At 42.1% G+C, this 144,179-nt stretch overlaps 3 protein-coding genes across 3 annotated transcripts; 2 read left to right on the top strand and 1 right to left on the bottom strand.

Moving 5' to 3' along the window:
• Positions 1-63,877: 63,877 nt before the first annotated feature.
• Positions 63,878-105,614, top strand: POU2AF2 (POU class 2 homeobox associating factor 2; the record flags this gene model as incomplete). Its single annotated transcript, XM_049890922.1, is given in 4 exon segments — positions 63,878-63,997; positions 99,843-99,885; positions 102,844-103,142; positions 105,213-105,614. Coding segments are annotated over 4 exon segments (864 nt in total), but the record flags the coding sequence as incomplete, so codon positions are not given.
• A 9,164-nt stretch (positions 105,615-114,778) lies between these two features.
• On the bottom strand, positions 114,779-121,909 carry LOC126078866 (uncharacterized). The gene is made up of 3 exons (XM_049889672.1): positions 121,816-121,909; positions 120,997-121,638; positions 114,779-120,239 (listed from the first exon to the last, which is right to left on the bottom strand). The coding sequence occupies exons 1-3, from the start codon at positions 121,907-121,909 to the stop codon at positions 120,079-120,081; spliced, it is 897 nt and encodes a 298-aa protein (XP_049745629.1). The 3' UTR covers positions 114,779-120,078.
• Positions 121,910-127,820: 5,911 nt separating this feature from the next.
• POU2AF3 (POU class 2 homeobox associating factor 3) lies at positions 127,821-132,740 on the top strand. The gene is made up of 3 exons (XM_049890493.1): positions 127,821-128,929; positions 130,323-130,552; positions 132,120-132,740. The coding sequence occupies exons 1-3, from the start codon at positions 128,848-128,850 to the stop codon at positions 132,474-132,476; spliced, it is 669 nt and encodes a 222-aa protein (XP_049746450.1). The 5' UTR covers positions 127,821-128,847; the 3' UTR covers positions 132,477-132,740.
• Positions 132,741-144,179: the final 11,439 nt, after the last annotated feature.

Below are 144,179 nucleotides of genomic sequence, written 5' to 3'. Positions count from 1 at the left end.
ATCTGGTTAGGATGATAGAAAAACTTGGAAACACATAGTGGTGATGGTTGAACAACATGATGAACGTGATCAATGTCACTTAATTGTACGTTAAAATGTTGAGATGGAACAAACTCGACTACATATATACTTACCTGTGGTGCAGTTAATTACTTTTGTGTGTGGCCTTTGTAACCCAGGTGATTGTGTGATAGGGTAAATGTGGCCGACCAAGGGGATTGTTCAGTTTTGCCTTAAAAGACAGCCAATTTCAGAGCAGAGAGGTGGAGCCCACCACCAAGGAAGAAGAGACCCAGCAGCAGAGACTCGGCAGCTGGAGACAGCATGGCGGGCTTCCCAGCCTACGGAAAGAGAGAGCTGAGTGCCTCTGGGGAGAGGCGTAGGGCAAGGAGAGGCGTGCCTGTGAGGAGGTTGGGAAGAGGCTGTCCCGATGGAAGAACTATATCCTGAGTGTTTTTGAGCCTGGATTGTAACTGGTACTTTCCTAATAAACCCCATAATTGTGAGTATGATCTCTGAGTTCTGTGTGGCCATTGCAATGAATTATTGAACCCAGCAGAGAAGTGGAGAGTGTGTGGGAGGGACAGTTGGTGTCAGAATTAGTAAAGATGGCAGAGGGAGGAAGCATGTCTGACCTCCACCTCATCGGAATCAGCCTAGGGCTATTGATCTCGGTTCTCCTTCACCCTTGTAGGCTAGGAGAGGGTCAGACACTGCCCACAAGCCATTTTCACTTTACCACAATTTAAAAAATAATCACATTGTCTAATTCAGGCTGAAAAGCCTCTATATTTTCTTTGGCATGACTCTACATCATCAGACCAAGTTACCTATTCACACTCCTCCCAGTAGCTTTGTATGCTAAAGTTATCTTTTAATGTTTAAAAGTGTGTTATAAATAGCTGTGACAAAAATGCCACAGTTCAGAATTTTTCTTCTTAACCTATATTTAGCTTTAAGCTAAAAGAAAAAAAACCAAAACATTATCCTTAAGTGAGAAAAATAGAAAAGCAACTGTGATGACACATTGTTCTATTTTGGCTTGCTGGGGTAACATTCTGATGCTGTTGCTAGAAATAATGAGAATTCCTTCAAAAGCCCAGCCCAGGTGTTCTCTTTACCATCTCTGCGTGTGGGGTATATGTGCACAAAGACGTGTATGTGTGTATATGTGTATGTGAGTAAGAATGTGTGTGTACATATATGCACATACGTGTACATGAGTGTGTATGTGTGTGTGCACATGAGTGAATGTGTATATGAGGGTATACATGAGTGTGTATGCATGAATGTGTGTGTACTTGAGTGAATGCATACATGAGTGTGTATCTGTGTAGCAGTGTGTGCATGTATGTGTATATAAGTATGTGTGTGTATATAAGTATGTGTGTGTATATAAGTATGTGTGTGTGAATGTATACATGTGTATCTGTGTGAGTGTGTGTACATGAGCATGTTTATGTGTGAGTAATACATGTGTATAGCAAGTTATAAGTAAGCAGTCATAGATCTTCCCTGTGTCATAGGTTCTTTCTCTTGTCCAAACTCTTCTTGCTGGCAGTCCTGATCCAAATGCTTAAGAGAACAGGATCATGGGCCAGAGGGCTGGGTTCTAATCCCAGTACCTAGCACTTAACTCTATGACTTTAGTCAATTGTTTTAACCTTTCTGTTCCTCAATTTTTTCATCTGTAAAATGGAGCTAATTATACTACCTATTTCATAGTAATGATAGACAAGTTAGTAGATAAAATCTTAGAACCAGGCCTGTCACAGAACAAATACTCAGAAATAATTTTTTTTTTTTTTTTTTTACATTATTGTTAATCATGTCCTTGTTGTTGTTGTTGTTAGGTACAGTTGAGTTGGCTCCAGCTCACAGCGACCCCCTGTACAACAGAACGAAACACTGCCTGGTCTCCTGTGCCATCCTCACAATCATGTCCTTAAATTACCAAAAAATAGTTTCTTCTTTGGCTGAATTCTAGATCCACCCCTCAATTTCAGATTGAAACTGCTGTGCTTATAAGGTGAAATCCTGGTTCAGTAAGCCCTGAGTTTAACATAAGATTTTCTGGTATTAAACTCTGCTCTAATGGATCCTTTAGCCCCTGGGTGCCGACGCCTTGGGGATCCTCACACTTATAAGATTTTATAAGCTGGCCCCCACCTCACATAGGCCCCAAAGTCACATATCATCTCCCTTTTTTCTCAAGCATTCCAACTTCTCTACTCCTAATTTCCCATAGGCTTCTTCACATCTTTACCATCTCAGAGACTCTCTGCTCACTTGGAAAAGACCACGTACTTCCACAAAGAATGAATCAGCATTTTTAAAATCATTGTTCAAATTACACAGCCACCTCTTGTACATCCTCCCTTTTGCTATCTTAGAATACTCAGAGGCCCCACCGATATTTGATAATACCACACCTACCATCTTGGATGACACCTCAATCCATACATTTTTTTTAGAGAAATTGGGAGAAACAACATTCTGTATAAGAAGAGATTGTTCAGGGAGCAGCAACAGTTACAACATAACGAGCCACAGCACATGTGGGAGGGATGGCAGAGAGAAAGGCTGGAGATGCTGAAAGGTCTTCATGGATCAAAGCAAGGAGTTTGAGCTTTATCTGGTTGTCAGTAAGGAGTATTGAACAATTTTAGGCAGGATAGAGCCATGATAAAATCTTCATCTTACAAATTACTCTGATTGCAGCAAAAGAGAAGGGTGAGAAGAAAGAGACTGCAGACTTGGAGAACAGGTGAAAAGCAATTTTCTAAACTACCATTGAGAAATAACAAGAAGTGTTTTCAAAGATGGAGCAGAGGGACCAGTTTAGAGAAGATACGTACATTCAACAGGACTTGAATTTTGAGATTTTGAGGATGATGAGAGAAGGGAATGAATCTAAGATGACACTTGGACCTCAGCAACCAGATAAAAGATGATATCCCTTTAACTAAAATAAAGTAAGAAGTACTTTATTTTAGCAGGAGAAAACAAGTTTAGCTTGGGGCATGTTTACTTTAAGATGCTTGCAGGCATTCAAGTAAATGTACACAAGAGAAGTATCTAGAAACATAAAATTTGAAGTTATTGGTATAAAGGTGGCAATTTGAAGCTCCTGGAATTATGGTATCAACCAAATAGATTAACCAAATATGGTATGTAGTATGAGAAGAGGAGAGAGTTGAAGAGAAACCCCCAAAGAACAGCAGCATTTAAGGAATGGGTGAAGGAGGATAGATACTGTGAATGAATTTCAGAATGGTTGGAAGACAACCAGAAAAGAGTAGTGTCTCAAAATCCAAGAGAGGACCAAGTTCATAAAAGAAGTGATAAGAAGTGTCAAATGCCACCTGCATTAGTTTCATTGGGCTGCTGTAACAAAATACCACAAAGTGGGTGGCTTTACATAACAGAAGTTTATTGTCTCACAGTTCTAGAGGCTAGGAGTTCAAATTCAGGACATCTACACTAGGGAAAGATCCTTCCTTGTATCTCTGGTGGCCCCTGGCGTTTCTTGGCATTCCTTGGCTTATAGGTACATCTTCACATGGCCGTCTCTCCTCTGTCTCTCTCTATGTCTCTTCTTTTTTACAGGACACTCCTCAGATTGGTTAGGGTGCAGCCTCCTCTGGTATGACCTCATGTTAATTGATAACATCTTCAAAGACCCTAATTCCAAACAAAGTCACCTTCACAGGTACCAGGGGTTAGGGCTTCAGCATAAAATTTGGGGGGACACAATTCAATCCATAACAATGCTCATGAGTAAAGTAAAACAAGGACTGGAAAGTGTCCCTTGGATATGGAAAATAAATGAGGAAATTAGAAACTTCATCACAGTGATGCTCAGCAAAGTAATGCCCACTCTGGTGAGGGGAGGCAGTCTGGGGTAGGCACTCATGAAGATTTAGAATGACTGCCAAAGCAAGAACAGGCTCCATGAAAGCTAAGAGCAGAGGACAGATTCCAATAGACTGAAGAGGGGTTTTAAAGGAGAGAAAATGAAGAAAGGAAAGGGAAAAATCAAATGGTCTTGCACTCAGATCAACGGATGATTGCGGCTTTGTTTTTATAAATATGAATCCAAGGGAAAAAGTTAGAGGAAAGAACACGTTGACAATACAAAACAGAGAAGGGATAATTGACTACCCTGTTCATGAGGAATTGGGAGAAAATGGGATCAATAGCAGAAACTGAGCAGGAAAATAAGGTAAAATTTTAAACATCAAGGGAGCATTCTTTGTACATCTCTACCTCCTTTCTTTTTCCACAGTAACAATAAATTCATGACTTTTTGAAAATTCTAAGTTCATCAAAAAGAAGTAATAGCAATAAATAAATAAATAAATAGTAATAGTGCCCAAAGGATAAAGAAAGTGACACTGAGCCCACACTATTCCACTAGCCCATATTCAAGCATTATCTAATTTAATCACCCTAGCAACACTAAGAAGTATTATTACTCCCATTTTACAGAGGTAGAAATGGACATGCCGAGAGGTAAAATGAGTTAACACACAAAAAGAAAATGGCGGAGCAGAATCTGTTACTAGAGAGAGAAACAGGGAAAGAGAGAGAGAGAGAGAGAGAAATCTGAATCCACATAAAGATCCTGGGGAAACTGATTCGATGCATTCAATATGTAATTATTGAGTGTTCACTATAGGCATGAAAGTTCCTGGGAGGAGAAGATACAAGACAGTACAGTTTCATGATTACAGCTCTAAAAGAATTTACAATTGAGTATAGGAAGCAAGACACAGGCACACGTACATGCACACACACACACATAAAGTTAAACAACTGAGCTTACTAGTGACAAAACAGAAACCCTGGTGAGGGTAGCAGTTAAGAGTTCATCTGCTAACCAAAAGGCTGGCAGTTTTAATCCACCAGGTGCTCCTTGGAAACACTATGGGGAAGTTCTACTCTGTCCTACAGGGTCGCTATGAGTTGGAATCGACTTGACAGCAACGGATATAGTGACAAAACACAATAATTCAAGAGACGAAAGAAGACAGTAGATGATGAAGAGCTGAAAGGATGATTACTGTTGTTGTTGTTGTTGTTGTTGTTGTTGTCTGCCCCGACTCGTGGTGACCCCATGCGCAATGGAAGGACACACTGCCCAGCCCTGTGCTATCCCCATGATCTGTTGTGGATTGAACTATTGTGATTCATAGAGTTTTCATTTGTCTGGAAGCTCTGCTGAAACTTGTTCGGCATCATAACAACACACAGCCTCTACTGACAGACAGGTGATGGCTGCTCATGAAGTGCATTGATCAGGAATTGAACCCAGGTCTCCTGCATGGAAGGGAAGAATTCTACCACTAAATCACCAATGCCTCATAAAAGAGGGATAGAAATGGTAATTGCTACAGGAGTTGAACCAAGAGCTAAAATATATTACAGAAAGTTTACTGGGAAAGATGACCCTTGAACCGGGCCTTAAAGAATGTGTCAAATTTGGATATTGACATGCTAAGAGAAATGGAATAAGAAATAGGCAGAAGTGGTCAATGGAGCATGATATAGAAACAGTGATAACAAAAGTTGAACAAATAGCTTCGGGCCATATTGTGCTAAGATTGGATGCCACATGAAGGCATTTGGACACCTGAGCAATTGTTTGAGTTAATTTCAACATTATTTGTTACTGATAAAAAATGGTATTTGATAATTTCATACTTTATAATAAGTGTATGCATATATGCATAGAGGAGCCCTTGGGTGGTACAAACTGTTAATGTACTTGGCCACTGACAGAAAGGTTGGAGGTTCAACCCTACCCAGAGGTGCTTTGGAAGAAAGGCCTGGTGATATACTTCCAAAAGCTCAGCCATTAAAAACCCTGTGGAGCACAGCTCTACTCTAACACACAGTGGGCTGCCATGAGTCAAAACTGACCAAATGACAACCGGTTTCTCTATATGTAGAGAACGTGGCAGAGTAAAATCCTAAACAGCATCTACTGTGATGTCAGGTCTCAGGCCAGAAGCCCCATGAGCTCAGGGAAGAGTCAATAATTAAATGAATTGGGGCTGACATAAGGTTCTCAGAGCCGAGAATCCTGAACAATGAGTGTGTATCTCCTGAGTGGTGTACTAGATAGATTAAAAAATAATAATAATAATAAGGGAAGAAAAATTGGAGACACCAAAGTAGGAAATGGGTCAATTTTTAATATGAAACAGGGTTACGTGTATAAAATTCCCAGAAGTAAGAACTGGGGCTGGAATGTACCAAGGGCAAGTCGAAGTAAAGAGCTTGACAAGCTAGGGACTGCTAACGAAGTGGTGTTCATGGCCTTAGGAAAAATGTTCCTACAGCAATGGGCAGGGGACTTACTTTCCACATGTTGGTGGTGATGACTGGAGGAGACAACAGCTAGAACACCGATATCAGTGACAGTGTAAGACACACAAAAAGGCCAGCGTCAGCCACAGGGGCTAGGACATAAATCCTAATAGAGCAGCAATGCTGCACCGTGAATGCAAAAGACCTCTAATGGTTTCTCAGAAACTCATATTGGATTCCCTTCTGGACCAGGAAATATGAAGAAAGTAATTTTGAATATAACTATTTTTATTAACTCACCTTCAGGCTGGTGTTATCTGGTCAAATATGTGTCACTTGTATATATTCATCCGTTCAGCAAAACTGAGCCACGGGAGGAGCGGAGCGCTATGGGACGGACTGTTGGCTCGGGGAGGGTACAAAGCGTGCCCGTGTTACCTAGCTTAGCATCCCACGGACACTGCCATGCACATACTCCCTGATCTCAAAAAGCTAGGGATTTGCCCCGAAGAAAAGTACATGTGGATATAATGAGAGCGAGAGAAAAGGAAGTATAATTGTTGGCATATTATTTTAGTTTAAGAAATATAGAATTGGACAATGCATAAAAAAAGAGGAAACATCTTAAAGCACTTTGTGCTATACCTGGCACGTAGTAGGACTCAGCAAGTGAGCCAGCGGCCGTTGAGTCGGTCCGACTCAGGGCAGCCCCGCCTGTGTCTGGGTAGAACTGTGTTCTCCACAGTTTCCAAGGTTGTGGCCTCTGGGAGTAGATCACCAGGCTTTTCTTCCAAGGTGCTCTGACTGGATTCAAACTGCCAACCTTGCAGTTACTAGTCCAGTACTTAACCATTAGAACCACCTAAAGGCTCCAAGCACTCAATAAATGATTGTTATTGCTAATATTACATGGTGAGCCCCTTTTAAGTGACTCCTCCAAAGAATTGGGTGTCTTGGGAAATCCTAAAGGCTTCGGATAGATTTATAACTATCTACAAAGCTGGCTTTAGGTATGATTCCAACCTTCCTAAGAGAGCATTATTTAATCTCCCCAGGCAAGTGGGATGTTTTTTAGACAGATGGTTTAGATCAGTTACTTTATTATTCAGAAGTCTGCCCCTCAACAGGAATTTGCAGGAGTTTAAACTGAAGATGAGTAGTCACTCTAAACCAGAGTCTTCCCGCATCTTAAAAAATACTTCTTCCCTTGTGTTTTTGTAACAGTTTCCTTTGACAGACAAAGAGCTCCAGCTGTTACAACTCTCGAAGTGCCTCAAGCCTTCCTGGGCAGGCTTCATACCAGGGCTTTGAATTGATTTGTTCCGTTTTGAACCCCTGCTGAGAATTTGCATTTCCACCCCCAGATATACTGAATCAGAATCTACATTTTGACAAGATCCCCAGATGATTCTTACGTATTATAAATTTTGAGAACCACTGCTCTACTAATGGTTCTCAGAATTGGTCCTGAACCAGCAGTATTAGCATTGCCTGGGAACTTGCTAGAAATGCAAATTCTCAGCAGGGGTTTGAACCAGAACAAAAAAATTCAGGAGCCCTACTTCATGCCCTACTCTTCCCACAGAGACAAGGGGATCTTCATCAGATACTAAGGAGTAGAGGGGACCCATGTTTTCCCTCTGATCTTAGGTAATTCTGTTTGGTAAATATAAATACAGCCCCTTAGAGACTACAGTTCTGTGTTTCTCAGTCACTGGGTACAACTTTTCCCAGTCATGGCCATTACTTTTAGAGGAAGTAGACCTATTGAAATAAAGTACTTTGAGTTCTAATAGCTACTTTCAGGCAGTTAATGACAATAAAAATAAAAGTGAGATGTCTTAAGGAAATTAAAAACCTGACTAACTGGATAAAATGTTGAATGAAGAAGACAGAGTCCAGTAACAGAGCCTGGAATCCTCCCAAATTCATACTGACAAACATTCCATAGAACCACTGGAGCAGTATTATCAATTTTATTTTACTTGTTTTTATATGCAGTAGATTTTTTAAAGGTCTGTTGTTTTTGTTGAGAGCTGTTGAGTCGGTTCCAACTCATATCAACCACATGTGACAGAGCACAACTGCCCCATGGGGTTTTCTTGGCTGTAATCGTTATGGAAGCAGATTGCCAGGTGATCCTCCTATGGAGCAGCTAGGTGCTGAAACCACCAACCTTTCACCACCAATGCTCTTTTTAAGGTCTGATTTCTTTTCTTTTCTTTTTTTTTTTTTTTTTAACTTTCTGGCCTTGGTTTATTCAAGATAATGACCAGTTTGCTATCACAAGAATCAGGTGGTAACTGGCTCCCTCCTCGGTGGTGGAAAATGTATTTGAAACATAATAATAGAGACAAATCTTATGTCACAAACACCAAGACCAATTTTCTTACAATGAAAAGCCAACTGCTACATTTCTCATTCTATCAAATGTGGTACCTTCCATTTTGTAGTTAGATCATTGTATTTTGTCCACCTGTTTGATATTTAAGATTGAAAAAATTCCACTATAAACTAGCCTTGAACCTAATTCAAGGGGAAACTTATGTGTTGCCTCAGAAGATGTCCAACAGCATGTATCAACCACTTTAGTGACATCCCTGGGGAACAGTTCATTTTTCTTGCCAACAGAAATTCTACTGGGAATAGCTATTTTCACCAGTCTTCACATTCTTTGTTCAGCTCTCATATACACACCTTTTCTGCCAATGGAAAGAATGGGGGGGGGGGGGTGGCCTTTAAATGTTAGCAAACTCAAAGGCTGCTTCTCTATTGAAGTATAATTTACAGTAGGAATTATAAAGGAAAAAGAAAGAGTAATGACTTTTCTTATATCAAACAGAAGTTCTGATTGCAAAAAAAAAAAAAAGACATAATTGCAGACATTTCTTCTGTTTGACAGGACAGCCCACATTAGAACAGACCAGTTCTCACAGGAGCAATGAAATCAATAAATCCCAGCTGGTCCCCACGCGGTACTCTAGACCAAACATGTGCAGAAGCATTACTTCTAGGGGAATGTCATGGATTGAATTGTGTCCCCCGAAAATATGTGTCAACTTGGTTAGGCCATGATTCCCAGTATTATGTGGTTGTCCTCCATTTTGTGATTGTAATTTTGTGTTACACCCTTACCCAGGTCACATTCCTGATCCAATATAAAGGGAGTTTCCCTGGGGTGTGGCCTGCACCACCTTTTATCTCTCGAGAGATAAAAAGGAAAGCAGAGAGTGGGGAACTCATACCACCAAGAAAGCAGTGCCAGGAGCAGAGCGCATTTCGAGGTTCCTGTGCTGAGATGCTCCCAGACCAAGGGAAGACTCATGACAAGGACCTTCCCCCAGAGCTGACAGAGGAAGTCTTCCCCTAGAGCCAGCAGCCTGAATTCAGACTTCTAGCATACTGCACTGTGAGAAAAATTTTAAACCCATCCACTTGTGGTATTTCTGTTATAGCAGTGCTAGATGACTCAGACAGGGGAGTAAATCTGCTGAAATAAAATACTTAAACCCAGGAGACGGGGCCAAGATGGAGGAGTAGTCAGACGCTTCCAGTGAGCCCTCTTACAACAAAGACCTGAAAAAACAAGTGAAACAATTATATTTATGACAAGCTAGGAGCCTTGAACATCAAACGCAAAGGTAGAAAATGGACTGAGTGGCAGAGGGAGGGAGAGACAGTTCAGAAGCGGAGAGGAGTTGCCGGACCTGAATTGCCAGGAACCCTCAGGCACCATTCCCGGGCATGACTGCTCTGGGCTGGTAGTAGAGTTTGGCTGCAGTTTGCTCAGGGAGAAACAGCCAGCCACACAGCCTACTCACACCTCCAGAACCAGAGAAGAATGGCCCTCTTGGCAAAAGCTAACTACTTGAGTATATTTTACTGTGCCTCCAGACACCAAGCAGCTTCAGTGGCTGTCGATTTCCCTGTGCCTGAGATAGGCTCTGCTAAGTGCTCTGAGCCATTCTCCTGGTCTTGGAGAAGGAATAAATTCACAACTGTGGGAAGAGATAATCTGACAGCTCCACAAACCTGGGGAGCTCCAGACAGAAGCAGCTCCTATTTAGGCAAAAATGGTCCATGGACTTTGAATACCTTTCCCCAGCATGGACCTGTGTGGGTCTATTTTGGGAGAATAGGCCCTTGCTGGCAGACTGTAACTGTTTCAGCTGTGCAGTGGAGAGGTGGGTGTTTGATGTTTGACACCACTTGACCTATTAAACAGGGTCCTCACCTACCCACATCAGGGGCCTAAGGACTAGTGGCTCTACTCTGGTCACCCAGTCTCCTGTGACAGTGGTCCAAGAATAACTGGTACCTCCCAGTCCTTACAAATGAAAGCATTGGGTACTCATGGTCCATCTGCAGAACCCACCCACCTGTGTGCTCTAGGGAACAGGGACACAGTTCCCTCACAGACACTTGAGGGATGGTTGTCAGCCCCCTGCCTTGCTCAGGGCATGACCCCTGCTGCAACCAGATACCTGTAACTATATCAATCACCCCTGCCCCTCTAAGACTATAGGGTGGAGCCTGTACCACACACTTGATGACCAACTACCTGGAAACCTAAGCTGAATCCATACAAGAAAAATGAATGAACTCCTAGGCTCATATACCTGATAACAGCTCTGGCCATCTGGGGACAGGACGTTAGAGCTTCAAAGGTGAAAATAATAAAGCCAGCTCACTCAAGCAACCCATTTGGGCATATCAAAACAAAACAAAGCAAGAAGCTATGATACAGTAAGGAAACATATACTAATATAATAACTTATAAATGGCTCAGAGACAACAGTCAATATCAAATCATATAAAGGAGCAGACCATGATTCCTTCAACAAGTTCTCAAAACAAAGAATCAAGGGATCTTCTGGATGAAGGTGCATTCCTGGAATTACCAGATGCAGAATACAAAAGATTAATATACAGAGCTCTTCAAGACATCAGGAACGAGATTGGGAAGGAGACCAGGCAATACGCAGAACAAGCCAAGAAACACACAGAAAAAGCAGTTGAAGAAATGAAAAAGATTATTCAAGGACATAATGAAATATTTAATAAGCTACAAGAATCCATAGAGAGACAGCAATCTGAAATTCAGAAGATTAAAAATAAGGTTACAGAATTAGATAACTCAATAGAAAGTCAGAGGAGCAGAATTCTGGAATTGGAAGGCAGAATTAGTGATATTGAAGATAAAATACTTGGCGACAATGCATTTGAAGAAAAATCAGATAAAAGAATTTAAAAAATGAAGAAACTCTGAGAATCATGTGGGACTCTATCAAGAGAATTAAGCTGTGAGTGATTGGAGTACAAGGACAGGGGAGGGATAACAGAATATACAGACAAAATTGTTGAATATTTGTTGGCAGAAAACTTCCCTGGTATCGTGAAAGATGAGAAGATATCTATCCAAGATGCTCATCGAACTCCACATAAGGCAGATCTCGAAAGAAAGTCACCAAGATATACTATAATCAAACTTTCCAAAACTAAAGCTAAACAGAGAATTTTAAGACCAGCTATGGTTAAAAAAAAAAAAAAGTCACCTACAAAGGAGAGTCAATAAGAGTAAGATCGGACTATTTGGCGGAAACCATACAGGCAAGAAGGCAATGGGATGACTTATACAAAGCACTGAAGGAAAAAAATGCCAACCAAGAATCACATACCAGCAAAACTGACTCTCAAATGCAAAGGCAAAATTAGAACATTTCCAGATAAACAGGAGCTTAGGGAATTCATAAAAATCAAATCAAAACTACAAGAACTACTAAGGGAGTTCCCTGGTTAGAAAATCAATAATATCAGATATTAACTCAAGACTAGAACACAAGACAGAGCAACCAGATGTCAAACCAGGTATGGAAATCACAAAAAATAAATCAAGATAAAAAAAAAGCAGAGAAACAGCGATGTCATTATGTAAAAGAAGACAACATTAAAACAATAAAGAGGGACTAAGAAATGTAGTCATATATCTTTCATATGGAAAGGAAGACAAGGTGAGGTATAGAAATAAAAGTTAGGTTTAAACCTAGAAAAATAAAAACTACTGCCATCGAGTCGATTTCAACTCATAGCGACCCTATAGGACAGAGTAGAACTGCCCGATAGAGTTTCCAAGGAGCGCCTGGTGGATTCGAACTGCGGACCTCTTGGTTAAAAACAGGGGTAAATATTAACGTAACGGCAAAGGAGACTAACAATCCTACTCATCAAAATAAAACACAAGAAAAAAATAGATACTCAGCAGAAACAAAATCAACAAAAACAAATAAGAGGAATAGACATTATGTAAAGATAAACTACTCAGCACAAAAACTTAAGTGGGAAAAAGAAACTGTCAAAAACACTCAAAAAAAAAAAAGGCATCAAAATGACAGCACTAAACTCATACCTATCCATAATTATATTAAATGTAAATGGACTAAATGCACCAATAAAGAGACAGAGAGTGGCAGAATGGATTGAAAAACATGCTCCGTCTATATGCTGCCTACAAGAAACACACCTTAGACTTAGAGACATAAACAAAACTCAAAGGATGGAAAAGATATATCAAGCAAACAACAATCAAAAAAGAGCAGGAGTGGCAATATTAATTTCTGACAAAATAGACTTTAAAGTTAAATCCACCACAAAGGATAAGGAAGGAAACTATATAATGATTAAAGAGAAAAAATGCCAGGAGGATATAACCATATTAAATATTTTTGCACCCAATGATAGGGCTGCAAGATAGATAAAACAAACTTTAACAGCATTGAAAAATGAGACAGACAGCTCCACAATAGTAGTAGGAGACTTCAACACACCACTTTTGGTGAAGGACAGGACATCCAGAAAGAAGCCCAATAAAGACACCAAAGATCTATATGCCACAATCAACCAACTCAATCTTATAAACATATACAGAACACTCCACCCAACACCAGCCAAGTATACTTTCTTTTTTAGTGCACATGGAACATTCTCTAGAATAGACCACATATTAGGTCATAAAGCAAGCCTTAGGAGAATCCAGAACATTGAACTATTACAAAGCATCTTCTCTGACCATAAGGCCATAAAAATGGAAATGAATAACAGGAAAAGCAGGGAAAAGAAATCAAACACTTGGAAACTGAACAATACCCTGCTCAAAAATGACTGTGTTATAAAAGAAATTAAGGATGGAATAAAGAAATTCATAGAATCCAATGAGAATGAAGACACTTCCCATCAGAACCTTTGGGACACAGCTAAAGCAGTGTTCAGGGTCGATTTATATCAATAAATGCACATACAAAAAAAAGAAGAAAGAGCCAAATTCAAAGAATTATCCCTGAAACTTGAACGAAAAAAAAAGAAAAAAGAAAAGAGAGAGAGAGAAACAAAAGAAACCCTCAGGCTCCAGAAGGAAGCAAATGATAAAAATTAGAGCAGAATTAAATGAAATAGAGAGCAGAAAAACAATTGAAAGAATTAACAAGACCAAAAGCTGGTTCTTTGAAAAAATTAACAAAATTGATAAACCAGTGGCCAAACTGACAAAAGAAAAACAGGAGAGAAAGCAAATAACCCAAACAAGAAATGAGGTGGGTGATATTACAACAGACCCAAGTGAAATTAAAACGATCATATCAGATTAGTACAAAAAATTGTACTCTAACAAATTTGAAAACCTAGAAGAAATAGATGAATTCCTAGAAACACACTACCTACCTAAACTAACACAAACAGAAGTAGAACAACTAAACAGACCCATAACAAAAGAAGAGATTGAAAAGGTAATTAAAAAAAAAGCCCTGTCCAAACTTTCAGAGAAGAGTTACCACCACTACTATTAAAGGTATTTCAGAGCATAGAAAAGGACGGAATACGACCAAACTCACTCTATGAAGCCACCATATCCCTGATACCAAAACCAGCTAAAGACACCACAAAAAAAGAAACTTAACAGACCTATATCCCTCATGAACTTACATGCAAAAATCCTCAATAAAATTCTAGCCAATGGAATTTAACAAGATATCAAAAAAATAATTTACCATGACCAAGTGGGATTCATACCAGGTATGCAGGGATGGTTCAAAATTGGAAAAACAATTGATGTAATCCATCATATAAATAAAAGACAAGAATCATATGATTTTATCAATTGATGCAGAAAAGGCATTTGACAAAGTTCAACACCCATTCATGATAAAAATTCTCAGCAAAATAGGAATAGAAGGAAAATTCCTCAACATAATGAATGGCATTTACACAAAGCCAACAGCCAACAACATTCTGAACAGAGAGAGCCTGAAAGCATTCCCCTTGAGATCGGGAACCAGACAAGGATGCCCTTTATCACCACTCTTATTCAACATTGGGCTGGAAGTCCTGGCCAGAGCAATTAGGCTAGATAAAGAAATAAAGCACATCCAGATTGGTAAGAAAAAAATAAAAGTATCTCTATTTGCAGATGACATGATCTTATACACAGAAAACCCTAAGGAATCCTCAAGAAAACTACTGAAACTAATAGAAGAGTTCAGCAGAGTATCAGGATACAGGATAAACACACAAAAATCAGTTGGATTTGTCTACACCAACAAAAAGAACATCCAAGAGGAAGTCACCAAATCAGTACCATTTACAGTAGCCTCCAAGAAGATAAAATACTTAGGAATAAATCTTACCAGAGACGTAAAAGAGCTATACAAAGAAAACTATAAGACACCTACTGCAAGAAACCAAAAGAGACCTACATAAGTGGAAAAACGTACCTTGCTCATGGATAGGAAAACTTGACATTGTAAAAATGTCTCTTCTACCAAAAGCAATCTATAGATACAATGCAATTCTGATGCAAACTCCAATGACATTTTTTAATGAGATGGAGAAACAAATCACAAACTTCATATGGAAAGAAAAGAGGCTCCGGATAAGTAAAGTATTACTGAAAAAGAAGAACAAAGTGGGAGGCCTCACTCTACCTGATTTTAGAAGCTATTATACCACCACAGTAGTCAAAACAGCCTAGTGCTGGTACAACAACAAATACATAGACCAATGGAACAGAATTGAGATTACAGACATAAACCTATCCACATATGAGCAGCTGATATTTGACAAAGGCCCAAAGTTAGTTAAATGGGGAGAAGATATTCTTTTTAACAAGTGGTGCTGGCATAACTGGATATCCATCTGCAAAAAAATGAAATAAGACCCATACCTCACACCATGCACAAAAACTAACTCAAAATGGATCAAAAACCTAAATATCAAATCTAAAATGATAAAGATCATGGAAGAAAAAATAGGGACAACACTAGGACCCCTAATACACGGCATAAACAGTACATAAAACATTATTATCAATGCACAAAGACCAGAAGAGAAACTAGATAACTGGGAGCTCCTAAAAATCAAACACCTATGCTCATCCAAAGACTTTACCAAAAGAGAAAAAAGATTACCCACAGGCTGGAAAAAGTTTTTAGCTATGACATTTCCGATCAGCATCTGATCTCTAAAATCTACATGATACTGCAAAAACTCAACTACAAAAAGACAAATAACCCAATTAAAAAATGGGCAAAGGATATGAACAGGCACTTTACTAAAGAAAACATTCAGGTAGCTAACAGATAAATGAGGAAATGCTCACGATCATTAGCCATTAGAGAAATGCAAATCAAAACTACAATGACATTCCCTCTCACTCCAACAAGGCTAGCATTAATCCAAAAAACACAAAATAATAAATGTTGGAGAGGCTGTAGGAGACTGGAACACTTATACACTCCTGGTGGGAATATCAAATGGTACAACCACTTTGGAAATCGATTTGGGGCTTCCTTAAAAAACTAGAAATAGAACTACCATACAATCCAGCAATCACACTCCTTAGAATACATCCTAGAGAAAATTAGAGCCTTTACACAAAAAATATATGCACACCCATGTTCGTTGCAGCACTGATCACAGTAGCAAAAAGATGGAAGTGACCAAGCTGCCCATCGACAGGTAAATAGATAAATGAATTATGGTATGTTCACACAGTGGAATACTACACATCGATAAAGAACAATAATGAATCTGTGAAACATTTCATAACATGGAAGAATCTGGGAGGCATTATGCTGAGTGAAATTAGTCAGTTGCTAAAGGACAAATATTGTATGAGACCACTATTATAAGAACTCGAGAAATAGTTTAAACAGAGAAGAAAATATTCTTTGATGGTTACAAGAGTTGGGAGGAAGGGATGGAGAGGGGTGTTCACTAATTAGATAGTAGACAAAACTATTTTATATGAAGGGAAAAACAACAGACAGCACAGGAGAGGTCAGCACAATCAAAAGCAACAAAGTTTCCTGAATAAACTGAACGCTTAGAAGGCCACTGTAGCAGGGGCAGGGGCTTGGGAACCATGGTTTCAGGGGACATCTAAGTCAATTGGTCCAATAAAATCTATTAAGAAAACATTCTGTATCCCACTTTGGAGAGTGGCATCTGGGATCTTAAATGCTAGCAAACGGCCATCTAAGATGTATCAATTGTTCCCAACCCACCTGGAGCAAAGGGGAATGAAGAACACCAAGGACAGAAGGTAATTATGAGCCCAAGAGACAGAAAGGGCCACAGAAACCAGAGACTACATCAGCCTGAGAGCAGAAGAACTAGATGGTGCCCAGCTACAACCGATGACTGCCCTGACCGGGAACACAACAGAGAAGCCTTGAGGGAGCAGGAGAGCAGTGGGATGCAGACCCCAAATTCTTGTAAAAAGACCAGACTTAATGGTCTGACTGAGGCTAGAAGGACCCCAGAGGTCATGGTCCCCAGAGCTTCTGTTAGCTCGAGACAGGAACCATTCCCAAAGCTAACTCTCCAGACAGGGATTGGACTGGACTATAATTTTTTTTTTTATGGGATAGAAAATGATACTGGTGAGGAGTAAGCTTCTTGGCTCAAGTAGACACATGAGGCTATGTGGGCAGCTCCTGTCTGGAGGGGAGATGAGAGAAGGCAAAGGGCGTCAGAAGCTGGCCGAATGGACGTGAAAATAGAGCGTGGAAGGAAGGAGTGTGCTGTCTTATTAGGAGGAGAGCAACTAGGAGTATATAGCAAGGCGTATATAAATTTTTGTATGAGAGACTGATTTGATTTGTAAACTTTCACTTTTAGCACAATAAAAAGTAAAAAATAATAATAATACTACTCAAATTCGCCAGCAACTCCATGGGAGAAAATACCTGGCAATCTGCTCCTATAAAGATTATAGCCTAGGAAACCCTATGAGGCAGTTCCACTCCTTCAAAGAGGGTCACTATGAATCGGAATCAACTAGATGGCACAGAACAAAGTTTTGAGGTAATTTGTTACACGATAATAAATAACTAACACAGTCCTCAAAATATCTTTCTAATTTCATCTCCCAAAATTCCCCAATGTACTCTATACTCCAATCATACTGAACTTCTATGCTTCCTAGATAATTTCAGATGGCATTTTTTAATTCCTCCATCTACTCTCCTTTGCACTACAAATACCTATTTGTCCTTTAAAAGTGGCTCAAAATTCACCTCCTTCTTGAAGCTGAATAAATTCTTCTCTCCTGTACACTGGCCTGGCCCTCTGTATCTATCTCAATAATAGCATATATCCTTTCCTGCCGTAATAAATCTATGAGCATATTCATATCTTCTTCTGGACTGTGAGGTATTCAAAGCCAAGTCAATACCTTTTCATCTTTTTGTCTCCAGCACCTGCTTTGTCTGATACACAGAAGATAAAAAAAATAAATGGTTGATGAATGAACAAATAGACACCTGAGTGACTGACTGAATGAAGAGTTACATTACCAAGACTATCTTTAGCCCAAGGAGAAACCCAATACAAAAACCTCTGTATGTTAGCCCCAACAAGAGGTTAAAAAATACCTTTGTCAAAGCAATGACCTGTAAACCAAGCTAACAACCCACAACCACTAATTAGTCAGGGCAATATTGCTTGAGCTGTGGAGTTATCTAATGAGGAAATGCCAAAGAATGAACTGGAATAACTAGGCAAAATCTTTAAAAAGAAAACACAATAGAATCTCACCATAACAAAAAAATAACAGGGCTCATTAAAATGTGGATTTAGATGTAATTTGGGCTGAATCCTATCTTTCAAAATGTTTTAACTTCCAAGGAAGGGTCTAATATGACACAATTAACCATATGGCTGATTCTCAGGAATTTCTATGTGGTTTGGAAATACATTGCTTCTGAACTCTGTGGCATGAATTGATTAGTAAATTTGGTTAACAAAGGGCACATTTATCTGGAACACTTGGAGTTTTCAAGCCAAAAAATGTGCTTCTCTTGGGTTGTTGTGGAACCCCTGGTGGCATAGTGGTTAAGCGCTACAGCTGCTAACCAAAGGGTCGGCAGTTCGAATCCTCCAGGTGCTTCTTGGAAGCTCTATGGGGCAGTTCTACTCTGTCCTATAGGGTCGCTATGAGCCGGAATCGACTCGACGGCACTGGGTTTTTTTAAAGTTGTTGTTAGTTGTCATGGAGTCAGTTCTAACTCATGGTGACCCCACATGTGCAAAGTAGAGCTGCTCCATAGAGTTTCCAAAGCTGTGACCTTTTGGAAGCAGATTGCCAGGCCTTACTTCTGAGGCACCTCTGAATAAGTTCGTACCACCACCGTTTCAGTTAGAAGTGCCTGGAGCCACAGGAGCTCAGAGAGAGAAATACGAACAGATTCTCCCTGGAAGCCTCAGGAGAAATCAGCATGGCCAACACCCTGATCTCGGAATCTCACCCACAAGAACTATGAGATGACAAATCTCTGTTCTTTAAGGTCACTTACTTTGTGGTGTTTTGTTACAGCAGCTCTAGGAAGCTAACACGGGATCCCAAAATGAATAAGCACACCCAAACCTACTACCCTGGAGTCTGTTCCAACTCATAGCTACCCTATAGGGTTTCCAAGGCTGTAAATCTTTATGGAAGCAGACTGACACATCTTTTTCCGGTGGAGCAGCTGATGAGTTCAAACCTCTACCCTTCCCATTAGCAGCCGATTGCTTTCACTGCTGCACCACCAGGGCTCCTGTGAGTAAGAGCAACAAGCCCAATAACTCCCTGGGAGCTACCACACCACCAAGAGAAGACCACTCTACTACAACAGGTTTTCCATCATCCTCTGAGAGAGTGTCAGGGCCAATCACATGATGTCTCATACCCCATGTCCACAAACTCTCATCTCCACACTGCTCCCTATATGCTAATTGTGATCTATTCCCTTCTCTTGAAATTCCTTCAGCTAGGGACCTGGACCTCCCAACCTGCAATCAGGAAACTCTCCAATGTCTTCTACTTCTTGTGCCTTAATTAAAACGTGGCTGTCTTCTAGGAATACTCCCTTGCCCCCTACCCCTCAGCCCTTTGGAAACAGCCCCATATAGTTCAGGTAGGGGTCATTTGGGTCCCCACTGCCACTTTCAACCCATCCTTCACGTGTTGCTGATCCTGAGACGCTCTTCCCACCCTCTCCCCCTCCTCATTACTGATATCTACTCAACCCTTTCATCACTCTCGTCATTCTTTGCAGTCTTTAACTCCTGGCCCTGGAAAGCTTTGCCATCTCAACTCATTATGATTCTTTGTGACTTTAACAACCATGTAAAGGAAGTAAAAATATACAAAAAGATGCTCAATCTAACTAGTTATCAAGCAAAGGCAAATCAAAAAGAAATCTATCACCCTCAAGGCTCGTTAAGCCAAAAAAATACCAAACCTGTTGCTGTTGAGTCAATTCTGACTCATAGCAACCCTATAGGACACAGTAGAACTGCCCCATAGAATTTCCAAGGAGCACCTGGTAGATTCAAACTGCTGACCTTTTGGTTAGCAACCATAGCACTTAACCACTACACCACCAAGGCTCATGAGATTGGCAAAATTTTAAAAATTATAAGGCTGACAATATCAAGTTTGATGAAGATGTAGATACACAGAAATTTTCACACACTGATGGGAGTGTCCATTGGTACAGCTACAGAGGAGAGCAACTTTGCAATAATAGTCAATAAAGATACACAGAAACACTTCTAGATACATGCCCAAGAGAAGCTGTCACACTTGTGCTCAAGGAAACAAGTATGGCAAAGTTGATCGCAGTATCATTTATACTAGTAAAACAAACCAAAATGTCCATCAACAGATGAATGAAGACATAATTGTGGTTTATTCATACACTAGAGTCCCTGGGTGGTGTAAACGGTTAAGCTCTTGGTCACTAACTGTAAGGGTGGAGGTTTGAGCATACCCAGAGGTACCTCAGAAGAAAGGTTTGGTTGTCTACTTCTGAAAAATCAGCCACTGAAAACCCCATGGAGCACAGTTCCACTTTGACACACATGGGGTGGCCATGAGGTGGAGGCAGGATGGGAGCCGTTATTGTTGTTTTTATAATTCATACACTAAAATAGCACATGGCAACTAAAATACATACACAAAAAATAAAAACACGACGTTAGAGACAATCTTAGAATAAGAGAGTTGAGGGGCTGGGGGTGGATACAAATGGGGCTTCGTTTGTACATTTTATTTATTACGCTGAGAGAGAGAGAGAGAATTACGAAACAAATAAGACAAAAGAGCTAAACCTCAGTAATGGGCAAATTAAAAAAAAAAAATTTTAACCAGTTATTTTTGGCAACAAGATTGAAACCTTCGATGACATAAGAACTTCAGATACATCCCAGCAAAAATGTTGTGGCTTTTGAGTGCGGTCAAGCCAATTCCGAGTCTATTCAAACTCCTAACGACCCTATAGGACAGATTAGAACTGCCCCATAGGTTTTCCAAGGCTCTCATCTTCACAGGAGCAGATCATCAGGTCTTTCCTCTCACAGAACAGCTGGTGAATTCAAACCGCTGACCTTTTGGCTTAGCAACCGAGCACTTAACCATTGTGCCACCAGAGCTCCGTTAGCAATAATAATGTCATCTCATTAGGAAAAAGCAAAGATGTTTGGCAGTTATTCAATTAATTTTATCAGTACTAGATGGCCAAGATCTTAAATTTGCATGAAATTAATTCACGCAAAGAATAAATTATTCAGCTTGAGTATTTAACATTGATCACAATTACCAAATGATAGTCACGTCCCCCAGTGCATGTTGTACTATAGGAAAACAATCTTAGGCAAGCCCAAATCTCTAAAAAGTTCAGCAAAAAAGTAATTTGTTTCTACGCCTGGCCTTACTTAAGGAAAGTAATGCTTTATTTATTCAACATCATTGAGAAAGGAAGTGTTTCAAATAATTTTATGCCTCTAAGTGCCAAGAATTTTTTTTTTTTAATAATTTTACCAGTTGGACTGGACTCATTTTTTGGAAAGCTGTTACACATTTGGATGTTTTTCTCCCCTTTATTGAGACAGTAGAGAATATGATTAAAGTTTTCATGCTGAACTGGGGTCAGGATCAATTAGGCACCTAATCTCATTTTGTCTTGTAATGCCAAAGGACCTTTGTCTATCTTTGTCTCCAGGAAACACATATAGAAGAGTTCCCTACATACACTGGGATGCTAATTAATTGCCAAATGTTTCTGCAGAAACTTGCTCTGTTTTTATACCCTGCTAAGCCGTTACTCTCACTAGTTTTTTTTTTTTAAGCCGTTACTCTAGACAATTTCACCCATGTATTCACAAATATGCCAACACCCCTTTATTTCTACGATGCTGCTGATTGATCTGATCTATATTTCATAACTATCTTCACCCAGAGCAATAGTCGCAGTCTGTACATAAGGACGGTTTATCCCAGCAATAAATGACTCCAGGTTTGGCGGGGGGGGGCGCGGGGAGGGCTTCAATTGTTATGTCTGTTTTAAGTTCAAGTCCTCCTTTGCTCTCAGGCTGGCAGCCTCCAGCTTTCTTATTCCTCCTTTCTAATTTGCTGATTCTAATCTCTCTTGGACTAAGAATTAGGTAATTTGTTCTTAAAGGAATAATAAATCAGCTGTAACTCACAGGCTGGAATCTTCCCTATGTGGGAAGTATGTAAGCTCTGGTAGGTAAACAATTATCTAACCACTGCATGTGAGTCTATGTCCTGCCCCTCTGCAATGCCGCCAGATAATCTAGTAGCTAGACGTGCCCTCTAGGACAGCAAGCCGTTGCTGAGCGCGGCCTAATGTCTGCAGGCCAGACGGAGGCGTTCCCAGTGGTGCATTTGCAACTTTATAGAATTTACCTTTGTTTTGATTCTTCTTGACAGAAAAGTTCTTTCTTATTCTTGAAAATTTTCCCATCAAATTTTGGTGCTTGGGAAGTTTTCTTAAAGGACTCTTGACAGGCAGACTGATAACACAGCCATCCGTTAACATTACTACTCCATAATAGGTTTTATAAGGTGCCTACTAACATTTGGAGTCCCTGGATGGTGCAAATGGTTAACACACTCGGCTGCTAACTGAAAGGCTGGAGGTTTGCATGCGCCTAGAGGCACCCTGGGAGAAAACCCTGGGAGAAAGGCCTACCGATCTGCTTACAGATGCTGAAAATCAGCCACTGGAAACCCTGTGGAGCACAGTTCCACTCTGAACACATGTGTCGTCATGAATCAGAGTCAACTACATGGCAACTGGTTTTTGAGGCAGTGGTGGTTCAGGGGTACAGTTCTGTCCTTCCATACAGGAGACCACATTTCCAGTCAATGTCCCTTATGCGTAGCCACCACTCATCTGTCACTGGGGGCTTGCATCTTGCTGTGATGCTGAACAGGTTTCTATAGAGCTTCCAAATTAAGATGGACTAGGAGGAAAGACCAGACAATCTATTTCCAAAAATTAGCTAATGAAAACCACATGGATCACAACTGTGTGATCCGCAACAGATCATAAGGATGGCAGGGGACCAGGCAGCATTTCATTCCTTTGTACATGGGGTTGCCATGAGTCAGGGCCCGACTTCATGGCAGCTAACAACAACAAACTAACATTTTGTTACCGCAAATCGTGGGTTCGAGCCGCCTGCCGCAAGGCCGATACTGAAAAAGGAGAATGTAAGCAGTAAGAGGGCTTTATTGAATACCGGTATTCAAGAGACAGACGGAGTTAAAATTCTCCCAAATTCTGTCTACACTAAAGGGTTGATGGGAGGGTTTTATATGGGGAAGATCAGGGTTACCTAATGTTTTGAGCACGTAGTCCACAGATGGTCTTACACGTCACAAAACAACTACAAAAAAACTCTTTATTAAACTAAAGATATGCATTATCAGGTATCTGGACTCTAATCAGTATATTTGCAACAGGCTGAAAAACTCACATAGGAATCTCTCGGCTAGTGGAACTATTTTGCCAAGTCCACTGTGGCTGAAATAGGGAGCAAGAAAAAAAGTTGCAGATTAAAAATGCCAGAAAGCCTTCCTGTTGGTTTGCAGGCTGAAGGCCATTTCCCAAGAGAACAAAAAAAAAAGAAGAAAGACCAAGGCCACAGGAGCTGGGACAGCTCTGCACTCCATTGGAAGAGACCGGTGCAGCTGGTGCAATAAAAAAAATGTTTAGAGATTACTTAGATCATCATTATGGCGTTAGTGATGTCAAGCTCTCAATTACCTATTTTGAATAGGGGAAAACATGTTTTAAGGTATTAGGGTGTTTGTTATGTTTTATGAGTGGAACCGGCTGCTCAGCTATATTTTGAACAGAGCCTGCACCATTTTCCAAGGACTAGAGATTAATCACAGCTTATGCAGCTTTTTTTTTTATACAGCTATACTAAAACAAATGAGAAAATGTATTCTTTCTAATACTAAAACAAATGAGAAAATATATTCTTTCAAAACGCTAAAGAAAATGTATTTTTGCTACTTCAATTTCATTTAATTCCACTTACTTCCAAACAAAAGCTTGAAGTGGCATTTTGCCTTCGAAGCTACTTGTTTTTGTAAATAAAGTTTTATTGGAACAGAGCCATACTCATTGGTTTACATATTGCCTCTGGTTGCTCTTGTGATACAAGAATAGTTGAGACAGAGATAGTATGGCCGACAATTGCTAAAGTATTTACAGAAAAACTGTCATGGACTGAATTATGTCCCCCCAAAAGTGTGTGTATCAATTGGGCTGGACCATGATTCCCGGTATTGTGTGATTTTCGTATGTGTTGTAAATCCTGCCTCTATGATGTTAATGAGGAAGGATGGGCGGCAGTTGTGTTAGTGAGGCAGGACTCACACTACAGGACTGGATTGTATCTTGAGGCAATCTCTTGAGATATAAAAGTTAGAAGCAAGCAGAGAGACAGAGGAACCTCATACCACCAAGAAAGCAGCACCAGGAGCACAGCGCGTCCTTTGGATATGGGGTCCCTGCACCTGAGAAGCTCCTCAACCAGGAGAAGATTGAAGACAAGGACCTTCCTCCAGAGCTGACAGAGAGAGAAAGCCTTCCCCCGGAGCCAACGCCCTGAATTTGGACCTACTACAGTGTGAGAAAATAAATTTCTCTTTGTTAAAGCCATCCACTTGTGGTGTTTCTGTTATGGCAGCACTAGATGGCTAAGACGGAAATTCTGCCAATCCCTGCTTTAGACTAACTACTCTTCTTCATGTAAATAGGTTTACTTCCACAAGGAGGTTAATTTCAACAGTATCTTCTTTTTCTAGAAGGAAAAAATACAAAATACTCAGACTAAGAGGCAAATGCTTAATAGTATCTGAGCTACCTTAATGTTATTGGTCAATTCTTAATGACTGACATTTTTCCTATTGGACAAAGGAAGTTACGGGTAACAGTATAGTCTACACAAGTGCCAGTCAGGAATATCCATCATGACATCCTCTAACTGCAGCCAAAGTACATATACATCATAATTTCTTCATCTCAGACATAAAGTGAGATAAGGGATAGAAAGTTTCTTGAAAAATAAATATGCTATACAGTGCAAGGCATAATTGATGTGGTGTTGGACCCACAGTCTGAAAAGACTATAAACATTGAGAAATAACTTGTAATTAATAACGTATAATATTATTAATGCAATCTAAAGTTTATGCCTCCAAAAAAAAAAAAAATCATTTGGTGAAACTATTTATATTTTACCTGTGTTGTATCACTATAATTTTAAGAAAAGGAAATACCGCATAATTCCTTTATAAATCTTATATCAGAGCACAGAATTAATACTTCCTATTAGTTTTTTTTTTTTTTTTGGTTTCTGGATGGCACAAATAGTTCGTGCTCAGCTACTAACCAAAGGTTGGCAGTTTGAATCTACCCAGTGGCTCTATGAAAGAAAGGCCTGGGGAACCTACTTCCGTAGGATTAACCAAACCCAGTACCGTCGAGTTGATTCCAACTCATAGCGACCCTATAGGACAGAGTAGAACTGCCCTGTAGAGTTTCCGAGGAGTGCCTGGTGGATTTGAACTGCCGACCCTTTGGTTAGCAGCCGTAGCACTTAACCACTATGCCACCAGGGTTTCCTCCATAAGATTAAAAAGACCATTAAAAACCCTACAGAGCAGTTCTACTGTGAAACAAGTTCAGTCATCAAGAGTCAGAATCAACTCAATGACAACGGGTTTATATATATATATATATATATACACATAATTTAACCATTATATTTTATGATATGTATTAAGTGTTTTCTTGCTGGATATAGTTATTATGTTTGGGGAGACATGATTTGATCCAGGTTAGCCCAAATCCATGAAATAACTGTTTTAAAATGTTTAAACAAGTTCTGTTATATTTATATGTGTAACAGATGGTAAAGGGTCAGTGAAAAAGAGGAAGACCCTCAACAAAAATAACTTGTTGACACCATGGCTGCAGTAAGTGGGCTCAAACATACCTACGATTGTGAGGATGGCGGAGGACTGGGAAACATTTTGTTTTATTATACATGGGGTCAGAGCCAACTCAACAGCACCTAACAATAACAACAACAAATATGTTGAACAAGTTTCTTGAATGGGACTTAGTCAAAACTCCACTTTATTTTTCTTTCCAAATACTCCCCTAAACTATTCAGTGAATGAATTTGACCCTGCACAAGATGAAAATTCAGAAGTCTCATGACTTTTCTACTTATTCTAAGATAATAGACACTGTCATAGTGATTTCTTCTTTTTTTGGTGCTTTAGATGAAGGTTTACAGAGCAAATTAGTTTCTCATTAAACAATTAACACACATATTGTTTTTTGATATTGGCTGCCAACCCCATGATGTGTCAACACTCTACCCTTCTTGAGCCTGGGTTCCCCATTTCCATTTGTTCAGCTTTCCTGTTCCCTCCTGCCTTCTCATCCTTGCCCCTGGGCTAGCGTACGTATTTAGTCTCGTATACATGGTCGAGTTATATGTATTATTGTTTGTTTTATGGGCCTGTCTAATCTTTGGCTGAAGGATGAACTTCAGGAGTGACTTCAGTACTAAGCTAAAAGGGTGTCCAGGGGCCATACTCCTGGGGTTTCTTCAGTATCTGTCAGACCAGTAAGTCTGGTCTTTTTTTGTCAGCTTGAATCCTGTTTATATTGCCATGGTCACTCTAAATTAAAAAAAATACATCTCATTTCGGAAACTAAGAGTCCAAACCAAGACCAAGACCAAGATTAACACTTCAATCTCTAAAAATAAAAAAACACTCATGTAGTCCTTACTAAATATGAGGCACTGTTCTGCGTATCTTACCTGAAAAACTACAGGAATCAAGTCATTGTTGTATTGGCAAAAGAATAGAAGCAGAGATCAATGAAATGGAATAGAGAGTCCATAAATAAAAATAAATAAATAAATAGACCCAAACAAATACAGTCAACTGGTAAGGGAAAGTCTTTCCAACAAATGGTGCTGGAACAATTGGACTCCATATGTAACCTAGACACAGACCATACACCTTTCACAAGAATTAACTCAAAAATTATTATAGACGTAAATGTAAAATGCAAAACTGTAAAACTTCTAAAAGAAAACATAGGAGGAAATCTAGATGACCTTGGATTTGGCATTTTTTATTTAGATACAACACCAGAAGCATGGTTGATGAAAAAAAAAATTGATAATTTGGACTACATTAGAAATAAAAATACCTGCTCCAGAGAATGAAAAGGCAAGCCACAGACTGTGAGAAAATACTTCCAAAATACCTATCTGATAAAGAACTTACATCCAAAACTTAAAAAAAAAAATGACAGTAAAAAATTAACAAAAATTGGGCAATAGATATGAACACTTGAGCAAAGAAGATATACAGGTGGCAAATAAGCATACGGAATAGTGCTCAATATCATTTGTCACTATGGAATTGCAATTAAAACAACAATGAGATACCATTACATACCTATTGAATAAATGCCTAAAATCCAAAACACTGACAATATCAATGGTTGGTGAGGATGCAGAACACCAACAACCCTCATTCATTGTTAGTCTGAATGCAAAATGGTAGAGTCACTTTGGAAGACAGTTTGGTGGTTTCTTACAAAACTAAATATAGTCTTATCATAAGCCCCTAGGTATTTGCTCCACTGATTTGAAAATTTATGTCCACTCAAAAACTTGCACAGGTATATTTATAGCAGGTTTACTGGGTTTTTTTTAATTCATAATTATCAAAAACTAGAAGCAACCAAGATGTCCTTCATAGGTAAGTGCCTAAACAAACTATGGCATATCCATACAATAGAATATTATTCAGTGATAAAAAGAAATGAACTGTCTAGCCACAAAAAGTGGCCAAACCTGAAATCACTTGAGCAATGAAATAAAGTAGTATTGGATTGTAACCCAAAGTGTAAAATAAATATCTATAAGTCCACACTGACAAAAACAAATGACTGAGTAAACAGGTGAGTGAGGAGTAGAGGCAAACATTCCTTGAAGAAAAATGCAACTCAAGGATTCAGAGCAAGACTTCACACTCCTTAAGTGTGGGCTGTGCATAGTGACTTCCTTCAAAAAGTACGGTATGGAAAGGGAGAAAAACTAGTAAATTTATAGTAGAGAAACCTGACACACACTACCTCACCCAAACCTGGGGGTCCAGAGTTTTAATTGGGCTCCAGGTCAAGTTATCAAGGTCAACATCAACCGTGATGTCACATTGATAGTATATATCCTTGATGTCATGTGATGAAATGGCATTTTTACCTCTGTGGTCTTCCTCCCCAAAACCCAATAACCCCAGTCTCATGATAAGAAAAGCATCAGACAAATCTCACTTGAGAAACATTCTACAAAATACTTGACCAATACCCCTCAAAGCTATCAAGGTCATCAAAAACAAGGAAAGTCTGAGAAATTGTTCACAGTTTCCCTCTAGTGAATTATCAAAACTGAGTGTGGTCTTGGGGGCTCCCAAACTTACAATTGGTGTCAGAAGTGAGGGTGATCTTGCAGACTGCCCCCTAACTTTGCCATGTGCATGCTATTACCACTCCCATTTTACAGGAGAGGAAACCAAATCAGAGAAATAAGAATCTTTCTCACAGCTACCAGAGCCGGAACTGGAATCCATTGACCCCCGAATCTGTTTTCACCCACTATGGTACACTGCCACACAAAGTTACTTGTTTCTTTCCCCATTCCCAGTAAGGCCTGTCTTTGGCAAACAACTGATGACTTTAGAAAAAGGATATGGTCAGCACTTTCTTTCTCCGCTCACCTCCTCCCCAGCCACCAACTGTTTTAGAGTGCTAGGGCTGAAGCAGGACGGGAAAGGAGAGGTAAGCCTACATGACAGGAAGTTCTGACTTGTAACTGGAACTGCTGCAAGCTAGCATCATGGCATCTGGGCCTGGCAAGTTTAAAAGCTCAAGGGTGTTTCCATGGGCTCTTTGGAGGCCTCCTGTGGAGCCCCTCCAACCCCAGCTTCCAAGATATGGACATACCCCTCTCCATCTCTCCTCAGCCCTGGTTCTTAGCAGTCCTGTTGGAATCCTCTCACCCTTCAAGCTGTCCCCTTAGGCGGCACTTCAATAACTCCATGTTGTCTGTCCCTCATGGCCAACTGGTAAATGGGGAAATGCACAACCTGGACCCTCTCCTCTTTCTTTTCTCTGCCACAGCTGCCTTAGCTTTCTCAGGTGGGATCCAGACACCTGTCTGAGGTGTTCTCTACCTGCAGGAATTCTGAAAACTCAATTCAAGTCCTACCCTTCCCCCCACAATTAGGCTCGAAATAAAGAAGCAGGCACACACACTTCTCCTTGGGTGGGGAGGTGGGGGGGTGGGTGTCTGTGTGGGTAGGGTGGGTGGGATTTCTCCAAAGAAATCCTCTCCACAAAATCTAACCTCCGTACTCTGACCCCTTCTAATAGCCTTGATCTGACTAGGTGGTTTAAAAATCATGGAACCATTCTTTACCTTTTCCTTTTTAAAAGTCTGTATTTTTTTTTTTCTCCCATCTTATTTTAGCAAACAGTGGGTATCATATCTTAATGCCTCAGCTGAAACTTCAATTACAATGTCCTGTTATATATGTGGAGCCCTGGTGGCTCAGTGGTTAAGAGCTCGGCTGCATTTCGAATTCACCAGCCACTCCTTGGAAACTCCATGGGGCAATTCTACTCTGTCCTCTAGGGTCACTATAAGTTGGAATTGAATCAATGACAATAAGTTTTATTACATATGTATGTAAAAATATATTTAGGAACCAGGAAAAACTTGTTAAAGAGCTTAGCTACAAGACACAATTCTAAATATAAACCTATTCACTTTATGTATTACCTCTCTAACTAGGGCATAAGTTCCTGTACATAAGTGCTGTAATCCTATCTTCTACTTCTTTGTACCACATACACATATGCACATACAAAGAAATATCCCAAAATTGATAGGTAGCTGACTTGGTAACAATGAATACTTAATTCTACAAAAGCAATCAAGCATGAATCTTGAGGTTGGAGCCAGAGCTTGGAATTCTGGGTTTCCAGCTAAGTCACCAGTTGGCCATCTACAATGTTGGTGTTGGTTAGTACAGCTCTTGTCAGCCACAGAAAGATCTAGATCAGATGGTCAATCCTGGAGATCGATGGAAAGATAAATGCATCCAGACCAAACAGAACTTCCAAATACACTCTCAAAATGTATTACCTAGGCAGTGTATTATCTTGTACCTTGTAATTCCTTTAAATCTTTTGAAATAACATTCTCAATTGGAATACTACCCAGTCTATAGGTGACAGAAACAGAACTTAAAATTCAAGTTAATGCGTCATGTTTACCCACAACCTTGGAAACCAGCAGTTCATATTTGTATATGTAAAGATATGAGCATGCCCATGGCTTCTCTGGTTCAAAATTTCCAACTGGTTCTGAAAGGTTCCTCCTTGGCCTGGGATGAGGTTATCCTTTTATAGCCCCTTCCTCACACAATGTGTCCAAGTTCCTTACCCTCTGTTCAGGGCCTTACAGGAACCCAGGACAACAGGTGGTGCCCAGGCAGTGGATTGATGGGCACTGAGAACCAACCACTCACTCCTCCCAAAGGATGACTTTCTTCCCTTCCTGACTTCAGTACTCTAATCTGCATTGTCCTCTACTTCCTCTTTCTCCTTTTTCTCCAAAAAACCAGTTGCTGTTGAGTTAATTCTGACTCTTGGTGACCCCATGTATGTCAGAGTAGAACTGTGCTCCACAGGGTTTTCAGCAACGTTTTTGGAAATAGGTTGCCAGGCCTTTCTTATGAGGTGTCCCTGGGTCGATTCAAACCTTCAACCTTTTGGTTAGCAACCAAGTACATTAACTCTTTGCACCACCGAGGGACTCTCCTTCAATACAACATGCTTCAAAATCTCTCTCTTCCACGAGTAGGCTCTTCTGAGTCTTCATTTCTGCTTCTGTATGGGCAGGCAGGGTTGTCAGGGCACCAGGGAGAGAAAAGAGGTGTTCCAAGATATACTGAACTTAGAAAATACACAGATTAGTACTTCAGGATATAGCCCTGCCATAAATGGTTTCCAACCAGTACCCTTTGCCCTTTGCAAAATGATTGTCCTTATTCACCTTCCATGTTGCATTCTTTAAAAGCAAAATGTTTGGAAAACAAATAGTGGCACAGTATGAAAATGTCTAACCAAGAACTAGACAGCAGAGCTTAATAGGGAAAGCAAAGGTCAAGGGCAAATAAGAGAATTTAATAAGTTAGGCTAAGTTGAAGCCATGGTTGGTTGGGAACGGGAGGAGGCAATACGGAAGGGAATCTTAGTCAAGCAGAGTTAAGGTCAGAGTTGGTGGCCAATGACCAGGCAAGGAAAGTGATAATCAGGCCAAGAGAAGCCATGTCCAGGCAAATGTGGTCCCCAGACCAGGTAGATGCATTAACTTGGGGAGGGCAGGGGTGGTTTACTAAAGCTCTGCAGGGTTCCATTAGTCCGAAGAGCATGAATTGGAGCTCCTGAAGGCTGAATGTTTCAACTGGAACAAATCAAGATGGATATGGGTTCTAGAACAGCTCCAAAGATATTTCAAAACCTGAGTAAGATCTGGGTTTTTAATTGACATTCTTTCTAGAATCCTTGGTAGGCTTTGATTCTACTGTAAGGAGGCCAGCAAGGGAAGTTTAGGCCAATAATCCTAAATCTTAATCCCCAACTCTTTACTTCAAAATGCTGGAAAATCTACTAAGCCCTAACACCAAGTGACTTCATGTAATTTGCTTTCGATTAAGACATCAGTGTTGGGAAAAACCTGTGCCTTACACCAGAAACTTTTATAACATCCCACTAATAAAAGCATTTCCAATTTACACGATAAACTTCTCTCTTTTTTTTTAAAGATGACAGTATCCCTTTGGGAACAAATTATGTTTAAGAGACTTGTAACCAGTTTATTGCTCTGTCTCAACTTAGTGGTACATGAGCTGCCTAGTTTCTCCAGTATTTTGGCAAGAAGGACAGAGAAGGACAGACAGAAGTGTCTATTTAACTGGCCACAGTGGCTCCTCTCCCCAGTGGTTGCTCTGCTTCTCCAGGTAGTGTTACCTAGCCACAGACATCCTCCTTGCACCCAGTGTGCAAGTATCTGCTCTTTGAAAGAGCACATGTGATTCCTTTACATCAACAAAAAGAACACCGAAGAGGAAATAACCAAATCAATACCATTCACAGTAGCCCCCAAGAAGATAAGATACTTAGGAATAAATCTTATCAAGGATGTAAAAGACCTATACAAAGAAAACTACAAAGCTCTACTACAAGAAATTCAAAAGGATATACTTAAGTGGAAAAACATACCTTGCTCATGGATAGGAAGACTTAACATAGTAAAAATGTCTATTCTACCAAAAGCCATCTATACATTTAACGCACTTCCGATCCAAATTCCAATGTCATATTTTAAGGGGATAGAGAAACAAATCACCAATTTCATATGGAAGGGAAAGAAGCCCCGGATAAGCAAAGCACTACTGAAAAAGAAGAAGAAAGTGGGAGGCCTCACTCTACCTGATTTCAGAACCTATTATACAGCCACAGTAGTCAAAACAGCCTGGTACTGGTACAACAACAGGCACATAGACCAATGGAACAGAATTGAGAACCCAGACATAGATCCATCCACGTATGAGCAGCTGATATTTGACAAAGGACCAGTGTCAATTAATTGGGGAAAAGAAAGCCTTTTTAACAAATGGTGCTGGCATAACTGGATATTCATTTGCAAAAAAATGAAACAGAACCCATACCTCACACCATGCACAAAAACTAACTCCAAGTGGATCAAAGACCTAAACATAAAGACTAAAACGATAAAGATCGTGGAAGAAAAAATTGGGACAACCCTAGGAGCCCTAATACAAGGCATAAACAGAATACAAAACATTACCAAAAATGATGAAGAGAAACCCGATAACTGGGAACTCCTAAAAATCAAACACCTATACTCATCTAAAGACTTCACCAAAAGAGTAAAAAGACCACCTACAGATTGGGAAAGAATTTTCAGCTATGACATCTCAGACCAGCACCTGATCTCTAAAATCTACATGATTCTGTCAAAACTCAACCACAAAAAGACAAACAACCCAATCAAAAAGTGGGCAAAGGATATGAACACACATTTCACTAAAGAAGATATTCAGGCAGCCAACAGATACATGAGAAAATGCTCACGATCATTAGCCATTAGAGAAACGCAAATTAAAACTATGATGAGATTCCATCTCACACCAGCAAGGCTGGCATTAATCCAAAAAACACAAAATAATAAATGTTGGAGAGGCTGCGGAGAGATTGGAACTCTTATACACTGCTGGTGGGTATGTAAAATGGTACAATCACTTTGGAAATCTATCTGGTGTTATCTTAAACAGTTAGAAATAGAACTACCATACAACCCAGAAATCCCACTCCTCGGAATATACCCTAGAGATACAAGAGCCTTCATACAAACAGATATATGCACAGCCATGTTTATTGCAGCTCTGTTTACAATAGCAAAAAGTTGGAAGCAACCAAGGTGTCCATCAACGGATGAATGGGTAAATAAATTGTGGTATATTCACACAATGGAATACTACGCATCGATAAAGAACAGTGACAAATCTGTGAAACATTTCATAACATGGAGGAACCTGGAAGGCATTATGCTGAACGAAATGAGTCAGAGGCAAAAGGACAAATATTGCATAAGACCACTATTATAAGATCTTGAGTAATAGTAAACCTGAGAAGAGCACATACTTTTGTGGTTACGAGGGGGGGAGGGAGGGAGGGTGGGAGAGGGTTTTTTATTGATTAATCAGTAGATAAGAAATGCCTTAGGTGAAGGGAAAGACAACACTCAATACATGGAAGGTCAGCTCAATTGGACTGGACCAAAAGCAAAGAAGTTTCCGGGATAAAATGAATGCTTCAAAGGTCAGTGGAGCAAGGGCGGGGGTCTGGGGAACATGGTTTGCGGGGACTTCTAAGTCAATTGGCAAAATAATTCTATTATGAAATCATTCTGCATCCCACTTTGAAATGTGGCGTCTGGGGTCTTAAATGCTAACAAGTGGCCATCTAAGATACATCAATTGGTCTCAACCCACCTGGAGCAAAGGAAGATGAAGAACACCAAGGCCACACGACAACTAAGAGCCCAAGAGACAGAAAGGGCCACATGAACCAGAGACCTACATCATCCTGAGACCAGAAGAACTAGTTGGTGCCCGGCCACAATCGATGACTGCCCTGACAGGGAGCACAGCAGAGGACCCCTGAGGGAGCAGGAGATCAGTGGGATACAGACTCCAAATTCTCATGAAAAGACCAAACTTAATGGTCTGACTGAGACTAGAGGAATCCCGGCGGCCATGCTCTCCAGACCTTCTGTTGGCCCAGGACAGGAACCATCCCCGAAGACAACTCATCAGACATGAAAGGGACTAGTCAGCGGGTGGGAGAGAGATGCTGATGAAGAGTGAGCTAATTATATCAGGTGGACACTTGAGATTGTGTTGGCAACTCTTGTCTGGAGGGGGGATGGGAGGATAGAGAGAGAGAGAAGCCGGCAAAATTGTCATGAAAGGAGAGACTGAAAGGGCTGACTCAAGACGGGGAGAGTAAGTGGGAGTAGGGAGTGAGATGTATGTAAACTTATATGTGACAGACTGATTGGATTTGTAAACGTTCACTTGAAGCTTAATAAAAGTTAATAATAAAATAAATAAATAACTAAAAAGAGCACATGTGAGGGTTCTTTTAGGGGCCCCCAAGCCTTGGCATAGCACAGGCCTTGGGAGATCTAGCTCTGGCCTGACACACAGTCTCCGCCTCTAGAAATATGCACCACAGCAATTCATTGTTGCCGCCCACCCACCCCTTGGGGCCAGCACCAGTTGCTGCTGAGTCTATTCCAACTCGTGACAACCCCATGTGTGTCAGAGTAGAGCTCTGCTCCACAGGGTTTTCAATGGCTGATTTTTCAGAAGTCGATTGCCAGGCCTTTTTCACAAGGTGTCTCTGGGTGGATTCAAATTTCTAATCTTTTGGCTAGCAGCCAAGTGTGTTAATCATTTCCGCCACCCAGAGACTCCCTCTCATTGGGAAGCTCTCTCAAATGACTTGAGCCCAGCTACCTTCCACTGTGTCCCCAGGCCCAAGGAAACTCAAGTGTCCTTGCCATGGTCCACACCCCCTCTCAGCCCTGCCGTCTTCTTCCAGGTCTCCTTCCTCTGCTCAGGTGGGCTTGGGTAAATCAGCAAGTCATCCAAATGGGGACCAAGATGCCAGTCTCTTCTTCTCGAAAAAAATTCCTGAGCCCATGATGGGTTCCATTTCCCATACGTCCATTTGTCTCCGTATTACCCCAAGAGCCAGCCAGTCAGTCACTAACTAGAGGAAGAACCTGAAGTGCATAAAGCACAGACAATTCAAAAAAATCTGAGAGCAAGGACAGTTGTTATCAATAGGTGATAACCGCTCTTCACTCTCTGTGGTTTTCATAGTAGGCTTCCAAGGACAGGTGAGTTTCATGTTACAACTTGATAAACAGTAGGAGGCTATTGTATCTGGGGGCTCTGTTCTGTTTCTTTACAGCTCTGCATCCTCAATAACTACTCAGTGAGCTGATGATTTCACGGTTACTACTGCGTGCTCTGGGAAGATACCCAGAAGAGAGCTGGTTCCTACTCCTAAGCTGTTGATAGTGAAGATGCACACTCTAGTAAAAATACCCCCAGGAAGAACAAAAACACCAACACAGTACCTGGCCATAAAACAAAAACCAATTGTCATCCAGTCGATTCCAATTCACGGCCATAGGGCTTTCAAGGCTGTGAACTTTTGGAAGCAGATTGCCAAGCCTTTCTTCTGAAAGGGTGGGTTCAAACCACCCATCTTTTGGTTGGTATTTCTTAAGTGTGCTATACTAATTTTTTTACAGCAACATGTGGAAGAATATTGGCATGGTGGAGCTTGTGAGAGTGCCTGGTGGGGGTAGGACACAGCCAGCAAACAAACACATAAGGCACACATTATTTGTGTAAAAATACAGTAATCGTTTGCATCACCCAAGGATTACCTGGCCTTGTTGTTTTTGTGTGCCATCAAGTCGATTCCGGCTCATAGCGACCCTATAGGACCGAGTCAAACTGCCCCATAGGGTTTCTAGGCTGTAATCTTTACTGGAGCAGATCGGATTACCAAGTCATTTCTCCCACAGAGTTGCTGGTGGATTCAAACTGCCACGCTTTCAGTTAGCAGCCTAGCACTTAACTATTTATTGTGCCACCAGGGTTCCTTAAAACCACTGAATAAATGTTTTTTGAACCTACTTGATTTCAAAGGTATTTATATCTAACAGAAGACCCAGAAATGTAATGAAAGAATGCCACACTAAATACAAAATGATTACAAAGGGTTGAAGTGCCAAGTGGAGACAGATGGTGCAGCCAGCCTCCAGTCTGAACACTGGTATTTCAATAGTGTAGAGGTTCTGCCTCAAGAAAATGTCCATGGTCTCAGGGAACACCTAGTTCAATTGGCATAACATAGTTTATAAAGTAAATGTTCTATGTTCTACTTTGGTTGAGTAGTGTCTAGGGTCTTAAAAGCCTGTGAGTGGCCATCTAAGATACTCCACTGGTCTCACCTCTTTGGGAGCAAGGGAGAATGAAGAAAACTAAAGATACAAGGGAAAGATTAGTCCAAAGGACTAATGGACCACAACTACCACAACCTCCACCAGAGTCCGGTATAGCTAGATGGTGCCCGGCTACCACTACTGACTGCTCTGACAAGGATCACAATAGAGGGTCCTGCACAGAGCTAGAGAAAAATGTAGAACAAAATTCTAACTCAGAAAAAAAGACCAGACTTACTGGCCTGACAGACTGGAGAAACCCTGAGAGTATGGCCCCCAGACACCCTTTTAACACAGTAATGAAATCACTCCCAAGATTCACCCTTCAGCTAGAGATTAGATAGGCCCATAAAACAAAACAAGCCTAAAGTGGCACACCACCCCAGGAGCAAGGACTAGAAGGCAGGAGGGGACAGGAGAGAGTGTTGACATGTCATGGGGTTGTTACCTAACGTCATAAAACAATATGTGTACTAAATGTTTAATGAGAAACTAGTTTGTTCTGTAAAGCTTCATCCAAAGACAAGTTTAAAAAAACAAAACAAAACAAAACAAGAATATGGTCAACTGAAAGGAGCCTGTGACTAGGAGAGCAGGCTAACTGTCTTATACCAGCTTTGTGATCAGAGATAGAAGGACACATGGCAAGGTTTGTTCTTGGAGAAGAGACTAGAAAAGATATAGACTGATACTCTCTCATCATAGGGCCAGCAAGATGCCAACTGATACTACCAAGGACTAGAGTTTGCTTGGTTTGATCTAGTATCTAACCTGGATAGTGCTAATAAATAATAGCTATATTACCACCACAGTGTAAAAATCCTATGAGGCAGGTCACTCGACTTATCCTCATTTTACAGATAAGGAAACTGAGGCATAAAGAATTCACTCATGTTTACATAGTTGATATGAAGTGGAGCCAAGATTCAACCTGTGCTCTTAACCACTTGACTCCACCACCTCTTGTGAACTAGAGATGAGTTCCCCACCCCAGGACCACCTAAAGGAAGAGGCACCTCCTCTACTTGCCAATTAAGGAAATAGGCAGGGAAGCTGGGGAGGTAGCCTTCTTCTCTTCCGTCTGTCATGGAAGGAGAGGAGACTTAAGAGGCATTCATGACAAAACCAAACATGCAGGTTGACTTCAAGGATCCTCAGGAAGAAAAGAGCGCATTTCTTTCATGTCACGGCAGTTCCTCCCAAAAACCCTTGCTGTTGACCCAGCTGTCAGGAGTCTCTTTGGTGAGTTTTGTAGGACTGAGGCACCACCTAGTGGCTTAAACTGAAAATACTCCCAAAGGAACAGCCCCCGTGAGTTAGAGGCAAGGAAGAGGACAGTGTTATGTCCAAGGCAGAAAAAGGAAACCAGAGGCAAATACTTCTCACATTTAACCCTCTTTTCTGGATTCCCCTATAACCTATAGACATACATCATTCAAAGATATGTTGGGTTTTTTTTTTTTTTTATAGCAGCCTGGCGAAGGGCTCTAGGTTTACCCACAGTATCAGGAACAAAGCAAGACCTAGAATCCAGGAGACCTAAATCTCAGACCCCCAGTTCATTTATCCTCCATCACACTGAAAAACTGTGTCTTCTAATATCTACCCCCTAAAACTGACAACCATCCTGGATCCCTGTGAGCCCTACTCAACACCCAGGGGAAACTCAATATAGAGAATGGTGGCAACGAAGGAGCGGGGAAAGAAAGGGACTATGGGAAAAGGAAAGTTCTGCTGAGCTTGTAAGAAGAAAGCTCAGAGTAACAGAGAGAAGTCCTGCGGAAGGACACTATGGCCAGGGCTAGGCTTTCCCTACTTGGGGTTTAATGAGTTGTTGCATGTCTATCCCTTATTCCTTACTTACCACATTTTAAGGAGCAAGCAAGAGTGAGGCAGTTCACCTGAGGCTGATGTGGAGGCCCTTTTGTGGGAGAGGTTGGCAGGTCAGGTTAATTGATCCCAGGATGCCAGCAGAACTTGTCCAGTTCAGACACATGAAGTGGAGAGTTACGGGGAAAGGAGGAGGTAGGAGGTGCAGGTTAAGGGGACAAGATGTAAGTACAGGTTTTAGAATTCTGAACAATGCCCATGTTTCGGTGTCAGGTGCAGATGAGGCTGTTAACTGATGAAGTTAATTCAAAGAGGAGTAAGAAGAATTTGTGGCAGGGCCCAGGGCCCAGAAACCAGGCAGCTGACTGGGCTCCTCCTACCATACCTCTAGAAACCTGGGGAGATGGAAATGGAGAAATTCAAAGTATTCAAAGGACCAGACAGAAGAGGTCTAAGCAGACAAAGTCAGATTCAGGAAGTTGCCAAATCTGGTGTCAACCAGTGTCGGGTTGGATGTTGGTCAATCTATACAGACTTGCTCCCAAGTTAGAGTTGGGCTAGCATCATGCTAAGTGTGATGGAAATTTTGACTTTGCAAGAACCAGTATTCTGGTGTTTTTTAACACTGAGCCTCCAGACGTTCCTTTCTGTCACTGGGCTTTATTACGTCTACCCCACAGGCACCCCAGGAACTGAAAGCCTCCCCCCTCCAGTAACCCAACAAGGGCAGAGGATGGTATTTCCCCTATTTGTCCCTTAAAAAATCTCGTCCTTCAGGAAAATCTGTGCTGACTTTGCAGTGCACTCCTTCACCTTCCTGTTGGTCTCTCTACTTAAGTACCAAAAACTCCAGCCACCCCTGGCTCTGTTCCCTCTATTTTGGCTCACCTTGTATTTTCAACTTTCAAGGTTGGTGCTCTCCTCGAGTAAAGTGTGGCTTCTTCACCTATTGTTCTCAACTGAAATCAGGGCTTAATTTCAACAGTGGCCATGTGGTCTTACTGGTCAGGAGTCTCTCCACTTTATGTCAGGTCCCTGGCATGGTCACCAGACTGCTGACCCTCCCTGTTGTAAAGGCTCCCTGTTGTAAAGGCCTCGCAGAACTTCCCAAGCTTGGTTAGGCTAGAGGCTGCGTTCCAGGTCTGCTCTGATTTCTCCTACACTCCCGGTTAGAATCACCTGAGATCAATGAATGGATGAGCCTTCCTCTGCAAGCGTTCACGGCACCACCTATTCTTGTTTGAAAGGCTAAGCTGTCGTAACAAAGAGGCCCTGAGTTACATTTGCTTAAAAATAAAGAAGTTTGTCTCTCATTGTATGGTTTAGAAAAAGTAGGCAAGTGGCTTTGCTTGGCACATTCATTCAGGGACTGGTCCATTTTATTTCTTCAACACCCTTTAGAGATTTTACTATCTGCATGAAACGGGGCACATCCACATTTCAGCTCTGAGGACGGGAAAAGACGTGAAGATGTTTTTTAAGGGTCAAACCTGGAAGAGGCACTAACGGCTGCCATTCACTTTCCATTACAGAGAGCTTTATCACTAGCTGCAAGGAAGTCTGGGAAATGTGACCATATGCCCAGTTACCACTCCATTAGTATGAATGAAGGGAGGAATGGATTTTTGTAGACAACTAGCACCCCCACACACCGATTTCATAACCTTCCCCCTCTAAAAGTTGAATGATCTTGAGAATTTATTCCATGCTTTTACAATGGCAAAATACATCAAACACTCAAAAACAGAGGCCATGTCTACCAAGAAAGTGGTGAGAGAGTTGAGTAGCTCTCCTGACCAGAGTGGTTTGGGACGGCTTTGTAGAGGAGACAGATTTGAGCTAGTCTCTAAACTGCTGGACCAAGTTTATGTGAGCATGCAGATGAGAAGACTTTCCAGGAGAGAAAGCCTAGAGGAAGGAGAAAGAAGCCTACCTGGGTAAGAATGCATAGACTAGTTTGGCACGGCAGCAGCTTCATGTAGATATTCAATGAGGGTGAAAACCAAAATGGTTCACCCTTGGTGCCAACCTAAGGAGTTGGGACGTTACTGGATAAGCAATGAGAAGCCATCAAAGGTCTCCAAACAAGAGTAACACCAAATGATAGAATAAAAATTATTGTTAGTTGCCATCGAGTCAGCTCCAGTTCATGGCAACCGTATGTACAACAAAACTAAGCATTGCCCTGTCCCGCACCATCTTCATGATCGTAGGCGTGTTCGAGTCCATTGTTAGGGCCATTGTGTAGCGCCTTCCAACCTACGGGGCTCTGTTTTCTATTTTCTGACTTTAATTTCTGCTTTATTAATTCTTTACTTTTGCTTACCTCTTACCTCTTACTTTTCCTAACTTTCTCTGTTCTAAACTTTCCTAACTCACTACTTAGTTCATTCTTCCCAGTTTACTCTACTATCACGAAAGTTATGACAAACTAATTAACAAATTCTATGGCTTTTCCCCAACCTGTGTCATTGTGGAGTTCTCATGGCTTTTTGGACACAGTCGACTCTTATTATGAATCATTTTTTTTTTAATCTTCCAGGTTACCGTACACTTTTTTTTTTCCACCTTCTCAGATATCTTTTTCTTCCTTTTTCCTAAAATAAGTTGTGCTCATTTCCAGAATATAGTCCAGGACCTTATAAATAGTAAGTGCTCAAATATTTATTGAATATTAATAAATTAGGTCTTTAATCCCTCCACTCTTCCTGCCTTAGCTATTACAATTACCTGATAACCCGAATAAAGACAATTTATTTGTGTGAGTTTTCTAACGTTCTGCTAGTCCCTTGTCTTCAGTCCTTTTCCTTGACAATCTTGTATTCTTTCTTATCTCTTCAGGCCTCTCTTCCTACAGACTACTTTTAAATCCATATTTTATACTAAAAATAACTTCATCATCCCAGCTTTAAGTCTACATTTTGAACTGCTTCTAGACAGCTTTTTCTGGGTGTGCCAGGATTTAAACTTAATATTTGAAAGGGAACTCTCCACCTTCCCCTCCTCCAATTTTGGCTCATGCTCTGACCTCCATATAGCAGCTATCACAGGTTTTTGAGTAGCTATACTTTGAAATGGTTAAGCACTTAGCTGCTAACCAAAAGGTTGGCAGTTTGGACTCACCCAGAGACTCTGTGGGAGAAAGACCTGGCAATCTGCTCCCATGAAGATTATAGCTTTAAAAACCTTATGGGGCAGTTTTACTCTGTCACATGGCGTCACAATGAGTCGAAAATTAACTTGGTGGCACCTAACAACACACACCTTGAAAACTGAGCTGTATTTTATTTTTCCTTTTCACCAGCATTCAGCTAGTTGTCAAATCTACCTCCATTGTGGATTGTCCTTTGAGCTCCTTCTCTGCACCTGTAACCTGATTCCAGCCTGTGTTTCCCCCTCCTTGACTATTCTGGGGGCTTTCTGTTGGCTTCCTTATCTCCAATATCTCCCTTTTGGTTCACTCTTTTCAATCAACCTCAGAGCTCTCACCATCCACTCCCAACTTGAAATCCCAAATGACTACCCATGGCCACAAATGAAGGCTGGTTTTTCACTTGTCATCCAAGTCCTCCACGATGAGGCTCTGATCGTGCCTCAGGACCTCATTCTAACTCCCTACTCTGTTATGCTCATTGCTTCCTGGATTTTCTACATTCTCTTATCTTCAAGCATTTCTTCATTCTGTTTCATCCACCAGTTATGTTTTCTTATCTTCTTCTTTACCTATTGAAATTTTATTTATCTTTCAAATCCCATTTCATATACAGCTCCCTCTGGGAAGGCTCTCCTCTCTCATTTGTTCCCTATGGGTCCCCCTACTGTGCTTGTTTTTCTTCTCTGAACTAAACTTCTTCATTTACTTGCTTTGTGTTCCCATTAGATCGTGAGTTCTGAGAAGGCTGAGACTGAACTTCTTCCAGAATGTAACCCAGTACCTTATAAATAGTAAGTGCTCAAATATTTATTGAATATTAATAAATTCAACCTTTAGTTCTTCCATTCCTCCTGACTTAGCTATTACAATTGCCTGCTGACTGCCTCCCATCCTCTTGTGTTTTATATTCAATTTTTCTGATGGAGAGTCCTTCTGTCCAAATGCCATGGTATTTGCACAACAGCTGTTTTCAGGTTCAGAGGAAAGCTTGTGGTAATGGAATTGGTCTTTATGTAGGAATTAGTGATAAGTGGTCAGGTCACCCACTACAAATCCAGAGCAGTTTCCTCTAAGCAACAATTCAGCTGGCTTAGAGTGGCCATGGCTGGCGACTTCCCAGCCCATCACTGTTCCCTGAGGCAAGCCGCTAATTTTATTCCAAGTCATCTTCGTCTTTACATGGCAAATTGTGGTGGCCGAGCCCTGCATCTCTGCACAGTCCTCATCAGGAGTCACTATGCCCTCTCAAAGAAGCATGAAGCCTACAGGCCAGAGCCAGAAAGCTTGAGTTTGTGCCGCCCCCTCAGTGGAGCCTTACTCACACCAATCTTCACAAATATAGGGAGCAGAAATCATCTGCCTGCGTTTGACAATCCCATTGGGCCTACTGGACCTGTGCTTGTTCATGCCCATTGTCTCCATTTAAGAGGCATTTCATCTGTTACTAGCATATTTCTCTTCTGCTTTCCAGAAGAGCCTTCCCCTTTCTGTTCCTGCACCCTGTGGTGAGGATTTCTCTGAGCCCCTATCCACTGTGCAAATGGAGAATAACATTGGCCCAAACCACTGAGCAGCCCTAAATTTTTCCTTCAACCCAACAGCATATATGTTGTTGTTGTTGGTTGTCATCAAGTCAGGTTTGATTCATGATGAATGTGATGGTTGAAGCTGTGTGTCAACTTGGCTGCGCCATGATTCTCAGCAATTTGGAAGTTATGTAATGATGTAATCTGGCAGTTATGCAATGATATAGTCATCCTACGTGACGTGATCTGATGTGATCAGCCAATCAGTTTTAAGTAGATTCACGGTTCCCGGAATCAAGGGGTGGAAATGGAAGTGGCACCACTCACTATTACCCCTAGTGACCCACTCCCAAAATTTTTTCTTTCTGTCCCCATGACCCTATCCTCTGCAGGTCTAGAGGTCTTAGTTTCAAAGAGAGGATTGCTTCCACCTGGAAACAACACAGATTCCACTGAACTGGAAGTTAAGAATGCCACCTGGTCACCTTGGTCTCCTCATGCCTCTGGATCAACAGGCAAAGAAGAGAGTTACCATAAAAGCTTGTGTGATTGATCCTGACCACCAAGGGGAAATCAGATTGGTGTTGCATAATGGAGGTAAAGAAGAGTATGTCTGGAATATAGGCGATCCCTTAGGGCATCTCTTAGTACTACTATGCCCTGTGATTAAAGTCAATGGAAAACTACTGCAACCCAATTCCAACATGACTACTAATGGCCCAGACTCTTTAGGAATGAAGGGTTGGGTAACCCCCACCAGGCAAAGAACTACAACCACCTGGGTGCTTGCTGAGGGTAAAAGGAAATACAGTATGGGTGGTGGAAGAAGGTAGTCCTAAATACCAGTTATGACTATGCAACCAGTTGTAGAAATGAGGACTGTAATTGTTATGAGTATTTCTTCCCTGTATATGTACATCATATTTATCGGAAACCCTGGTGGCATAGTGGACTCGATGGCACTGTGTTTATATGTGCATCAAATATTTCTCTTTTCTTCATTTAGAAAATATAAGGCGTAAATGCAGCTGGTGCATTTTCAGTTGTATGTGTGTTAGTTGTATCATCTTAGGCACAAGTATGATTTTGTAATTGTCTTCTTTTAGAGATTAAGGAGATGTGTACAGGTGCCAAGCTGATAAGGGGTTAAGTGTAATGGTTAAAGTTGTATGTCAACTTGGCTGGGCCATGATTCTCAGTGGTTTGTGTCTTAAACATCTAGTGGTGCTGCTGTAACAGAAATAACACAAATGGGTGGCTTTAAAAAAGAGAAATTTATTTCTGTTACAGTCTAGTAGGCTGCAAGTCCAAATTCAGGGCATCAGCTCCAGAGGAAGGCTTTCTCTATCAGCTCTGGAGGAAGGTCCTTGTCCTCAATCTTCCCCCTGGTTGAGAAGCTTCTCAGGTGCAGGAACCCCAGGTCCAAAGGATGTGCTCAGCTCCTGGTGCTGCTTTCTTGGTGGTATGAGGTCCCCACTCTCTGTTTGTTTCCCTTTCCTTTTATCTCTTGAGAAATAAAAGGTGGTACAGGCCACACCCCAGGGAAAGTCTCTTTACATTGGATCAAGGATGTGACCTGTTAAGGGTGTTACTATCCCACCCTAATCCTTTTAACATAATATTACAATCACAAAATGGAGGACCACCACAGAATACTGGGAATCATGGCCTAACCAAGTTGATACGCACATTTTGGGGGGACATAATTCAATCCATGAGAGTTTGGCAGTTATGTTACGATGTAATTTGACAGTTATATAAAATGATATAGTCATCCTCCACGATGTGATTTGATGTGGTCAGCCAATCAGTTGTAAGGCATTTCCTCGGGGGTGTGGCCTTCATCCGATATATATATATATATGGACAATTGGGCAAAACTCACTCACTTGCTTTGTACCTGGTCATCATCTGACCTCTGGTTCTTGGGACATGAGCCAGTGGTCTACCATACCACCTGCCGATCTTGGGATTCATTGGCCTTCACAGCTTATGAGCCAACAGTGTGCAGTCTTACCTGCTGATCTTGGGTTCGTTGGCCCATGCTGCTACATGAGTCAGAAAAAGCCTCTAGCCTGATGCCTGACCTGTTGGCTTGGGACTTGCCAGCCTCTATAACCCTGTGAGTCATCTTCCTGAGATAAATTTCTCTCTCTCTCTCTCTCTCTCTATGTATGCTTTACTAGTTTTGCTTCTTCAGAGCCCCAGCTTAAGCTAGTGACCTTATGTGTAACAGAACAAAATGTTACTTGGTCTTACACCTTCCTAATGATCATTGATAGTTTTGAGGCCATTGTACAGTGCTTTCCAACCTAGAGGACTCATCTTTCAGCACTATATCAGACAATATTCTGTTGTGATCCATAAAGTTTTCACTGGTTCATTTTCAGAAGTAGATCACTAGGCCTTTCTTCCTAGCCTATCTTACTCTAGAAGTTTCACTGAAACCTGTTCACCATGGGTGACCCTGCCAATATTTGAAACATCAGTGGCATAGCTTCCAGCATGATAGCGACACACAAGCCACCACAGTACGACAAACTGACAGATGGGTGGTAGAACCTCATATATAAAAAAATAAAAAATATAGAACCTTGTATATAGACCTCAGAAAAAAGAAAGTCCTAAAACAAAGGCAAGATGGGGAGAATGAAAGGTGTACTCGTTCCCACCTCAGCACACATGCTCCAGGGTTCCTCACAGCTGCCCTCCACAACCTCACCTCCACCAAGTCTGCCTCAACAAATTCTTCAAAGAAGCTGCTGCCAAGTGGTCGGGAGCTACCAATCTGAGGGTTGTTCCCAATAAAGGTAAAGGAGACAAACACTAACTATGCCTGTGCTATGTGAATTTGGGTTTATTTTACCCAAACCTGCCTTTATTTTCCCTCCTTCTTAACAGGATTGCTCAGACCATCACTAGACCTTATGGTGATCTAGCAACCTGCCTGGTACAACAGGCTTCTAGCTTCCAATCCCACCAACAATTGAAACAAACACAGCCCAAAACTATCACCAGCCACGTACTCCAGCAACAATTCTATGGAAGATTGTTTCCTTGGTATAAGAAAACAATCTTTTATAAGGATTTTTTAAAACATATTTAACTATGTAAACAATTTTGGAAGCAAATGCAGCAAGTATGCTTTAACAAACAAGCATGTATCTACTGGAAGTCAATTTCTCAGCTTAAATCCATTATAGCTCTTCCGATGATGTCCAATATCTGAAATCCTCCAGGGCACTACCAAAGGACAGTCCTGCATTAAAGTTCCTCTAGAAAAGCATTAAGTCGTTGAATTTTGAACACATGGCCAGCCTATGGGGAGATGGTTCCAAACTTCAGCCACGTGGTCAGTTTGTGGAAAGAGAAAGTTTATATGCAGCAAAGTTTCTTCACAGTGAAAAATAGTGGTATCTTCTTTGCTGTTCTTTATTTTTTTATGCACTGCCACTTGCACCCAGAAGCTACCATCTCTGACAGACTCTATGGCAAGTCCCCACTGGGGACTTCCTGTGTGCATAGCACCCTAAACACAGCAAGCCTTGTGAGAATCTAGAGAAGAAGAGAGAGGCAATTAGTGGGTGACGGAGGGGGTGTGCATATGCAAACAACTGACAAGAATGGAAAGCAGCACGAAATCGGTGCCGTTAGAGAGGTTTATGCAAGAAGCACCACGCAATGGCCATTAAATATGTCTTGGTGAGCAAATCTTGAAAGATTAGTAGAATTTTCATCAGCACAAAGTGAAGGGAAGTGTGCTCCAGTCTGAGAAAATACTATCCACAGAACCACAGAGGTGTGAGAGCCCATGACTTAGGTGAGAAAACACTGAGTGCACTGGGGTTTTTTTTTTACTCAGTTGTAGCTAGAGCAGAGGCCCTCAACTTTTAGTATATGTTAAGAACCATGTGAAGGGCTTGTTTAAAAGGCAGATTATTTGCTATAAACCCCAGATGTTCTGATTAAGTCTGAGATGGACTGCATTTTATAAGCATTGCCCGTAAATCTGGCGTGGGTGGTCCAATACCAACTGCAAGAAACCCTGCACAGGCTGTACGGAGGGAAGCAATGGTAGATGAAGGGGGAGGTAGGAGGTAGGTCATAGAAAGCCTGGAACACCATGCTAAGAGGAATGGCCTTTAGTCTATCAGCAGTGGAGTGTCCTATCTGTGTTTTAAAATGGTTCTACTCTGAAATGGTGAACTGGAGGAAATGGTGAACTGGGTTGTACAAACGGTTAATGTGCTTGGCTGCTAACCGAAAATTTGGCAGTTTGAATTCACTCAGAGGCACCTTGGAAGAAAGGCCTGGCAATCTACTTCTGAAAAGTCCTGTGGAGCACAGCTCTACTCTGACACACACGGAGCGGCCATGTTTCAAAATTGACTGGACTTAATGGCAACTGAGTTTTTTTTTTTTTTTTTAATTCTGTTTGAAAGCTTCAAAACGTTTCAGCCTCTTTAAAAAGCACACTGTTTAGAAGATCTACATGCTTGAGGAAGTTACTATATAAGTCGTAATTAGTCCACTTAATAATTTTACTTTAATATAGACAAATTGGTTAGAATAAGTGAGAATAAATTAGGATGACTGCTAGGGTGCCTTGGAGCCCTACTGGCACAGTGGTTAAGAGCTCAGCTGCTGACCAAAAGGTCAGCAGTTCAAATCCACCAGCTGCTCCTTGGAAACCTTAGGTGCAGTTCTATTCTGTCCTATAGGGTCACTATGAGTCTCAATCGATTCAACAGCTTAGAGTATCCGTGATTGTAAAAAGCTAAATTACTGTGGCTATAGGATCATTGTGGTTATTAAGGTCTTTTTCTTCTCATTGGCTTTGAGGAATAAAAGAAGCAGGTGCTGGAAACCAGGAAATTGGGACAAATTTTGTCTTTTTTTTTTTTTAGAAAGGTACAGAAGCCACAAGAGGTGTATTCTATTAATAAAAAAAAAGCACAGACGGAAATTTCTCATATTTGACTTTGTATTAGAACACCTTAAACCCATTGCTGTTGAGTTGATTCCGACTCATAGCAGCCTTATAAGACAGAGTAGAACTGCCCCATGGGGTTTCCAAGGAGCAGCTGGTGGATTCGAACTGTCAAACTTTTGGTTAGCAGTTGAACACTTAACCACCCTAGAATGCCTTAGAAGCCCTTTAAACCACACATGTCCTTCTAAAGCCAGAGTTCCCAAACATTTTGGTCACAGGATCCCGTTAATCTCTTATAAATTATTAAATATTATTAATTATTTGATGTTTAAAGATATATCTACATATACTTACTTGTTAGAAATTAAAACTAAGAATTTAAAAAATATGTTTTTTCATTTAAAATAACAATAGTAATAGTCATTACATCTTAACATAAATAACATTTTTATTAAAATATGACTATGTTTTCCAAATAAAAAAAATTTAATGAGAAGAGCATCAATATTTTATACTTTTGCAAATTTTCTTAATGCCTGGCTTTCTAGGAAGCGGCCATGTTCTCCTATCTGCATCCTCATTTAATCTGTTACAGTATTGCATGTCATGTAGCCTCTAAAAAACTCCGCTGTACATTCATGAGTGAATGAGAGAGTAAAAAGCAAATAATGCAGATAGTTTGCACTTTGCAGATTCCCTAAACCATTCTCAGGGACCCCTAGAGGTCTCTGGAACACATTTTAAGAACCACTATTCTCTAGATTCCATTGGTCTGAAATAGAGTAAAGGGTGCCTGGTGACAGCCAGGTTTGAGGACCACTAGATGATACTCCTTGGAAGCCCTGAAATACCAAGTGTTACACGAAGCCAGGACGACAAGGAAGGTGCCTAGGAACCAACTCTACTTAGGACTGGGAGACAGAAACAAAATTAGGCAAAGAAGTAATTGTGGGTAATTAAAGATGAACAAGAAAAATGTCAGAAAGTACCTAAATTTGGGTCTCTTTAAATTTTGCTCTAGAAAAGTTCACAACCCTAGGTATGCGTTGAAAAGACCCTGTTTACAAATGAGAAGTTTTTTTTTTTTTTAAGTATCTATCTGTGCCCTACTTCCAAAGATTCTGAATTCGCTAGATTGGAGTGGGGGCTGGGCAAGGTTATTCTAACCTGCTCCGCGGGTGCTTCTGATGTTCTGCCAGGTTTAGGAAGCTCTGCTGTAGATCACATATTTATGTTTTAGATATAACGAAACAATGATCCATGTATGAAAATGACATCAATTTTGATTTCTATTCCTGAGTAAAAATGTTTTCTTCGAATTTCATCTGCACCTGATACCCAGCTTTTAAAAACCAGATATTTATAACCAGAGTATTGTAAGCATAGTACCTACTGGAAAATATAGGATTGTTCATCATCCAATTTTTTTTTTCATCTAATAATTAAAGGAATGGAAAATGCCACTGGCATTCTTAAAACAAACTTTTCTGGGTTCCTTTTGTTAAAAAAAAAAAAAAAAAAAAAACCCTTTTAAGAGAGTTTAGTCCTAATGGAAATTCACTGGTACTGAATAAAAGTCTTCTTAGGGAGGAAAAACTGCCTTCATATATGATCTACATTGGGGATGCAAATCGTAGAGAAACAGACACCAAAGGATTTGCATTTAATCAAATCTAAGGCAAGTCATTTCAGAAGCATCATTACCGTGGGCAGAAGCCTTTCCCATCAGGATCAGGCAGAGTCTTTCCTGGATTCCAGGGTCCCTTTCTGCTTGCCAAGGAGTATACACCATTTGCCAGAAATTCTACATTGCTGTTAAGAAGGAAGAAGGAAATTCACCAGAATCATCTAAAATGGAAAGTGGTAAGTCAGTGTCAGTTATTAAAAAAAAAAATTTAATAATCCTAGTGCTTATTTTTGACATCACAAAGTCATAATTTAAACAAAGGAATAGAAAAAATATGAAAACAGAGTCCAGAGACAACTATTAGAACTCTTAGTAGCATTAACATTTTCATAATTCCAGTCATATTTCATTACTAGTTGTTAGACTTACTTTTGCTGTGGGCAGAGTTTAGGTGGTTATTAAAGATCAATCCAATTGAACGAATTATTTTTATAAAACGAGATTTAACTATTAATGCATTCTTTTTCAGTATAGTGAAACTTTATTTGAAATGTAACAATTTCACGTAAGCCCTCAATCATAAAGAAAGTGCAGAAGAATCTACATTTAAATAGAACTTGAAATCTTTTATTCATGCATCTTGTTTTAGGCTTTTAAGGCTAAGGATGGAGGATCTTCTATTTACACACGATAAGGAAGAGCCTGAAGTGTTAATGCATGAGTTCGGACTATACGTACATCTTTACCTGCTTGCTCATTTTGAAGACACAAATGTTAGCATCAACATAGAGTAAAACCCACCTATTGAGTAACAAATTTAAGTTACTGTTTAAGAAGTCAGATTTAACTTTAAAAAGTCAGCATTTAAAACTTAATGACCACAGAAGAAATATTTCAAAAATAGCTAGTAAAATGCCTTGAAATAAAAAGTAATATTTTTGAAAGTGCCACAGCTCATCAAAGTCTGATCCCAAAAGGTAAGATGGCAAGGGCCATAAGAGAATCTGTCTATTGAGAGTCCCTGGGTGGTACAAGGGGTTAATGCCCTTGACCCCTAACCGGAAAGGCTGGAAGTTCCAGTCCACCTTACAAGAAAGACCTGGTGATCTATTTCTGGAAAAAAAAAAAAAAAATCCATTGAAAACCCTATGGAGCGCAGTTCTGCTCTAACACACTGGGGTTGCTATGAGTTAGAATCGGCTTGTCTGCAACTGTTTTTTGTTTTTTTCCTTCTTCTGTGTTGACTGAAACATCAAACTGGTTATTGACAGTATCTCTAAGTAGGAAGTTTTTGGATCCAGCTATGAGGTTTAAAAGGTGGAAGATGGCAGGTATGGAGAGGGGAGCATGGCTACCTATGGTGTGGGCAGACCAAAGCATCTATAAAATCCTAATACATTAACTAATTTGGTCTCACATCCTTAAAAGTTTCTGACTTTATTTCAAGTGTAAGATTTTACAAACATTGCATATGGTTTTCTGCTTAATGTTTTGAACATGTCGAGATTAGTTGCTGAATTTGAAGGTTTTATGTTACTTTCCTTATATTCTCCTAAAGGTTTCCCACAATAAAATTCATACATCATCCCCCCAGGTCAGGAGTGGAACCACTAGTACTGAGCTTCTAACGGGTGTAGCGCTAGTACTGTTTATTCCTGGGTGGACATCTCGGCCCGTCCCCAAGGCTCTGCTCCTCAGTGAGGTAGGCTGACCTGAAGACAGCTGGTCAAGAGAGCGGTGCCCACAGCAGCAGAGCTGACACCTGGGCCAGATGATGGGACTGCCCAGGGTCTCATTCTTGGCCCTTCTCTGCCAGGCGGAGAAATGGAACAGTGCCACTGTCCACAGTAATCCATCATTCAGGATTTTTGTTCTGCTCTTTCTTGAGAGTGTGCCTGCATTCAAGTATCATGAGGGCCTGTAATTCAAAGGCATCATCTATTACCTTAAGTTTGCTGTTGCCTAGGAAAGTTCAGAATATAAATTGTTCCTTTCTGAGGTTATAGGATGGCTTTGTTTTTTTGCCTTTTTGTTTTGAACTATGTCTTTAAGACTGGATTCTCTTACCTTATGTAACAAGCACCTGCTAAGGGACTCCAGAGAATTTAAAGGCAAGAAAACGTGTTCTAGAGAATGTCATCAAAAATAGTCAAATAATGGAATAGCTGCTGATGGGTGCGAAGTTTCTGTTTTGGGTGATGAAAACGTTTTGGAATTAGATGGTGGTTGTGACTGGACAACCTTGTGAATATACTAAAAGCCACTTTAAAAAGGTGAATGTTATGGTTGTGTGAATTATATCACAATTTTTTAAATACAGTAAAAAGTAAAATGAGAAGAGGCTTCAAAAATCGCAAATGCATTTGATAGTCAATAACTAAACACAGTTTAGCAATCACATACATTTGAAAAATTAAATCAATTTCAGAATATATGAGTTGTATTTGATGGGAAATATTTAATTTTCAAAAACAATATTAAAACTGTAACATGAAATCTCTATGAACCAAATTCTTCATCAAGATAAATTGGAAATAAAAAAGGACGTTACTGGAACAATTCGTTGTATATACATAATCACAATACTGTAATGCAAACAAAATTTTTGTTCTAAATTCTAACAGATAAATTCATTCCGATTAATAAATTTGCTTGTGCTTTCTCTCTGGAAACACGTCTTTGTTTTCTCAACAACTGATCTGAATGCAAGTTTGTATCTAGAGTATTTGAATAAAAACTCTTAAGCGTCTCCTGGTTATGCAGGTGTGGAGTCTTTCAATAGACACAACGCGCAGGGGAAGGAAGGTTTGGGAGCAGCAACGCTGGCAACATTTCTAAAGCCTAAATATGACTGCTCTCCAAGAAGGAAGGGTGGGGTAGGTTAAGGAACTTTCAAAAACATGAGAATAATCCAGATGATACTTCAAAGAATTTATAATAGGTTTCATTTTTTAGATGAAATTTATTTTAATTCACCTTTTGTACTGTTCTAAATTATAGGTATGCACTGATCTGCACCGCAGCTTCAGAGAGTGTTTTATTCCCACTGCCTCCCTTTTCTAGCCACCCATTCTGTCTCAGCCCTAGCAACCAGCTTTGATCCCCACCTCTCAAGAAACTCAACTCTTTCCAAAGACCTCCACCTTTGCAAACCCTAAGATCTTTCTCCACCTTCCTATCCCTCACCTTCTCTAAGGCATTTCATTTACTCCACAGATATTTACTGATCATCTATTAGGTGCTGGAAAACCCCGGCAGTAGAGTGGTTAAGTGCTGCGGCTGCTAACCAAAAGGTCAGCAGTTCAAATTCACCAGGTGCTGCTTGGAAACTCTACAGGGCAGTTCTACACTGTTGTGTAGGGTCCCTGTGAGTCGGAAGTGACTAGACGGCAACAGGTTTTTTGGTTTTCTTATTAGGTGCTTAGATACTTAACACCACTGATCATCCCTCTTTCTCCACACTCCCCTCTTTCTCCATCTCCCTAAATCTACCACCATGTTAAGGAGACTGGTGGCACAACAGTTAAGTGCTTAGCTTCTAACTAAAACGTTGGTGATTTGAGCCTACCCTAAGAATCTGCTCCCATAAAGATTACAGTCTAGAAAATCCTATGGGGCTGTTCTACTCTGTCACATGGGTCACTATGCTTCGAAATTGACTTGATGGCACTTAACAACAGCCACCACCCTGGTACACTCCTAAATTTCTTGTCCTCCCTTCCCCTCAGCCTTTTTGCCCCCTAGACATCAGAACTCTAGCCATTTCCCAAGGCTCAGGGCTCCAATTTCTACTGTTCTTTTGTTACAAAATCTTCCTTGGAGAGCTAATTTATTTTTATAAGTTTAGTTACCATAGCGTTAAAGATGTTTCTTAGATAAACAGTTCTAACCCCAGTCCAAAATCTAGTCCTGTCTACCAGATATTTTTTATTTTATTATCCCACCACAACTTCAAACTCAACATATTCAAAACCGATCTCTTCTTTCTCCACCAAACCAACTCTCTCCCAGGTCTTCTTGAATTTCTCTTCATCGTAGGATTCTTTTTTATTGTGTATGTGTTTTCCTTTAAAAAGTCTCTTAAATCTGCCCTTTCCTTGTCATTTGCATGGTTTCTGGCTAGTCTCTAACTGATTTATCTTTCCCCATCCTCTCTGCTTCTGCCTTTTCTAGGGTCTGCTCTCAGGTTAATCCTCCAAAAAATATTCTATCACAATACCCTTTGTTCAAAAAACTTGTAGTGGTTGTCATCACCTACAACATAAAGTATAAATTTTTACAGCCTGGTTTTCAAGACCTTCAACACTTGCATTATTCTGCACTGGAAAAAAAAAAAAAAAAAAAGATCCTGTCAACAAATATTTGTTGAGAACCTGCTACTATGTGTCAGGAACTATTCTAGTAACTAGCACTTGGAATGCATCGATGAGTAAAACAGTCAAAAATCCCCACCCTCAAGTAGCTTACATTCCAGTAAGGGGCAGACAGGCAATAAAAAATAAGCCTAATAAGGAAGTAAATTATATAGTGTATTAGAAGGTGGCATGTGCTATGTGGAAGGGAAAAGTCGAGTAGGGTAAGGGGGATCAGGAACGCTTCATGGGGAAGTTGCCATTTCAAATATGTTTTCATTAAGAAGATGACATTTGTGCCAAGACGTGAAGGACACAAGGGCATTTAGCCATGTGGATGACTGGGGGAAGAATATTCCAGATGAAGGAGACATTCAGTACAAAGGCCCTAAAGCAGAAGTTTTCTTGGTGCATTTCAGGACCTGGCTGGAGTGCAGTGAATAAGGGGAAGAGTATTAGAAGGGAAGTCAGTAGTATCAGGGAACAAATCCTTACAATGTGGGCCATTGTAAAGACTTTGGCTCTTACTCTGAGTGGAATGAGAAGCCATTGTAGGGTTTTGAACAGAGAAGTGACATGATTGCATTTTCTTTTTTTAAGGATCACTCTATCTGCTCTGTTGAGAAGAGACTTGGGGGTGGGAAGGAGGAAGGTAGAAGCAGGAAGACAAGTTAGAAGGCTACTGTAAAATCTACATGAGAGATGATGATAGACTGAACCTGGGTGTTAGCAATGGAGGTGGGGAGTAGTCAGCCAAGGCAGCACTGTTTTGTAGGTACCGCCACCAGGAATTTCTAAAAGGTAAGATGTGAAGTGTAAGACAAAGAGAGGAATCAAGGATGATGCTATAGCTTAGAGCTTGAGTAGCTACAAGGATGAAATTGCCATCAACTGAGAAACCCTGGTGGCGTAGTGGTTAAGTGCTATGGCTGCTAACCAAAGGGTCGGCAGTTTGAATCCACCAGGCGCTCCTTGGAAACTCTATGGGGGCAGTTCTACTCTGTCCTATAGTGTCACTATGAGTCAGAATTGACTCAACAGCACTGGGTTTGGTTTTTTTATTTTATTTTATTTTTATTTTGGAGACAGGGAAGGTTTCAGGCAAAGCAAATAAGGAAGGAAAGAATGGAGTTCAATTTTGGACTTGTGGAGTTTAAAATGTCTACTAGACATCCAAAGCTAGATTGATATCCAGTTCTAAAGTCCTGGACAGGTTTGTGCTGAGGATGCCCATTTGAAATTCGTCTACATACAGATAGCATTTAAACCCAGTAACTCCAGTTATACTAGTTCCTTACCCTTCTACACATGCCTTGCTCCTTCCTGCCTCTCTCCTTTTGCTCATGCCATGCTTGCTGTCTACAAGGCCTTCTCCCTCCTAACCATCCACATCCTTCCAAGCCCAGCCTAAATCTCATCACTTCCAACAAAGCTCTCATCAACTATTCCAAACTGTACTCTTCTCCCTCCCCTACAGTTTCATATGTGAATATCTTATTTCTATCACTAAAATCGAATCTTTTTGAGGATCTGTTATATTTTTTAACTTATTTTGCTTCTCCTGTGGCATATAACCCTTTGCTTTGCACTATGTCAGTGTCAACTGGTACCTAAGATTGTTTTATTATAAAACTTTAGCAGTTTTGATCTGCTTATTTGCTGTCTCATAAACTTTATTCCTCAATTACTCACCATGTGGTTATTTTTTAGTCTTATCTAGAATAGGTAAATTTCCCCCCTAGGCTTTCTGGCATACACGTAGAACATAAATTGATAATTCTGATCAAAACCATCAATTAAAAAGCCCTTCAGAAGAAAGGGCTGGATCCCAAATACATAAAGGATTCAGCTTGGACTCCTTCAACTTTTGTACCCTCCCCCCTTCACAGGCTTGTCCAATCCATGATCACCATCAGTCAGCCAGATGTTCCCCTTTTTGTTCAGCCAGGACTGCCTACACTAGAGTTGGCCCCATCACAGGAATCGTATAAACACCTATTCTTTATGTATGTCATTGGTTCTCAAACTTTAGTGTATATCAGTTACCTGTAGGGCTTGTTAGGACACAGATTGCAGGGCCCCACCCTGGAGTCTCTGATTCAGAAAGTCTGGAGTTGTCGTTATTCCTAGGTGCCATCTAGTCAGTGCCAACTCTAGCAACTGTGTGTACAACAGAATGAAACACTGCCCCAGTCCTGTGCCATTCCCATAATCGTTACTATGTTTGAGCCCATTGCTGCGGTCACTGCGTCAGTACATCTTGTAGAGTCTTCTTTTTTGCTGACCCTCTACTTGACCAAACATAATGTCCTTCTCCAGGGACTGGTCCCTCCTGATAACATGCCCAAAGTATGTGAGACGAAGTCTCGCCATCCTCACTTCTAAGGAGCATTCTGGCTGTACCTCTAAAAAAAGGGCCTGAGAATTTGCATTTCTATAAAGTTCCTGCTTGATGCTGATGCTGCTGGTCCAGGGACCGCACTTTGAGGATCACTGGTGTATATTCTGACTTCGACTTATCTGGCTTTGACCCCTGCCTTGTTGAGTCTCTCTCTCATTCCATGCTGCTCAATGCTCACTGGAGCTCTCTTAACCATTGCCATATTTCTTTCACCTTCTGACCTTCAGAAGATGAGGGTCAACTTGTGCCCTTGATCCCAATTTCTTTTGTCCTCTTTCAATACCTAGTCCCACCAATCATCTCCCTCCTCTCTCCTAAACTTTTAGTCCCTTCCTCTGTCTTGTTCAAAAACCCTCAAGTCTCTCCCACCCATAAATACATAAGTGGACATAAAAACATAAGCCTCCCTTCACCCTGTACTTCTCTCTGGTTATTACCCAATCTCTTGTGCCCTTTCTCATTCAAACTTCAAGAAGTACTCTCCTTTCCCTGTCCCCACCTCCTCCCTGGCCATTATTATCTGACTTCTAGCCACCCCACACCTCCCAAAACTGCTCTTGCTAAGATCAACACCAGCCACTGAAATGAAAGCAATGGACCGTTGTGCTGTGTCTGATACTTTCCTTTATCCTTTCTTGAGACTTCTTCCCCTTATTACTGTGATGGCTTATTCCTCTGGTTTCCTTGGTTTCTTTCAAACTACTTCTTCCTGTCTCCTTCAAGGAATTCTTTCCTCCTTATCTGACAACCCTTCCAATGTGAATATTCCCAAGGCTTCCATCTTTAACCATTTGGTCCAGAGCTTTCCAACCAGCATGTCAGAACAGGTGTTACATGAGTGTTGCCAAGATTGATCCTCTCAGCCTTTAGGAGTAGCCTGGTCTGTTCATCCTGATGTGTCAGGTACATATTATTGTTTTCTGTGTGTGTTATAATGTGATTCCACCCTCCAAACACTCCCCCAGAGAACTGTACCTTTTTTTGCTGGTTTCACTAGCATCAACAAGGTATGGATCCAAAAAAGATATTCAGACCAATCTCATGATAGAAACTTGAGAATTACCCTTGAATTTTCCCTCTCCTTCAGTCCCCACATCTAAATAGTTTTCTAATCTGTCTGCTTATTGCCGTCCCATCTACCACTGCTCAGACCCCATTATTTCTTGGCTGGATTATTCTGGAAACCTCTTGACTGATCTCCCTACAGCCTTGTTATTCTCAAATCCACCCTCAGCTGCCAGAAAAGTCTATCTAAATTGCAAATCTAACCCTGCCACCCCCCTGCTTAAAAGTCTCCAGTGGCTCATTGCCTACAGGATGAAGTCCTAACTCTCCCACACAAGAAACTTCACGATTGGCCCCTACTTGTTTTCAGAGTCTTGTGTCCCACCACTTCCTCCCTCACACACCTCTTACTGTTCTTGCCTCCCACCCCCAGCCTTTGCGTATGCTGTTCTCAATAACTGGAAGGTTCTTGTCCATTTTCCGTCACCTCACGTCTCTTGCCTCTTCCTTTAAGCCTCTGTCAGCTATCATCTTGCCTTCCCTGACTCCCTCCTCCCCTCCACCAGGAAGTGACGCCATTCCGTGTTTCTCTGAATTATCCTAGGCACATTTCTTTCACTGCACATACTAAAATTCGCATTTTATATTTTAAGTATTTCCCTCCCTACTAGATAGCATGTTCTTTTGTATCCCCAGTTCTGACACAATGCATAACACATCGAAAATAGGCAATAAACAATTGATGAATAAATGTAGCCTTGGGCTTTTTTAAAAAAAAAAAAGTCATCACTGAAGCTAACTCTTCAGACAGGGGTTGAACTGGACAATCAGACATAAAATGATACTGAAGAAGAGTGAGTTTCTTGGCTCAAAAAGACACATGAGACTATGTGGGCAGCTCCTATCTGGAGGTGAGATGAGAAGGCAGAGGGGGACGGAAGCTGGCTGAATGGACATGGGAATACAGAGTGAAGAGAAGGAGTACACTGTCACTTTGTAGGGACAGCAGCTAATGTTACACAGCAAGGTGTGTATAAGTTTTTATATGAGAGACTAATTTGATTTGTAAACTTTCACTTAAAGTACAATTTTAAAAAAAAGGCATCAAGAGCAATTAGGCTAGATAAAGAAATAAAGGGCATCGAGATGGGCAAGGAAGAAGAAAAAGTATCTCTGTTTGCAGATGACATGATCTTATACACAGAAAACCCCAAAGAATCCTCAAGAGAACTACTGAAACTAATAGAAGAGTTCAGCAGAGTATCGGGATACAAGATAAACATACAAAACTCAGTTGGATTCCTCTACACCAACAAAAAGAACATCAAAGAGGAAATCACCAAACCAATATCATTTACAGTAGCCCCCAAGAAGATAAAATACTTTGGAATAAATCTTACCAGAGAGGTAAAAGACTTATACAAAGAAAACTACAATACGCTTCTACAAGAAACCAAAAGATACCTACATGAGTGGAAAAACATACCTTGCTCATGGATAGGGAGACTTAACGTTGTAAAAATGTCTATTCTACCAAAAGCCATCTATAGATACAATCCAATTCTGATCCAAATTCCAATGAAATTTTTTGATGAGATGGAGAAAGAAATCACAAACTTCACATGGAAGGGAAAGAGACCCGGGATAAGTAAACCACTACTGAAAAAGAAGAACAGAGTGGGAGGCCTCACTCTACCTGATTTTAGAACCTATTATACCACCACAGTAGTCAAAACAGCCTGGTACTGATACAACAACAGATACATAGACCAATGGAACAGAATTGAGAGCCCAGACATAAATCCATCCACATATGACCAGTTGATATTTGACAAAGGCCCCAAAACATTTAAATGGGGAAAAGACAATCTTTTTAACCAATGGTGCTGGCATAACTGGATATCCATCTGCAAAAAAATGAAACAAGACCCATACCTCACTCCATGCACAAAAACTAACTCAAAATGGATCAAAGACCTAAATATAAAATCTAAAATGATAAAGATCATGGAAGAAAAAATAGGGACAATGTTAGGAGCCCTAATACATTGCATAAACAGTATAGAAAACATTACTAACAATGCAAAAGAAAAACTAGATAACTGGGAGCTCCTAAAAATCAAATACCTATGCTCATCCAAAGACTTCACCAAAAGAGTAAAAAGATTACCTACAGACTGGGGAAAAGTTTTTAGCTATGACGTTTGCGATCAGTGCCTGATCTCTTAAATCTATATGATACTGCAAAAACTCAACTACAAAAAGACAAAAAACACAGTTAAAAAATGGGCAAAAGATATGAACAGATACTTCACTAAAGAAGACATTCAGGTAGCTAACAGACACATAAGGAAATGCTCACGATCATGAGCCATTAGAGAAATACAAATCAAAACTACAATGAGATTTCAACTCATTCCAGCAAGGCTGGCATTAATCAAAAAAACACGAAACAATAAATGTCAGAGAGGCTGTGGAGAGACTGGAACACTTATACACGGCTGGTGGGAATGTCAAATGGTACAACCACTTTGGAAATCGATTTGGCGCTTCCTTGAAAAGCTAGAAATAGAACTACCATATGATCTAGCAATCCCACTCCTTGGAATATATATCCTAGAGAAATAAGAGCCTTTACATGAACAGGTATATGCACACCCGTGTTCACTGCAGCACTGTTTACAATAACAAAAACATGGAAGCAACCAAGGTGCCCATCAACAGATAAATGGATAAACTATGGTATATTCACACGATGGAATACTACACATTGAAAAAGAACAGTGATGAATCTGTGAAACATTTCATAACATGGAGGAACCTGTGAGGCATTATGCTGAGTGAAATTAGTCAGTTACAAAAGAACAAATACAGGATAAGACCACTATTTTAAGAACTGAGGAAACAGTTGAAACAGAGAAGAAAATATTCTTTGATGGTTACGAGATGGGGGGGAGGGAGAGTGGGAAAGGAGTTTTCACTAATTAGATAGTAGGTAAGAACTACTTTAGGTGACAGGAAAGACAACACACAATACAGGGGAGGTCAGCACAACTGGACTAAACCAAAAGCAAAGAAGTTTCCTGAATAAACTGAATGCTTCGAAGGCCAGTGTAGCAGGGGCGGGGGTTTGGGGACCATGGTTTCAGGGGACATCTAAGTCAATTGGCCCAATAAAATCTATTAAGAAAACATGCTGCATCCCACTTTGGAGAGTGGCGTCTGGGATCTTAAACGCTAGCAAGTGGCCATCTAAGATGCATCAATTGGTCTCAACCCACCTGGATCAAAGGAGAATGAAGAGCACCAAGGACACAAGGTAATTATGAGCCCAAGAGACAGAAAGGGACACATGAACCACAGACTACATCATCCTGAGACCAGAAGAACTAGATGGTGCCTGGCCACAACCAATGACTGCCCTGACAGGGAACACAACAGAGAACCCCTGAGGGAGCAGGAGAGCAGTGGGATGCAGACCCCAAATTCTCATAAAAAGACCAGGCTTAATGGTCTGACTGAAACTAGATGGACCCCGGTGGTCATGGCCCCCAGGCCTTCTGTTGGCCCAGGACAGGAACCATTCCCGAAGCCAACTCTTCAGACATGGATTGGACTGGACAATCGGTTGGAGAGAAGTGAGCTTCTTGGATCAGGTGGACACTTGAGACTATGTTGGCATCTCCTGCCTGGAGGGGAGATGAGAGGGTAGAGGGAGTCAAAAGCTTGCAAAATGGACACGAAAAGAGAGAGTGGAGGGAGGGAGCGGGCTGTCTCATTAGGGGGAGGGCAATTGGGAGTATGTAGCAAGGTGTATATGGGTTTTTGTGTGAGAGACTGACTTGATTTGTAAACTTTCACTTAAAGCACAATAAAAAAAATTTTTTTAAAAAGGCATCACTTGCAATTCTAGGAGCAACACTTAGGTTTCTTTGGAACAAGCACAAGGTCATTAAGTTTTAAATTTCAGACAGATTCGGAAAGAATACTTCAAGCTTCTCTGATTAAAAGATAAGTGGATCAAATCCTGTCAAAATTAGACCCAAAGGATCATTCAAATACCTTCTTTTGCTGAAATCTCTTTGCATGTGGATTTATTTGAACGAAATAATACATTGTCTAGGAACTTATATATATATATTTTTTTTCTCCTCTGTTTCATACCGATATTTTGTATAAAACTTAGTAGTTTTCAAGGCATTTTCATATGCATATTTTTTTTTCTTATAAGACTCTGAAGTCAGCTAAGGAGAGATTATTATACCCATTTTACAGATGGGGCTGAGAGATTGTGATTTTCCCAAATTAGTGGCTAACTCTGTCCATGTAAGCACTGACTCCTAGGCCAGCAACCTCTTCTATCCAGTACCCCACCCTTCCTCGGGTCCTGGTTTTGATTTCTTCCCTCTTTCCTTTCTTTTTGTAATGTGATTTGACTCATAAATCAAATATATCTTAGACTATGGACAAATTCAACTGGATTAGAGAATATTTTTGGTAATATGCCTAATAGATATATATTTTAGTACATTCTGCCACCGACACAAGATGCTGAATTCTGTGCCAACTGAAACTTTTGATAAGACAGCAACATCTCAGTTAAAATGAATTGAAGGCAACCAACCTACGTCCGAACAACAATTGCAGGTTAGAAAATGTCTTAAAGTTATTCTAGTTCAGCTACTAATTCAGTTCCTAAATGTTGTCTATAATCGTCCAACTTGTTTGACCACCTGCAGTAACCAGGAACTCATTATCCCTAAAAACAGTGTGCCAGTTTCAGAACCTCGAGGAAACAGTTCTCTCTCTGTAATTTCCTCACGGTGAAAATGGTGATTTTTCTGATTTTTTAGTGCTATAAAAAGTCAGGATCCCAGCTGTATTGCTCATTAGCAGCTGTGAAGCTTTAGCAAATAACTTAGCCCCAGACCTTGGTTTCCTCATCTGTAAAACGGATCAAATGAAATAATACACGTAAATTGCCCAGCACTGTAGTGTCATCAGTAGTTAAGTGTCTATAAATATTTGTTGAATGGATGAACGACTGACTCTTCCCTTGCCCATGGCCTAGTTTCAAAGGAGCAATTACTCACGTAGAGTCACCGTACTTTATAAAACAGTAAACACCAGACTTTCTTCTTAGGAACATAATCTTAAAATAGCCAGGTTGACCTACTCACTCATGTCAGATACAAACACGACCACGGAAGGAACACTGTCACCCTGTAACCTGAATCATCAAATCTAACTTTTACATCATCATGTAGTAAGTAGCATTATCTCTTGTGTCCAGCCCTTTACTTTGTGATTAAAGCACACATTGTAAATCTTGCTGGAGTCAAATCTTGGTAAGTCAGAGTACTAAAAAGAAAGCACCAGGTTAGTAAAGAGCCTAGAAATTGTGTCCCAAGAGGAATGGTTGAAGGAACCAGGAATGCTTGGCCTGGAGCAAAAGAAAAGCCATCTTCAAGGGTTTGAAAAGCTGTTATGTCGAAGATAGAATATATTCTTTCACTGTTTCTTCTCAAAGCAAAACTAAAATCAATTGTGGAAACTACAAGATGGACCCTCAGACTCAAAATAAGAGAGAACCAAAAACTCTGGTATGTTTTGTTTGTTAGCTGCCGTTAAGTCGGCTCCTGCCTCATCGCGACCCCAATGGAATGAAAAGCTGCCCAGTTCGTGACCAGTTTTCAGATTGGACTACTATGATCCATGCGGTTTTCACTGGCTGACTTTTGGAAGTAGATCACCAGGCCTTTCTTCCTAGTCTGGCTTAGCCTAGAAGCTCCACTGAAAACTGTTCAGCACCGTAGGGATATGCAAGCCTCCACTGACAGACGGGTGGAGGCACACACCTGAGGCGCATTGGCTAGGAACCTGCATGGGAGGCGAGCATTCTGCCACTGAACTGCCAATGCCTCAGTAAAAGTCTAGTACAACCCGTTAAGATGCAGGCTGTCTTGGGAGGTCGTAGGTTTCTTCATCTTGGATGAGCGTCAGTCAAGAACTGGGAGATAGGACTAAATGGTCGCTATTCAAACCACTTCAAATTCAAGAATTTTGTTATTCTAAAGAGAAAAGGGCATCACAATAATTACCTTTGAATATGTCCCTCCAGAAGTTAATCTAATTATTCCAACCCAATCTGATTGTTAACTCTTCCATCTGTTTAAATCCCAGGAAACTACAGTAAACGAGTGTATCAAGGTGTGAGAGTGAAACATACAGTCAAAGACCTACTGGCAGAAAAACGATCCAGGCAGACAAGTAATTCAAGATATAATGTAAGTCCCAATTCAATACATTGTCAAGTGTTTGGAGGTTTAAGTGCTCTGTTGAGGTTAGTTATTCCCTCCCTGCCTCATCCACACACCAGTCTCCCACACCTAGGGTCTGACAGTCTAGCTACAAAGCTCTCCTTTGGTGGCAACATGCTCTATAATCACTTTTGTTTGTCATTACTCCCCGTGATGGATAATCTTTGCCTTGCTTGGTATCTTCTGTTTCTCACTTAGTGGTGCCAACCTTGGCAATTTAACTTATCACTCCCTTCTATTGCCCTCCTCATGCTCGTCTATTTTACACTGGTTTTCGTGTCCGTTTTGGAAGAGTTTTATGTCTCTATTTGCCTGCTATTGATTATATGGCCTTGGAAATAGAATTCATTTTTCCTCATAACTGCATATCACATAAACCACAGACAGTAAATGCTAACTTGCCTCCTGCCTGAAGAGCCTGATGGAGTGGGAGGAACACGGGCAGAGAGGGAACCACAGCCCTGGCACAAACCAGCCGTGAGACCCTGGGCAAGTCACTTGACTTCTCTGAACCCAACTTGAAATGAGTCAATCAAAATTATCTCCAGGGTCCCTTCCAACTGTAAAAGTCTCTGACTATTATTAGCACTATGGCAGATCTGGGGCCCTGATGGCACAGTGGTTAAGAGCTCAGCTGCTAACCAAAACGTTGGAAGTTCAAATCCACCAGCTGCTCCTTGGAAACTCTATGGGGCAGTTCTACTCTGTCCTATAGGGTCACTATGAGTCTAAATCAATTCAACAGCAGATCTATTAAGCTACAAGTAACCATTCCATAAACTCCATGATCTTCTTGGTTGGCTACTCCAGCTAATGGCAATGAAAGGATGACATGTCCTGACTTTTTCATTTTCCCCCAGTAACGAATTAACCAAGGCTCAGGTAGTGGGAATAATGCTGACGTTTAGCCAGAGCTATTCTAAACCAGATACAGAGACAACTTAGAAAAAAACATCTCTGTAACATGTAAAATCAGATTCTAAAATCCTAGTAAGAAGTGGCGTAAGTCTAAAACCTCTATCTGCCATTCAGGTCTGCAAAAATAGTTCCACTCTGCAGCTAAAATAGGTAATTGCTCTCAGACCTCCAAAAACAAATGATTCTTGAACGGAAATAGCATTTGGCTATCAAAATCAATACATAAAGACAGGCATCTACTGGGCTTCTACTGGATGCAGGACGCGAGAACAGACGCCCAAGAATCGATGGGGCAGCCAGGTACAATGCCTGGTATGGGGGCTGGTACACAGCAGGTATTACTGTCCCCTCCAGCGTCCTTGTTGAGAATGCCAGCACCACGCCCAGCACTACTCCAAAAACAAGCTTCTGGAACATGTTTCAAGCGAACCACCTCCAGGTACAACTTCCTGACATCCAAGAACACCTTTTATCACACATTTTCTGTTTTCCTTTCTTTGAAACCACCTTCTGTCTTCAAGTTCAACAAGTGGAGTTTAGCTGATACAAAGAGATCTGAGGGACTGGCTTCTTGTCAGCCCCTAGTGCAGTGTCTCTCATGGTGCCCTCTCGGAATCATCTGGAGTGTGTGCTAAAACAGTGATACAAAGCAAGTCTCTTTTGAGAGAGTTTAGAGAGAGGGCAGGAGGGGGAAGGAGAGAGAGAGTGGAAAAAATTCAAAGTCTACTATAAGTGGTCCTCATCTTCAAACAGAAGTTATGTGGGCTACTTAGCTATCATATGAGAGAGGAACTGAACCTAGAACTTGAAAAAAAGTTCCAGGCAAATTGTCTGGGAAGATAAGAGTCACACATAAGGATAATACCCATAGTCAAGGAGCAGACAGTGTGAATGAGGCTGTAACTCACTTCTTGGCATTGTCATTAATAATTTCGTTGTTGTTATTGGGTGCCAGCGAGTTGATTTCAAGTCATAGCAACCCACATAAGAGAGTGGAACTGCTCCAAAGGGTTTTCTTGGCTGTAGTCTTTACGGAAGCAGATTTCCAGGTCTTCCTCCCATGGAGCTTCTGGATAGGTTCAAACTACTGACCATTCACGTAGCAGCCAAGCACTTAATCGTTTGCACCTCAGGACTCTTTGTCATTAATAGCACCTATATACAAATGATAAGACACTATATCAGAGTTATATAAAAAGATTAAAAAAAAAAAAAAGACATTTACCATTGAGTCAACTCCAATTTGTGGTAACAAGAGGGTATGTACGTATGTGACTATCAAATACTGTGTTTTTTCTATTTCTTGATAAATTTTTATTTTATAAAAGATAATAATATAAACATAATAAATTATTTTGTTTTCTTTTAAAATGCATGTTCCTGGGCCCTGTCTCATGTCTACTGGCATAGAGTTTCTGGGCTAGGGCCAAGCAATGGGTTTTTTTTTTTTTTTTAATTGTGGTTTAAGTGAAAGTTTACAAACTAAGTCAGTCTCTCATACAAAAACTTGTATACACCTTTCTGTATACTCCTAGTTGCTCTCCGCCTAATGAGACAGCACACTCCTTCCCTCCACTCTATTTTCGTGTCTATTAGCCCAGCTTCTGACCCACTCTGCCCTCTCATCACTTCTCTAGACAGGAGCTACCCACAGAGTCTCATGTGTCTACTTGATCCAAGATGCTCACACTTCACCAGGACCATTTTCTAGCCCATAAAAAAAAAAAACAGTATAATTCCTGTCTGAAGAGTTGGTTTTTGGAATGGTTCCTGTCTTGGGCTAACAGAAAGTCTGGGGATCATGACCTCTGGGGCCCTTCTAGTCTCAGTCAGACCATTAAGTCCGGTCTTTTTACAAGAATTTGGCATCTGCATCCCACTGCTCTCCTGCTCCCTCAGGGTTTCTCTGTTGTGTTCCCTGTCAGGGCAGTCATCAGTTGTAGCTGGGCACCATCTAGTTCTTCTGGCCTCAGGCTGATGTAGTCTCTGTTTTATATAGCCTTTTCTGTCTCTTGGGCTCATAATTACCTTGTATCTTTGGTGTTCTTCATTCTCCTTTGCTCCAGGTGGGTTGAGATCAATTGATGTATCTTAGATGGCCGCTTGCTAGCGTTTAAGACCCCAGACACCACTCTCCAAAGTGGGATGCAGAAAGTTTTCTTAATAGATTTTATTACAGCAATTGACTTAGATGTCCCCTGAAACCATGGTCCCCAAACCCCGGCCCCTGCTATGCTGGGCTTCGGGAACGGTCATTTTTAACAAGTTCCTTGGATAATTCCTTCACACATTACAGGTTGAGAACTTTTCCATAAAGCAAAGAACAAGTCTCGAAGCCTCATGCGTTGCAGCTGAGGTTCTCTTTACTCAAACAGAAACTTATTGAGTTACTGCTATTGGCCCAGTGGCATTGTGTTATAGAGAAAGTGGGTACAAGAAACACGTAACAAATAATTGGTGCCTTTAAGCATCAAATAACCTGGTGGAAAGGGAAAATATTTACACATTTAACAAATACAAGACCATATAACCAAGCACCGAATCCAAAAGATAAAAACTGAATCTTTAAGATAAAAGACCAGGTGCCATAGCCAAGTGATATGAAGACTGTAATAATGTTTACATTAAGACAATTTAAAGCATACTTCCTGGTGTATTACCTCATTTGATAAGCACAGTAACCTGTAAGACTGATATTTATGTTATTTCCTATTTTACAAATAAAAAAATCTAGAGCAAGAGAAAGGAAGCGATTGTTCCTACACTGCAGGGTTAATAAGTGATTGTTCTTCTGAGCCCTAATTCCATAGTCTTTTCGATGCTTTGCACTGAGAAGAGAAAGATCAATGTGGACTAGAATAGATTATTGTGTGAGACATGCAAACAAAGGGAATCAAAGTATCAGAAAATACATCATACAGAAAGAACTTCTAGGACTAGAAAAGTGCAGACAGCTCACATCATGGCAGTTATTCCCAAGCATCAAATGTACATGAGTATGAACTCATCCTTAACTTTGTGTTCCCATCTTGTTACCCAACATCTCTTACTCTCATCTTCAGCTCAATGGCCATTTAAATTTGGGTAGTTAAGTGAACAAAGTCCCAAAATATGACATACAGAAGCATGGTTGCTTGGACTTAAGCGTCTTCAAATAAATAGTCCATAAATTGATTTTACTGTCCACCTGCTCATGTTTCACCCTCTGAATCATTATTCTAGAATATTTGTGTATCTCAAGAAGATCACATTCATTAATCATCCTATTTCTGTCCCTGTTGCAAATGCAACCCAATGAGCAGGAATCTTAGAGAATCAAAAAGAATCACGTTACCGATGGGCATTTGCATGGGTAATACTGAGACTACTGTCACTTTTTCTACCAATGCCCTAGGTGACAATGAATCTAATAAGGCCAGATAGGAAAGCCATCCATTAGACATATTCAGAATTTTCAGCTGGCAATATGGCTAATCACCTGTCAAAGTCTAACTTGAGGAGATTGGAGGTTCTGTCATGGGAATTTACCTTAAGCTTATGCTAGGCCAAAAAATGGCCCCCAAAGTATTCAACATCATATCCCTAGAACCTGTGAATGCTACATTATATAGCAAAAGATGTGAATAAGCTAAGGATCTTGATAGAAGGATCTTATCCTGGATTATTCAGGTAGGCCCTAAATGCAGGGACCTCTCTGTGGAAAACAGCATCTAGGGAAATTAGCTTTAAATTGCTGAATGATCTCTCACAGCCGGCAATGGAAACTGCAATGGCCAATAGAGACTGCTTTTTAGCGACCCCCTCCTCTAGCAGTGCCCAAGGCAACTGCCCTACCTGCCATACCTTAGTTACACCTCTGCCTAAATGCAATCACATGTATCCTTATAAGAGAGAGGCAGAAGAAGTTTTGAGAAAGACAGCAGAGGACACATGGAAGAATGTGACCACAGAGACAGAGACTGGAGTGATATGGCCACAGTCAAGGGATGCAGACGGTGACCAGAAGCTGGACGAGGCAAAGAGCAGATTCTCTCTTAGGGTCTCCAGGGGGAGCGTAGTTCTGCTGACACCTTGATTTTAGACTTCTGGCCTCCAGAACTGTGAAAGAGTACATTTTGGTTGTTTCAAGCCACCCAGTTTGTACTAATTTGTTACAGCAGCCCAAGGAAACTAATACGCATGTATTATGGAAACTATGCCTCCCTGGATAAGAACCCTGCAGGAAGTAATATTTTATGCCCAAATTCATGCTCGCCTCTGTACAACAGCATTTTGATAATGTTTACTCAAGGCTGTGTGGATCCATCTTTACTACATTTTCCCTGAAGAACACCTGTTTTTGATACCATAAAATGTTTTTCACATTTTTGCAGTAGGAATCTAAGGGGAAAAAAAATTGTACTAAAAGAGACTTCCACCAAAGGCTGGAAATTAAAACCACTTCTATACATTTGAGCTATAATTCTGTTTTCACAGCTATTATTGTGTATATTTGTTTAAATAATGCTTTTATCTCTCTCAAATTTTTCTGTGTGTCCATCATCATTACAAGACTAGATGCTCTACCAGAATATTTAAAATATGAACCATTCATCAATGTCTAGTACATACATACATGAATGTATGTATGTATATGTAGCATATAAAATTAGACTTTTGATGTAGGCTTATGCTTAGTTTCTTTTTTCAATTATGTTATTTCAACTGAATTTCATTAAAGGTAATCTTCAAAATATTTTAATATCTTTACAAAAGTCAGTGTACTATCAGTTATACACAGTTTTTAAAAAAAAAAAAAAAAAAGGAAGCAGTAAGCCCAGTAGCTACAGTTTTTCAGTTTTATTTGGAAATTCAGTGAACCATTTGCAGACTCTTGAGCTTTCTAATCAAGTTTTTCTTAAACCAGCATAAAGATTCATTTAAAATCATTGAATATGCCACAGCCAGCATGAGGGAATTTTTTTTAAACTTGCTGAGTGGAAAATGGAAATCAGGTTGGAATTAAAATTTTGTGATAGAATGGAGGTGCAGAACAGTATGGGGAAAATAAGAATCAGCTTGGGAGTCAGGGTTTGATGTTAAATCCATTTTGTTGGTTATGGACATGCTAATAGTTATCCTTCTCTTTCATCAAAATGCTTCAGTGAAAAACAATAAGGAAATAAATATGAAAGTTCTTTAAGTTAATATTCTAAATAAACTTAGGAAAAAAAATAAGTGGAGGTTTTGGAAGACCTGATTCTGTTTTCAGAAGGTCTTAACTAAGGAAAATGTTGGAGAGAAATATTGCAAGTGGGATATTTGGATTAGATTAGCCTTGAATTTTGCCGTTGTTGTTGGTGGCGATCCCATGTACAACAGAAGGAAACACTGCCCAGTCATGCGCCATCTTCACAATCCTTGCTTTGGTTGAGCCTATTGTTACAGTCACTGTGTCAAACCATCTCTTTGAGGGTCTTTCTCTTTTTCGCTGACCCTCTACTTTACCTAGCATAATGTACTTCTCCAGAGACTGGTCCTTCGTAATAACATATCCAAATTACATGAGACAGTCTTGCTATCCTCGCTTCTAAGGAGCATTCTGGCTGTACTTCTTCCAAGACAGGTTTGTTTATTCTTCTGGCAGTCCATGGTCTATTCAACAGTCCTTGCCAACACCGCAATTCAAAGGCAACAATTCTTCTTCCATCTTTCTTATTCATTGTCCAGCTTTCCCATGCATATGAGGCAACTGAAAATACCATGGCTTGCGTCAGGGGCACTTTGGTCCTCAAAGTGACATCCTTGCTTTTAACAATTTAAAGGGGTCTTTTGAAACAGATTTGCGCAATGCAATATTGTCATTTGATTTCTTGACTGCTGCTTCCATGGGTGTTGATAGTAGAAATGAAATGAAATCCTTGCCAACTTCAATGTTTTCTCTGTTTATCATGATGTTGCTTATTGGTCCAGCTGTGAGGATTTTGGTTTTCTTTACTTTGAGATGTAATCCATACTGTAGTCTTTGACCTTCGTCAGTAAGTGCGTCAAGTCCTCTTCACTTTCAGCAAGCAAGGTTCTGTCATCTGCATATGGCAGCTTGTTAATGAGTCTCCCTCCAATCTTGATGCCGCGTTCTTCTTCATATAGCCCAGCTTCTGGGATTATTTGCTCAGCATACAGGTTTAATAAATTTGGTGAGAGGATACAAGCCTGATGCACACCTTTCCTGATTTTAAGCCATTCAACACCCCCCTTGCTCTGTTCAAATGACTGCCTCTTGGTCTATGTACAGTTTCCACGTGAGCACAATTAAGTGTTCTGGAATTCCCATTCTTCACAATGTTATCCATAATTTGTTATGATCCACACAATCGAATGTCCTTGCATAGTCAATAAAACACAGGTAAACATCTTTCTGATATTCTCTGCTTTCAGCCAAGATCTGTCTCGTATCAGCAACCATATCTCTCATTTCATGTCCTCATCTGAATCAGACTTGAATTTCTGGCAGCTCCTTGTCCATGTCCTGCTGCGACCATTTTTGAATTATCTTCAGCAAACTTTTACTTGCATGTGATATTAAAGATACTGTCTGATAATTTCTGCGTTCTGTTGAATTGTACTATATATATGCATATCAAAAATTAACTATTTGCACATATATATGATTCTTTTGTACTAACTTCAAGTGTTCGCCTTTCAAATCAGAATTACAGTTATTTTCTTCTACATTTTCTTAAATCCTTACTTTTAAATTAGCTGCTAAAATCTCTACTTGAAGAACATACAGGATAAGGCTATATTGTCTGTCGGGTTTCTTTGTTAATAATCTTTCCTAGTCATTTTTGGAAGAGAAATATTGGAAGCATAGAAAGCAGCTTTATAATAGTACATATTTGATGGGAAAATGTGGGTAAACAGAAGGTAAATGGGTGCCAGATAGTACATTTATGGCATAGTATAACTTAAAGTGTTTGATCTTTGTTGAAAGGTGAGTAAATTCGAACTGTGGAACAGGTGTGCATTACCCAGCTCTGTCCCTAGTAACTGTCTGACTTCCCATCAGGACTGCTAGTCTGAGGATTGTTTACTTACATACCCAGCTGCGTTCGGCTGCACCAATCACTTACACACGGCAATTAGCACCAAGGGTAAACACTGTGATGTCCCTATCTGTGATTTGCATTTGGATTTCTTAGGAAGTATTAGATAAAGAAAACACACCGTTGGAAACTGCATATTGGGTCATCTCAAATTCTCTGTGATTTCGTGAAACTTTGGGAAACACATCAGAGACGTACCTTTTAGGCTAAAGGAGAAACTACTCCTTCTTCAGTCTGCTTGAATCCCTCCTTCTGCTTAAGTGGTCTTGGGCAATTCCCTTCTCATCTCTGGGCTTCAGTGTCCTTGCCTATAGAAGTAGAGAGTTGGACCAGCTTTCTAAATTCCCTCTCACTTCAGTATTCAGTTTTAATACTCAAGTTTTAAAGTTTGTCCCATTCTTTTTCCTTGTTTTTGCAATTTTACTTCAAATTTTCCCTTCTCACTGTTTAGGATTTAAAATAGATTCGAATCTCTGAGAAGTAGCTCATACCTAGTTTGAAGCATCTTTGAGCTAATGCTTCTGCCAATAGACTCACTCTGTCATCTGGGGACCTACGGTACTTAGATTGAGAAATCTTCTAAAGACACATCCAGTAAGGGGGCACACAGCATGGGGAAGAGTTGAGGCTCTCGAGCCAGATGACCTGAGTTCAAATCCCAGCTCTGTCATTTGCCATTTGCTTGGTGATGGGAAACTCACTTTGCTTTGCTGGAAAAGGAGGATAATAATACCAGCCTTGCAAGGTTATCATAGAGGATTAGATTTAATATTTGTCAAGGGCTTGGCACATAAGTGCTCAATAAATACTGTTGTTATTACATACTGCTTGCAAGGAATGAAGCTGGTTAGAAGTCAAAGTGATTTAAGAAATCCTTTGGCCTGAAGAAATGCATAGACCAATTGCAGGGGTAGAATCTATAAGTGAAATGTTGTTAGGTGCCAACTAGTTGGCCCCTGACTCATGGCAACCCCATGCACAACGGAAGGCAGCACTGCCCAGTCCTACGCCATGCCCGTGATTGGTTGCAGATCAGACCATTATGATCCATAGGGTTTTCTTTTTCCTTTTTCTCTTTAAAAAAAAAAAAATATATATATATATATATACACATATATATAGTTGTTGAAAAGGTACACAGCAAAACATACACCAATTCAACGATTTCTATGCATACAATCAGTGACATTGATTACATTCTTCAAATCGCACGATCGTTCTCCCCCTCCTTCCAGATGTGGATCACCAAACTGTTTTCCTAATCCGTGTGAATCCGGACCCCCCCCCCCACCGCCGGAAACCTGCTGTGTATCACAGCAACGTGCAGGTCTCTCCTGACAGAAGAGTGGCAGCTGTGCATGAGGTGCACTGGCCGGGAATTGAACTGGGATCTCCTGCACGGAAGGCAAAAATTCTACCACTGAACCACCAATGCCTTATATATGTGAAATAAGTGATTAAAAACAAAAAGATTGCTTTTGCTCCAAGTGCCAAACAAGTGATAGTGATAATCAATGAAACAAACACTCTGGGATTCAGAGAAGGGTGAGCAATTTGTGAACCAGACGGGTGGAAGGCTTCTTGGAGGAGGTCAAGACTTGAGCTCAGCTTTGAAGGAAGAGGGTTGGAATCTGAGCAAAAATGGGAGGGGACAAAGACCCAGAGGGACAGGAGGTAGCCTGTCTGTGATGACCAGTGAAAGGACCAACTTTGCCTGTAGGGTGGAGAAGTGAAAGGGAAGGTCTGGAGAAGAAAAAGTCTGCCTGGACTGTCATCCTTCAAGATTCAGGACCAGCCTCAGCTGTCAAGTCCTCCCAGACACTCCCCTCTCTTCCCAAAGCCTCCAGCATATTTTGCTGCTAAAATACTTATTATACCTCACTATAACTGCTTCCTTTCTTAAATCTCTCCCCCAACTGGTTGTTGTCTTGCTATTTTTGTTTGTTCCTTTAGGAATCTCCAGCCCAAGAGAAATGGCCATGTAGGAGAATGGTGAAGCACTTGCATTTTGGAGTCAGACAGAACGAGGCCCCGACTCTGGCATGTAGAAGTTGTTATCTAACTTCTCCGGGCCTCAGTTTCCTCCGGTGTAAATGGAGATAATGATACCCACCATATAAGATGTCATGCGAATGAAATTAGATGCTGTGTATAAGCACCTAGTACGGCACATGGCACTTTACAAGTGCACAGCTAATGGCAGCTGTTGTGGTTTTTAAAGTGCCTGGCATGTGGTCAACCCAGTGCCGTTGAGTCAATTCCGACTCCTAGCTACCCTATAGGACGGAGTAGAGCTGCCCCATAGAGTTTCCAAGGAACACCTGGAGGATTGGAACTGCCGACCCCTTGGTTAGCAGCCGTAGCACTTAACCACCACGCCGCACATGGTAGCACCTGATAAACGTCACAGGGAAGCTGTGCCGCTGGAAGGTGGATGTGCGCAGGAGTGTGGGAGCTCTTAAAAGCAGCCTGAGAAGTTTAGATATTCCTGCCTTCATTACTAGTAATTCTAATACAATGCTAAATAAGTCAGACCATTAGAAAGGTCAATGGGTGTTGTTATTTATTTTATTTTACTTTTTAGGCTTGCAAATTAACTCATGATGAGCAAATGAAACAGCAAAACAGTAGAAACAACAGTTAGCAACCTTAATTCTTCTCTGGCTCAGGAATGCAACCACTCTTCATAGGCCGATAGGACAAAATGGTTGCAGTTGAAGCTCCAACTCAGTGCATTTCATTAAGATAAATTCAGCTGCTCCCATTCGGTTGTACTGATTACCCGGAGACTTAATCATTCCCAGGTTACAAAGTAAGCGTTGTACCTATCCATCATGGACAACTGTATATGAAAACCCAACATGAAATGGCAGGAAGGAGGAAATACGAGTCTTAATATTTTGATTAGGATTTGCCACGAATTTTCTGATCTAACAAACATTGTTACTTTTTTTAAGCCTACATTTCCTCAGTTAAAAGGACCATATAATCTTGAGAGGTGCAGACAGGAGTGGATCAGTGCTCACAAGAATTCTCAGTTTGCCCCCTTCTCCCTGCTGGGTGCAGCTATTTCTCTTGCTGACTCAGTAGTTTTTCCATCCCTCCCCCACTGGCATCCTTACCCAACCTGCAAGGCTAGGCTGAAACTCTTTATTCTGAAAAAGATAAATCCTGTTTCTTCTAGTTCAACGGGGGTTTTCAGATTGAGTCTACAAGGAAAATAGGGAACAGAAAAATCTCATAAAGCCCAAGAGCAGTTACGTGGGGTACAGATTTCCTGACACTAACGTCAATATCTGGTTAATGCCTGGCATGGCCGCAACAGTTGAGGGGACTTCTAAAGGCAGGCCCCTTTCATCACCTCAGTTCTGTTCTGGATAATTCAGGGCTCTTAATAATAATAGTTACTGTTTACTGTAACTATTTTCATTTATCCATTTTAAAATATATTCCATCTATCAATGAAAAGCAGAAGAGGCTTAAGAGATTGGCACTCGTGTATATTTACTCTAATACATGTTTTTCAGAAGAGGAAACTAAGGATCAGGTAGAAAGCAGTGAATCTTAGATTTAGACACAGGTTTTTGAGAATCCAAGGTCTTTTACCCACCATACAACATTGCCTTCTTAAATGTACAAGTCTGATCCAAGAGAGGACTAGCTTTGGAATGACTTCAAGTACTTCTGCTAAGTCATCATCTCACACTTCAGATTTAATACATGATAAAACCAGTTGCCATCGAAGTGGCCCTGGTTCATGGTGGCCCATGTGTGTGTCAGAGTAGAATTGTGCTCCATAGGGTTTTCCATGGCTGATTTTTCAGAAGTAGATGGCAAGACCTTTCTTCTGAAGCACCTCTGTGTAGACTCGAACCTCCAACCTTTTGGTTAGCAGCCAAACACGTTAACCATTTTTACCACCCAGGAATTCCTTAATACATGATGATGTGCCCCAATTATGATCTTGCTCCTTCTCAACCACGTGTTTATCTCCCCACCCATCCCTGCAGTGAGTCCATGGACTGCTCAGAAGCCAGGCCTTCCTTTCCTATGACACCCAGACATCTTAGAAGAAACTAGACACCTGAAGGTCTTCATTGTCTTCTAGGACCTATCTCTAGTTCTCTCCCAGAATCTGCTTCCAAAATATAGTCCTTTGTCATTCCCACCACTGCTGGACCCCAGGTGTTCAAGAGGAAAGCATTTCCTGAACCAGAGTCCAAGGATACCACACTGACCTCTCCGCTGCTCTCCTAGAGACCCCCAGGGCCTATCTCATCCACCCTGCTCTTCTCTGGCCTATTCCTCTTGCCTGGTGATTACTCTCCTGCTAGGTCTTTTGGTGAAGGAAGGGTGATTTCTTTTCTGACTATTGCCAACCTGGTCTGTAGAAGGTCTTGTTCTTCTATATGAGAAGACAGACAATGTGAGCTTCCTTGCACTGACTGGAAGAGATTTCTGAGCCCAGCGAAACATAGAGTTTACCAGCTCAGTTTAGCTGGCTTTCTCTGTTGACTCATCTCTTAGATGCTCTCCCCATCCCCGTGATGTGCAAAATTCTCTCATAGTTTTACCTACTGAAGTGCCTTAAACATACCCTTTTTTTTTACACGTGCATATAAAAACTTATGTACACCTTGCTATGTACTCCTAGTTGCTCTCCCCGTAATGAGATGGCACACTCCTCCTCTCCGTCCTGTATTCCCCATGTCCATTCAACCAGCTCCTGTCCCCCTCTGCCTTCTCATCTTGCCTCCAGACAGGAGCTGCCCACATATTCTCATGTGTCTACTTGAGCCAAGAAGCTCACTCTTCACCAGTATCACTTTCTGTCTTACAGTCCAGTCCAATCCCTGTCTGAAGAATTGGCTTTGGGAATGGTTTCAGTCTTAGGCTAACAGAAGGCCCAAGGACCATGACCTCTGGGGTTGTTCTAGTCTCAGTCAGACCATTAAGTCTTGTGTTTTTACGAGAATTTGAGGTCTTCATCCTACTGTTCTCCTGCTCCCTTAGGGATTCTCCGTTGTGTTCCCTGTCAGGGAAGTCATTGGTTATAACCAGGCACCATCTAGTTCTTCTGGCCTCATGCTAATGTAGCCTCTGGTTTATGTGGCCCCTTCTGTCTCTTGGGCTCATAATTACCTTGTTTCTTTGATGTTCTTCATTCTCCTTTGCTCCAGGTGGGTTGAGACAAATTGATGCATCTTAGATGGCCGCTTGCTAGCGTTTAAGACCCCAGATGCCACTCACCAAAGTGGGATGCAGGATGTTTTCCTTAAGCGTATTCTTAATAAATATCATAGCCACTAAGGAAAGAGGCTGCCACTCATTTGTCAGTTTGTCGGACTGCAGTGGCTTGTGTGTTTCTGTGATGCTGGAAACTATGCTACCGGTACTTCAAATACCAGCAGGGTCGCTCATGGCAGGCAGGTTTCAGTGAAGGTTTCAGACTAATACAGACTAGGAGGAAAGGTCTGGTGATCTACTTCTGAAAATTAGCCAATGAAAACTCTATGGATCACAAAATACTATCTGAGACTTCAACTTGCTTACTTGGGACATGTCATCAGGAAAGACCAATTGCTAGAAAAGGATATCCTGTTTGGTTAACTAGGGAGTCAGCCAAAACAAGTGAAACCCTCAATGACATGGATTGACAGAATAGCTACAAGAATGGGCTCAAATATACCAATGATCATGAAGATGGCCCAGGACCTGGCAACATTTTGTTCTGTTATACACAAAGTCACCATGAGCTGGAGCTGCCAACTCGACAGCACCTAGTAACAAGGGAAAGGGGAGGGAGTCATTTCCTTAGGCCCTTACAATCAAAACCCGAATCCATTGCCCTTACCTTCTTATAAAAATATGGAAAAAGATGGGTGGAACAGGACTACAAATGCTCTCATTTCCTAAGTAAAAAAAAAAAAAAGTACTAAGGACCAATTTTTAGTATTCCATGTTAAAAACAGATGGAACATTTTACTGGTATAGAAATCTAATTTTAATCAAGATCTACTCCTCCCAAAACATGCTAAAACTTGGATAATTTATGTATTTGTATTATTTCTCTTTGATATTTTAATAGTGGTGCTAAACAACAATGAAAAAGCCAATAGAAGAAAAAAGTAAATAAGTCCACAAACTAACAACTCATGCCTTAAAATTAGGCATTTGGCCATATGTAAATTCAAGGATGAAATCACAGCCACTAATGCCATCAGCATGTCATCAAAACTAAGAATGTAGCACAAGTATGTTATATTGAATCCATGGATGGAAGAAGGTTAAGATTTAGACCAAGCTTGAAGACATCTCAAGTTCTCAAGACCTATCCGTGGAAGAAAGTCAACACCACTGCTACTATAGAAAATACTCACGCTTTTCTCTGAGTTCTTAAAACACCATAAAAATTATTTTTTATCTCTTTGTTACTCATAAACTTAACCCATCCTGCAAAATGCCCTGGCTTCAGTAAGTTTTTCTTGCTTGCCGGGGCATAGCAAGCTGTCATTACATGGCCCATAGTGTGTCTTTTTGCTTTGCTGGTATTTTTTTTTTTTATGTTTCCTGATATATGTATATATTTTTTGTATTATCTGCTGAACTGTCTCCAGAAGAATCCATTTTTTATTTGTAATTTTTGGTAGGTTATTGATAAAGGAGCCCTGGTAGCTAAGTGGTTAAGAGCGTGGCTGCTAACCAAAAGGCTGGCAGTTTGAATCCACCAGCTGCCCCTTGGGAACCCTATAGGGCAGTTCTACTCCGTCCTATGGGGTTGCTATGAGTCGGAATCGACTGGACAGCAACGGGTTTGGTTTTGTTTGTTTTTTGCTTTTTGATAAAGGAAATCAATGTCTACTCTTGGTGTGTCTCCCGCAACTTTTGCTCATGCTCATATATAGTGCTTTGCATATTGCTGGTTAACGTGGCCAATTTTTTTTCTGTTCAGGCAATGCCTTGTAAACCCAGAATACCAGCATTTGAATACACAGGTCCACCGTGTATCCTTCATATTCATTTGAATGAAGGTTTTATTTCCTAATGCTTTCAAAATGGTCCATTGTCTGACATTAATTAGCCCACTGTCCTGCCCTGTTTAGAGAACTGAACTGCATTTCCAGTGCCTTCCATGTTCCCCACCCAACCACCTGCTCCTTCACAACTGCAGAAATTTAAAAAAAAAAAAAAAAGGAAACCCACTGCAAGCAACTTATTTTTTCAGCTGTTCTAATGGTTCTGAATTTTTTTTTTAATGTCATGAAATTTTAAATATTTCCTGGTGGTGAATTCTTTCACACAGCTTGCAAAAATAATCAAATTTTGCAGAGAAACAGCCATGGCAAGCCCATCTGGCATGCCTGAAATTCTCCACAAATTCTGTTCTGGCCAAAGTGTACGGGACCATTTATCAACGTGCATCCCAGCGGCTCCTGTTGTTCTAACTTAGCTACATAAACACAAATGACATTCCAAAGGCACATCAAGACGCAGGGGTAAAAATGCGCTTCATTTTTGTACCTTAGGCACAGAAATAACTTTCTCATGGAGACAGCCTGGATGTAATTTTGTGCCAAGTAGGAGAGTTTTAACAGTCAAATTTCAAGAAACTGTCAGAAAGTTGGAATTCAGTAACCATGTGAGCCTTCCAAAAGACATAAAATAATTCATATGTCAGAAATTTAAAACACTTGGAATCATATTTTTTAAAAATTTGAAGTTTACAATAAAGATGTAAGAAAGACCTAAGTCTATCCATTAATTTGTATTAACTAGTTATTTTAATTGCAAAGTAGTACATGGTAAAAATTTCAAAGAGTACAAGAGAGTATAAGTAAAAATTAGAAGTACACCAACCTCTCCTACCCGATCCCTTTGTTCTACTTCCCAGAAGTCACCACCCTTGAGCTTCATGTGTATTCTTCCAGAAATTTCCTACATTTTATTAGAGAGAAATGAAGTTGTTGGAGCAACACCCTAATGAACATCAAAATCTATGCTGCTATTTACCTGTAATATTACATAAATGCAAAAATTAATATTTTCCTGGTCAATTCCTTTCCCTGAGAGAGAATTTAACTATGGCTTTTAGTCTTTATTTTATCACTATGTATTCGTAGGCCTTAAGTAGATCCCTTAATCCTTTTATGGCTTAATTTTATCTCAATTACGTACAGGTATACCTCATTTTATTATACTTAAGAGATACTGCGTTTTTTACAAATTGAAGGTTTATGGCAACCTTGCATTAAGCAAGTCTATCGGCGCCATTTTTTCAATAGCATATGCTCACCTCGTGTCTTTGTGTCACATTTTGGTAATTCTCCAATATTTCTAACTTTTTCATTATTATTATGTCTATTATGATGATCGGAGCCCTGCTGATGCAGTGGTTGAGAGTGGCTGCTAACCAAAAGGTCAGCAGTTTGAATCCACCAGCTGCTCCTTGGAAACCCTATGAGGCAGTTCTACTCTGTCCTATAGGGTCACTAGGAGTCGGAATTCACTAGATGGCCATAGGTTTGGTTTTGACTTTGGTTTATTATGGTGCTCAGTGATCTTTGATCTTACTATTGTAATTGTTTTGGAGCACCACAAGCCACGCCCATATAAAATGTCAAACTTCATACATAAATGTGGTGCGTGTTCTGACTGCTCCACCGATCTGTTGTGGGTGCCCTCCCCTTCTCCCTCCCATCTGTCTCCCTCTCCTCCAGCCTCCCTATTCCCTGAGACATGACAGTATTGAAATTAGGCCAGTTAATAACCCTACAATGGCCCCTAAGTGTTCAAATGAAAGGAAGATTCATAAGCCTGTCACTCTAAATCAAAAGCTAGAAATGATTAAGCTTAGTAAGAAAGACATGTCGAAATCCCAGATAGGCTGAAAGCTAGGCCTCTTGCACCAAACACTTAGCCAAGTTGTGAATGCAAAGGAAAAATTCTTGAAGGAAATTAAAAATGCTACTCCAGTGAACACGTGAACGACAAAGAAAGCGAAACAGCCTTATTGCTAATGCAAAGTATTGGTGGTCTGGATAGAAGATCAAACCAGCCACAACATTCCTTTAAGCCAAATCCTAATCCAGAGCAAGACCCTAAATCTCAATTCTGTGAAGGCCGAGAAAGGTGAAGAAACTGCAGAAGAAAAGTTTGAAGCTAGCAGAGGTCGGTTCATGAAGTCTGAGGAAAGGAGCCATCTCCATAACATAAAAGTGCGAGGTGGAGCAGCAGGGGCTGCCGTAGACGCTGCAGCAAGTCACCCAGACGGTCTGGCTGAGATCACTGATGGAGGCGGCCACACTAAACAACGGATTTTCTGTGTAGACAAAACAGCCTTATATTGGAAGAAGATTCCATCTGGGACTTTCATAGCTAGACAGAAGTCAATGCCTGGCTTCAAAGCTTCAAAAGACAAGCTGACTCTCCAATGCAGCTCGTGATTTTACGTTGAAGCCAATGCTCATTTACCATTCTGAAAATCCTAGGGCCCTTAAGAATTATGCTAAATCTACTCCGCAGCTCTAAAATTGGAACAACAAAGCCTGGATGACAGCACATTGCTTACAATGTAGTTTACTGAATATTTTAAGCCCACTGTTAAGCTCTTCTGCTCAAAAAAAAAAAAAAGATTCCTTCCAAAATATTACTGCTCATTGACAATGCACCCAAAAGCTCTGATGAAGATGTACAAGGAGATTGATGTTGTTTTCATGCCTGCTAACACAGCATCGCAGCATCTATTCTGTAGCCCATGGATCAAGGAGTAATTTCAACTTTCAAATCTTATTATTTAAGAAGTACATTTCAAATGGCTCTAGTTGCCGTAAATAGTGATTCCTCTGATGGATCTGGGCAAGGTAAATTGGAAACCCTCTGGAAAGGATTCACCATCCTAGATGCCATTAAGAACATTCGTGATTCACGGGAGAAGGTCAGAATATCAACATTAGCAGGAGTTTGGAAGAAGTTGATTCCAACATCATGGATGACTCTGAAGGATTCAAGACTTCAGTGGAGAAAGTAACCACAGACATGGTGGAAATAGTAAGGGAACTAGAATTAGAAGTGGAGCCTAAAGACATGACTGAATTGCTGCAATCTCATGATAAAAGTTTAACAGATGACGAGTTGCTTCTTATGGATGAGCAAAGGAAGTAGTTTCTTGAGGTGGAATCTATTCCTGGTGAAGATGCTGTGAACATTGTTGAAACGACATCAAAGGATCATATTACATAATTATTACATAAACTTAGTTGATAAAACAATATCAACTAATAAAGAATATTACATAAACTTAGTTGATAAAACAGCGGTAGGGTTTGAGAGGAATTGACTCCAATTTTGGAAGGACTTCTACTGTGGGTAAAATGCTATCAAACAGCGTCGCATGCTACAGAGAAATCTTTCGTGGAAGGTAGAGTCAATTGACGGGACAAATTTCATTACTGTCTTGTTTTAAGAAATTGCCACGCCACCCCAACCTTTAGCAACCACCACCCTGATCCATCAGCAGCCATCAACATCCACCAGCAAAAAGATTACGAAGCACTGAAGGCTCAGATGATTGTTAGCTATTTTAGCAATAAAGTATTTTTTTAATTAAGATATGTACATTTTTTTAGACATAACGCCGTTGCACGCTTGACTACTGTATAGTGTAAACATAACTTTTTTATGCACTGTGAAACCAAAGACATTCGTGTGACTCACTTTGTTGCATATTCGCTTCATTGGGGTAGTCTGAACTGAACCCGCAAAGTCTCCGAGGTATGCCTGTAATATCTACTGTCTCCAGAGGCTGGTGAATGAAGACAAGGTGGACAAAACCTCAAGGAGCTCTTTCTTTGTAAGAGAAGCCTCCTATAACCCAGACTTTGCAGACACAAGCTAAATGTATTCTGTATAAATGTTTCAACTATATCTTCCTCAAGTAAAAATTTTATCAGCCTTAGAATTATGCCTGTACAATATACTATTAAATTAAGTCATTTTAGAATGTAGGTTTTTTTTTTTTTCTTTTGTAAATAGAGTAGTCAGAAAGAGGCGTGCCAGCCCCTTCTTTACACACTGTATCAGCAGGAGGGTGATAAAGAAGAAAAGGAAAAGCTTTGCTTCAGTGGAACTCCTGGGACAGGTGGCCAGCAGCCCTCAGCACCTAGGGGGCAACTATCAGCCCTCACCAGGCACCAAAATGATGCCAAATAGAGGTGGATATAAGTGTCACCAGCTGGCCTCCTGAAATCCCCCCCGCAAAGAGTATATACAGCCAGCCCCCCATCAGGGAGCCCTACCCAACTACAAGAGCAACACACCTACTTACCTTCCTTGACCCCTCATTTTCAGCACCAGATTAAGTTTCCTAGAGCGCCACTTTTATCATGTCTCAAACAGCTCAGGAAGGTCCAAAGGACCATTGCCTGCTACAGGACCAAGTCCAAATTCCCTGTATAATCTGGCCCCTGCACACCCCTCCAGCCGCTCCTCAGTCTTCTTACTTCCTGCTTGTGTTCCCATGTCTTTGACATTGCTGTGCCACACATTCCAGCCTTTGTTTTTCTCTCCGACCACAGTGCCTCTTGCCCTACCTGCCTTCTAATTTCCTTTCAGCCTGCAAAACTGACTGTTGACCTGCATTATGATATGTTTGGTCACATTCCCCCAAAACAGTAAGGCATGCCCCTTATCCCCTGTCTCTGCTACCTGCCCTAAAGAGTGGTTAGAGTAGATCTAGGCTGGCATCCAGGCTGTATCACTTAATAGCTTTGAGACTTTGGACAAATCCTTTATACTGTCCATTAGTTTCCTAATCTATAAACTAGTGATAATAGCTTATGACAATCCATCTCATTGGTTAATTGTGAGAGTTTAATAAGATAAAAGAGGGCAGTGGTGGTTCAGTGGTAGAATTCTCACCTTCCATGTGGCAGACTCAGGTTCAATTCCAGGCCAATACACCTCATGCATTGCCACCGCTCATCTGTTGGTGAAGGCTTGAGTGTTGCTGTGATGCTGAACGGGTTTCAGAACGCTTACAGTCTAAGATGGACTAGGAAGAAAGGTCTAGCAATCTACTTCCAAAAATCAGCCAATGAAAACCTTATGGATCACAGCAGTCCAATTTGCAGCCCGTCATGGGAATGGTACAGGACTAGGTTGCATTTTGTTCAATTGTGCATGGGTTGCCATAAATCAGGTTTAACTTGACAGCACCTAACAACGATGAGATAATATGTGTAAAGCATTTAGTACAGTGCAGAGTAAATAAAGCACACAAACATTAGTTGTTGTTAAAAATGATGCAACTCAGACACACACGATGGCGTTAGTAAAGTGCCTGACACAGAGTCTGACATGCAGTAGGTATTCAGGAAATGTTAGACCTCCAAGTACTTATTTTTATTATTGCAATAATTACATATATTATATATTTATGCAACTGTCTTCCCTGTGAAACTGTACACTGAAATTACCATACAGAGAAATTACCATAATCCTGGGATAAACCCACAATACATTTTTTTTTATTATTAACTTTTATTGAGCTTCAAGTGAATGTTTACAAATCAAGTCAGTCTGTCACATATAAGTTTATATACATCTTACTCCTTACTCCCACTTGCTCTCCCCCTAATGAGTCAGCCCTTCCAGTCTCTCCTTTCGTGACAATTTTGCCAGCTTCCCACTCTCTCTATCCTCCCATCCCCCCTCCAGACAGGAGATGCCAACACAGTCTCAAGTGTCCACCTGATATAATTAGCTCACTCTTCATCAGCATCTCTCTCCTACCCACTGTCCAGTCCCTTTCATGTCTGATGAGTTGTCTTCGGGAATGGTTCCTGTCCTGGGCCAACAGAAGGTCTGGAGACCATGGCCGCCGGGATTCCTCTAGTCTCAGTCAGACCATTAAGTCTGGTCTTTTTATGAGAATTTGGGGTCTGCATCCCACTGATCTCCTGCTCCCTCAGGGGTCCTCTGCTGTGCTCCCTGTCAGGGCAGTCATCAATTGTGGCCGGGCACCAACTAGTTCTCCTGGTCTCAGGGTGATGTAGGTCTCTGGTTCACGTGGCCCTCTCTGTCTCTTGGGCTCTTAGTTGTCGTGTGGCCTTGGTGTTCTTCATTTTCCTTTGCTCCAGGTGGGTTGAGACCAACTGATGCATCTTAGATGGCCGCTTGTTAGCATTTAAGACCCCAGACGCCACATTTCAAAGTGGGATGCAGAATGTTTTCATAATGGAATTATTTTGCCAATCCACGATACATTTTTATTTCATCAAATCAGCCAGACTTCTGCTCTGACAAACCACTTGCTCGTTATTACAGTACTTGAAAAAGGGCTGTGCTTTCCCACCTCTGCATTTGATTTCCAAAGCTCCTCATTCCTAGGAACCTCCTTTCTCCCCCCTGCATCCTTCATCCTTCAGCACCCAGTTCAAACCCTCCATGCACTGACCACCCTTTTCTGACTTGCAGAGTATGTAGAGCATGAGCCACTCACCTGGAAACCAGACAAGGACTGCTCTGTACCATGAGCTCCTTTTCCCAGGGTATGTCTGTATCAGCTACTTAGTGCTTTATAAGAAACATCCCCAAACCTTAGTAGACTATACCAACGATGACTTATTTCTCACAATTTTGTGTGTTGGCTGGAAGTTCCTTTGCTGGTTTTCGAACCAGGGCTTACTCATGCATTCAGCTGGAGGCTCAGTCAGCTAAGATAGAAGGTCCAAGATGGCCTCCATCACGTCTGGCAGTTGGTGGCAGCCGTGTCAGCAGGAGCACCTCAATTCTCTTCCGCATGGTCACTCATCCTCCGGGGGCTTTCTTATGAAGAGTCATAGGTTAGCTTCGGGCAGGTGAAAGTGAGAGCAGAAAATCCTCTTGAGGCTGAGATTCTGGAACTTCTGCAATATTACTTCCACTGCATTCTATTGGCCAAAGCAAATTACAAGGCCAGCCCAGATTCAGGTACAGAGAAATAGGCTCCACATCTTGATGGGAGGAGCTGCAAAGAATTTGTGGCCATATTTAATCTACCCAAAGTAGATTCTATTATAGGCCCTTTGCATCTTTTCTAGCACCTGCAGTGTCAAGCACCATGCCTTGCATACTAGAGGTGCCCAATAAATATCTGTGTTTTGATTGAGGGATTAGTGTAGAGGACTTATTATGTCATTGAAAGCGGAAGGAGCATTAACTTGGGAGTCACAGAATCTTGCGTTTAAATTCTAGTTCTGTAATTTACCAAATGAATGACCTTGGGCACGTTACTTAACTTCTCTGATGCTTCTTGTTGTTGCTATCTGCTGTTGAGTCAGCCCCCAACTCGTGGCAACCCCATGCACAACAGAACACGGATCGTTGTGATCCATAAGTCCCTGATGCTTAGTTTCCTCTTTTATAAAACTGAGATGACGATATCTACTTTATAATAAGATAACATTATATAAAACACCTGGCACATAGTAGATGCTCATAACTGTAATTGCTGTTCCTTATAGGGTATTTTTGTTATTTATGATTAAATTAAGGAGCCCTGGTAGTGCAATGGTTAAATGCTTGACTAATGGCTGAAAAGCTGGCAGTTCAAACCCATCCAGTGGCTCTGCAGGAGAAAGACCTGGCAATCTGTCCCTGTAACGATTACAGCCCAGGAAGCCCTGTGAGGCAGCTCTACACTGTCGCATGAGGTGGCTAGGATCAGAGTCGGCTTGACGGCGTACAACAGCAGCAGCATAATGAAATTTCCATGTCATTCAGATAAGTGATCCATAAACCAAAACCTATTTTAAACCTTGCAAAAATAGTTAAGATGTATTAGAACATGTTTGGCACAGTTTAATCACGGACCAAAATTTCACACCAGTCAGAATGTCCCTGGCTCTACTACACACTTGTCATGTTACTATTAAATCATTCAAGAATCTAATTAAATCATCTAATTCTCTATGCCCATTTCCTGCTGGGGAGGAAGATGTTCCAGCCTAACACGAGTGCCCATTTAAAGGCTAACTGCGTAGCATTTGGCATTAACTTTAATTCTTTTCAAAGTTAGAGAAAAAAATCATATGGGCAATTCTGAGTCTAAATTCACTTATTAAAATGTGAGGTTATAATGTTCAATATAATATCGTCATAGTTAAAATGACAACGTGAAATTAAATATATAAAGTACTATGAACTCCTTGAGAGACACCAGGTAGTCACAAGTGGCTATAATTATTATTATTTAATCATTAATATTTTTAAGTTTAAGAAGATACTTTCTAAACTGCATAATTAGAATTAAAAAAATACATTATATAGCAGTGTGGAATATCTTATGCTAATCAGAGATGTCTTCCCCAGCATATTTCAATATATTCCTTCAACTAGACTGGCACCTAAAATATTATTATAGGGTCATAAAAGTGACTATGAATGCGCTCAGAAGGGTAACTCCTAATCTTATCACTTTATTGCCTTGGTGGCCTATTAGTTCAAATTAACTCATTTTCATGGAGGGGCTTTTGGGGCAGCTGTGAGGCTGCTGTGTTAGCTACAGGAAGTTGCAGGCTGGCAAATTTCATTCAAATATAAACCTCTTAATTTGGCTACCTGGCATTGCAGGATCCTGTTGTTTGCAGTATGCAAAATAAAATTATATACCATCTTACGTGGTCAAATGTTAAGAGCTCTTCAACATTAATTTCAATATTTATTTCTGGAGGATTCGTATGGCGAGAGGCAACTGTGTGGATATAATATCTTGAGCAAGGAAGAAAGAAATGTGAGTTTTCCTAACATGTGGGAGATGACAGCTAGTGTGAATAGTGGAGGCTCACATTTCAGCCTATCTTTCTCAACCTATAAAATCTGAGAAAAGGATGGAAGAAGTAAATGTCAGCTCTGAAATCAGTCCAGTGAAATCCTTCCCAGTTCCAATGTAGACACTTTAGAATTCTTCCATGTTCCATGAGATGACTGAAGTGGCACTATCATTACTTTTCATATTTATCCATCCAAATATTTCCAGAGCCACCATAGAGGGGGCAGCACTAATTAGACGGAGTATACAGGTTGAACCATATGAAATTGCCATTTTTGTAGCCCCAAAATAAGCAAATATGGTGGAAATGTTCTACATTGTGATTGTGGTGGCAGGTACACAAGTATATGCAATTGTCAAAATTTATTAAATTATACACTTTTTTTAGTACACTTAAAATTGGTGAATTTTATCGTATGTAAATTATACACTTAAAATTGGTGGATTTTATCATATGTAAATTATACATCAATAAAACTAACAAAGAATACTTGCTGAAGAATTTAGGAAGAAAATATATATATATATACACACAGAACCAATTGCCATCAAGCACAGTCCTACTCATGGAGACCCCATGTGTCAGAGCAGAACTGTGATCCACAGGGTTTACAGTGACTGATTTTCCAGAAATGGATCACCCAGCCTTTCTTTCAAAGCTTCTCTGGGTGGACTAGAAATTCCAACCTTTTGGTTAGCAGCCGAGCATGTTAACTGTTTGCACCACCCCCAGAGATATTCTCTCTCTGTCTGTCTTCATATATAGGTATGCATATAGATACATAGATATAGACATAGACAAAGATGGGTGGATGGATGGGTGGGTGGATGGGTGGATGGATGGATGGATGGATGGATGGATGGATGGATGGATGGATGGATGGATGGATGGATGGATGGATGGATGGATGGATGGATGGATGGATGGATGGATGGATGGATGGATGGATGGATGGATGGATGGATGGATGGATGGATGGATGGATGGATGGATGGATGGATGGATGGATGGATGGATGGATGGATGGATGGGTGGGTGGGTGGGTGGGTGGGTGGGTGGGTGGGTGGATGGATGGATGGATGGATGGATGGATGGATGGATGGATGGATGGATGGATGGATGGATGGATGGATGGATAGTTGGATAAGTATCCCAGACACACCTGACCCTCTTTGTGAGAGCATAAGTAATTATACAATCTCTCTGGATGCCTGAGTCCGTTTATACTAAAAGAAAAACTGTACTGCTTTGCTACTTTTATTTTTGAGTTACTGAACTGCTCGGAAAGCAGTATGGTGTGGTGGTTAGAAATAGGCTCTGAAATCAGAAAAGTTCATGTCTGATTCCACCCACTGTCATCCCCAGCTTGCCCACCATCTGCAGCACCCCAACCAACTCCACCTTAGAGGGGAACTTGGGTTATACTCTCTGTGCTTCAGTTTCCTCATCAGTAAAATAAGAATAATATTACTTATCTTCTGGGGCTATTATGAGAATAAAAGACATAATATATATAATACATTTGACCATGTGCCTAACAGTGTGCTTATGAAAATACTACAAGAAAGTGCTTATGAAGTATTTATATGATAATTTAAATCTTCAACACTCTGGGGTGAGGGTGACATGGGCGGTTGGGGAGAAGACTGAGCTGAAACCAAGGTATTGAATGATGAGGAGGTAAGCACACTACAAAGGAAAGTTCCCCTGGAAAAAAAAAAAAAAGGGTCAAATGTGGCTTTAGTCCTTGAGTTTTTGATGAGCTTGGGTAGTTGAACTTAGGACTCCAGGATTAATCTGGTGAACCTGGGAGGGAGCAGGATCCCAAGAGATATAAACACAAATCCTCTAGAGAAAGGCAACCTCGATTTAGGACCTCATATTTTTACAGATTATGGTTAACCAGCTATGAGCTTCAATCAAAGATTACCAAATGTATAAGAAAACAAACCACCTTGGATGAGTCAGTGTAAACATTAAACTACCAGGACTTCAGATATTAGAATTATCAGATACATAACATAAAATAACTTAATGACTAATAAGTACTTAACAACAACAACAAAAAAAGGCTATCAAAAATTATCAAGCAGATTAAAAAGGATCAAATGGGATTTACACAAATTAAAAAACATAGCAATTGTTGATTTAAGAAAACACTCAATGTATGAGTTAAACAGCAAATTAACTACTGTTGAAGAAAGAACTAGTGAACTGAATGCAGATCAGAAGATGTGCCCAAAATATAGAACCAAGTCTCACAGAGATAGAAAAAATAAAAAGAGGTTAAGAGATACAGCAGATAAAAGATCTGAAATACACCTATAGGGAGTTCCAGGAGAAGACGATAGAATAGAGGTAAGACAATACTTGAAGAGATGAGAACTGACAATTTTCCAGAACTTATAAAAAAATAAGTTCATAAAGCATATCCTAAACTAATTAGGATAAATAAGAAGAAAGCTACCTCTAGATAAAATGAGATGGAACTTGAAGAACCTTAAAGAAAAAAAAGAGTATATTAACAGCAACCAGAGAGAAAATAAAAACTGCCTACAAAGAATAGCTATAAGATAAATTATAGACTTCTCAACAGCAACCAAGGAAGCCAAAAGACAATGGAATAATATCTTCAAAGTGCTGAGAGGATAATAATTATAAAGCTACAATTGTGTACTCAAAAATACCATATCTCAATTACACAATCAAAAGAAATGATATTTTCAAACAAATACTGAAACAGTTCACCACAAACACCACCTACACTAAAGAAATTTTCTAAAGGATTACTTTACCCAAAACCAAACCAAACCCACTGCCGTCGAGTCGGTTCCAACTCATAGAAGGAAAATGAATCCAGAAGGAAAAATTGAAATGGAAGAAGGAAGGGTAAGCAAAGAAAATGGTGAACATGTAAGTAAACCCAACACAAATTTACTTAATAAAATAATGATGGTGATGATGATGATGTCTAATATGTGAAGTTTTAATTAAGAGAACTGAGCTAAAATACTAGAAAAGCATATATGCACGTAAATTTGGAGAGGTGCTAAGAGTTAATGTTCTAAAATTCTTGTCTGTCCAGAGGAAGGTTTAAGATACTGTTTGTGGACTTAGTTAAACATGCATGGTAAAAATTTTATGGGTAACCACTAAAAAATGGAAACAGAGTATATAACTTCCAAAGCAACTACAGTACAGGGAAAATTTATATAGGAGAAACAAACAACAGATTTCTCTCCCTCAAATAATAAAAGCAACTAGACTTATAATTATGTAATTTCTGTGGAGTTTTGGGTATTTGAATTGGAATACAGTGCTGGCCATTCTATAGTAATAATTAAACAGGAACAGAAGAGGAAGGAGGAGTGTAGAAGATGCTAAGGGTTATTCCCTATATAGAAAATAATGTATAGCAGAGATATCAAAATGTGAAGGGGCTGAGTCAGCCACAGTGGCATAACTTGGCTTTATCCTGCCTTGGACAGAGGCAGGAGGTAGAGCTAGGGCAGTCAATGAATGGGTGGCTGAGAGTTGCTGAGGGCAGAATTGGGTGCTGATACTGATGTTCATCCAATTGGATATGTGTGCTGTCTCTCACAGAAGCTTTGGCCAAAGGAGTTTAAGGGGAGCAAGGAGGGAAAGAAGCTGGGGGAAGAGCAATGGGACATCTCCTTAGGCAGTACCCAGGACAGCTACCACCTTGCCACACCGTACTTACACAGAGAAAGAGGCTGAAGCAGAAGCCAGAGGGTATAGGTGTTGGCACAGGCCTTTAAGGAAAGACTCAGCCAAGCCAGAGAATAACACTTGGTGACGTGGCCCTGACAACACCAGATAATATTCCCAAGCAGCCATGCTTTTGTGGTTTAATCATTGCCTCCTTTTCTTTCCATACAAGATGTTAGGAGACGCTGATCTGCACCCACCTCTGACCTCTTCATCCCCAAGAGTTACCTTCTGCCACTTAAAAGTGTTGACTTGTTAAGCAGAAAACACAAATCAGAGCATGTTCAGAGGAATTTATCACAGATTTGGAGAGACATGAAAATACATCTTAATAATAGTTAACACTTAAATACTCTACTTCTTGCAGGAAATATTCTAAGTACTCGATACATATGATCTCATTTTGTCTTCACATGCTCAAGATAACACAGCTAATAGAGGCAGAGCTGGGATTCAAAGACAAGCATTATGGACCCAGAGTCTTCGTTTTAAACAATGTGCTACTTCTCAGTGGTTGGAGGGCATTTTACCTGGAGAAGATAGGATTCAAGGTTGGGAAATGATGGGTTGTCTTTTAAATATTTGAAAGGCTGTATGTGGAAGAAGGATTAAATTTATCCTGTATGGACCAGTGAGATTATAATTACGAAAGTGACTTTTTTCAGCTGAAGGTAGAAAGAATTTTATAAGAGTCAAAGTTCCCAAAGAAGAAATGGGTTTTCTCAGAGGGTGCCTAGTTCTCCACTACTGGTTAGAGAGAGAATTTAAACATTGAATGTGTAGTTGAATGAGATGCATGTAAAATCTTATCCAATTCCAAGATTCTATAGGACTGTGAGAGTCAGAGCAAAGAACTCAGATTCAAAGAACTGGATATTTACGGCAATTAACTTTAATAATGGCTACAGTTCCCATTTACTTTGCTCCTGGGCACCTTGGAGCCAGAATTTGCATTTGTGTACTTTTACTCTTCCCTATTCCTCTTCATCTGGATACTCCCTACCTACCCTTCCTTCAAAGGCCAGCTTAAACATCACCTCCTCCAAGGATTCCCAACCCCATCCCCACCTACCACCAGCCTAGGTGCCCCACATCACCCCATCCTTCCTGACCATGCCACTTCTCGCACCATAGTGAATTGTCTGTGTCCTTCTCACTCACCTCCCAACCCCCGTGCTCACTAGACTGTAGGGTCTTTGAGGACTGTACCTTTATTCTGCATATTTTTATTGTGTCTCTTATGAGCCACACACTTTTCTGGGAACTGAAATCCATCCACAGTCAACATTGCTACCCTTACGGAACTGCAATTCTACATGAAGACGGACAATACAAAAGCAGCTGTTCTTTGTTGAAGTCAAATGTCAAGCATGATGAGATTACATCTTTATTATACAGATACATACATATCATATTATTGTATCCCCCACATCTCTGTCAGTTTGTCGTACTGTGGGGGCTTGTGTGTTGCTGTGATGCTGGAAGCTATGCCACCAGTATTCAGATACCAGCAGGGTCACCCATGGAGGACAGGCTTCAGCTGAGCTTCCAGACTAAGACAGACCAGGAAAAAGGACCCGGCAGTTTACTTCTGAAAAGCATTAGCCAGTGAAAACCTTACGAATAGCAGCAGAACATTGTCTGATGTAGTGCTGGAAGATGAGCCCCCCAGGTTGGAAGGCACTCAAAAGATGACTGGGGAAAAGCTGCCTCCTTACAGTAGAGTCGACCTTAAGGATGTGGATGGAGTAAAGCTTTTGGGACCTTCATTTGCTGATGTGGCGCAACTCAAAATGAGAAGAAACAGAAGCAAACATTCATTAATAATCAGAACCTGGAATGTACGAAGTTTGAATCTAAGAAAATTGGAAATCATCAAAAACTAAATGGAACGCATAAACATTGATATCCCAGGAGTTAGTGAGCTGAAATGGACTGGTATTGCCATTTTGGATTGGACAATCATATAGTCTACTATCCTGGGAATGACAGCTTGAAGAGGAATGGTGCTGCATTCATCGTCAAAAAGAACGTTTCAAGATCTATCCTGAAGTACAACTCTGTCAGTGATAGGATAATATCCATATGCCTACAAGGAAGAAGAGTTAATACCACTATTATTCGAATTTACGCACCAACCACTAGGGCCAAAGATGAAGAAATAGAAGATTTTTATCAACTGCTGAAGTCTGCAATTGATCGAACATACGATCAAGATGTGTTGATAATTACTGGCGATTGGAATGCAAAAGTTGGAAACAAAGAAGAAGGATCAGTAGTTGGAAAATATAGTCTTGGTGATAGAAACAATGCCAGAGATCAAATGACAGAATTTTGCAAGACCAAAGACTTCTTCATTGGAAATACCTTCTTTCACCAACATAAACGGTGACCATACACATGGACCTAGCCAGATGGAACACACAGAAATCAAATTGACTACATCTGTGGAAAGAGACGGTGGAAAAGCTCAATACCATCAGTCAGAACAAGGCCAGGGGCCGACTGTGGAACAGACCATCAATTGCTTATATGCAAGTTCAAGCTGAAACTGAACAAAATCAGAGCAAGTCCATGAGAGCCAAAATACTGCCTTGAATATATCCCACCTGAATTTAGAGACCATCTGAAGAATAGATTTGACACACTGAACACTAGTGACCAAAGACCAGACGAGTTGTGGAATGACATCAAGGATATCATACATGAAGAAAGCAAGAGGTCACTGAAAAGACAGGAAAGAAAGAAAAGACCAAGATGGATGTAAGAGGAGACTCTGAAACTTGCTTTCAAACGTCGAGAAGCTAAAGCAAAAGGAAGAATTGATGAAGTAAAAGAACTGAACAGAAGATTTCAAAGGGCGTCTCGAGAAGACAAAGTAAAGTATTATAATGACATGTGCAAAGAGATGGAGATGGAAAACCAAAAGGGAAGAACATGTTTGGCATTTCTCAAGCTGAAAGAACTGAAGAAAAAATTCAAGCCTCAAGTTGCAATAGTGAAGGATTCCATGGGGAAAATATTAAACGATGCAGGAAGCATCAAAAGAAGATGGAAGGAAGACACAGAGTCATTATACCAAAAAGAATTAGTCAATGTTCAACCATTTCAAGAGGTGGCATACGATCAGGAACAGATGGTACTGAAGGAAGAAGTCCAAGCTGCTCTGAAGGCATTGGTGAAAAACAAGGCTCCAGGAATTGATGGAATATCAATTGAGATGTTTCAACAAACAGATGCAGCATTGGAGGTGCTCACTCATCTATGCCAAGAAACATGGAAGACAGCTTCCTGGCCAACTGACTGGAAGAGATCCATATTTATGCCTATTCCCGAGAAAGGTGATGCAACCGAATGTGGAAATTATAGAACAATATCATTAATATCACACGCAAGCAAAATTTTGCTGAAGATCATTCAAAAATGGTTGCAGCAGTATATCAACAGGGAACTGCCAGAAATTCAGGCCGGTTTCAGAAGAGGACACAGAACCAGGGATATCATTGCTGATGTCAGATGGATCCTGGCTGAAAGCAGAGAATACCAGAAGGATGTTTACCTGTGTTTTATTGACTATGCAAAGGCATTCGACTGTGTGGATCATAACAAACTACGGATAACATTGTGAAGAATGGGAATTCCAGAACACTTACTTGTGCTCATGAGGAACCTTTACATAGATCAAGAGGCGGTTGTTCGGACACAACAAGGGGATACTGATTGGTTTAAAGTCAGGAAAGGTGTGCATCAGGGTTGTATTCTTTCACCATACCTATCTAATCTGTACGCTGAGCAAATAATATGAGAAGCTGGCCTATATGAAGAAGAATGGGGCATCAGGATTGGAGGAAGACTCATTAACAACCTGTGTTATGCAGATGACGCAACCTTGCTTGCTGAAAGTAAAGAGGGCTTGAAGCACTTACTAATGAAGATCAAAGACCACAGCCTTCAGTAGGGATTACACCTCAACATAAAGAAAACAAAAATCCTCACAACTGGACCAATGAGCAATGGTAAATGGCGAAAAGATCGAAGTTGTCAAGGATTTCATTTTACTTGGATCCACAATCAACAGCCATGGAAGCAGCAGTCAAGAAATCAAAAGACACATTGCATTGGGTAAATCTGCTGCAAAGGACCTCTTCAAAGTGTTGAACAGCAAAGATGTCACCTTGAAGACCAAGGTGCGCCTGGCCCAAGCCATGGTATTTTCAATCGCATCATATGTATGTGAAAACTGGACAATGAATAAGGAAGACCGAAGAAGAATTGATGCCTTTGAATTGTGGTGTTGGCAAAGAATATTGAATATACCATGGGCTGCCAAAAGAACGAACAAACCTGTCTTGGAAGAAGTGCAGCCAGAATGGTCCTTAGAGGCAAGGATGGCGAGACTGCGTCTCACATACTTGGGACGTGTTGTCAGGAGGGATCAGTCCCTGGAGAAGGACATCATGCTTGGCAGAGTACAGGGCCAGCCGAAAAGAGGAAGACCCTCAATGAGGTGGATTGACACAGTGGCTGCAACAATGAGCTCAAGCATAACAACGATTGTGAGGATGGCTCAGGACCGGGCAGTGTTTCGTTCTGTTGTGCATAGGGTCACTACGAGTCGGAATTGACTCAACAGCACCTGACAACAACAACAACGATAATATATATAATATGCCCACTGCCACCCGCTGCCGTCGAATTGATTCTGACTCATAGCGACCCTATAGGACAGAGTAGAACTGCCCCACATCGTTTCCAAGGAGTGCCTGGTGGATGTGAACTGCTGCCTTTGGTTAGCAGCCATAGCTCTTAACCACTATGCCACCAATGTTTTCATATATAATAATATATATAAAAAAAAACTTATATTATTATATAATGTATATATATAGTATTATATACCAAAAAAAAAGTTGTCATAGGTAGAACTACCTCATAGGGTTTCCAAGGAGCACCTGGTAGACTCAAACTGCCGACCTCTTGGTCAAATTGCCAACCTATGTATAATAATATATATATATAATAAAACTCGAAGCAAACCCATTGCTATCTAGTCTCTTTCAACTCATATGTATTTGCATAATGTTTATATAGTTAAATGTATGCTGTTGTTGTTAGGTGCCGTTGAGCAGGTTCTGACTCATAGCAGCCCTATGTACAATAGAATGAAACACTGCCTGGTCCCGTGCCATCCGCACAATCCTTACTATGCTTGAGCCCACTGTTGCAGCCACTGCATCAGTCTATCTCATTGAGCGTCTTCCTCTGTTATGCTGACCCTTTACTTTACCAAGCATGGTGTGCTTCTCCAGGGACTGGTCCCTCCTGATAACATGTCCAAAGTATTTGAGACGGAGTCTCACCATCCTTGCTTCTAAGGAACATCCTGGCTATACTTTTTCCATGACAGATTTGTTCGTTCTTTTGGCAGTCCATGGTATAGTCAATATTCTTCATCAATGCCATAATTCAAAGTCCTCAATTCTTCAGTCTTCCTTTTTCATTGTCCTAATGTATTTTTTTAATGTATTTATAAAGTGTATATTTATATATAAATATTATTCATGTATATAAATATATACAGGCATACTCATTTTATTGCACTTCACTTTATTTCACTTCACAGATACTGTTGTTTTTTACAAATTGAAGGTTTGTGGCAACCCTGAGTCGAGCAAGTCTACCGGTGCCATTTTTTCAACAGCACGTGCTCACTTCATGTCTTTGTGCCACATTTTGATAATTCTCACAATATTTCAAACTTTGTCATTATTATTATATCTGTTATGGTGATATGTGATCAGTGATCTTCGATGTTACTCTTGTAATTTGCTTTGAGATGCCATGAACCCTGCCTATATAAGACAGTGATTTTAATAAATGTTTTGTGTGTTCCGACAGTTCCACTGACCGGCCATTTCCCCATCTCTGTCCCTTGCCTCCACCCTCCCTATTCCCTGAGACACAACAGTATTGAAATTAGGCCAGTTGATAACCCTACAATGGCCTTTAAGTGTTCAAGTGGTCAGAAGAGTGGCACGTTTCTCACTTTAAAACAAAAGCTAGAAATGGTTAAGCTTAGTGAAGAATGCACGTCGAAAGCCGAGAAAGGCCAAAAGCTAGGCCTCTTTCGCCAGTTAGCCAAGTTGTGAATGCAAAGGAAAAATTCTTGAAGGAAATTAAAAATGTTACTCCAGTGAACACGTGAACGACAAAGAAAGCGAAACAGCCTTATTGCTAATGCAAAGTATTGGTGGTCTGGATAGAAGATCAAACCAGCCACAACATTCCTTTAAGCCAAATCCTAATCCAGAGCAAGACCCTAAATCTCAATTCTGTGAAGGCCGAGAAAGGTGAAGAAACTGCAGAAGAAAAGTTTGAAGCTAGCAGAGGTCGGTTCATGAAGTCTGAGGAAAGGAGCCATCTCCATAACATAAAAGTGCGAGGTGGAGCAGCAGGGGCTGCCGTAGACGCTGCAGCAAGTCACCCAGACGGTCTGGCTGAGATCACTGATGGAGGCGGCCACACTAAACAACGGATTTTCCGTGTAGACAAAACAGCCTTATATTGGAAGAAGATTCCATCTGGGACTTTCATAGCTAGACAGAAGTCAATGCCTGGCTTCAAAGCTTCAAAAGACAAGCTGACTCTCTTGTTAGGGGCTAACGCAGCTGGTGACTTTAGGTTGAAGCCAATGCTCATTTACCATTGTGAAAATCCTAGGTCCCTTAAGAATTATGCTAAATCTGCTTTGCCTGTGCTCTGTAACTGGAACAACAAAGCCTGATGAGAGCACATCCATTTACAACATGATTTACTGAATATTTTAAGCCCACTGTTGAGACCTACTGCTCAGAAAAAAAGATTCCTTTCAAAATATTCCTGCTCATTGACAGTGCACCTGGTCACCCAAGAACTCTAAGGAGATGTGCAAGGAGATGAATGTCATGTTCATGCCTGCTGACACAACGTCCATTCTGCAGCCCATGGATCAAGGGGTAATTTTGACTTTCAAGTCTTGTTATTTAAGAAATATGTTCTGTAAGGCTATAGCTGCCACAGACAGGGATTCCTCTGACAGACCTTCACAAAGTAAACTGAAAACTTTCTGGAGGGGATTCATCATTCTCGATGCCATAAAGAACATTCACGATTCGTGGGAGGAGGTCAAAATATCGACATTAACAGAAGTCTGGAAGAAGTTGATTCCAACCCTTGTGGATGACTTTGAGGGGTTCGATACTTCAGCAGAGGGAGTAACTGCAGATGTGGTGGAAACAGCAAGAGAGCTAGAACTAGAAGTGGAGCCTGAAGATGTGACTGCATTGTTGCAATCTCATGATAGAACTTTAACAGATGAGGAGTTGCTTCTCACGGATGAGCAAACAAAGTGGTTTGTTGAGATAGAATCTCCTCCTAGTGAAGATGCTGTAAACACTATTGAAATAACCACGAAGGATTGAGAACCTTCCATAAGCTTAGCTGGTAAAGCGGCAGCAGGGTCGCGAGGATTGTCTCCAGTTTTGAAAGGACTTCTACTGTGGGTAAAATGCTGTCAAACAGCGTCGCAAGCTGCAGGGAAATCCTCTGTGAAAGGAAGAGTCAACTGATGCAGCAGACTTCAGTGCTGTCTTCCTTTAAGAAGTTGCCAAGCCAGCCCAGCCTTCAGCAGCCTGACCCATCAGCAACCATCAACATCAAGGCAAGAACCTCCATCAGCAAAAAGATCAGGACTTGCTGAAGGCTCAGATGGTGGTTAGCGTATTTTAGCAATAAAGTATTTTTTAATTAATGTATGTACATTTTTTAAAGATATAATGATGTTGCACACTTAACAGACTACAGTATTGTGTAAACATAACTTTCGTGTGCACTGGAAAACCAAAAATCTCATGTGACTTGCTTTTTTGCGATATTTGCTTTATCGCAGTGGTCTGGAACCAAACCCGCAATATCTCATAGGTATGCCTGATGATTAAACCAAACAATACAGAACAATGAATAAATTCTTCAATTTCATGTAGCCAGTACTTTTTGGCATATTTTACAATTATCTATTAGGTTGGTGTGTTCTGCCACTTTTAAAACTTTCTTCCCTGGTATTTGAATTTCCACTCTCAGTTGACCTCCCCCACCCCCACCCAAGCAAACCACCAAATAATATTTCTGAGTACCAGAAAACGAGGGTTGTAAAATGTATTCCTGACTTTTTTTTTTTTTTTAATTCAAACTTGCAACTAAAGAAGAAAACATTTCCCTCTCTTTGCCTTCCAGGGCAGTGCCAGTTCTTCTCAGTCTCCATTTGTCCAGATGCCAGGTGAGTACTTTCATCCAATGAGCAATTCATTAAATCCCTTTTGAATTTAAATTGGGCATTTGGGCTTCTATTCTTATATAACAGCCTTCTGGCACTAAAATAAATTTGCTCAGTTGGCTGTCAAAAATATGGAAAGGACAAATGCCAAGTTGTCTATATTTTTACAATTTAAAAAATATATATGTCAAATAATAATAATAATTTTTAAAACACAAAATCAGTGAAGACAAACCTTATTCAATCATTCCAGAATTTAGAATTCAGTCTGTCTTGAATGCAGCCTTTTTAATTCCTTGCCTAGCGGATGCTTATTAGGCAAAGACAATAGCAATCATTTAAAAAAAAAAAAGTTTAAAGTTGTGACTCCATGATCCAATAGATAGGTTATACTCCTGCCTTAAAGCAGAAAGGAAAAGAGAACTGAGCACAGAGGGGGGCTACCATTTCTTGGATGCTCACCCTGTGTCAGGTACTTAGTATTCAATTCAATGTATGTGACTCATTAAATACTCCTGTGGAAATGGAAAAATGGCCTTTTTAATAATAGTGTTGAGTGCTCTTGTTTACACACACACACACACACACACACACACACACGGGATAGCTCCCAGATCTCAAACTCAGAAGTGGCACAGGCCATCTCTACAGTTTTATTACTGTCTTCTCTAGTCATCAAGTGCTGCTCTAAGAGAAACACCATAAATGGATGGCTTTAACAAACAGAACTGTATTTTCTCACAAGGTGTCAGTTCCAGAGGAAGGCTTTCTTTTTCAGCTCTGGAGGAAGGTTCTTGTCATCAATCTTTCTCTGGGCTAGGAGCTTCTCCACCCAGGACCCCCAGGCCCAAATGACACGCTCTGCTCCCGGGGCTGCTTTCTTGGTGGTCTGAGGTCCCCCCTCTTGGCTGGCTTCCCTTGCCTTTTATCTCTTGTAAGATAAAAGGTGGTACAGGCCACACTTCAGGGTAACTACCCTTACATTGGATCAGGGAGGGTCACATGCTTTAGTAATCCTGTTAAAATCCAACCCTAATCCTCTTTAACATAGAATTACAATCACAAAATGAAAGACAACCACACAGTACTGGGAATCATGGCCTAACCAAGTTGACACATATTTTGGGGGGACACAATTCAATCCATAACAATTACCTTCAGGAGGAGACAAGCAAAGGAATAAAACCTATACAAGCCATGTGTCTCAATATCTCTATTTTGTATTTTCTGGTTGCTTCTGCTCCGTACTATAGAGGAAAATTTCTGCAACTTCCCTTTCTCCCTTCTCTTCTTTTTCTCCTCTTTTTAAGGAGAAAAATACGTGCGTAAGAGAGTAGAGGTCTTTTGTTCATAGTTGTTTTTATTTGGAAACTTCTGTTCTCAGTGTAGACCTGAATACATCACATGAAACAGAACCTTATTCATTGATTTTCGTTCCCACTTGCACAGACTTTCTTTTCCTGGGAAGTGTGCTCATGATGAAAACTCCAACTGCAGCCTCCAAATGCATGAGAGGTTAGAGTCCAGGGCTGTGGGATTTCAGATGAGTGTGGAAGGAGCAGAATCGTTGGACAGGTTTCTACAGGGAAGCTCGATTTCGTCTTCTAATGGTATATTTACATGTAGTTATCGAACACAATAGTCTTCTACTGGGTTTGCGGAAAACGTATGACAAAAGCTCTGCCTCCATGGAGTTTGCAGGTGGATTGGAAAGATGGTTGTGTAACTCAGGTGAAAGCGTAGTGGGCTGCATGTGAATTTTTGCTTCGTGTGGTGAGGACCAAAGTCCTGAATGTTTAGAGTTATCTCTGAGTCATGATGACAAGGGAAAGGTGTCTTGACGAGTCTCCCTTCTCTCCCTGTGTAAGAGTGGGCAGGTGCAAAAGGGCCAAGCTCAGAGTGGTCCTCTGTGGTTGGAGGGAACGTCAGGAAGACAAGCACTTTCAGCTTCTTCCCACTCAGCCCTTCTGTAGCCTCAGGGTGTTTTTCTCAGCTAATTAGAGTCTATGCCTCTAAGGACATTATAAATGATAATGTGTTTCCTGCTATAACAAAATTACCGGGTCAGAAAGTGTTTAGCAAACACATATCTTCTCTTTTGGAACCATGCACTGGCCCTGGCTGGAGTAATACTCTTCTCAGTTTCAGCTTCTTTCCCTGTTTTCCACCAAGGGAAGCTTTCTGTACCAGGCACACTCTTCCTAAGCTTTCAGGGCCCTGATGAGTTGAGTGTGGGATTCAGTATGGCCACAAGAGGGCAGCAAATAACACAAGACTCTTCAAAGCCAGACAACACATTTTCCGTGGTTCTCTAACTTGACTGCACAGAAGCCACACCGTCTCAAAGCAAGCCATTTGTCCAATTGTGCTAGGTGCAAGATTGTGTTAAAGGTCAGTATACAAAGTATAAGATAGTACAGCCTGCCTCTGATTTGAGACGGGGTTATAGGTATCACCTTACCTAGGGATACTGTATCTCAGACAACAACAACAACAAAGCCTTCTGGAATGTTCCATGGCCCAGAAGAAGCCAGTTCTTAACAATCTTGTGTATACGGAGGCATAACTCAGATGCTGTAAAAAAGATGCTTCATTAGATAAAATGTAAATACCAAAGGTTTTCTTTACTTCTCTCTTAAATCCAGCCTCTCACTAGCACAGTGCCTGACACAAAGCAATTCACAATTAATGTATGCCAAGTGAGTGAATGATTGAACAGTTATTGTGCCATCTAAAATGAATTCTTCCCCAAAGGCAGAGTGAACTTTAAACATATTAACTACTTGGACTGGAACAGTTGAAAGACGTAATGCAATTGGAGACACCTTTCTACTTAAGTTTTAGCCCTGGTATCAGGCATCCATAATCCTACTTCTCACAGGGAGAAACTCGGCGGCAACAGCAATGCCTTCACCTCACTGTGAGAGATTTTTTGCTCATTTGTTTTTCATTTGGCAACAGGTTCTCCAGTGATGTCAGGTTACTATGGTGTCAGAAGATCTTTCTTATCTGACTCAGATTTCCACAACACTAAACAGTTTTCAAATGACGTCTACACCTCAAGTGTGGCTAAACCCTTTTCCTGCGAGTCCTCCACAGGGCAGAGCTATCCCGGCCTGCTGGAATCCTACTTCCCGGAGCCCTACGGAGACTACCGCCCCCCAGCCCTGACTCCCAATACCGGCTCCATGTTCAGCGCCTCACCCCTGCCTCCGCTCCTGCCGCCACCCTTCCCCGGTGACCCCACACACTTTGTATTTGTGAGTATGTGGAAATTCCATTTTAAGGAGAAACGTAAGGTCGGGGCTCACCGGGATCTGGCTGGGGCCCACGCACTCGGCAACCAGATTGAAGCCGATTTGGCTCCCTCTGGAGCCCCCTGAAGCCCCCTGGAGCTGCTCTGCAGCTGCCCCTGCAGATGCTACCCCCGCCAATCCTCCAGGATACAGGCAGAAGGGAGTTTTCCTCAAAGATCCATCAGTCACAACAGCAAGAGGGTTTACCCAGTGGTTTGGACTGGGAGGACCCACCAGAACAGGTAGCAAATGAAACTATTAAGCCAGAATTTGTAGCCATTTTGTTAATACTCTACTTATTTTGCCAGGTGTTTCACCGCCCTGTTAGGTCAAGGTCCTCATCATTTCCCCAGTGCATAAGCAAAGAGTCGGAATCAACTAGAGGGCACTGGGTTTGGTTTTTGTTGTTGTTGTTGTTAGAAGCAAAGAGCATTGAAGTTACATTTTAGACATACCTAGGTGGTAATCTCCCAGGACAGGCACATCTGCCCCCCTCCCCCGCAAATCAGGCTTTTCTTGCCCTCCCCAACCCCTGCCTACCTCTTCCTCACAATATTTCTACCCTAGGGAGCTCCAAAGAGGTCCCTTCATAAAACTGCCCCATAAGGTTTCCAAGGAGTGGCTGGTGGATTCGTACTGCTGACTTTTGGTTAGCAGCTGAGCTCTTAACTACTGAGCCACCAGGGCTCCACCCTTCTTACAGAGAAGTGTAGTCTTCACCCCAAAGGAATGGATCTCTAAATATAAAATTTAAGACACAGAGTGAGGATTAACATTATCAAGTACCTACTCTGCACCAGGAGCTTTTATGCACCTTCAGTCACTTAACCCTAACAACTCAGGTTATAGCAATTAAAGCTCCGTTTTACAGATGTACAAAGTGAGGTGCCCAGATATCAAGAAGATAGTAAGTGGTATGGCCGTAAATTGAGCCCAGATCTTTCCAGCTCCAGAAGCCTCTTTTTGCTCACTATGGGCAGGTTAGTTTTTCTGACCTACTTAGATGCTCACCGGTCAGTTGGAAACCTACCTCTTCCATGAGTGGGCCAGGAGCTGGCCTTCCCCACCATGGGAATGGCATTACAGGGCCTGGAGTACTGTGAGGTTCAAAGAAGAATGCAAGACATATTGCACTATAAACAGTAAAATGCTGCATAAATGTTCATTGTATTGTGGTCATATCAGCATTTCATTTATTTAATGTTGTTTTCAGGGAAAAGGGATCATAATATGTATAATACCAAAAAACTAGTCACCACTGAGTCAGTTCCAACTTATGGCAACTCCATGTGTGTCAGAGGAGAACTGTGCTCCATAGGGTTTTCAATGGCTGAATTGTCAAAAGTAGATTGCCAGGCCTTTCCTTGGGGGCACCTCTGAAAGGACTCAAACCTCCAACCTTTTGGTTAGCAGCTGAGCACATCAACAGTTTGCACCACCCAGGGACTCTCTTGATGACTACTGTTGTTGTTGTCAGGTGCTGTCAAGTCAGTTCCAACTCATGGCAACCCCACGTGTGTCAGGGTAGAACGCTCCATAGGTTTTTTCAGTGACTGATTTTTTGGAAGTAGATCCTCAGGCCTTTCTTCCCAGGAGCCTCTGGGTGGATTCCAGCTGCCAACCTTTCAGTTCACCATTTGTACCACCCAGGGACTTCCTTAATATATTTATTTAAAAAACAAAAAACCATGGGGTCGAGTGGATTCCAACTCGTAGCGACCCTCTAGGATAGAGTAGAACTGCCCCATAAGTTTTCCCAGGAGCAGCTGATGGATTCAAACTCTCCATCTTTTGGTTAGTAGCCAAGCTCTTAACCACTGTACCACCATAATTCTAGAGTAGGAAGAGAACTAAAGCTTTCGCTGCTGGTGTCAAAATCCAGAAAGAAAGGCTGCCTGGTAACTAGGCTTTGTGAGAGCACACAAAGCCTACTTTGAAAGCCATGGTCCCATAGCAGCCTATATTGGGGTAGGAATCTCTCCCAACCAGAGTATCGCCTGTGAATAACCCCAGTGACCTTTCCATTCTCCCCAGAGGGACTCGTGGGAGCAGACGGTGACTGACAGTCTCAGCCAGCCAGACCCCATGCCTGCAGACGTCCCGCAGACCTTGCCGTCCAGCACCAGTTGCCTGCCGCAGCTGGAGCCAGGGAGCACTGTCCAGCACAGGAGCTCAAACTGGGGGGCTGCCCTGGCTGGGGCTCAGCCTTACTCGCTTCATGGGCTGGAAGAGCTGCACCACACACCAGGGTACCCCACCCCACCCCCCTACCCTTTCACCCCTTTCGTGACTGTTGCAAATGACCTAACCCCAAAGGCCGTGCCACTCTCCACGGATGAGGTGGCAGAAGCCCCTTCTCTTCACGACCCTTCTCCATGGATGAAAGAAGATGGAGGCCTGGTGTGGGGGCTGTATGAATGCCATCGAGCCTACTGAGGGGCTGGACAAAAGGACTTCTACTGTGCTTTCCTTTAGGTTGGGTTCTGTATTCCACAGATTGTTTGAGGTGTGTCGGTGTGTTGAGAACTGGATTTTCAGGATAAGCTATAATGCCACCCTTTGTTAGTGGACAATGGCATTTATTTGTAATCCTCCCCACCACCACCTACCTGAAATATAACACAATGTTAATTAAATATCACGGACCAAATTCTAGAAACCACCTTACCATGAGGTCTCTTTGGAACGTTAGTAACCCATTACTTTCTGAATCTTCTGTTAGCCTCAAAGTGTCAGTTTTTTGTTGTTGTTGTTGTTATTTGTTTTGGCACTGATATTTTTCATGAAATTACATTAAAAAGTTATGCAGATCATAATATATACTGATGTTCCTGTTTGATTTTTCTAAGTTATGAAATATGTTATTCTTGAGTAAGATAAAATGCTAGCTGGGGAACATAAAGCAAAGCTCATTTTACACTATGTGGCTTTAAACAGTGAAGTGTTCTATACATTTCCCTCCTGTGACAGCCAAGTAACAAACATGGTGCCATATAGAAATGCTTTGTTGTTATTAGAATAGAACTAAGTCAGGAGACCGTGGCTTCATAAATACGTAGTTTTGACTCTGCCCTAAAGCCCAGGGTGCCCCCAAATTAATCCAATCCCAAAACGGTAGAGGCCAAATTTTTCTTTGATCAGTGGTAGCCTTAATTAAACTAGACGTTGTCTCTCTGATGACATAAACATACAGTGATCAGAGTAGAAGAATAAAATGGGCATTTTGCGACCAAATAGGAGTGCAAGTATTCTAAAGAAAATCTAAAACACAGGACTAGGCTGTTGGCAAGAAACAACGCAGAACAGAGCAGCAAAGGGGTGTGGGAAGCCATATCCTCAGGTGTGGGAAGCCATATCCTCAGGGCATGGGAAGCCATATCCTCAGGGCGTGGGAGGACATATCCTCAGGGCGTGGGAAGCCATATCCTCAGGGCGTGGCAAGCCATATCCTCAGGGCGTGGGAAGACATATCCTCAGGGCGTGGGAAGACATATCCTCAGGGCGTGGGAAGACATATCCTCAGGGCGTGGGAAGACATATCCTCAGGTGTGGGAAGACATATCCTCAGGGCGTGGGAAGCCATAGCCTCAGGTGTGGCAAGACATATCCTCAGGGCGTGGGAAGCCATATCCTCAGGTGTGGCAAGCCATATCCTCAGGTTTGGCAAGCCATATCCTCAGGGCGTGGGAAGCCAAATCCTCAGGGCGTGGGAAGCCATATCCTCAGGTGTGGCAAGCCATATCCTCAGGGCGTGGGAAGACATATCCTCAGGGGGTGGGAAGACATATCCTCAGGGCGTGGGAAGACATGTCCTCAGGTGTGGCAAGCCATATCCTCAGGGCGTGGGAAGACATATCCTCAGGGCGTGGGAAGACATATCCTCAGGGCGTGGGAAGATATATCCTCAGGGCGTGGGAAGACATATCCTCAGGTGTGGCAAGACATATCCTCAGGGCGTGGGAAGCCATATCCTCAGGGCGTGGGAAGACATATCCTCAGGGCGTGGGAAGACATATCCTCAGGGCGTGGGAAGACATATCCTCAGGTGTGGCAAGCCATATCCTCAGGGCATGGGAAGACATATCCTCAGGGCGTGGGAAGACATATCCTCAGGGCGTGGGAAGACATATCCTCAGGGCGTGGGAAGACATATCCTCAGGTGTGGGAAGACATATCCTCAGGGCGTGGGAAGCCATAGCCTCAGGTGTGGCAAGACATATCCTCAGGGCGTGGGAAGCCATATCCTCAGGTGTGGCAAGCCATATCCTCAGGGCGTGGGAAGCCATATCCTCAGGTGTGGGAAGACATATCCTCAGGGTGTGGGAAGGCATATCCTCAGGTGTGGCAAGACATATCCTCAGGGCGTGGGAAGACATATCCTCAGGTGTGGCAAGACATATCCTCAGGGCGTGGGAAGCCATATCCTCAGGGCGTGGGAAGACATATCCTCAGGTGTGGGAAGACATATCCTCAGGGCGTGGGAAGCCATAGCCTCAGGTGTGGCAAGCCATATCCTCAGGTTTGGCAAGCCATATCCTCAGGGCGTGGGAAGCCAAATCCTCAGGGCGTGGGAAGCCATATCCTCAGGTGTGGCAAGCCATATCCTCAGGGCGTGGGAAGACATATCTTCAGGGGGTGGGAAGACATATCCTCAGGGCGTGGGAAGACATATCCTCAGGTGTGGCAAGCCATATCCTCAGGGCATGGGAAGACATATCCTCAGGGCGTGGGAAGACATATCCTCAGGGCGTGGGAAGACATATCCTCAGGGCGTGGGAAGACATATCCTCAGGTGTGGGAAGACATATCCTCAGGGCGTGGGAAGCCATAGCCTCAGGTGTGGCAAGACATATCCTCAGGGCGTGGGAAGCCATATCCTCAGGTGTGGCAAGCCATATCCTCAGGGCGTGGGAAGCCATATCCTCAGGTGTGGGAAGACATATCCTCAGGGTGTGGGAAGGCATATCCTCAGGGCGTGGGAAGACATATCCTCAGGGCGTGGGAAGCCATATCCTCAGGTGTGGGCCGGTAGCATGACGTGAAACATCCCTGACTGTTAGAAAGAGGACCTTGCTGGTAGCTCGCTGGTCAGGAGTGTACAGATTTTGTTGTTGTTGTTAGTTGCCATCGAGCCGATTCCGACTCAGATGACCCCATGTGTGGAGAGTAGAATGGTTCCATAGGGTTTTCAAAATTGTGACCTTTCAGAAGCAGATTGCAAGTCCTGTCTTCCAAGGTACCTCCTAGTGGGTTTGAACCACCAACCTTTCAGCTAGTAGGTGAGGGCTTAACTGTTTGCCCCACCCAGGGACTCCTGTACAACTCTTACTATGTATAAATCAAGAAACTGACATCGGAAGCATTAATTTATCTTGTGTAAGTTTTATTGGTATGGGTTCCTTTGCCAGTTTAAGTTCCTGGAGTAAGTCCCACCAAAGACTGTCCAGGCCCAGAGGTTACACCTGCATCCTTCCTCCTATCTTCCTACCACCTTCCTTTATTTGCTTTACGTCTGCCTGAGCCCCTCTGCTATCTCCCAACTCGGTTCTTTCCCTCCATCTCCTGGGAGCCCAATGATCTTCTTCTCTGGGTTACCAAGCTCCCTCACAACACTCTCCTTCACATCCTAGCCTCTGTTACCGTGTCTCATACTCTACCTAACATACTCTAGATAAAAAAAAAAAAGTAAGGGGATTCATTCACACTTAGAAGTGAATAATCGATATTACTCTTCTCCAGAATTGCCAGGGTATTTTCTGATGAAGCAAACTTCACATTTATGGAATGCCGGCAGGAATACTTGCCCCGTGAGCCTTGCTTTACCTCGTACCTCTCAGCTCCCTCCTGGGAGAGCACTCATACGGGAGCAGGTGAAGAATGAGTTTGTGGCCCTCAGCTGCTGGACGCCACTCTCCCAAGTCTCCTGTGTCCTAAGTCTCCCCTCCCACCAGCTTCTTTTTAGCAGTCTAACTGGAAACCCTAGTGGCGTAGTGGTTAAATGCTACAGCTGCTAAGCAAAAAGGTCAGCACTTTGGAAATCCTATGGGGCAATTCTACTCGGTCCTATAGGGTCGCTATAGTCGGAATCGACTCGACGGCCTCAGGTTTGGTTTTTTGTTTGTTTCTTTCTTTCTTTTTTTTTTTTTTTTAACATTCGTAATACTTGTTTTTCAATGGATGGGGCAATTTCCGCTATGGGGAAAAGGGAAAAAAAGAAAACCAAACCAGTTGCTATCAAGTCAATTCCAATTCATGGTGACCCCATGTGTGTACGAGTAGAACTGTGCTCCATAGATTTTCAAAGGCTGGTGTTTTGAAGCAGATCAACAGGCCTTTCTTCCTTTCTTTACAAGCACCTCTGAATGGACTCAAACCGCCAGCCTTTTGGTCAGTAACTGAGCACTTAATCATTTGCTCCGCCCAGGAGAGAGCAGCTGCTGTTTATGAAGTGCAGGGTGACTTGGGACCTCTACCCTGGTTCCCAGCCTTGGTAGAGCTATCTGTCATCCAGCGGTCTCATACCTGGACAGTGGGCTCCTTCATCGGAAAGAGGAGATCTGGGCACATCTCTAGATTCAGGCGCCTTCACCAGTGTCTCAAAGTCCTTTTTCTGCATCAGCTGTGTTAGATTTATAGCATCACAGTCATCCACTGCTTGCCATTTGTTACTAAGTAGCACACAACACAGTAGCAGTTGTGTAAATCATTAAATAGCTTTGTCTTTTGTTTGATTTTAACACTAAATGTCAGCAAACTCATTTCTCATAGATGGCTGTTATCCACTCACGTATTATGTTCATCTCCTAACAACCTAAGGATGCACTGGAGCTCAGACAGGTAGCGCTGAGCGACCTGACCTTGGAACAGATCTAAGTGAGTTCACTGAGGGAGGGCTACATTCTTCTTAAAGTGTCCAATTCCTTTCATTAACCTGTTGCCGTCCAGAGGATTTCAATTCTTAGTGACCCTATAGGATAGAGTAGAACTGCTCCATAGGGTTTCCAAGGAGTAGCTTGTGGCTTCAAACTGCTGAACTTTTGTATGTGTGTGTGCTTTAGATGAAGGTTTACAGAGCAAGTTAGTTTCTCTTTAAACAATTAATACATGTATTATTTTGTGACATTGGTTGGCAACCCCACAACCTGTTAACAGTTCCCTTCTTGACCTTGAGTTCCCCATCTCCAGCTTTCCTGTCCCCTCCTGCCTTCTCATCCTTGCCCTTCAGCTGGTGTGCCCATTTAGTCTTGTTTTGTTTTATGGGCCTGTCTAATCTTTGGCTGAACAGTGAACCTCAGGAGTGACTTCAGTACCGAGCCAAGAGTGTCCGGGGGCCATACTCTCAGGGTTTCTCCAGTATCTGTCAGACCAGTAAGTCTGGTTTTTTCAAACTGCAGACCTTTTGGTTAGCAGCTATAGCTCTTAACCATTGTACCACCAGGGTTCCAATTCCTTTCATAATGCTTGACAAATTAATTTATATTTTAAAAACAGGAGACATGCACAGGCTCATACTCTGTATCCACTTCAGTTACCTAATCTAAATGGGGGTGGGGGGGGTGGGGAGGGTGGTAAGAATTCCAAAAGGCAAATGATTTTTAAGAATTACATTTAGCTTAGAAATATGTTTCTATGTTACACATATGGTTCTCTCTCATGGTTCTGAGAATTTATACTTCATTAAAAAAGTTAAATCAAGCTGCAAAATTATGACTTGGGAATTAATTATGTTTTCCTATGCCATTTCCCATTCAACCAGTTGCTGTCAAATGGACTCCGACTCTTGGCAACCCCCCGTGTGTCAGAGTAGCGCTGTGCCCCACAGGGCCTTCAACGGCTGACCCCCCCGTGTGTCAGAGTAGCGCTGTGCCCCACAGGGCCTTCAACGGCTGACCCCCCCGTGTGTCAGAGTAGCGCTGTGCCCCACAGGGCCTTCAACGGCTGACCCCCCAGTGTGTCAGAGTAGCGCTGTACCCCACAGGGCCTTCAACGGCTGATCCCCCCGTGTGTCAGAGTAGCGCTGTGCCCCACAGGGCCTTCAACGACTGATCCCCCCGTGTGTCAGAGTAGCACGGTGCCCCACAGGGCCTTCAACGGCTGACCCCCCCGTGTGTCAGAGTAGCGCTGTGCCCCACAGGGCCTTCAACGACTGACCCCCCAGTGTGTCAGAGTAGCGCTGTACCCCACAGGGCCTTCAACGGCTGATCCCCCCGTGTGTCAGAGTAGCACGGTGCCCCACAGGGCCTTCAACGGCTGATCCCCCCGTGTGTCAGAGTAGCGCTGTGCCCCACAGGGCCTTCGACGGCTGATCCCCCCGTGTGTCAGAGTAGCGCTGTGCCCCACAGGGCCTTCGACGGCTGATCCCCCCGTGTGTCAGAGTAGCACGGTGCCCCACAGGGCCTTCAACGGCTGATCCCCCCGTGTGTCAGAGTAGCGCTGTGCCCCACAGGGCCTTCAACGACTGATCCCCCCGTGTGTCAGAGTAGCACGGTGCCCCACAGGGCCTTCAACGGCTGATCCCCCCGTGTGTCAGAGTAGCGCTGTGCCCCACAGGGCCTTCAACGGCTGATCCCCCCGTGTGTCAGAGTAGCGCTGTGCCCCACAGGGCCTTCAACGGCTGATCCCCCCGTGTGTCAGAGTAGCACGGTCCCCCACAGGGCCTTCAACGGCTGACCCCCCCGTGTGTCAGAGTAGCGCTATGCCCCACAGGGCCTTCAACGGCTGATCCCCCCGTGTGTCAGAGTAGCGCTGTGCCCCACAGGGCCTTCAACGGCTGATCCCCCCGTGTGTCAGAGTGGCGCTGTGCCCCACAGGGCCTTCAACGGCTGACCCCCCCGTGTGTCAGAGTAGCGCTGTGCCCCACAGGGCCTTCAACGGCTGATCCCCCCGTGTGTCAGAGTAGCACGGTGCCCCACAGGGCCTTCAACGGCTGACCCCCCCGTGTGTCAGAGTAGCACGGTCCCCCACAGGGCCTTCAACGGCTGACCCCCCCGTGTGTCAGAGTAGCACGGTGCCCCACAGGGCTTTCAATGGCTGATTTTTCAGAAATAATTGCAGGCTTTTCTTCCAAAGTGGCTCTGGGCGAACTCAAACCTCCAATCTTTCAGTTAGCAGCCAAGCACATGAAGCATTTGCTCTACCTACAGAGGCTTTTTCTCATTCAAATACTCCCTATTTTCTACCATGTGCAGCTATCTTTTCACCGTGACGCACAGTACCAGCATAAACTGCACACTCTTTTCTTTCTCCCCTTCCTTAAACCGGCTATACTTTGACCCTCAGTTTTCCTGGGAAAGCCAGAGGAAATGAAGAGTTTGGGTTCAAAAATCTACCTCTGTCCATTCCTGCCAGGGCACAGGGTATATTTAAGTTTTAAAGGAAGCGGAGACAGTGATGCCAAGTTCAAGCTGCTTTAAAAAGCTGACTAGATGATAATGTCAAAAAAAAAGTTGAAAGGAAAATTTGCCCATGCACAAGCTGCAATATAGATAATCGTCACAAAAGTCGCTGTAGATAGACATCATAGCATATAGTTGAAAGGGTTTGTGCTTCTCCTACAATGTTCTCCAAACCCCAAAGAAAGAGAAAAGAAAACCACATCTTTACCTCCTTTATTTAATGAATGCTTTTAAATGGTCAGAAATGGTCACTATGACTTGCTAACAGCACCATCCGCACTCCGCCCCCGCCCCCCCCCCCAAAAAAACCACTGCTGTCAAGTCGATTCCAACTCACTCACAGACAGTGTAGGAGAGAGTAGAACTGCCCACAGGGTTTCCAAGGCTGTTAATCTTTACAGAGGCAGACCGCCACGTTATTCTCCTGCGGAGTGGCTGGTGGGTTTGAACCACTGATCTGTCGGTTAACCTCCGCGCCGCTTGCTACAGCTCAGTTTAATGCATAACACATAACAGATAATACAGTGTGATGGTGCTATTGTGGTAGGGGAAGAAAAGTGAAGAACTCTATAAAGAAGTTCCACAAAGGGAAAAGAATTACTAACGCCAATAGTTTTATACACACACATACTTACACACAAAATATGAAATTATTCATCGTCCATTTTTCTATGTGTAAATTTAAATAATACATGTCCCAGTTAATGGCTGAATATGATTCTCCAAATGTTATATACTAGTATCCATAAGGAATAAAAACATTATTAATATTTTAAAGGACCAAAATAACAACTGAGGTCCAAGGTTTAAGTCATGTTACATTATAGTGATACTGCCAAACACATATCAAAATTATACTCTTTGCTTTAGTTTCTATCAGTGGGATCCGTCTAAAGTATTCTATAGTGAAAACAATATCACACTGTTCATCATACACACCAGATTCAGTAACTATTAACTGTTGTTGAGTGCCGTCCTGTTGATTTTAAATCATATTGACCCTACAGGACAGTGTAGAACTGCCCCATAGTGTTTCCAAGGAGCAGCTGGTGGCTTTGAACTGCTGACCCTTTGGTTAGCAGCCCAACGCTTAACCACTGTACCACCAGAGCTCCTTAAACACCACCAGGGGTCTTTAACTATTGACTCCAGCGAAGAGAAAAACCATACATTCTAGCTAAACAGTGATTCTCTAGCTAAAGAGACTCCTCAAGGCAAGGACTCATGAATGGCTCACCTCTGTGTCCCCAGCACCTGGTTCAGTGCCCAGCAGTGTAGGTACTCAGTAAACCCTTAGCAATTTGACTAAGGCTACTCCACAAGATGAATAATTACGAAGACCCTGACTCTAGTGGTAACGAATCTCTGAGGCCAGTTTATGTGAAAATCCTCACTGTCTTTAGTATTTTATATCAGCCTCTGTTTCTGCACATTCCGCCAGCAGGCAGATATTGGGCTTTAGCGGCAATATATTTAAGGTGATTGATTTAGTATTTGTTAAATGTCTTTAAAAAAGGTCAATTACCTCAAGTTTGAAGTAGCGCAGAGAAAAAAATTATATATTCATTTAGAATCAACCTGTACTATAATATATTGCTAAGAGGTCTTATAAACAAAAGTTATTCAGTGTTTGGTATTATCCCTCGTGTGATTAAAACAGGAAGTACAGATCAGGACCTAGACTCCTCAAAGATGAGGCCAAGTAAATAATAATAAAATCTTTTAGTTACTTGTAAATGATGACATCAGGTTATATTTGATCTCCAATGCAGAAGTATTCTCTAACCATAACCCCTGATAAAGCAAGATGTACAAGTTTGCAATATGCAATGTTATTGTCAGCATATTACAAGCAAAAGGAAAAGTAAAGAGTTTCACAAGTTACAAAAGGAAAAAAAATGTAGAGAAAGCAAATAATATCCAAGAATTAGCTTTTTTGTATTAGGAAAATTGATAGATGTCCCTGCTAACCTTTACCCTAACGAAATGTCTTAGTGGAATATTCCAAAGGTTTTAATGCTTAATAATTTACTTTAATCAAAAATGAAAAATTGCTTCAACCGTATCGAAGTTTTATTTCTTCACCTGGTCACATACTCATAGGTTTTCATCATGCTATTCTTTATATATTTCCTAAGGTCTTAAATATTACAAAATTAAAAAATTTAAATGACAGATGTACTTTTAGAGTAGTGTATGATGGTGTTTTCCTTATTTAAATGATAAATTATTAAACGGTGTTCCCCTGGAAACATTATAAGGAAAAGTTAAAACTTTGAGTATATCTTATGGGAAGAGACTTACTGACCATAAATTATTAAAGAACCTTAATAGTCTTCCTAATCATTTTCATACGGACCAAACATTGACTCAAAGGCCCAATAAGCACTTGTTTCCTCCATGTATTCATGTTCTGGAACTTGATATTCCCCACATGGGTTGGTAACAGTGTCACAAAGTCAAGATGACAAAAGAACCTTGCATTAATAAAGAATTTAGAGCTTGTAGTCAAATTTAGAGGGAATAAACTACTCCTTTTCCTTATTTTGAAAGTCTTTACTATTCATGTGTCAATGTATGATAAAGTCTTCTACTTTCCAGCTTTAGGGGAAAAATACAATGCCCTTAGGTGTCATTTACATACAAAAGACGGTCATAAAATTTCAGCTCAAATATTGTTTAAAGCTTTAAAAAGAAAAGTATCCTATCTCCATCATTCTAGGTGTTGACTGACTACGAGAGTTCTGAGCTCAGTGGTAAGCAAGGCCAGAGATCTGAAAAACTGTGATATGTGACAAACAGAAGAAACTGCACACAGTCAGCCTCAAGAAGAGAAGACTTGGGGTGTCGAGGGAGGGGGGGATGGCAGTGTCTAGCACCGGGCCTGACTAGAGTTGTTAATCAATATATGCTGAATAAATGAATGAACCAACAAATGAACCCAAACCAACCAGTAATGGAAAAGTAGTAGTGTGGAAGCGCAAGGAAAGGTATTCCATGCTGCTTACCGAGCCGTCGATATCTTTGTACCCCTGGTGCTAGATACCATGCCTGGTAATATAGTTGGTGCTCAGTAAATACGTTAATTGGGTTTTGCCTCAATCAATCATTATGTTTAAAGCAATTCAATAGTGGAACCGGCTGGCTTACAAATAATGAGCTCCCAATGACTCAACACACGTTCTACAGTGGGCCAAGACCTCAGCCAAGCAATGCAGCCAGAGTTGGACCACCACCAGCAGAAACGTTGGAATGAGATTCTAAGTCTCTCTCAGCACCTCAAGGATCCCTCCCAACATCCAAACATCCAGATCCTATGTTACATTTTCAAGCAAGTGAACCCATGGTAGCCTGTTGAAACTCTACAACTTTTTTCCAGTCTTTTATTAAAATCCCAAAGAGATTGTCAGGGCTTCAGGGAAGACACCCTAAAGGTGACAATCAATGCCCCCAGCAAGGGGAAAGAGTTCCCAGTCTGAGAGGCACCAAGCGTAATTAGCATAATTAATCCTCACCCTCACTTCTACAGCCTCCTCTTCCCCATCCTGGGGTTCCTAGCCCTTACAGGACACTCTCAAGTCAGGATGCTGCCCTTTCTTAGCCTCCTCACACATACTGATAGTAAAACAAACAGCATATCAAAATACTTCCACATGCACAACACTGAAAAGTGTGCTGGCATATCTTATGGGTAATATTTTTTCAATGTTAGTTATAACTCAGAAGTTGTTGTTAGCTGTCATTAGCCCTTGACTCACAGGAACCCTAAACACAATGAACAAAACTTGCCAGTCCAGCACCATCCCCATGATAGGCTGCAGATTGAACCATTGTGATCCCACAGGGTTTTCACTGGCTTATTTTGGGAAGGAGATAGCCAGGTCTTTCTTCCTATTCTGTCTCAGTCTAGAAGCTCTGCCTAAGCCTGCTCAGCATCATAGTGACACACAAGCCTCCAGTGACAGACAGGTGGTCTCTGCACATTAGGTACATTGGCTGGGAATTGAGCCCAGGTCAACTGAGTCCCTCATGGAAGGTGAGGACTCTACCATTGAGCCACCATTACATCCTATAACTCATTAATGAGTCATTAAATTAACTTCTGAATCCCAACCAACATAAATTCTTAATAAATAGAATGAATTGGAAAAGATGGAATAGAATAGAAAATAGAGTGCCATACATACATCTGTGTGTCTTGTTTACGAAGTTTGTTTAACAAACACATAGCTATTAAATATGGATATTGTTATAGTGCATGAACGTGCAGAACGAAGTTCTTATTGTGGAATGGAGCCAAAAAAGTTTGACAGCCTCTGTTAAAAAAGATCAGGAAGGCAGAACCCAACAACGGTTAAATGCAAGGGCTTTGAAGTCAGACTTTTCAAAGTTTTAACCCCAGTTCTGCCATTTGTGCACTCAATAACCTTGGGTAAATAGCTTAACTCCTCGAGCCTGTTTTCCTTGTCCATGAAATGGGGACATTATATGATACAGTGCCTGACATACAGCAAGCACTTCATAAATGACACCTTTAAAAAGCCTCCTATAAGGCACATCCAAACCTATGGATGTCTGAGGGTCTCAGCATAGACCTGGTTGCTCCATCCTCATCACATGAATAGATCTGTGAGGACTCACAGGATCCATTTAGAAAGAATTCTGTCTAACTTACCCCCAAAAGTTTGGCTCTTCAGTGTATGTGCTGAGGATTTGAAATTATAGAAATAGCAGAGGCCAAAAATCCCTTAATGTTGGGATAAAAGCTGTGGGGTCTCTCTCTCAAAACAGGGCTCAGGCCTGGGGAGGCCCAGTTGTCTAAAATTGCTGGCCAGCAACAGCTCTGAGCAAGTGGCTGTCCATCCCAGAGATAGGGGCCACATGGAACCCCGCAGGACTGCTGCCACAGCAGAGGCTCCTGGAGGGAGAGACCAAGAGTTCTTTGCTGTTCCCACAGATGCCAGGACTTCCAAGGAGTTCACCTCTCACCCAGCCCTGCCTGCCTTCACAGAGTATCAAGTCAGCACTGACTGCAATGAAGTTGCCAAGGGAACATGATGGCCTCTTGCCATCCCTACCCATTTCCACATGAAAGGATAGGTTAGGAAGGAGATGAAGCCTGAAAGAATAAGAGAGCAGCCCAAGCAGGGGAAAACAGAGATATGCAGGGGCCAGGGAGAAAAACAGCTAGACAGACCAGAAATGGAGAGAAGCAGTGACAGGAAGAGAGAAAAAGTGTCTGGTAAGAAAATAAGACAAAGGGAGAAAATAAACAGAACGAACAATGAGGAAGATTTTTATTAAAAACAAGAAGAAGAATAAGAGTAACATAAAAAGGAGGAAGGCAGAAGAGAAAAGAAGCAAAGAAAGAAGCTATGGGAACAACAACAAGAAAAAAACCGCTGCCATCAAGTTGATCTCAACTCATAGTGACCCTATGGGCCACAGTAGAGCTGACCCACAGGGTTTCCAAGGAGTAGCTGGTGGATTTGAACTGCCAACCTTTCGGTTAGCAGCTCAACACTTAACCACCGTGCCACCTGGACTTCTACAGGCACAAAACGAACAACAACAACAAAAAAAAAAAAAACAGTGACCCTGTATGACAGAGTAGAACCGCCCCATAGGGTTCCCAATGAGCACCTGGTGGATTCAAACTGCCAACCTTTTGGTTAGCAGCTGTAGCTCTTAACTACTATGCCACCATGGTTTCCACAAAAAGGCATCCTTAATTTCAAGCAGAGGCTCAGGTAGAGCCTGGGTGGGGAGGTTCAGAGGCTGCTTTGCTCACTGTTCCTTCAGGAGCAGTGCCCAAGCAGGGAAGAGAGGAACTATGGGCTCCCACCACTCCCTCCACCCTTCCCTCCCCTCAAGATCTGATCCTCAGGCCTGTCTTCCATCACAGAAACCCAGGACACAGGCTTACGAGGATTCAGAGGCTAAAAGACTGCAGCTGGCCTGGGACATACATCCTGCCTTCCATGGCCAGGTACCCCCTCAGGTGTTCCTAGTTCTGACCCTCTCCCCCAAAGCCATGGCTTCAGCAGCTAAGCAGTCCCTACTCAGCACAGGCTCTCCTATCTCCTCACTCTCACAGAGCCCCTCTCCTCCACCTCCGTAAGCTCCTCCCTGCACCAGACACAGCCAAGGGCATTCAGATATTTTTCTGGGGTGAGATACACTTTTGTACTTTCAGAGAACTCAGGGAACAAAGAGCAGAGGCCCGTGCCTCCCATCTGGCCTGGCATCATGGGACTATCTGGGCTTATTTGCACAGGGCACCCCACCCTGCTTCACTTCAGTCTTCTCCCTCTGTCTTCCAGTATTCCTCCTTCCCTCTGGGTCTAGGAGAGGATTTGGCCTGGCTCTGACTCCCTCTCTGGACCACACCTGTCCTCACAGGCTTCTAAACCACACGGAAGCAGCACAGCAAGTCGTTGGAGATGACCCAACACAGTCCCAAGGCAAATGTGAGGGGTCAGACCTGGACCTACGGGGCAGCCTGACCTCAAATCCCCTCTGCCTCTCACCCCTAAGTGAGGAGCCTTGAACACAAATCCATGATCTTCTTATAGCTAAAATGAGCAGGAGCCAAGTGTGTCACCATTTCTGAACATTTACTCCTTAAGTAAAAACAGCAGGGACAGCTCTCGAGAGAGAAAGAGGAGAGAAGGAGAGGAAGCCTCACAGTGAAGAACCACTAGCCTCAGAAAATCTCAGAGGGCAGAGAGCGAGGCCTATGGGTATCCCCAGCTCCGTGGGGAGGAGCAAAGGGTCTTAATGGGCAGACAATCCGTGTTGAAACCCCAGTGTTTGGGGCCCAGGTGAAGAGTGAAATTAAAAGGGGAGGGAAGCCTACCCGTGGCCAGGTGGGGCCAGAAGGTAGACCAGCTGCAGAGTGAAGCCCTCCCCTGGGCCTTGGGCCTGCAACCTGGGCCCAGAGTCACTCCTGGCCATGCCACACCCCCTGGCTGCCATGTTCACTCCCCCAAACCTGAGATTTTCCCCTAAAACGGAGATTGGGGGTGTAATAATCAGTCTGGCCAGCCAGCCTGGCTCAGGAGGTCACCAAAGGCAGCCTAGGTCACTCAGGGCTCTTGCGCTGCCTTTGAGGCAGAAACACAGAGCATCTTTGAGGACACCTGCTCTGTCTGTGAGAAGGTGGACAAAAGGTTCAAAATACAATAAAAGCAAGGGATAGGACCCAAAGGGGTCTCATTCCCTGTTTCTCTGGACTCTCTGTGGGGTGCCTGTGTGCAAGGTTTCTGCAGAAGATAGTCCATTTTGTTAAGCCTTTGAATATTCAAATTGAAAGTATCGCGCAATCATTGATTGTCAAATCATGGGTTTCTAGAGGTTTTAAATACTTGGCATGAGGGGGAAAAAACTCAAACCTATACCCGAAGGTATAAAACATTAATTCTGTTTGTCTCCTGCTCCAGGGGCCCGGATGCAGCCAGATGCTTTGTGAAACTTTAAAAATGTTGCATCTCTGCTTCTCTCCCCTACACAGGAGTCTTCCCAGGCGCCGAACCCCCGCAGCTGCAGCATCCAGCCACCGATCCTGCTTCAGCTGACCACAATGTCGGGTAACTTGACTGCTTCTCCCGGGGTAGGGTCACACGGGCCAGGGGCGTTTCGATCCGGGTGGATTCCACAGCTTTTCCTGCATAGAACAGAGAGGCACAAAGTCAGGGCAGGCAAGTCAGGGCCGAGGATCTGGAGAGGGCCACGCCGTGGCCGCTCCCACTCCACTCGGCGCCTGCTCCCGAGGACAGAGGCCCAGAGGCCGAGTTGGCCGCTCCGGACCCTTGTCCCCCGCCCGCCGTCCCACTTTTCCCCAGTCTTGTCTCTGGGACTTCCCGGGGCGGACTCTGCGCGCCCAGGAGCGGCGGCGGGGGTAGCTACAGGCTCACGGCGAGCCTGGGACGCGCGGAGGGAGCGCTGGCCCCACAGAGCTGAGCTGGGGCGGCCCCTGTGGACCCCGAGGCGCGCCTGCTGCCCGCAGAGCCCCGACGGGGACCAGGAAGGCGGAGGGGGCGGGGGACTGAACTGCCGAGAGGGCGCGGCGCCCAGGCCCTGCGGGTCGGCGCGAGACTTCCTGGGTCTGGGCGAAAACCAAGGCCACCTTGTTTCCTGGGGAGACCCCGCAGTTTCTGGGACCTGGCCCGAGGGGCTCCCAGCTGTCCAGCTGCGGTTCCCACAGTGACCAGGCGAGGCGCTGCCGGTCTAGACACTGTTGCCCGGGGCCCGAGCTGAACGCGCCGCCAGCCAAGCCGCCGGGCCGGGACCCTCCCCGCGCGACTCCGCCGAGCGCTCACTCCAGGGTCGAGGTCAGGGCCAGAGCCCCACTGGGGTCCTGCGGGCACCCCCGAAAGCTTCGCGGCCCGGCTTGGCCTAGCAGGCCTGTCGAGCCTACTCACCGCGGGCCAACGGGACCTGGGGCCGCGACTTGCCCGTCTCCCGGCGCACAGGGGTTCCCTTCCCGCGGACGCCTCCGGCGCGCGCTGGGCTGCTCCCGCGAGCCCGGCAGGCCTGGCTTGTCCCCACCAGGCCGAGGCCCCTTCCGGAGGGCGGACTCCCAGCAGAGTGCGCGATCGTAGGGAGCCTCGGGACGGCGTTCCCGGGAGCTCGCGCTGCGCGGACTCGACCCGTAGCCTTCGTGCGCTGGGGCGAAGCGCGCAGCCGAGAAATGCCTGCCCGAGAGGGAGGGGTAGGGGAGAGACTAGCAGAAGGGGAGAGCAGAAGCTGGGGGCGAAGGAGAGAGGAGGAAAAAAGGGAGTACGGGAAAGGCACAGAGAAAGGGTGAGGGAGACCGCCGAAGAAAAAGACAGGCGGGAGTTCCCTGGGCTTGGCTGGGGTCAGCCGGGCAAGTCCCTCACAGGACGGTGGCCAGGGCTCTCGAAACCCTTCCTGCCTGCTGCTTTCCCCAGGGCTGGCTTCCAGACCAAGGGCACATAGAGGTCGGAGCCTCCCAAGAAGCCACGCCTGGCCTGGTGGGGAAGGAAGGGACTCAAAGCTTACAAACCGGTGGGAAATTACAGTGGGGTGGACTAGGTCAGCTTCTAGAGATCAGAGAGAGCCCCCCTACTCCGCACTGAGCCCCTCCCCCAGCCGGTCGCTGGGCCCAGAACCCCAAGTTGCCCCAGCTTAGTTAGCTAAGGTAGTGTGCTCCCCTGGTGTAGTCTCCATATTTCTGAGCAGGAAAACCTGTGTGCTGTTGGCCTAGGGATGGGGCTCACCAGAGTTGGAAGGTCCCACAGATTTCCATGAGTCGTTTCCATCCGGGCTCTGAGACCTGCCCAGCCTCTCTTTATCTTTTTGGGTTTGAGACATTTGGCTTTCTCTCCAGCTGTCTTTTAGCACTGTTTGCATTCTTCAAACCCAGAAACCGGGCTACAGGTGCTATATTCTATAAAGAGGACCGCATTCCCCACTCTGACACCCAAACCTGACTTGACCACCTGCCTTTCCCCAGAAAAACCTAAGGTGTATCAAGGTGTCCGGGTGAAGATCACCGTGAAGGAGTTGCTGCAGCAGAGAAGGGCACACCAGGCAGCCTCAGGGGGAACCGTAAGCATAAACCCTTCACTTAACTTCCCAGCCTGTCAGGCCTCACTCTACCCTGTGCCTGAGAAGGTGTCGAGGCCACCCTAGACTCCACTGTCCATCCCTAAACCTGGCCTTCCTTAGCTGTTCTTACAACTTCATCCCAGTTCACCACAGTAGGGCTCAGGATTTGAGGGAGCCCATCCTTCACTCATCAGAGTTGAATATAAAGGGTTTACTGGTCCCCCGATGGGAGAGGAGCAGCCAGAAGGTAAGTAGGTTGTTATTCTATCACAAGAACAGTGCATGTGCCTTCACATACCCACAGAAAAGCTCTCCCAGAAATTCAGTGCATTTTAGGCAGCCCTTCAAGGATAGCACCTTTCGGAGCATCCTCCCCTTCCTCATTCTTCTGGAACTCAGCTTTTGAGGTCACTTATCTGTAAATCACCAGTCACTGAAAGTTCTCAGCAGAAAGGAGCCTTGTCTCTGCCAAGGAGACAGCTTGGAATCCTGAAGATGTGAGGCCTTAAGTAGTGCTAGGTTATCACAAGATTGATCTAAGCAGGCAGTCATAAAGGTACCCTGACACTTTATATACCTTCTTAAAGCAGATAGGAGCCCTGGTGGCTCAGGGCTTTAGAGCTCGGCTGTTAAACAAAAGGTTGGCAGTTCAAATCCAACAGCCGCTCCTTGGAAACCCTATGGGGCAGTTCTGCCCTGTCCTTTAGGGTCGCTATGAGTCAGAATTGACTGGACAGCAATGAGTTTGGTTTGGTTTTTTGGAAAGCAGCTAAGTATTGCCAAGGGCACAACAATAGCAGAACCAGTTAACTTAGGTGGGGTTGTCCCCCAGGAGAGTAGTTCTTTGCTGGAAGCCCTTGATCAAACAGTTGCTTGTGGGTTGGTTTGGGTGTCCAACAGCTGGAGCCCAAATTGCCTGTGTAGGCTTGGTCCTGTTTGCAGCCTGTTGGCATTTGTCCCACAGTGGGTGTTATGCCTGGTGCTGTTTGTACACAATGCACGACTTCCATTTCTTCATGAAATGGGTCTTTGTGGGAGAAGGCAAATGATGTAGTGGCTATGAGCACAAGTTCTAGAACTAGATAGACTGGGTTCAGTTCTGAGCTCCTCCACAGTGTGTGTCCTTGAGCAAATTACTCAGTCTCTCTTGTCTTGGTTTCTCATCTTTAAATTGGGAATAACAGGATTTTGTGAGGGAGTGCTTTCCATGCAGTAAGTGCTCAATAAATGTTAGCTATTATAATTATTGATGAAAAGTGACTAAAATAAAATTCCAACTAGGGGTGAAAAGCCAGCTATTCAGGAATGTTTGCTGACACCCTCTTCTCAGAGTTTAGAGTTCAAGCGCGACCTTTCTGGGATGTGGCATACACACACTACTTTTGCCTTCAGTGGAGAAGTTAGCATCTCAACGTGCAGAGTTTCAGCTAACACAGTAAGACTTCCTTATATTTGTGGAAGGCTTTAGAATAGTTCTTCCTTTAAAGCACTTTTGCACATACACTATTTCCTTTTAATTCTTATACAACCAGGTGCGGTAAGTAGATCAGGGATACATATACCTGTATTACAGGTTAAAAAACAAACAAAAAAAAGTTTAAAACCTTGAAGTTATTAATGGCAGAGCTAAAAGTAAGACCAAGGTCTTCCTATTCTTCCTGTAAAAAACCCTCCCTACCTTTTGGCTTTGTAAATATTCATCTTTCTGCAGGTTCAGGTGTGCTGAGCAGGAGCTGGTAGCCTCGTTCCCTTCAGCTCAGAGATGGTTATAAAATAAATAAAACCAGATAAAAGAGAACTGGGAAATTCTTCTGGAGCAAAAAGAAAAGAAAATCAAGATATTCATAAGAAAATGCAATCTCTCATTGAGAAGTTTGGACATACATGGCAGAATCCTGTTTCAGATGCACTTGAAGTAGTCCCGTCTGTTTCAGATGCACTTGAAGTAGCCCCGTCTGTTTCAGATGCACTTGAAGTAGCCCCGTCTGTTTCAGATGCACTTGAAGTAGCCCCGTCTGTTTCAGATGCACTTGAAGTAGCCCCGTCTGTTTCAGATGCACTTGAAGTAGCCCCGTCTGTTTCAGATGCACTTGAAGTAGCCCCGTCTGTTTCAGATGCACTTGAAGTAGCCCCGTCTGTTTCAGATGCACTTGAAGTAGCCCCGGTTGTTTCAGATGCACTTGAAGTAGCCCCGTCTGTTTCAGATGCACTTGAAGTAGCCCCGTCTGTTTCAGATGCACTTGAAGTAGCCCCGTCTGTTTCAGATGCACTTGAAGTAGCCCCGTCTGTTTCAGATGCACTTGAAGTAGCCCCGTCTGTTTCAGATGCACTTGAAGTAGCCCCGTCTGTTTCAGATGCACTTGAAGTAGCCCCGTCTGTTTCAGATGCACTTGAAGTAGCCCCGTCTGTTTCAGATGCACTTGAAGTAGCCCCGTCTGTTTCAGATGCACTTGAAGTAGCCCCGTCTGTTTCAGATGCACTTGAAGTAGCCCCGTCTGTTTCAGATGCACTTGAAGTAGTCCTGTTTCAGATGCACTTGAAGTAGCCCTGTCTGAGATGCACTTGAAGTAGCCCCGTCTGTTTGAGATGCACTTGAAGTAGCCCCGTCTGTTTCAGATGCACTTGAAGTAGTCCTGTTTCAGATGCACTTGAAGTAGCCCCGTCTGTTTGAGATGCACTTGAAGTAGTCCCGTCTGTTTCAGATGCACTTGAAGTAGCCCCGTCTGTTTCAGATGCACTTGAAGTAGCCCCGTCTGTTTCAGATGCACTTGAAGTAGCCCCGTCTGTTTCAGATGCACTTGAAGTAGCCCCGTCTGTTTCAGATGCACTTGAAGTAGCCCCGTCTGTTTCAGATGCACTTGAAGTAGTCCTGTTTCAGATGCACTTGAAGTAGCCCCGTCTGTTTCAGATGCACTTGAAGTAGCCCCGTCTGTTTCAGATGCACTTGAAGTAGCCCTGTCTGTTTGAGATGCACTTGAAGTAGCCCTGTCTGTTTGAGATGCACTTGAAGTAGTCCCGTCTGTTTCAGATGCACTTGAAGTAGCCCCGTCTGTTTCAGATGCACTTGAAGTAGCCCCGTCTGTTTCAGATGCACTTGAAGCAGCCCCGTCTGTTTCAGATGCACTTGAAGCAGCCCCGTCTGTTTCAGATGCACTTGAAGTAGTCCCGGTTGTTTCAGATGCACTTGAATTAGCCCCGTCTGTTTCAGATGCACTTGAAGTAGCCCCGTCTGTTTCAGATGCACTTGAAGTAGCCCCGTCTGTTTCAGATGCACTTGAAGTAGCCCCGTCTGTTTCAGATGCACTTGAAGTAGCCCCGTCTGTTTCAGATGCACTTGAAGTAGCCCCGTCTGTTTCAGATGCACTTGAAGTAGCCCCGTCTGTTTCAGATGCACTTGAAGTAGTCCCGTCTGTTTGAGATGCACTTGAAGTAGTCCTGGTTGTTTCAGATGCACTTGAAGTAGCCCCGTCTGTTTCAGATGCACTTGAAGTAGTCCCGTCTGTTTCAGATGCACTTGAAGTAGCCCTGGTTGTTTCAGATGCACTTGAAGTAGTCCTGATTGTTTCAGATGCACTTGAAGTAGCCCTGTCTGTTTCAGATGCACTTGAAGTAGCCCCGTCTGTTTCAGATGCACTTGAAGTAGCCCTGGTTGTTTCAGATGCACTTGAAGTAGCCCCGTCTGTTTCAGATGCACTTGAAGTAGCCCTGTCTGTTTGAGATGCACTTGAAGTAGCCTCGTCTGTTTCAGATGCACTTGAAGTAGTCCTGGTTGTTTCAGATGCACTTGAAGTAGTCCCGTCTGTTTCAGATGCACTTGAAGTAGTCCTGATTGTTTCAGATGCACTTGAAGTAGCCCTGTCTGTTTCAGATGCACTTGAAGTAGCCCCGTCTGTTTCAGATGCACTTGAAGTAGCCCTGGTTGTTTCAGATGCACTTGAAGTAGCCCCGTCTGTTTCAGATGCACTTGAAGTAGCCCCGTCTGTTTCAGATGCACTTGAAGTAGCCTCGTCTGTTTCAGATGCACTTGAAGTAGTCCTGGTTGTTTCAGATGCACTTGAAGTAGCCCTGTCTGTTTCAGATGCACTTGAAGTAGCCCTGGTTGTTTCAGATGCACTTGAAGTAGTCCTGTCTGTTTCAGATGTACTTGAAGTAGTCCTGTTTGGCCATGACACATTTATTGCTGTGGTCTCTTTGGCCACTGCCCCGTCATTAGCCATCTCCAGTAGCTATAGTAAGGTGGACCACTTTACCTGTGTATCTGATCTGTACCTGACCAGTTTGATTCCTCAAGCAGTTTGATTTAATTAAGTTTTCCTTTCTGAATTTCCCTTTGAGAAATAATAAAGCAGTACATCTGAACCAATGCCTTGCAGGTACATGGCAGAAATGAGCAGGCTGCAGTTTGCTTCATGGAAGATTATATCAGCCCATGCCCTTGCAGGCATATAGAAGGAACACATGAAATTTAAATACAAGAAAGAGCCAGATGTGAAATCCTTCACCAGGAGCCATCAGAAGGAGCCAGGATTCTAGGAAAAGTCTTGAGGGCATACTCAGTAGGCAAGGACGGCAGATATTGCTGCTCTTAGTTGCCATGGAGTCAGTTCCAACTCTTGGTGACCACATGTGTACAGAGTGGAACTCTCCATACGGCTTTCAAGGCTATGACCTTTCGGGAGCAGATCATCAGGCCTGTCTTCAGGGCACCTCTAGGTGGGTTCAAACCGCCAACCTTTTGGCTAGCAGTCACGCGTTTAACTGCTTTCATCACTCAGGGACTCCTAGGATGGCAGATAACCAAAAACCAAAACCAGACCCATTGCCATCAAGTCGATCCCTACTCATAGTGACCCTATAGGGTCAGAGTAGAACTGCTTTTGGGGTTAACAAGGGTGGATTTGAACTGCCAACTTTTTGGTTAGCAGCTGAGCCAGGTGCTAGGGTATAATTCATGCCTGTTCCCTGGTGCAGACCCTTCTGATTTATCAGAGATGATCTCCAATTTGTTCCAATTGTGGAAGGACGCCTTTGGGAAACTTTAAGCCAAGAAGGGAGTTAATTTTATCAAATATTACTAAGCCAGAAGAACTTTATCTTAATTTGTTAGAAAGTCAGAGTAGTATCCACACTCTGAAATTTCAAGGAGACAATTGTGAATGGGGGTTATAGATTGAGACAGCAGGCACTCAGCAGTGCCAGGAGAAACATGGGCATGCCAAACTTGTAAATTTGATTACAAAAACTTACTGCAGCCAGATCGATTTGCAGACACACATACGAGAAAACACACACAGAGTTCTTTTGCCTTTAGGGTAGAGGGAAACGAGTTAGTACTTATCAAAAGATATAGTTTACCCTTATATGTTCTGCTTTTTTTTTTTTAACCCTTAATTTTTTTAAACAGCCTTGATGCATTTTTATAAACTGTAGATTGTGGATTTTGGTGCTGTTTGAAATCTTAAAGAGGTGCCTTTCTTTGTATTCTTGGAGCAAAGTGGAAAGTGAACCCATGACTAGAAAGATATTATCAAGCAGGATACTGTAAACACACCTCAGGGAGATAAAATGGGGAGGCAGACAAACAGGCCAATCCGGGGGAGGAACGGAGTTAATGAACCTCCGCCATGAAGCAGATTTTTTAAAACCCTCTCCTTCCAAGTCCTTTAGCTCAAGCTGCAGCCAAGTATTTGCATAAAGAGCTGCTAACTGATTCTAGCTTCCTGGTTCACGACATTACAGCATGGATCATTTTCAAAATTAACACCACCTCCTGTTTCAGCAGTGGCCGATGCTGGAGTTCTCCCAGTGCCTTGGTCTAAGGGAGTGAGTATACCCTGAAACCCGAGAGCGGTGTGGTGGCGAGCGAGGCTTTCCGGCATAGAATCGCAGAGCAATGCGCGTCCCTTTAAACTTTAAAACCACCACCTGAAACCTACCAAAAAAAAAAAAAATCTAAATTACTTTGTTAATACAATGATCAATTCTACTGTAAAATGCAGGCCGCATTACTTTCCCTCGTCAAAAGGAGCACTTATATAAACTTCCAATTATTTAGAGCCGGTAATGAAAAAAGCAACTTTTGTAGAAAATCATAAAAAAATATACAAGGAGTTGAAATATTCCCCAGCCACTCAGTAGAATATAGATAGGTTCCTGCTCACTGATTACAACTTTAAGAAAATATTTTCTATTTTGATATTTTATAGATAAGAACATGTGTGACTCTATTTAGCTATTCAGAATTAACAAAGTTAGGAATTGTTTCCTTTGGGAATAGGAATTCCTACTGTTAAGCAGCTAGGTGGGATATGAAGATTTTTGAGGAAAATGGCCAAGTCACAGTCAGTTGGGATTAAATAATTGTAAGTCTTTACTAATTTTAAATTAAATAATTTAATAGGGAGGTTCTTTACTGAGCTTGGTCAAACTGTTACAGTTCGGTCATACTAAAAATTGTTTAATTCATTTCTACTGGAATTAATTTTTTTTTTTAATATTTAATTTAGAGAGTCTGAATTAGGGGGACAGAAATCCCTAAGCCAACATTAAAATTAAGTTAAATAAAATATATCATTGGTGGTACGTAATGAACAGCAACTCTTTTAGAAGAAAGAATGTGGCTTTACCTTAGAGGAGAAGGAAGCATAGTTCACGTCAAAATATCTTAGCTTTCCTTTGATAGAATTTTCATTTCACTTTGCATGATGATTCTCTTCTCGCTTTGGCAGCTGTCTGGAAGCAGCAGTGTCCACCTTGAAGACCCAGTCGCACCATCTTCTGCAGGTCAGTTCAGCCAGCATTACAATTCCCTCAAAAGCTATTTCAAAAGTCCATCTCGCAAGTCTTCTCAGTGCTTGATTCAGGGGTTAAGACAGGCACCACCATTTAATTGGAATCCAACCAATCAGAAGGTGAAAAAGGCATGGTGACTCCAGATGCAAGCCCAGCAAGGAAACAAGTGCACGTTTGTGTCCTCCTTTCCGAACTGTCTGTTCTTTCCAAAGGGTTTGTTCTCCATTCACTTCCAGCTCGTCGCCAAGTAACTAGACTAAAAGATTAGAATTGTTTTCAGAAAGTTGGTATCTTTTTCAGTGTGTTAATAATAGATGGAACACAGAACATCCTGAGGCACCAGAATAAGGTTTTTGCTGTTGTTCCTTTGGTTTCCAGCCGACAGGGGCTTCCTTCCCCTTCTTTTCTCTCTTCCCAGAAAGCAGTTCAAACAAGTGTACCTTTTCTCAGGCCAATACTAATAACTATTACATAAACACTCCTACCCCTGCCACTGAACAGCTGAGAGTTAGAGGAGGTCATATAGAAGGAAACCTGTGCTTATGGTAGCGACCTGGAGTTTGTCGTTTCAACTTACCTTAGCGGAACCTTAAGACTCAGAAAACTCCAGTGCTCTGTAGTCCGTTTGCTGGACGCACTCTAAACCTAATCTTTTTTGAATTTTAAGGACAATAAGCACAAATTGGACCTGGTAATAATAAAATGGGCAAGGTGTAATGTTTTCAAAATTATTCTTGTTTGGTGTTTAACAAGTTATTTTAATTGTGTTATGTGAACGTGTTCAGGAAGATAACATTGTTGCTTTCTGTAACATAAAGCAAGTAGTACTAATTTGTACTGTGTTCCTGATTTCTATTTTTAAATTTCATATTGCCTTTTATATGACTTCTTAAAACCCTGTCCTCAAAATTGAAGTTACTGAGTAAGTGTGAAAAGTTTAGGAACAATAACCCTAAATCAAGAGAATTATTTCCCAGTGTCAGAGCTTTCTTAAAGCCTCAAACATCTCTGTAAGTTACCTCAGAGAGGTTTACCTAACCCGCACATGGGGGCTAGATATTGACACTTTATAGTCCAAGAAAGTTAAGCCTTGAGCCGTTCTTTGACAATTAGACACAGCTTGGATCATCATTCTTTTATTCCCACCCCTGCCCCAGCCATGTTTAAAGCTAGTTTCCACATGACTAAACAGATTTATTTCACTAGGACTCGAATTAACTAAAACAACTAAAAACTCCAAATTGCCTGCCGACTAACTTTTCTGAAACTCTTAAGCCCTCTTTTCCCTGGATGCAGCAAATATTCAGAATATAGACTAAAACTCCAGTAGAATCTGTAAGTGCAATTTTTAAACAAAAGTCTCTCTTTTTCATTTCTCCTCTAGGACTGTATTTTGAGCCGGAACCAATTTCTTCCACACCCAATTATTTTCAACCCCGAGAATTTTCCAGTTGTGTTGGTTGTGAAGAAAACCCAAGCTGTCTCGACCAGATCTTCGATTCCTACCTTCAGACAGACACACACCCGGACCCTTCACTCAGTTCCATGCAAAGCACATCACACTATTTCCCAGACAGCTTCCAGGCTGCCCCTTTCTGCTTTAACCAGAGCCTGGTAATTTATCTCAGCTCCTTAACAAAACTTGGTCGTTGCTTACTGTGGGCTGGTAATGCTTTGTGAGAGAGTTAGTGACATCTCTGGAGAAATCATACAAATACTGTCAACAGGAAATCAACAGAGAGAACAAGCAGGGAACCTTTTAAAAATTAGAAATGGCCACACATGACAGACCTTGAATCTTTAAATACATATGTATGTAATTCGAATTTCCCAAGGAAGTTGGTGTGTGGCGACAAAAAGAGATTTCCTAGCAATATTCATTTAATGTTTTTTAAACTGCGAAGCTGAGTCCTATTAATTGGAAATCACTGATTTGCACAGTGGCCCTTAGGACACCCGACATAGGTTGCTGAATGGATTTTTGAATTCTTAAAAAGGGAATTAAGGCTGTGTCTAACAGTACCAAACTGTCATTCTGTTAGGGGAGTTTGGTTTGGTTTTGCCACTGAATTAGTGCTACTGACTGGCTCTTTTGGTCTGCCATAGGCACAAGAACTCATGTGGGCTGGAGCTGGCTAGTAAGAATGAAGCTCTAATACTTGAAAGAATTTGGATTAATCCCTGTGCTTCCTGCACCTAAAATGTTTGAAAATGTGTTATCCTTTAAAATCGAGTAAGGTTTCCATTAGTAGATTCTAGTTGTTTTAGATAATTTTAGAGACTCACCATATAACTCTTCAACCTTAAAAAGTAAGTTGTTTTTTAGAAATGGAAGTACTTTTCGGTTTTGATTTGTCAGAAATTCATGTAGGTATCAGATCAGAATTTAGAGGGGTTGGAAGTTAGCTCCATGGAATATGCATACCATCACCTGGGGAACAGAGGGCTCCAGTCACCCTCCAACTTAGGCTTTATCCGTAACGACTGTAGACCTGCTTAAGACAAAGCAAAGCCCTGGTGGTGCACTGGTGAAGAGCTTGGCTGCTAACCAAAAGGCTGGCAGTTCAAATCTGCCAGCTGCTCCTTGGAAACCCTGGGGAGCAGTTCTACCCTGTCCTCTAGGGTCACTATGAGTCAGAATCAACTCGACAGCAGGGAGTTCTTTTGGTTAAGAGAAAGCAGAAGATCCCTTTCTCCTCAGAAGTCTTTAGTGGTGGTTCAAACAGTTTCGCATGCTGGGGTATCCCAGACATGGGGTCGTTAAGGATCTCACTGCTACCTTCCCATGATCACCTTGGTCTCCACAGTCAGGGTGTAGAGAAACATGCCCTGTGCCACCTGCAGCCTATAGTGTGCCCCACAGAAGGATTTGATGTGCAGGTGACTCGAAGCACAGTGGGAATTTGTAGTTTAAGAACAAAGCATCCTCCAAAGTACGGTTATAACAAAGAAAGCCAGTGAATCGAGGCAATTAAGTGTTGGAAAAGAAATAGGTAAATATAGAACATGAAATCATGTAGTCAGCAACTAAAATTACTTCTGCAGACTCGGGCTGTTTTTTGTTTTGTTTTGTTTTTTGTCTAATTGTCTTTCTCTGAGTTAATAAATCCACACACTATTCAGTTCTTTTGATCCTGTTTAAGTTATCAGGTCCTTTGTCCCCTGGTATTTGTTTCTCTAGACCTCAGGATCGCCTTCAGATTCCTCCACTCTCTCTGGCTCCTTAGACTACAGTTACTCACCGGCCCAGCTGCCTTCCTACACTCCAGAGAATTACAGTCCTCCACCTTCTCTGGACAGCAGAAACTGTGGATATCCCTCAGAAGACTACTCCTCCCATCACCTGCCCTCGTACAGCCAGTACAACCGCCTCTCCTCCGCCCCCGCCCCGGTCTGTTACTGTGCATCCTGTGAGGCAGAGCACTTGGACAGCATCCGGGCATCGGAGTGTTTTTCCTATCCCAGCACAGACTTGATGGATTTTGCAGCCAGCGATTTCTATAAAAGGGAAACAAACTGTGACATCTGCTATAGTTAATAGAGATGACATTAATTTGAATCCTGGCAGTCATTTTCACCCCATTTTCCTGTTACATCTAGTTGACAGCTCGAAATATGCAACCCGTTAATGAAATATCACAGGTGCATTTGACATGCCACCATTTTCAATGTTCTGATGCTAACTTAGGCGTTGATACGAAGTCCTCAAACCCGTCACAGTGCCACTCCTCCTTTGTACACGTACAGTTAAAATTTTATTAGGAACTTTCAGTTGCCTTACTTTTCTCTATAATGAACAAATTCTCATTTTTTTACTAATAAATAATTTTGTATTATTTTAAATGTTTGTTTTTTTTTTTTCTTCTAGTAGTTGTTCCCAGTTGGTTTGAATATCATCAATTAATTCTGGAAATCATTAATTACTGTTCAATGATTTAATTTTACTTATTCAAGAGTCTGAATTATTTTTTCTAAATTTTATTTATTTCGTTGTTGAGAACATAAACACAGCAAAATATACACCAATTCAACATTTTCTACCTGCAAAATTTAGTGACTGATTAAATTGTTTGAGTTGTGTAGCCAATTCTCACCCTCCTTTTCTGAGTTGTTCCTCCCGCATTAACATAAACTCACTGCCCTCTAAGGTACCTATTTAATCCTTGTAGTTGCTGTCGTCAGTTTGAGCCTGTGTATATAGTTCTTAAAAGAGGATAATGCTCAAAAAAATGCCCAAGGCAGACATTTTTTCTAGTTAAGCTAAACTATTGTTCAGTTTTAAGATGAACTTAGGGGATATTTTTGGTTTAAGTTTTAAAGATTATCTCAGGGAAATAGTTTCAGGGGTTCACCCAACCTCCATGACTCCAGAAAGTCTAGAGTCCATGAGAATTTGAAATTCTGTTCTGCATTTCCCCCTTTTGATCAGGATTCTTCTGTGGAATCTTTGGTCAAAATTTTCAGTAAAGGAGGCAGTTGTTCGTGGAGGCAATTAGCCACACATTCCATATCCTCCTTTTTCTGACTTTTCTTTCTCTGTTGCTCTGGGTGAATAGAGACCAATTGTTGTGCCTTGCGTGGCCGCTTGTAAGCTTTTGAGACCCCAGACTGTACGGAATGAACTAGGAGGTAGAACAGAGGCACTAAACACAACATCAGGCCAATTAACTTGGGATGTCTCCAAGCCAACGAACCACATCCCATACGCAGCCTCAACAGCTACTCTTTTTTTTGTTTGTTTTTTTGGCATTGTTGTAAATATATCACACAACTCCTGCCATTTCAACTTATTAAAAGTGTACAACTTATTGATAGCAATTACAACAATCAGCTGTGCAACCATACACTTAATCAATGTGATTTTTCCATCACCTTTAACACTCCTTTTCCTCTTCCCTCCCACCCCTGGTAACCGCTAATCAACTCTGGTATCTGTACATTTGTCTTTTCTTGTATTTTTATATAAGTGAGGTCATATAATATTTGTCCTTTTGTTATTGGCTTATTTTACTCAGCATAATGTTTTCAAGCTCCATCCATGTATCAAGACTTTATTTCTCCTACTGGCTAAGTAGTATTTCATTGTATGTATGTACAATGTTTTGTTTATCCATTGATCTGTTGATGGGCATTTAGGTTGTTTCCACATTTTGGCTATTGTGAGTAGTACTGCAATGAATATTGATGTACAGTTCTCTTTTTGAGTCTCTACTTTCAAGTCTTTTGGGTATATACCTAGGAGTGGAATTGCTGGGTCATATGGTAGTTCTGTTTTTAGTTTTGTGTGTGTGTGTGTGTTTTATGTCATATTTTTTTAATAACAGTTATAAACTAGTTTCTCAAAAATTTATACACAAATTCTTTTGTGACTTTGGTTACAACTCCCTCAATGTGTCAGCGCTCTCCCCCTTCCCCTTTATACCCCAGGTACCCTGTATCCAATTGTCCAGGTTTTCTGTCCCTTCCTGCCTTCTCATCTTTGCTTTTGGGCAGGTGTTGTCCATGTGGTTTCTTATACCTGATTGATCTAAGAAGCATGTTCCTCGTGTGTGTTATTGTTTGTTTCATGGGCCTGTCTAATCTTGGACTGAAAGGTGGATTTTGGGAGTAGCTTCAGTTCTGAATTAGCAGGGTGTCCAGGGGCCATAGTCTTGGGGATTCCTCTAGTCTCTGTTAGACCAGTATGTCTGGTCTTTGTGTGTGTGTGAATCTAAATTTTGTTCTGCATTGTTCTCCCATTCTGTCCGGAACCCTCTATCATGATCCGTATCAGAGAGCTTGGTGGTAGTAGGCAGGCACCATCTAGTTCTTCTTGGCGCAGGGTAGTGGAGGCTGTGGTTCCTGTGGTCCATTAGTCCCAGTAACTCAATCCCTCAAGCTGTTTGCATGTGCCTAGGAAGCTTCTGTGGCTTCGCCTTGGTCAAGTTGTAGTGACTTCTCCTATATTGTGTGTTGTCTTTCCCTTCGTCAAAGTTAACACTTGTCTACTGTCTAGTTAGTGATTTCTCCTGCCCATCCGTCCCTTCCCTCATAACCATCAAAGATTGTTTTATTCTGTGTGTAAATCTTTTCTTGGGTTTTTATACTAGTGGTATCATACAATATTTGTCCTTTTGTGATTGACTTATTTCACTTAGCAGATTCATCCATCTTGTGAGATGTTTCTCAAAGTCATCATTGTTCTTTATTGTTGTGTGGTATTCCATTGTGTGATTGTACCATAATTTATCTATTGTCATGGGTTGAATTAAGTCCCCCCAAAAATGTGTGTATTAACTTGGTTAGGCCATGATTCCCAGTGTACTGTGGTTGTCCTCCATTTTGTGATTGTAATTTTATGTTAAAGAGGTTTAGGGTGAGATTGTAACACCCTTACCAGATCACATCCCTGATCCAATGTAAAGGGAGTTTCCCTGGGGTGTAGCCTGCACCACCTTTTATCTCTCAAGAGATAAAAGGAAAGGGAAGCTAGCAGAGAATGGGGAACTCATACCACCAGTAAAGCAGCACCAGGAGCAGAGTGTGTCCTTTGGACACAGGGTCCCTACGCCTGAGAAGCTCCTTGACCAGGGGAAGATTGAAGACAAGGACCTTCCTCCAGAGCCGACAGAAACAGAAAGCCTTACCCTAGAGCTGATGCCCTGAATTTGGACTACTTTACTGTGAGGAAATAAATTTCTCTTTGTTCAAGCCATTCATCTGTGGTATTTCTGTTATAGCAGCACTAGATGACTAAGACATGCATTCATCTGTTGATGGGCACTTAATGTTTTTTCCATCTTTTTTGCTACAATGCTGCAGTGAACATGGGCGTGCATATGTCTATTTGTGTGATGGCTTTTATTTCTCTAGGATATATTCCTAGGAGTAGGATTACTGGATCATATGGTATTTCTATTTCTAGCTTTTTAAGGGAGTGCCATATCATTTTCCATAGTGGTTATACCATTTTACGTAAGAGTTCCAATTTCCTGGCAACCTCTCCAACATTTGTTATTTCTGTTTTTTCTTTTTTATTATTACCAGCAATGTCGAGGTGAGATAGTATCACGTAGTAGTTTTGATTTACATTTGTCTAATGCAATGGTAAACCCTGGTGGCATAGTGGTTAAGTGCTATGGTTGCTAACCAAGAGGTCGGCAGTTCGAATCCTCCAGGCGCACCTTGGAAACTCTATGGGGCAGTTCTACTCTGTCCTATAGAGTCACTACGAGTCGGAATCGACTCAACGGCAGTGGGGTTTTTTTTGTTTTTTTTTTTTAATGATCGTGAGTATTTCCTCATGTGTCTGTTACCTGCCTGAATGTCTTCTTTGGTGAAGTGTCTGTTCATTTGCTTTGCCCTTTTTTTAATTGGATTATTTGTCTTTTTGTTATTGAGGTGTTGAAGTTTTCCATAGATTTTAGAGATTAGAGCCTTGTCAGATATGTCATAGCTAAAAAATTTTTCCCACTCTTTAGGTTCTCTTTGCCATTAAAGACAAGGAAGGACATTTTTAGTTTTTCAAGGAACCACCACACTGTTTTCCACAATGGCTCTACCAATTGGCATTTCTACCAGCAATGGAAAAGGGTTTCAATTTTCCCACATCCTCAATGTTTGTTATTTTTGGGGTTTTTTTTTTTTTTTAAATCTTAGCCATCCTAAGGGGAGTGAAATGGTATCTCATTGTGGTTTTGATTTGCATCTCTCTGATGGCTAATGATGCTGAGCATCATTTCATGTGTTTGGTGGCCATTTGAATGTCCTCTTTGGTGAAATGTCTATTCAAGTTCTTTGCCCATTTTATGATTGGACTATTTGTCTTTTAGTTGTTAAGTTGTTGAAGTTTTGTATATATTTTGGTTATTAGATTCTTGCTGGATATATGATTTCCAAAGATATTCTCTCAGTTTGTAGCTTGTCTTTTCACTTTTTTGGTAAAGTCTTTTGATGAACAAATGTTTTTAATTTTTATGTGAAAGTATCTTAATGTGGTAAGCTACCTTGGCTCCCACGGAATGATGGCTGGTAGACACAGCCGTGAAGGCAGAAAAGGGAAGATCACCTCGGTTCTAATGAGAGTGTACATCCTGGAGCAACATCAGAGAAAGACATTTATGAATAATTAGTTTCTCATATCTTACGTTAGTTAAGGAGACGTTAATATGACCAAAAAGTATACTTGCTGCACTGTAGATCATTCTTTTTCATTTCTAAAGTATTGTTTTGTAAACTTTCAAATACTTGATCTCTTTTCTCTTGAGACTGCCATACAGTTGATGTGCCCCGAAGACTGGAATTCATTGTTACCTTATATTTCTGATTTTCCACTTTGAGTCCTTAAACTCATGTTTACAGATTGATTTATAGAATTGACCATGTTGTTTACAACAGAATTTCAGAGTTCACTTCCTCTGAATAATCTATTTGAACAAGTCCAACTGCGTTTCAAGGTGAAGGGGAGCTACTTAAACTACCTATGCCAGATTACACTGTTCTAAAATAAGTGGAGTTTAGATAATGAGATATCTTTTCTTATCTTGTTTGCTAAAAGCATTAAAACATGGGACCTAATGCCAAAGGGAAGTCTGGGGAAATTTTTCATGTCCCAATATGCAGCACAGTAGTAGCAATAGTGGTCCCATTAGCACTGGCCACCACTTTCTGAGCTTTTCCTGTGTGCCAGGATTGTGCTTAGGGTTTTCTCACACATTGTTTCAGTTAATCTTCACAATAACATTGGTAGCAAAATGAGACATTTAAGGCTCAGAGAAGTTAAGTAACCTGCCCAATGCCACCCAGCCAAGAAGCACCAGTGCCCTGCTCATTACTATTTCTCCAGTGGTGAGGAGTCTGAGCCACCATTTGTGAAAGACTGTTTGGTGAACCATTAGACCCCAGTGTGCTCATGTTCACAAAGGTGTGTCACCATCACAACTAAGACCTCCTCAGAAAGCCAGCCTGCCTGGAGCAAACTAAGATGCCAAGCACAAGAGCTTCCAGAACGCCACACTTTGGAAACCTAAGGCAAGAAGCTGACTAACCGCCACCTCAGTGTGCCTCTTCCTGCCAGGAGACAAATATGCTTTCAAAATGACACCATCTGATTTTCCTCTCCCTAGGGCCTCGACTAAGGCTTAAGCAAACAGGACAAGCTGCAGCCTGCCTCATCAACAGTTGTGCCAGGGAAACAGAACAATTGCTGCCTTTCTGAAATGCCAATAAAACTAAATTTTAAATAGCTTCAGACTAAATTGAAACTGGCCTCTTGTCAACAAATGTCTATTCATAGGGACCAAAGCCCCTTATATAACCTCCACTCCACCCCAGCAGCTGTCCCCAAAGGACAAAGAGGAGAGAACCTGAAGACGTCCAGTGGTTGGCACCAAGATATCTTTTTCCTAGATGCTAATCTTTTATCTTTTACTTCCATTCTCAGCCTTCAGTAGTCTTTTCTTTGTTGTTACAAGAGGTTTGCGTCGGTTATCTTGCAGATCTAACAGAGAGTATTTTCCTGTCTCCTTGTTTCTAGTCCTTTCTTCACTTCCCTTTTAGTTCTTGCCTAAATCTGGTATGAAATATAACTCAAAAAGGAATTTGAGACGTGGGCAAATGTAGCTTCTATGCACCACACTGTTTAACTGCACTGTAAAGCCATCCCACAGATTGGGGCTAACAGATCACCTGGCACATAGCTAATTCAGTGGACCCTGCCCACCCAGTCTCATAGCAGCTACAGCTCATGTACAGAACCCTAAAAAAAAAAAATTGCCGTTGACTCAATTCCGACTTATAATGACAGGCCTGTAGCAGCAGGTAACACATCAGCCAGCAGCATTGGGACAATTTAGAGTGTCTCTCAATATACACCTGGGAAACTAGACAAACTGCAGATACTTATGCCTTAGTGTGGAGCCCTGGAGATGCAGTGATTAAGAGCTGGGCTGCTAACAAAAAGGTCTGTAGTACAAATCTACCAGGTGCTCCTTGGAAACCCTATGGGGCAGTTCTACTCACTATGAGTTGGAATTGACTCGATGGCAATGGGTTTGGTTTTTCTGGTATGCCTTAGCGTGAGAAAGCATGATTCAGTAAGTCGGTGGTAGGTTCCAGGCATCTGCATATTTTAAATGTACCCAAGATGATTCAGATACAGGAGGTCTTCTGTCTACACTTGAAAAATACCAACATAATCAAGTCTGAATTGTTCACCTGAAGGATATAACCAGTTAACCACTCATGGCAAGCACATGTGTGTCAGAGTAGACCTGTGCTCCTTAGGGCTTTCGATGGCTGATATTTTTTAAATTAAATTGTCATGTCTTTCTTGCAGAACACATCTGGGTGGGCTCAAACTGTCAACCTTTCAGTTAGTGGCCCAATGCGTTAAACGTTTGCACCACCCAAGGACTCCTTGAAGGATCTAGCAACGTAATACTAATAGATTACATGGACTAAGTTCTTTCTATGGGCCTGGTGCTGTGGGCACTATCTCATTTAATCCTTTTAACCATGTAAGGTAAATATTGTAATTGCCCTGATTTTTATAGATGATGAAATTGAAGCTTCAGATTATCTGATGCTCCGGTCTGCTCTCCTGGTCTCCAGGTATTCTTCCCAGAGGAATAATCTATTTGGAATTTGGTCCTTGGCCTAAAATATCACGTGTATATTTCTAACCAGTTTCTCACACCACAGAGGCATTTAATAAAATTATAAATGGAAGTTTGAATGAATTAATAATTTTGTTATACGGAACCAATAAAGAGAGAAATAAAACAAAATGCACATTAAGTGCTTACCCTGAGCAAGGCTGACTACATGCCTTCAAGATCCAAAGTCAAAAGTTAAATGCGGATGTGATTTTTAAAATACGGAACTGTGAGCGTTTCAGTTAGAATGGACTGTTTTTCAAACTCTTGGGAAACTAAAATTGGAAATAAACTCTTGCAGCTGAGAGAGAGAAGATGAGACAAAGCTGGAGGTAGTAAATGTTTGGAAATTGTTAGCTGAAGCAATGGCCCACAGCAGCAATGCTTTGGCAGCCGGCCTGAGCCTGCAGGTAGACATCAAGTGAGCAGGGCATAGATAAGGGTGATTGAAATGATGCGATGGGGCATGCTGCCTTTTGATGGAAAATGTTTTTAAAAACCATTATTCGGTCTAGAAAAATGAAGGTTAAAAAGAGTTACGATCTAAGCCAATGAAATTTTGGTTAATATAGATTAACATGAATATGGACTTATGGACATTTCCAAATCCTCTAAGCTATATAACCCCGAGCCCAACCCACTGGCAGGAAAGTAATGAACCTCATACCTCCATGCCTAAGCCCTAGACCATTGAGTGACAATCTTTGGGGTGGGATCTGAGCATTAGTATTTTTTTAACTCTTCATTTTGAAATTACAGGAGATATCATTTTGAATTAAGGAGATGTCCTACCTAAAACGTGATTGACCTATGGGGTTTCTCAAAGCTTTGGGGGCTAGATTTAAGTGTGGCCAGAGGATGGCCATTCACAGGCAAGTGGCTCTGAGCTTTAAAAGGCAGGATGATTGACACCATTTTTTCTGTTCCAAGAGCCCTCTGAGCAAAATGGGGAAGCTGGAGGATGAGTAAATTTGAGTGACACACCTTGCATAATAATAAAGCTCCAGACTCATTGAGGGCAGGCATCTGCATCTATCGTGTGATATCGCAAAATGTTTCTCTTGCTTTAATATGAACAGAGAACATACTGATTGTCCTCAGGAAATGTGGACTTGTGTGTGTCTATGTGTATGAGAGGCAGAGGGATCCAGTAGTTACCAGCTGGATAACCAGGAAAGAAAGATGAGACATCTGCCCCTTAACCTGCTGATATTGGACCTGCAGCACCAGAGCTCACTGGGACTCTACCACCTCCCTCTCACCTAGTGGTGATTCTTGACTGGATAACTTAGATTTCAAGAAGAGCTCTGCTGTGGGTTATTGAAGTCCTAGGCATTGCCGCGATGAGGGGGTGGGGAAGTCCTAAGGATGGAACGATTTGTGGGTGGGTCATCCCTTTTCCTTCCAGCCGACTCTGACCATGGTGACCTCAAGTGTGTCAGAGTAGGACTGTGCTCCATAGGGTTTTTAATGGCTGATTTTTCAAGTAGAATGCCAGGCCTTTCTTCTGAAGTACCTCTGGGTGGACTCAAACTTCCATCCTTTCAGTTAATAGACAAGAACATTAATTCTTTGCACCACCCATGGTTATGCAAAGAAAGAGGAGCTCTCCTCTGAAATGAACACTAATTAGAGGACAAGGAAGCTAAACTAGGAATTCGGGCATGTCCCCAAGTGGGCTCCCTGTGAGAGTTTTAACTTGGGGGTGCATTTCATTTGTATGGTGAGTACAGTCCTATTTAGCATTCTGTTTGAATTTTTCCCCTCCGCCATTATAATCCTAATGGTTAACCCAACTGAAGGATCGCCAGTGGCACTGCAGGAGAAAGACTGGTGATCTGCTTCCATAGAGATTATAGCCGAGAAAACTCTACGGGGCAGTTCTAGTCTGTCACATGAGGTCACTATGAGTCAGAATCAACTTGACAACGCCCAACAACAACAACCGATCCCAAGTGTTCAGTGACGTCTGGCACATCATAGAGTTCTGGGTGGAAGCAGAGAATTAAAGAGAATCATGGACTACCCCATTCACCCCTTTCTGCTGAGACCCATAAGGAGCTGGTAGCATCTTATTGTAGGCGCCTATGGGTCTGGAGGAAACCCTAGTGGTGTAGTGGTTAAGAGCTGCGGCTTCTAACCAAAAGGTCAGCAATTCGAATCCAACAGACACTCCTTGGAAACTCTGTGGGATAGTACTACTTCGTTCTATGGGGTTGCTATGAGTCAGAATCCACTCGACAGCAATGGGTTTGGTTTTTTGGTTTGGTGAGTCTGAAGCTTATAGGAGATGATCTGTAGCCAGTGAGTGGTGGCCCCTGGGGGAGGAAGATTTCTGGGAAGGGCATGAATGTTTGAGAATAAAAGAACCTGGAGCTTGGGCCCACAAATAAGGGGTAACATTAGGACAAACAAAAGAAAAGTTTTTATACAGTGAGTGGTAAGCTTAAAAAAAACATGTTACCCCTACAGGTTGAACATTTAAATAGTTTCAAGAAGGGTTTATATCAATTTGACTGATAATATTTTAGGACTGGAAAGGCACCTACAGATAGCCTAGTTCAGTGGTTCTCAGCCCTCGCAGCTCATTACAGTCACCTGGGGGTGGTTTTAAAAAACACTGACACCCAAGCCCCAGACCAATGAATCACAATCTCTGGAATGGGATTTGAGCATTAGTATTTTTTAACTCTTTATTTTAAAATTACAGGAAGTTGCAAAAATAATACACAGAGTCCCGTGTACCCTTCACCCAGCTTCCCCCAATGCTGACATCTTATATAACTACAGTACAATGTCAAAACCAGGAGAGTGACATTGATATTATGCTCTCAACTAGACTGCAGATCTTACTCAGTTTGCTCCATGTTTTTACATGCATTTACTTATGTATGTAGGTATGTGTGTGTTCTTATGCAATAGGTATTCATATTTTTGCTATTCACAAGATCCTAAAGCACAGCCAGGGCTGAAACCCAGTGGTCTAGTCCAACTAACCCTCATTTCACAAGTGAGGAAATCCAGAGTGGCAAAGTGACTTGTCCAATGACACAATCACCTTTCGGCAGAGAAGGCAGTGGACTTGCTTAGGCCCGTGCCTGCTCTTTGCTGTACCCAGAATTCCCTCCACTTCTCTGTGGATTACAGATCAATAATGCACTAGTGACAAACAGCTGGTTGTCTGGGGGCAGCAGCAGGAGGAGGAAGGGGTTTGCACCTAATTTTTGAGGTCACCTTAGGGAACATACACAAAGCACAATCTTTGGTAGCCTTTCCAGCCTCATAGGCTTATTGAAAGAAGTGTTTAAAAAAGATATGTAAAAAGCATAGTCCCTTACCAATAGTAAATATCTCTCCATGTTTGCTGTTATTATCACAAAAGACTTCTGGCCGGGAGGGATCATGGGTCTGGTAAATCATGTGAAAATTCTCGTATTCTTTGCCTTTCTCTCCATGTGACTCCTTTAGCTTGCTTCATGCTGCAAAGGAACGTCCAGCGGCTGGGAACACTTGGTCAAGAATGTGTCCTGCCATGCTCTCCCTGGGGAAAAATGGCTCCCACTCCCACCTGAGTCATTGAGCAAGGGAGACAGGAGAGCTCACTTACTCTCCATGGGAATCGATGTCTTCATCTTAAGTACTTTTCTGACTGGATAAACAATAGAGATTTTTCTTCCTTCTACAGTAGCCTACTCCTCACACAGTGAGCCTTGACATGGTCCCTCTGCCTACACGGCACATCTGGAAGAGTGCCTGGAAGATGGCCCTGAGTGGGGGATTGCCCACATCATTCTCAGCCTGAGCACCAGGCTGATAAAATTTACTACCTTCATAAATTTCTTTGTACAACGCCTTTTGCCTAAAACAGGAAAAGACAGCAAAGACATCATCTAAACTTTAACTGGAGTCTGGGCCCAGGGGAGCACCATGGATTGAGGTCTCTGGAGACAGGGTGACAGAGCAGGACTTTGGAACTCTTAGCCTCAGGCTCTCCTGCTCTGACCCCGTTCCTGGGATCTGCTGTCAGCTCACAAACAGATGTTCTGCTGTCAGTCCATTAGCAACGGCCATTTGAGCTGGGCTTGAGGAGTGAGATATCTCTGAGCAGCTTGTCACCTCTGCTTCGGACACATTAAGCAGAACTAGGCATTGCAGGAGTCCCAGGGTGGTACAAACTGTTAACACGCTCAGCTACTAACCAAAAGGCTGGAGGTTCAAGTTGACCCAGAGGTGCCTGAGAGGAAAAACATGGCAATCTACTTCTTAAAAGTCAGCCTTTGAAAACCCTGTGGAGTACGGTTCTACTCTGACACATAAGGGGCCGTGATGAGTTGGAATCAACTCAATGGCAACTGGTTTGGAGACACTGCAGACTGCTATGGAATCTCCCTAAAAGGAAGGATCAAAGATCCAGTGAAGTTGGCTGCCACTTTCTAAGGTGTCATCTCCCTCCTGCCCCAGGGTTCAGACTCTAGAGTCACCAAGGAACGGCTGGAGGAGGACCCCTGTCGGTTGAGCAGTCATTTGTGCCACCCCCAGTCCTGGCATTTTGCCTCTCCCTGGCTAGGGCTCGAGAGGTCAATGATTAACTGAAAGAGGCCAGCTGT

Source organism: Elephas maximus, chromosome 7 (assembly GCF_024166365.1).
Source record: "Elephas maximus indicus isolate mEleMax1 chromosome 7, mEleMax1 primary haplotype, whole genome shotgun sequence".
Classification (NCBI taxonomy): domain Eukaryota; kingdom Metazoa; phylum Chordata; class Mammalia; order Proboscidea; family Elephantidae; genus Elephas; species Elephas maximus.
Note: the sequence above shows the minus strand (reverse complement) of the source record. Positions and strands in the feature narration are given on the sequence as shown.

Bases quoted from the DNA above. Each gene is read 5' to 3' on its own strand.
- LOC126078866 (XM_049889672.1), bottom strand. From the start codon at position 121,909: ATGTCTCAAACCCAAAAAGATAAAGAGAGGCTGGGCAGGTCTCAGAGC. The intron at 121,639-121,815 runs GTGAGCCCCATC...TCTGATCTCTAG, and splicing joins TGTGGGACCTTCCAACTCTG to AAGCTGACCTAGTCCACCCC. The intron at 120,240-120,996 runs GTGAGTAGGCTC...TGTTCTATGCAG, and splicing joins CCAGGTCCCGTTGGCCCGCG to GAAAAGCTGTGGAATCCACC.
- POU2AF3 (XM_049890493.1), top strand. From the start codon at position 128,848: ATGATGATTCTCTTCTCGCTTTGGCAGCTGTCTGGAAGCAGCAGTGTC. The intron at 128,930-130,322 runs GTCAGTTCAGCC...TTTCTCCTCTAG, and splicing joins AGTCGCACCATCTTCTGCAG to GACTGTATTTTGAGCCGGAA. The intron at 130,553-132,119 runs GTAATTTATCTC...TTGTTTCTCTAG, and splicing joins TCTGCTTTAACCAGAGCCTG to ACCTCAGGATCGCCTTCAGA.